Source organism: Dendrobates tinctorius, unplaced genomic scaffold, assembly GCF_039654945.1.
Source record: "Dendrobates tinctorius isolate UK_male_01 unplaced genomic scaffold, ASM3965494v1 ptg000011l, whole genome shotgun sequence".
Taxonomy (NCBI): Eukaryota; Metazoa; Chordata; class Amphibia; order Anura; family Dendrobatidae; genus Dendrobates; species Dendrobates tinctorius.
The window spans coordinates 12780369-12915000 of record NW_027361679.1 but is presented as its reverse complement, the minus strand read 5'-3'; the positions used below and the strand labels follow the sequence as shown (position 1 = coordinate 12915000).

Genomic DNA, 134632 nt, shown 5'->3' with positions numbered 1-134632 from the left:
CAGCCTTCTCAACATCCTTTCTTACAATTTCATCATTTTGATCCTGTAAAAATCCTATAGCATCTTTGACTTTTCTTTTGCTTTTGCCATATCGCCAAAATCCTTTCTTATTCCTTTTGATGTCTCTTGCAAGCCTCAATTCATTGTCAACTTTATATAATGTGATCCGTGCCCTGCAGGTTCTGCAGACAGGATTATATTCTTCTTTAGATATGCCTCCCTCTTTCCATTTGAAAAGCAATTTTTTTCTTCCTTTTTAGCATGTGTTTAAGTTCTGTGTTCATCCATTCTGGCTTCCTTAAATGCTTCGTATTCTTCCCTCTTTTTGGAATTGTTAAGGATTGTGCTTTGAGAGTCTCATTTTTCAAGATATCTCATCCTTCCTGGACATTTTTGTCCTTAAGGATATCGAGCCATTGGATCCCTCCGATTATCTTTCTGATTCCCACAAAATCTGCATTTCTGAAATCTAACCTTGAAATCTGAGTTTTCACAGGTCTTTCTCCTCTAGTTATCCAAAATTATAAAATAGCATGGTTGAAACCTCCTAGGGTCGCAGCCACTCATACCTCCACAACCATTACCTCCCTGTTTGTAAGGATTAGATCCAAGATAGCAGATCCCATTGTTTTCTCCCCTACCTTTTATAAGATAAAGTTGTCAGCAAGAGAGGATAAGAATTTGTTTGACCTGTTAGTTTTGCCTGAGAGAGAATCCCAATAAATGTCTGGATTGTTGAAATCTCCCATGACCACAATGTTATATTTTTTGGAGAACTTGGCCAGTTGATGCATAAAGAGTTCATCCATATCTTCAGCTTGCACAGGCGGCCTGAAGTAAATGGCTATAATAGTGTACTTTCCATTATTCTCTCCTTGTATTCTTACCCAAACAGTTTCCACAGAACTCCCAGTCTCTGAAGCTTCAATCTGTGCAGTGCCTGTTGCCCATGCTTTGAGCATTTGCATAGAAACATTTTAGTTTGTGATTGGTTTCTCTTCCTCCAATATTTTTATTATTTATATTTTTTTTGTCTTTGTTCATCCTTTCCACTTCTAATAGCAAAGCTCTCAATAGTATTTGTCAGGTGTATGGCTTTTTATGGCCTTTTGCTTCCCTTTCCACATTGTTCCAATTTAAATCTCTCCCGATTAGTGTAGCAAGGCGACTTCCAAATGCATGTTTTCCATTCTTCGTAAGGTGCATCCCATCTCTAGCAAGCAGTCCATCGTATAAGTAATTCACTCTGTGATCCAGAAATCCAAATCCTTGCTGACGCCACCATTGACGTAGCCCATTTTTCACTTGCAGAATCTTATTCTATCTCCTTGTTCTATGACCATCCATTGGGAGGATGGAAGAGAAGACCACCTGTGCTCCCAGTTCTTTCACTTTCTTACCTGAGTTTTCAAAGTCACTGCAGATGGTTTCCAGGTCCTTTCTTCCGGTGTCATTTATCCCCACATGTGTTAGCATGAATGGGTCGTCTGTAGGTCTGAAGAGTCAGGATATCAGACACAATTTTAATTTTTGCACCTGGAAGACAGCACATTTAACTTGAGGTTATATCTGGTCTGCAGATAGCGGCCTCTGTTTCTCTCAACAGTGAATCCCCCATGACCACAACTCTCCTCCTTTTCTTCTTCACAACATTTTTCTTTCTCCATCTAGGAGGACTCTGACTGCATACAAGGTTGTTCATTGAGAACCTAATACTGCTTCCTGAGCAGTATGGGTGCTGACTGCCTCTCGATCCTCCTGCTTCTCTGGATCACATGTTTCCATTTCTCTGTTTCTTCAGGTGCACTTCGAATTTCTTCTCTTTCTGTAACATGAAGAGATAATTCTGCTCTGTCTAAGAATTCTTCACCTACCTTCATGATCTTCAATGTAGCTAACCTCTCTTCTAGATTTTGCAACTTTTCCTCCAACAGGGACACAAGCTTGCATTTCTGGCATGTGAATTTTGGCTTTTCCACTGGTAAGTCTGTGAACACATAGCAAGAAATGCAGCTCGCCAAATGGCTCCTGGATTCTTCAATGTTCTTTACTGTTAAAGAGATATCAAAGCAATGAAAAATGTGCCGCAGTGCGCGGATTACAGATGTCCTCTTTTCAGCTGCAACAGCTAAAATCCAGTGTTCTTTGAGCTCGCGGAGTCTCTTCACTTCTCCCAGTTTGCAATGGCAATATGCAAATTCTCTCCTCAGGACTCCTCCCCTGGTTTACTAATGTCCTCCTTTCAGCTTCAATGGCCAGAATCCAGTGTTCTTTGAGCTTGCGGTGACTCTTCAATGCAATGGTAATGTGCATATTCTCTACTCTTCTTTAACAGGAATTTATGGAATACATTAGGGATGCAAAGGGATGGAGGAAGCTTTAATCTAAATGCCACAGGACTGACCACCTTTAGGATTTCATATGAACCAATAAACTTTGGACCCAATTTTGCCTGCGGCACTTTAATTTTAACCCTTTAACCCCAGGAGTTTTTTTTGGTTTTGCATTTTCATTTTTGTTTCCCTTCTTCACAAAGCCATAATTTTTTTTATTTTCCCATCAATATGGCAATCTGAGTGCCTATTTTTTGTGGGACGAGTTGTACTTTTGAACAACACCATTGGTTTTACCATGTCATGTACTGGAAAACATAAAAAAACTACAAGTGTGGTGAAACTGCAAAAAAAAGTGCAATCCCACACTTGGCTTTTTTAGTAGGTTCACTAAATACTAAAACTGACCTGCCATTATCATTATTCAGGTCATTGCGAGTTCATAGACACCAAACATATCCAGGTTATTTTTTATCTAAGTGGTGAAAAAAAATTCCAAACTTTGCTAAAAAAATAAAATTGTGCCGTATTTCAATACCCATAGTGGCTCCATTTTTCAAGATCTCTGGTTGGGTGAGGGCTTATTTTTTGCGAGCTGGGCTGACGGTTTAATGATACCATTTTGGTGCAGATACGATCTTTTGATCGCCCGTTATTGCACTTTCATGCAATGTAACAGTGACCAAAAAAAACAAAATTCTGGCAATTTGCCATTTTTCTCACTATGCCTTAAAGCAATCAGGTTAATCCTTTTCCTGTATTGATAGATCAGGCAATTCTGAATGCGTTCATACCAAATATGTGTATGTTTGATTTTATTTTTATTGTTTTATTTTGAAAGGGGTGATTTGAGCTTTTATATTTTTTATTTTTTTATATTTTTAAACACTTTTTTTTACTTTTGGCATGCTTCAATAGTTTCCATGGCAGACTAGAAGCTGCCACAACACGAGCTGCTCTGCTACATAGAGGCGATGATCAGATCGCCTCTATAAAGCAGATTTGCTCATTTTCTATGAGCGGCGACCACCTGGTGGTGCTCACAGCAAGCCGGCACTGACAATGAAAGTGGTCTCCAGGAGACCTTCGGCTGTCATGCCAACGAACCAGTGACACGCAATCACGTAACGCGGGTCACCGGCAGGCGTATTTCCAGCGCGATTGCCAGAAATGATTATTAAATGCCACTGTCAGAGTTTGATAGTGGAATTTAATGGGTTAATAGCTGTGGGTGTATCGCGATTCCACCCGCGGCTATTCTGGGCACATGTCAGCTGTTCAAAACAGCTGACATGTCCCAGGAAAGATGCGGGCTCACTGCCAGAGCCCACATCAAAGGGAAGGAGTCTGACATCGGCTCCATTTCACAATCCTCTGGCACCAATCAATAACTTATTAACTTATATTGTGAATATGCAACCATGTAAACCTCAGTAGCAATCCAGCAGGTAAATTATCCAACACAAAACAGATGATGGATTCAGAGTGGAGTGCTCCCACTTGGAGAGTGAAATCCACCGTCGCTCTCTTGACCATATTGTGAGCTAACGGTGTCTTATCAAGGGCGATGGTTTGAATGGGTGTTTCTAAACAAGCTGTCCCTAATCCTAACATCAGAACCAGTCCTGAATCAATAAAGTTACAGTCAATAAACGCCAATGTTTTTTTTAATACAAATTTTTATTTCAATTTCCAATTTTAAACAGAACATGGGAAAGTAATACAATTGCACAAATATAAATCACAAGGCAAAATAAAGGGGGCTTTTGGGAGGGGGGAAAGGGGATATGGGGGAAGATCTGACCAAATATGACAGTTATATAGATATAAGATATTAGCATATTAAAACCGTATAAGGAAACGGATGGAAGAGGTGAGGCGAAATTAGAATAGCACCATAGTTTCCATATCTTATTAACTTTACGTCTGGCCGGAAGATCCGGAGCAAGATGGTATTCAAAATGGAAGTGGAGACTAATTTTATTGCATAATTGACTAAAAGATGAGAGGGAAGGCGACTTTTACAAAGCTGCAATTCTCTGTCTAGCAGCAATGAGAATGTGAACTACCACACCTCTATGCTCTATAGGGAGGGAATCAACACCAATGTTCAGGATTGCCAAAGCGGGGGTTGGATGGGTCTTGAACTTTATGACATTAGATTTTAATTCAAAAACACGGACCCAGAATGTACAAATTAAAGGGCAGAACCAAAAGTTATGAGCTAACAATCCCACAGAGCCACATTTCTTCAAGCACAGAGGGGATTGATTTTGGTCTCCATGAGGCAATCTGTCAGGAATTAAGTACCATCTCATATGGACCTTTTTCAATTGCTCTAAATGGTTGATGGAGCATGAAGATTGCCATTGTAATGTCAAGAAGGAGAGGCCCAAAGCTCGTTCCCATCTCTCCGTATACGGCCAAAGCTCTGCATGGTTGGAAGAAGCCAGAAATTTGTAAATTACAGAAAGACCTTTTGAGGAACTATCTGATCTATTAAAACATTTTTCAAAGAGGGGCAATTTAAGTTTCCTAAAAAATAAGGGGAGGGGGCTGAGAAAATGCATCATTTGAAGGTATTGGTAAAAAAAATTCAGTTTTAGATTCTACAATTTAACTAAGGATTTAAAGGATATAAGTTTTTTGCTATGAGCCGGTCCAGCTAATAAGATTAAGAAATTATAGCAGGAGGGGGAGAGTCACCAGTATTCACCCAATCTCTTCAAAAAAATAAAGACGATTTCATAGTTGGAAGAGCTGGATTAAAATGAGTAGGGACAAGTAAGTCAGCCTTGAGAAGGCACCTAGTGGAACTCTTCCAAGCAAAGCAGTTTTCAATTTGGAGCCACCTGTGGGGAGACCACCAGACCTCAGTACCTTCAAGAATTGCTGCTTTATGATAGGCCAGCAAATTAGGCATCCCCAGGCCCCTTTGTTTATAACTATTAAACATAGATCTGTAGGCCATTTAACTGACAAATTTTGGACCTCGTCAATACTTGGAGGCACAGTTCACTGTAGGTTATGTCCATTTTCCTGGAATACCTCCCTCCACTAAGCTCTGAGCCATTGCTGTGACTTCAGGCTTAGTAAGTTTCTTTTGTTAATCCTCTTTATTTTATGTAATTGATATGTTGTTTTGTTTTGTCTCCCTTTGTAAAATCTTTTGTACATTTTATATATTGTTATGATTCGGTCACCGAGGAGGATTATGGGAAATTAGCTAAGCAACCAGGAAACTAGAAAGGTTGGCAACTTAGCAGATTGCAGACCCTTAAACCTAACAACACAACTAGCATTAGCCGTGGGACATCAATTAGCCATTAGCCATCGATTCCCTAGTCACCTCGGCACAGCCAAAGAGTTAACTAAGCCTAAAGCAAGAAAGGGGAAAGCTAAACTGCCCCAGAGTAGAACCCCAAAGAAATAGATAGCCCCCAAATATATATTGTCGGTGAGACAAGATGAGGCACAAATGCAGGCAGAAAATAGAGTGAGCAAATGATGAGGCACAAATTGTCTAGATAGAAAAAGACAGAAAAGATACTGTCTGCAATCATGCCAAAAACCCTAAAAAATCCAACATGTTTGATATACAAAAACATTGAGGCCACATGTCCTCTCCCCTGCTAGATCAGCATTCTGGTGTGAATTGGAAGCAAAGCAAAAGATACTAATATAACAGGGAATTAGCAATACAGAGCAGAATGATATAAGCGCTGACATATGAGCGGGGTCCAGCTCAAATCCCAGCAGGGAATAATGCTGAACCCACACAGCAAAGAAAAAAGCAGAGAAAGGCAAAAACTGTACCAAATGCAAAAGATTCCAACAAACAAATAACTTATCTGAATGACACAAGTCCAAGGAGGGGAAAAGCAGACTTCACAATGCACAGGAAGACAAACAAATCACCAGCAGCAACTGAAGGAAGCTTGCTCACTTAAATGCTCCCAGTCTGTAACCCCTGACTTCCAATCATCGTCTACAGGTGATAGACTTCTGTCAATACGACTACCTCCACTACCCGCAGCAACCACCAGAGGGAGCCCCGACTCAGAAGTCAGATCAAGAGAGTTCACAACAATATATCTTTCTTTAGAATCGATTGTATATCTACAATATGCTCACTGTTAGATCTCCAATAACCAGCCTAGTAGTGATAACTGCCAAAGCCTCTACTGTTAATCGTCTGTCAACTGTTCAATTGTCCTGATGATAGGGGACAGCAGAGAGCTGATAGTGACAAGAATCTAACAATGTGGGTAATTTGGTGCATCCCCTCCCCCCCAGCTGTGATCTTTGACAAAAGTAATAAATAATTTAGCACTGGTCAAGGAAAGTTGAAATGAAATGAATAATCTACAGTATGTGTTTTTCTATGTAACTATGAAGCAATCTGGGACCATATATTCATTGATATGTGTTATTATTTTTTCATGTTGAGGCCTGGGAGATAAATATTTTGTTCTTTTTTTGTATCTATGCAGTAAGCTTGTTTCAATTACTGTCTCTATGCTATCATTTTTAATCTGTTCTGTATCTGTGAAATAATCTCATCTCTGCTACAGAAAATGCAGTCTTTTCTACCCATGCCATACTCATCCAGCTAGACTCCCATGAAACACACAAATGTATCAAATGATATGCACTTGAATAAACATTTCTATACCATGTGACTAACCAATCATTACACATATTTGTTCATAATCCTATTTAATAGCTTAAAGTAGAAAGTCAAATTTACATATTTACATATTCGATTGAATTTCCGTCATGCAACTCTTTTGTATTGTAGGCTGATAAACAGCAGTCATATGATTATAGCAGTAGCTTACAACACTCTCTGTATAGAGAACACATGAACACTGCTGAGTAGAGATGAGCGACTTTGCCTTTTTTAGGATCGAGTCGGGTTTCATGAAACCTGACTTTCGCAAAAGTCGGGTCGAACGAAATCGGCCGACTATAGGGAAAAGTCGGAGGCCGACTGAAAAACAAAACCCAATGCAAGTCAATGGGGAAGCAAAGTTGGCAGGGAATGGAGGACAGTAAACACACCTACAGTGCCCATTTTAATGCCAAAAACATCAATTCTTATTACTGAAGCTTGTCAACCTTAATATACTTAATAATAATAGTTACGCATTGAAAACTGGGGGTTATTTGGCTAAAGTTGTAAGGGGAGTAGGGCTGGCTCCAGGTTTTCATGTGCCCTGGGCCAAAGAGTGTCAGTACGCCCCTTTACCACATGCCACAACTCATGATGCTCCGATACGGCACAGAAATATAGGTATAGTACAATGACAAATATGTCACTGCTTACATAACATGACTGATCTATTGTAAATTGTACAATAGCTCAAAAAAAGGACAGTATATTACTCCATACAGTATTATGGCCACCACATTGTGCGCCATACAGAATAATGAGCCCCATATGTTTCTCCATACAGAATAATTGGTCATGGTCACATATAATGTTCCATACAGTATATGATGAGCTCCATATAATGCTACAATATATGATGGTCCCCATGGACGATGCTCCAGAGTATGATGGGCCCTAATAATGCTCCATATATAATGGGCTCCATTTCTAATACTCCAGTGTATAATGGGCCCCGTAAATGCTGCTCCAGTGTCTGATGTCCCCCATTTGGAATGCTCCAGTATATGTTGTGCCTCATGGATGATGCTCCAGTGTCTTACGGGCCCTAATAATGCTCCATATATGATGGGCCCCATTTCTAATGATCCAGTGTATAATGGGCCCCGTCAATGCTGCTCCAGTGTCTGATGTCCCCATTTGGAATGCTCCAGCATATGATGGGCCCCATTTTTAATGAACCCAGGTACGGTATGTGAAAAGAACTCCATGGAGTAATCTGAAGTGTGTGCTGCCGCATCCTTCACTTTTGGTGTGGGTGAAGGACACAAGGAATGGGGTTGCTCCTGACCAGTAGCCTGCACTGACGACTCAATGCTTGCATTTTTTGAAACTTCAGAAGAGGAGGCGATAGAGCTGGAGGCTGTTTCAGCAATGTAAGCGAAAAACAGATCCTGATGCTCTGGCTTTAAAAGCAGTCTACCTACTCCCAGAAAAGGGAGCCAAGTTACAGGTCTTCCGGAGCTACACCATGACGCAGGCTCAACACCTCCTGCCTTAGCTGCTATTGTGTTTTTGGCACTACCAGCAGATGCACCATCACCACTATCAGTAAAAGGTGGCCCCCCCACGCCCACGTCCGCGTCCGCTTCCACCATACTTCCTCATGTTTTGGAAAATGGACCCAAAATACCAGCAGATATATGGTACTGTATCAAAAGCGTACAGCTCTATACAGTCTAGGGATAACAGTAAATCTCCGTATATATTTCATGAGTCCTACACAGATGCTTACAGGCTCAGTATGGATTACACAATAAAATAAAAAGTTGAAAAAGGGTACAGTATCACCAGATACAAGGTATATATAGTATAGTGTAAACATTCTGAATCTCCGTATATATTTCAGGAGGCAGACGCAAACGCTCTCAGGCCCAGTATGGATTACACAAGAATATGAAAAGCTGTAAATGGGTAATGTAACACAAGCGTACATCTGTATACATTGTTGGGGTAATCTTAAATCTCCAAATATATATATATATATCTGTAACAGACAGATGTTCACAGGCTCATTATGGATTACACCAGAATCTAAATAGCAAAAAAGGTTACTGTATCAGAAGCGTACAGCTGTATACAGTGTTGGCCAAATTTGAAATCTCTGTATATATTTCCGGAGTCACCCTCAGATGCTCACTCAGTCTTGGTTTGACCATAATAAAAAATGGTGTAAAAAAGGTACTGGATAACAAGATGGCAAGTATATGTAAGGTACAATTGAAATCTCCATATACATAGTCCCGTAGTCATTCTAAGATGCTTACTCAGTATGGATTTGACCGTAATACTAAATGTCGAACAAAGGTACTATATAACAAGATCCAAGCTGTATTGAGTAAAGGGTAAAAATTGACATCTCCGATTCACTGTATATATAGAAGGCGTAAACCACACACGCGCACTCACTATGGATGAAACCATAATAAAAAATTTTGAACAAAGGTACTGTGTTGTGAATTCACTTTCTAGTCTAACTCTGGTTGCTGGTGAGGGTGGTGGAGCTGGTTGTATTGACTGAGGAGTCGTGAGTTCTCTTTCCAGGCTCCCTCTGGTGGTGGCAGGAGGTAATGAAGCTGATCTAATTAACAGAGACCTGCCACCTGATAATGAGGACGACAATTGGACATCTGGAGTCTCTGACAGGATTTAAGACAGCCAACTCCCTCTATCCCTGCTGGTGATTTTTCCTGCCTCCTGAGGTCTTAGTTTCCAGTTCAGTCCCTGCATTCTAAAGCTAAGTGTTCTTTGCTATTGCTCACATTTGATTTGGTCTTGTCTATTCAGTTTTCAGTGCTCAGCTTGCTGAATTTCCATCCTTATGTTACTGTTTGTGCCAGTTTGCTTTATGTCCCTTATTAGATTGGCCTCTTTTTGCTCTGTTTTCAGAACATGCCAGAGTGCTGATATAGTGGGTGAAGTCTAGTGACTTCAGGTGTTTTTTTACTATCAGAAGTGTTGGACATTTTTGCAGGGTTTTTTGGCGTGATTGCAGACAGTATCTTTCCTTTCCTGTGCTTTCTAGTTAGTGTGGGCCCCATCATTTGCTCAGCCTATTTTCCTACCTGTGTTTGTGTTTTCATCTTGTCTCACTGACAATATATGTTTGGGGGCTATCTATTCCTTCTATTCTAGTCCAGACATTCCACTACTGGAAACTACATGGTACAAGTACAGACGGAAAGTCAAGTGTTTGCAGAAATTTGGGAATTACTCATCACGGGAAAACCTCCCGGTAGATGTTGCAGAGGCGATGCAGACCCTCAATTACTGTGTCTGTGGAGACAGCGAAAATGGTTCTATGTGAAGAAAGGATTGCTTTATCGCAGTAGCGTGGATCACATCACCGTTACTCATCTCCATCAAATTGTGATCACAGGGAGAAATGTAGACATAGTCCTCACTGCCTATCATGATGTGTCTGGTCTTTTTGGAGGGCAAAAGACAGAAGCCACAGGCCGTAGGTGATTCTATTGGATTGGCATGAGAGGAGACATTGAAAAATGGTGGCAGGAATGTCACACGTCTGTGACTATCACAACTGTGAAAGGTGATCATAAAGCGCCACTGCATCTGCTTGTAAGTTGACGTCCATTACAAATGGTAGCCATTGATCATCTGAAGGTAGAGGCCAGCAGGACAGGCCATAGCTACATCTTAACCATCATCGATCAATACATCAAATTTCTAGTGGCCGTCCCTGTGAAGGATTTAACTGCCCAGTCTACACAGCGGTGGAGCAGGGAGAGGTAAGTATTGCAACTTGCAAGTACTGCACCCATGACCAAGCAGGGGGGGCACACTCATGGACGATGGTACTGGCACAGGGCCCCTCATAGTACGTTGCTGTGTCTGACCTCAAGTGAGCCCCCCCACCATCAGAGACACTGTATTGTACTATGAGGGGCCCTGTGCCAGTGTCATCGGCCATCAGTGGGCCCATCCACCTGTTCAGAGCAATGGCACTTTCCCGGGTGTGCCAGGTGTTGACCCCAGCCCTTGGGGGTGTGGGCAGCCCAATTAGGGAGGTTTAAAATATGGCATAAGTTGATGTGTAGGCTGGACATTCAGCAGCTGCAAATGGTGGAATTGGGCAAGTCCGAGGAAGAGGAGGACAAAAGCGAGGCAGTTTTCTGGCAACCTATGTGTCATCAGGGGAAGGTCGGACAAAATCCTTTGAAACCCATGCATGGTTCATATTAGTGAAGGCCAGATCATCAACATTTTGGGTCGACAGACGGGTCCTTTTTTCTGTCAGGATTGATCCAGCAGCACTGAAGACTCTTTCAGATAACACACTAGCAGCAGGGCAAGCAAGCTACTGTAAGGCATATTGTGCCAATTCAGGCCAGGTGTCCAGTTTAGAGGCCCAATAGTCAAAGGGGAATGACCTGTGAGGGAGAACATTGATATGGGAGGAGAAGTAGTTTGTAAACATACAGTAGTTGACAACTGCTGTCTCCTGTCACTTTTAATCGATGCAGTATTAGCAGTCGTGTGAGCGGTACTTGAGAAATCTGTCCACAACATGGTCATGAAACCCCTGTCTTCAACGCCACTTCGGCTGTGTGTACCACGAACACCTCTTCCATTGTGCCCACTACAGCTCGTGGGAGAAACAGCACCGCTGCTGTGTGCTGGGAATGTCTCAAACAAACGGTTTACCAGTGTTGCTTGTTTGTTAGCCAATATTATCTCGATTTTCTCCTGTGGCATGATGTTGTGTAATCTGCCTTTGTAGCGTGGATCGAGGATGCTGGCCAGCCAGTAGTCGTCATCCTTCATCATCTTGTCAATGCGGGGGTCCCTTTTTAGGATCCGCAAGGCATGTGGGTCAATGTTCCAGGTGTCAATAATGCACTGACACTGCTGGGTGGAGGAGCACTTTCTGGCAAATCCACATCCCTACAGTCACTCACAAACCCTGTACCTGACCTTGGAACACCAACATATACTCTTGCCACCTGAGAAGCATCCTCCTGCCCAAAATAATCATCCCCCTCATCCTCCTCCTCTTCCTCTTCTTCCTCCACCTCATCCAGGACAGTTCCCCGACCAGACAATGGCTGACTGTCATCAAGGCTTCCCTCCTCCTCCTCTGCTGCAGATGCCTGATACTTAATGTGCATCAAACTTTGCTTGAGCAGACGCATAAGTGGGATGCTCATGCTTATAATGGCATCGTCTGCGCTTACCAGCCGTGTGCATTCCTCAAAACACTGAAGGACTTTACAGAGGTCTTTCAGCTTTGACCACTACACACCCGACAATTCCATGTCTTCCCTCAAACTGCCTGCCTGTGCATCCTCCCACAAATGCATTACAGCCTGCCTCTGTACACACAGCCTCTCAACCATGTGCAGGGTGGAGTTCCACCTTGTTGCAACGTCTATGATTAGGCAGTGCTTGGGGAGGTGGAGCAATCGCTGCAGCTTCTGCATATGACTAGAGTGTACGGTCGAGCGACAGATGTGCGAGCAGTCTTCGCACCTTATGGAGCAGGGATGTTAACTCCGGACAATAATTAAGGAAGCACTGCACCACCAGGTTCAAGGTGTGAGCCAGGCAAGGTATGTGTCGGAGTTTTGAAAGGGCTATGGCTGCCACAAAATTCCGGCCATTATAACTAACTACCTTGCCTGCCTCAAGATGTAGACTGCCCAGCCATGACTCAGTTTGTCGCTGCCAGTACCTCCGTGGTGTGTCTGTCGCCCAAACACATCATCTTCAGCACAGCCTGCTGACGCTTACCACTAGCTGTTCGATAGTGGGACACCGAGTGTGCAACACAGGCAGCTGCGGATGGAGTGCTCGTGCGACTGCGCTCTGTGGACGAGCTTTTGCTTATGGAGGAGGGTCGAAATCCTACAGCCAACTGCTTCCTATACCGTGGGCTGGGCAGTACTGTTCCACTGCCACTGTCCCCTGTGGAGCCTGCATCCACCACATTAACCCAGTGCGCAGTGATGGAAACGTAACGGCCCTGGCCATACCTACTGGACCATGCATCTGTTGTGAAGTGTACCTTTCGACTTACTGATTGCTTGAGTGCATGGACAATGCGGTCTTTCACATGCAGGTGGAGGGCTGGGATGGCTTTTCGAGAAATGAAGTGCCGCCTGGGTCGGTCATAGCATGGGACTGCTTGGCCATGAGCTCGCAGAAAGCTTCACTTTCAACCAACCGGTAGGGCATCATCTCTAATGAGATTAGTTTGGCAATGTATGCGTTCAAACACAGTGTATGCAGATGAAAGGATGAGTACTTTCTTGTCCTACTCAGAGTGTCTGGTATGTTGAGCTGGACTGGAGAGCTGCATATGGGGGAAGTAGCGGTAGACCGGATGGAGTGAGAGGGGGTTGGTGATGGTATTGGTGGTAATGGCCTAGATTCAGTGTTGTGTTGCAAAACTATTGTGATTCCCTGAGTGCTTTGGCCTTGCGACGACACCTCCACATTTAGTGCTGGTGGTGTGCTTAATGGTGGTGGTGGTCCTACAGTGGGGGAAGCGATGGAGCATTGCTGGCTACCTTCAGTCGGAGCAGATGCACATGTGCTACTTGAGGTTTTGTAGTCCGTCCATGCTTGCAAATGCATGTTGATGAAATGTCTAAGCATGCATCTGTTATTCAAATTTCTGAGTTGTTTACCTCGGCTAATGGTCCTTCCGCACTTCTTACAGGTAACCTTTCCCTCATCAGTTGGATTTTGGACAAATACAGTGGGGCAAAAAAGTATTTAGTCAGTCAGCAATAGTGCAAGTTCCACCACTTAAAAAGATGAGAGGCGTCTGTAATTTACATCATAGGTAGACCTCAACTATGGGAGACAAACTGAGAAAAAAAAATCCAGAAAATCACATTGTCTGTTTTTTTTTCCTTTTATTTGCATATTATGGCAGAAAATAAGTATTTGGTCAGAAACAAAATTTCATCTCAATACTTTGTGATATATCCTTTGTTGGCAATGACAGAGGTCAAACGTTTTCTGTAAGTCTTCACAAGGTTGCCACACACTGTTGTTGGTATGTTGGCCCATTCCTCCATGCAGATCTCCTCTAGAGCAGTGATGTTTTTGGCTTTTCGCTTGGCAACACGGACTTTCAATTCCCTCCAAAGGTTTTCTATAGGGTTGAGATCTGGAGACTGGCTAGGCCACTCCAGGACCTTGAAATGCTTCTTACGAAGCCATTCCTTCGTTGCCCTGGCGGTGTGCCTTGGATCATTGTCATGTTGAAAGACCCAGCCACGTTTCATCATCAATGCCCTTGCTGATGGAAGGAGGTTTGCACTCAAAATCTCACGATACATGGCCCCATTCATTCTTTCATGTACCCGGATCAGTCGTCCTGGCCCCTTTGCAGAGAAGCAGCCCCAAAGCATGATGTTTCCACCACCATGCTTTACAGTAGGTATGGTGTTTGATGGATGCAACTCAGTATTCTTTTTCCTCCAAACACGACAAGTTGTGTTTCTACCAAACAGTTCCAGTTTGGTTTCATCAGACCATAGGACATTCTCCCAAAACTCCTCTGGATCATCCAAATGCTCTCTAGCAAACTTCAGACGGGCCCGGACATGTACAGGCTTAAGCAGTGGGACACGTCTGGCACTGCAGGATCTGAGTCCATGGTGGCGTAGTGTGTTACTTATGGTAGGCCTTGTTACATTGGTCCCAGCTCTCTGCAGTTCATTCACTAGGTCCCCCCACGTGGTTCTGGGATTTTTTCTCACCGTTCTTGTGATCATTCTGACCCCACGGGGTGGGATTTTGCGTGGAGCACCAGATTGAGGGAGATTATCAGTGGTCTTGTATGTCTTCCATTTTCTAATTATTGCTCCCACAGTTGATTTCTTCACTCCAAGCTGGTTGGCTATTGCAGATTCAGTCTTCCCAGCCTGGTGCAGGGCTACAATTTTGTTTCTGGTGTCCTTTGACAGCTCTTTGGTCTTCACCATAGTGGGGTTTGGAGTCAGACTGTTTGAGGGTGTGCACAGGTGTCTTTTTATACTGATAACAAGTTTAAACAGGTGCCATTACTACAGGTAATGAGTGGAGGAAAGAGGAGACTCTTAAAGAAGAAGTTACAGGTCTGTGAGAGCCAGAAATCTTGATTGCTTGTTTCTGACCAAATACTTATTTTCCACCATAATATGCAAATAAAAGGAAAAAAAAACAGACAATGTGATTTTCTGGATTTTTTTTTCTCAGTTTGTCTCCCATAGTTGAGGTCTACCTATGATGTAAATTACAGACGCCTCTCATCTTTTTAAGTGGTGGAACTTGCACTATTGCTGACTGACTAAATACTTTTTTGCCCCACTGTAAGTGCCACACTGCACTCTTCCTACTATGGTGTACATTTTCTTGCCTTGCACGCTGTCATAAGTTGACCATCTGGCCAAGCTGTCCTGCAACTCTTTTAATTTTTGGTCCACTTTTTTGGACAGCTACGGGCCTGCCAGATAACCGCTGCTGCGATGTCAGTGCCTGTTGCGGATCCTTCTCCTTATCTGAACTATTGCCAGCGCCACCCTCCTCTCCCAATGGATGCCAATCCAGGTCAAGAACTGGGTCATCCATCACCTCCTCTTCAAAGTCATCTGCACCTTCCTCTTTACCTTCCTCTGTGTCACCGTGTACGGTGGTATAGTATGCGGGAAGGGGTACCTGAGTTTCATCAGAGTCAGATTCTGGCTCAGTAGACTGCGAGGGCAATGTAGTGCTCTGGGTCAATTTACCAGCAGAATCATCTAGCAGTGGCTGTCCATCAGTGCACTCCATGTCAGATTCGTCTTGGACTGGGGAATTCAGGATTTGACTGGATAACCCAGGCATGGTATGAGAAAAGAGCTCCATAGAGTAATCTGAAGTGTGGGCTGCCGCATCCTTAACTTTTGGCGGGGTGAAGGACACAAGGAAAGGTGTTTTTCCTGACCAGAACCCTGCACTGATGACTCCGTTCTTGCAGGTTTCGAACGTTCAGAAGAGGAGGCAATAGAGCTGATGGCTGTTTTGGCAATGTACGCCAAAACCTGTTTCTGATGCTCCAGCTTTAAAAGCGGTTTTCCTACTCCAAGAAAAGGGAAACTTGCAGGCCTTCTTGGGCCAGAGGATGACGCAGGCTCAACACCTCCTGCCTTAGCTGCTATTGTGCTTTTGCCAGAACCAGCTGATGCACCACCACCATCAGTACCAGCCGTGCCCCCTTGCCCACGTCCGCGGCCTCTTCCACCATACTTCCTCATGTTTGAGAAAATGTACCAAAAATATCAGCAGAGAGATGGTACTGTATGAGGAGCGTCCAGCTGTGTAAGGCTGGTTTCACATTTGCGCTTTTGTGCGCAGCGCATCGTGCGCACCAGTGCGCATGCGCACTGCGCACCTATATTTAACATGATGTGCGCATGGTCTTGCGCATACTTGCGCTTTCGTGCGCATGCGTTTTTTTGTCTTTCGCGCCAGGCGCGTCAGACGCAACATGTTGCATTTTTGGTTCTGCCCTGTCTCGTTAAAACAGCGCATGCGCACGGAATGCGCACGGAATGCGCAAAAACACCACATTGGAGCCTATGGGAGCGCAATACTTGCGCATGGTCTTGCGCACGCTTGCATTTTTATGCGCATGCGTTTTTAAAATAAACATGACTGAAATGTGGTCTAGACAGTAAAAAAAAAAATTAAACCGAGGTGATAAAATGGTGTGGGCACTGGGATTCCACAATACTTTAAGGATTGCTCACGAGTGGACACACAGCACAAGCTGCACCAATGTAAGTATGAAAAACCTAATGTCTGGCTGAAATTTCAATACATTTCTATGTACTTATGTCTCTTTTTTTTTTTATTGCAGCATGTCTTCATCTGGTGAGGAATATGTCCCCGGGACAGGGCAAGAGGCAGAAGAAGTGAGTACTATGCTTCCGTATGGATTGGAAAAAATAAACACATGTGATTAATTTTTTTGGTTTAATTTTCAGACCTCCATCACGCCACCACCACCGGAGGAACGGCAGGAGCAGCAAGGCCAAGTGCGGGCGGGAAGACGTGATGTAAGTACAGACGGACTGTTTTATTTATTTTTTAATTTTTTTTTTTTAAATTTTCATGGTTGTTTTTTTCGATGTTTGTTGCTTTTTTTGCATTTATTTTCATTTAAAACAAATAATTTTTTCATGGCTTGTTTATCAATATCTAAAGCTCAAAGTGTGTATGTGTGTGTGTGTGTGTGTGTGTGTGTGTATGTTTGTTTGTTTGGGTATATGGGCACGGGACTATGGGATGGTGGATATGTATGATGGTATATGGTCACGGGACTATGGGATGGAGGATATATATGATGGGTATATGGGCATGGGATGGAGGATATGTATGATGGTATATGGGCACGGGACTATGGGATGGAGGATATGTATGACGGGTATATGGGCACAGGACTATGGGATGGCGAATATGTATGATGGGTATATGGGCACAGGACTATGGGATGGCGAATATGTATGATGGGTACATGGGCACAGGCATATGGGATGGCGAATATGTATGATGGGTATATGGGCACAGGACTATGGGATGGAGGATATGTATGATGGAATATGGGCACGGGACTATGGGATGGAGGATAATTATAATTTTCTATAACTAACCACAGTTAGTTACTATGCCCGGGCAGCGCCGGGCTCTTCAGCTAGTTTTCGAGATTTTTTATTTTAAAATCTTTCAAAGATTAATGTTTGTCTTTCTTTTCTAGGCTCCACAGCGGGAGGAGGACCTCGCCCTGGACAACGACGAGCTCATCCGTCTAGTCCAGGAGCGAGTCCCGTTGTGGGACACCCGTCACCAACTGCACTCGGACAACGTGGTGATCCGGCGGCTCTGGAACGAGGTGGCCGCATCGCTGATGGATGGCTGGGACAACGCCTCTCCCCGGGTCCGCAAGGATTTTCGTAAGTATTTAAATGCAGTGTGATGCAGCAGTGATCTTGGCCGGGATCACCCAACTGTGTGTGATGCTATTAACTCCATGGAGTTTCTATCATCACACACAGTTGGATGATCACAGCCTCCAGTGCATAGTCTTACTTTTTTCTTTTTTTTTTTTCCACCACAGTGAACAAAGTCAGAACCCGTTGGCGCTCGATGAAGGACCGCTTCAACAGGGATATCCGTCAGGAGAATAAGGTTCGCAGTGGTGCTGCGGCAAGGACCGGCACGAAGTACAGATACCATCGTGCCTTGGCATTTTTAAGACCGGTCCTTGCCTCCCGAACGTAAGTATTTTCTAGTTGTATTGTGTTTTATTCTGTGCTTTTCTATTCCACAGGAGTTGGCGATTGTTAATTTATGGTAGTAATTTCTTTCTTTTCTTTTCACAGCACCTGGAGCAGCACCCTGCAACCTGGGCCCGAAGCGGTCCTTCATCAAGCTGCCCCGGACCCCTCCCAGCCATCCATCAGCGAGGAAGCACCTTGCAGGTCTGCACCACAGTCATCTGGAGACCAGGAAGCTGGTCGCTCAGGTGTTCCCCTGTCCCAGGTCTCTGCCACTGGTTTTGCGGGCACTTCCCGCCAGCAGCGGCAGAGGACCTTGGACAGGCCTCTCATGCCCGAGTTCGTTGAATTGAGCTCGGTCTTTCAGAGTAGCCTCAAGGCACTCTCCGATAGACTTGAGAGTGGTTTCCTCCTTTTGGACCAATGCTACAAGTCTATCGAGGGTCGCCTTGAGCGCCTGGAAGTCGACCTCGCCAGACCAGTGCATCATTTTTATACCCAAATAGCTCGGGACACGGCGGAACACCTTACCCCTGACCTCCAGTTGACTGTCATGCATGCCTGCAACAATGCTTTTATGCAGGCTATGCAGCAGAGTAGGATTATGCAGCAGTCAGCGGTGGCATTTCCACCGGTGCCACCCCTGACTCGTTTTACAGCATTACCTACTTCTGCTGCATATTACTGCACAGCCACCACACTTCCAAGCCTCGCCGGACACCAATATACCGCCCCAAGTCCGAGTGCAGCTGGACACTTACCCGCCAACACCATGCCAAGCGCTGCTCCTGCCTGGCCCACCACTGCTGCCGCCACCACCACTGGATGGCCCGTCGTCAACTCCCCTGCCTGTAGCGCCGCCACCACCACCACCAGCGGGAGGACCACCCCGGAATGGACCGCCACAGCCACCACGCCTGCATGGACCGCCACCACCACCAGCACCACCACCTCGGAGCAGCATCAGCTGGGGGACCTGCATTCAATATTTACGGCCCCTGCCAGGACATCCACCACCACCAGCATGCCACAGCAGGTACAAGATCCTGGCAGGCGGTCCACAAGTGCCAGGCGGTCCCCCAGCTCCAGCCAGTCCACAGCCTCCAGGCGTTCCAGAGGCTCAAGGCGGTCCAGAGGCTCAAGGCGGTCCAGAGGCTCAAGGCGGTCCCCGGGGTCTAGCCAGTCCTCAGGCTCAAGCGAGGACAGCAGCAAGACGACGGGCCACCGTCATAAAAAAACAAAGAGGAGGACTCTTACCCTCCCTCCTCCCTCACCTCCCACTTCACAACTTTCCTTGCCTCGGCTCCCTTCCCCCACTTCTTTGGTTCCTCCTTCCCCTAGAACCCCTTACTCCACCCAAAGCCGTTCCTCATCCCTCCACACCCCCCAGTTTCCAGCAACTAAAAAATAAGTAAAATAAATGTTATATTTTTTTTTCAAAATAATGTTTGGTTATTGTGTCTTTCGCCGCCTGCACACACTGCGCCCTACACTATGGTTTGTTTTTCTTTACTTTATACCGGATGGTCAGCCATCCAACTCTGAAAGGGATACTATATTTCATTTTTTTTTTTTTATATATATATATATATATATATATATATATATATATAAATAAAAAAAAAATGAAATATAGTATCCCTTTCAGAGTTGGATGGCTGACCATCCGGTATAAAGTAAAGAAAGGGAAACCACCAAAAAAAAAAAATAAATTATATATATATATATATATAAATATATATATATATATATATATATAAATATATATATATATATATATATATATTTATATATATATATATATATATACATATATATATATATACACTCACTGGCCACTTTATTAGGTACACCTGTCCAACTGTGTGTTAAGACGTAATTTCTAATCAGCCAATCACATGGCGGCAACTCAGTGCATTTAGGCATGTAGACATGGTCAAGACAATCTCCTGCAGTTCAAACCGAGCATCAGTATGGGGAAGAAAGGTGATTTGAGTGCCTTTGAACGTGGCATGATTGTTGGTGCCAGAAGGGCTGGTCTGAGAATTTCAGAAACTGCTGATCTACTGGGATTTTCACGCACAACCATCTCTAGGGTTTACAGAGAATGGTCCGAAAAAGAAAAAAAATCCAGTGAGCGGCAGTTCTGTGGCCGGAAATGCCATGTTGATGCCAGAGGTCAGAGGAGAATGGGCAGACTGGTTCGAGCTGATAGAAAGGCAACAGTGACTCAAATTGCCACCCGTTACAACCAAGGTAGGCAGAAGAGCATCTCTGAACGCACAGTGCGTCGAACTTTGAGGCAGATGGGCTACAGCAGCAGAAGACCACACTGGGTACCACTCCTCTCAGCTAAGAACAGGAAACTGAGGCTACAATTTGCACAAGCTCATCGAAATTGGACAGTAGAAGATTGGAAAAACGTTGCCTGGTCTGATGAGTCTCGATTTCTGCTGCGACATTCGGATGGTAGGGTCAGAATTTGGCGTAAACAACATGAAAGCATGGATCCATCCTGCCTTGTATCAACGGTTCAGGCTGGTGGTGGTGGTGTCATGGTGTGGGGAATTTTTTCTGGGCACTCTTTGGGCCCCTTGGTACCAATTGAGCATCGTTGCAACGCCACAGCCTACCTGAGTATTGTTGCTGACCATGTCCATCCCTTTATGACCACAATGTACCCAACATCTGATGGCTACTTTCAGCAGGATAATGCGCCATGTCATAAAGCTCGAATCATCTCAGATTGGTTTCTTGAACATGACAATGAGTTTACTGTACTCAAATGGCCTCCTCAGTCACCAGATCTCAATCCAATAGAGCATCTTTGGGATGTGGTGTAACGGGAGATTCGCATCAGGGATGTGCAGCCGACAAATCTGCGCCAACTGTGTGATGCCATCATGTCAATATGGTCCAAAATCTCTGAGGAATGCTTCCAGCAACTTGTTGAATCTCTGCCACGAAGAATTGAGGCAGTTCTGAAGGCAAAAGGGGGTCCAACCCCTTACTAGCATGGTGTACCTAATAAAGTGGCCAGTGAGTGTATATATATATATATCAATATATATATATATATAAATATATATATATATATATATATATTTTTTTTTTATGGTGGTTTCCCTTTCTTCAATTTAACCTGGGAAGGTGAGTAGTGGAGTTTATTAAGACACAGTACACTGGGTACAGGTATAAAAAACCATGTATTTTATTTTTAACAAACAACAAAACTATTAAACCATTTGATCCTGCCATGCTACACGACCAACATCGGATAAAAAGTAGTCCGCAAATTGGTCCCTCATTTGGGCAACTTCGACTGAGGACCGAAGAGGGTGCTGAGTAAAATCTGGCAAAGGGTTGGCAGCAGGCTCATCCATGTCAAAGTTCGGCCGCTCCTTTGCCATAACAAAATTGTGCAGAACCACGCATGCCTTCACCACCTCATCCACTGTTTCCATTTTGAGATTGATGGCGGTGCTGAGAATTCGCCATCTGAACACTAGAATGCCAAAGGCGCACTCTACAGTCCTGCGAGCCCTCGTAAGCCTGTAGTTGAAAATTTTCTTGCGGTGGTCCAAGTCACGGCTGGAGTACGGCTTCAGCAGGTTTGGGCACATCTGAAATGCCTCATCCCCAACCACTACAAATGGCAGTGGTGGAGTTTGGGTTTGGGGAAGAGGCCGTGCCAGTGGAAAATTGAAATGGTTGCCGTACAACCTCCAGCCCATATCAGAGTTCTTAAAAGTCTGTGAATCGTTGCCCCGTCCGAATGCCCCTATGTCCACCGCCACAAACCGGCAGTCTGCATCCGCAATGGCCATTAGGACTGTGGAAAAGTACTTCTTGTAGTTGTAGTACTCGGAGCCACTTCTTGCGGGTTTTGTGATGCGGATGTGCTTCCCGTCCACCGCTCCTAGGCAGTTCGGGAAATTGCAGACTGCCCAGAATTTCTCCGATATTTGAAGCCACTTTTCGGCAGTGGGCAATGGCAGAAACTCCGGACACAGAACATCCCACAGAGCCCTGCAGGTGTCGGCAACAATCCCGGATAAAGTAGAGATTCCCAGCCGGTACTGGAAATGCAGGGATGAAAGACTCTCTCCAGTTGCCAGGAACCTGCCAAACATAAAAAGAAAAAATAATTATATTTCTGTCTTGGGTATTACTAAAAACACTGAAAATAAAAAAGTACATGGCCTAACTATTTTGCATGTTTTTTTAATACAACATAGCAAAAAAACATTTTATAAAGGCTTGGGATTAGTACATGCCAGAAGAAAAACCATTATGCAAAAAAGCAATTTCCCAAAAATAATGTTAAAATTCAATAGCCAAAAAAAAACCTAATTTTTTGGACCAAAAAAAAAAAAAAAAAAAAATGGAAAAAGCCAAAAAAATTATGCAAACATAACAACATACATACCGTAAGGTGACAAGGAGCCTTTCTTCGGGAGGAATGGCACGCCGGAGCTGAGTGTCCCTTCTCCGTATGTTTCCTTCAACCATACCCAGCAAGTCAAGGAAGCTTTCCTGGGACATCCGTGTATAGTCAGCAAATTTCTCCGGGTTTTCCTGTAGCTCGCTGTACAGCGTGTGATATGCTCCACGGCTTGCCCGGAGTTCGATGATTGGATGCCTCCAAAACCGACGCCGCTGCCGTCTCTGCTGTCTCTCCCTCTCCCTTTCTTGCTGGCAACAAAAGGCATGCGCCTAAGACAGCGCAATGTCAAGATCCAGCTTGAAGCGGAAATTATCCAGACGCAGGTCCATCTTGACACCGGAAACAGCAGCAAAATCTGATGAATTCAGCAGTACAGGGTCTATAAAACATTCCAATGACACACGCCCACTGGTGACCCATTGGTGGTCAAGGATTTTTCTATTGTTAAATGTCACACCTAAAAACGCATGCGCATAAAAAACGCAACCGCATGCAAAAACGCATGTAAAACGCAAGTAACACTGCGTTATTTTGACGCATCAGCGTGCGCATGAAGAAAAAAAACGCACATTTGTTTTGCGTTTTTCTTTGCGTTTTTTATGCGCACGATGCGCTGCGCAAAAAAACGCTAATGTGAAACTAGCCTTAGGTGTATTAAAAAATTTAAATCTACGCATAAATTTTTTTAGTCACAGACGCTCTCCCAGTAAGTATTTAACCTTAATCCAACAAGCAGATATACGGTACTGTATCAGAATTGTACAGCTGTATTTGTTTTTTGTGTAACTAACAATCTCTGTATATGTATTTATGTATTTACGGAGTGTCACATACACACTCTGACTCTGTATAGATGTGACTGTAATGGAAACAGCAGATATACAATACTGTTTGAGAATCGGACAGCTCAATACGGTTTATGGAGAAATGGAAATGTCCGTATTTGTATTTACGGAGTGTCACACACACACGCTGACTCTGTAAAGATGTGACTGTAATGCGAACAGCAGATATATAATACTGTTTGAGAATCGGACAGCTCAATACGGTTTATGGAGAAATGGAAATGTCCCTATAAGTATTTACGGAGAGTCACACGTACGCTGACTCTGTATAGATGTGACAGTAATGCCAACGGCAGATTTACAATACTGTTTGAGAATCGGAGGAGTTCTATATGGTGTCTGTCTGTAAAATTGTAAATCTCCGTCTATTTTTATACGGAGTAACACACGCTGTCTCTGTTATAGTTTTGACCGAAATCAAACAGCAGATATACGAAACTGTTTGAAAAGCAGACAGCTATATATGGTGTAGGTCTGGAATAATGTAAAATCTCCTCAGTTTGTTTTTCCAGAGTCACACACAGATAGCTTGTATTTGTCCGTGATATCAGCCGGTACACAGTAGTGTGTGAGGCACGTACACCGCTATACGGTGTCTGTATGGAAAATTTTAAATCTCCATCTATTTTTATACGGAGTGACACACACTGTCTCTGTATTAGAGTTGAGCGAAACGGGTCGGTCAATTTCAAAAGTCGCCGACTTTCGCAAAAGTCAGGTTTCATGAAACAAAACCCGACTATAGCGTGAGGTAGACCACGAGGTCGGTGACCATGGAGCCAAAGTTGCGTTTCAAATGATGCTTCAGCGCCCTTTTTCAGCCAATGATGGAGGATGCACATTGTGGGCAACGCGATGACATAGGCAGCGGTCACCACCATCTTTGAGAAGGGCATGCAAGTGATTGGCTTGCTTTGCGTGACGTCACAGGGGCTATAATGGGCGTGCACGCCGACCGCCATCTTACTTCTGCTGATCTCAGAATAGGGAGAGCTGCTGCTGCTGATTCTGTAGGGAGAGCGTTAGGCAGGGAAGAAGATACAAAAAAACTGCTTCTGCTGCTAGTGATTTTGCCTGTACAACACACCAGTTAGTGTGCAGTGCAAGGGGAGGCTATATTTTGGTGCATCTGCTCTGTTGGTTATTAGGCTGCCTTATAAGGCTCCCTGATAGCTGCATTGCTGTTTTCACACTGCTGTGGAAACTGCTTTTTTAAAAGCAAAAATACTTTTCATCCTCTTTTTTGCCCAGTTACCAAGCGTTTATTTTTCCACACTTTTGTGTGCAGCAGTCCTGCTTATTAGGCTGCCTGCTGCCATACTTGGGACTGAGAGCATCATTGTCAGCTTGCTAAAATCTCTAGGGAGATTCAAATTCTCCCCAGTCCTATATAGACATTTTATACACCATCCAATTTCAGCCTGTTAAATTGAGGTGTAATCTACACTGGGCCTGAGATATTAGTTCAGTGTCCTCAAGTCTGTATGGAGATTCAAATTCTCCCCAATACTATATACACCTTGTACCTTGTTTTACAGTACCATATTGCTGGTGGTATTTTGGGTACATTTTCCCAAAAATGAGGAAGGGTGTTGGAAAAGGCCGTGGAAGTGGGCATGGGTTGCCAACTGGTAATGATGGTGTTGGTGGTGGATCTGTTGGTAGTGGCAAAAGCACAATAGCACCTAATGCAGGAGGTGTTGAGCCTGCGTCATCGTCTGGCACAAGAAGGCCTTGAAGGCTCTCTTTTCTGGGAGTAGGTAAACCGCTTTTAAAGCCAGAGCTTCAGGAACAAGTTTTGGCTTACATTGCTGACACAGCCTCCAGCTCTATCGGCTCCTCTTCTGAACATTCAAAAAATAAAAGCACTGAGTCGTCATTGGAGGCTCATGGTCAGGAACCACACCTTTCCTTGTGTCCTTCACCCCTACCAAAAGTAAAGGATGCGGCAGGCCACACTACAGATTACTCCATGTAGCTCTTTTCACATACCATGCCTGGGTTATCAAGTCAAATCGTGAATTACCCAGTCCAAGATGAATCTGACATGGAGTGCACTGATGCACAGCTACTGCTAGATTTATCTGCTGGTACATTCATTCAGAGCACTACATTGTCCTCGCAGTGTATTGAGCCAGAATCTGACTCTGATGAATTCAGGTGCCCCTTCCCGCATACTATACCACCTTACATGGTGACACAGAGGAAGGTGCACATGACATTGAAGAGGAGGTGATGGATGACCCAGTTGTTGACCCAGATTGGCATCCATTGGGGGAAGAGGGTGCTGCTTCCAATAGCTCAGATGAGGAGGAGGAGCATCGACATCACAACAGCTTTTATCTGGCAGGCCCGGAGCAGTCCAAAAACGGGTTACAGAAACCAAAAGAGTTGCAGGACCTCTAGGCCAGATGGTCAAATTAGCACAGCGTGCAAGGCCTCAAAATGTCTTCAATAGTAGGAAGAGTGCAGTGTGGCACTTTTTTGAACAAAATCCTAATGATCAGTCAAAGGTTATCTGAAAGAAGTGCGCAAAGACCTTTAGCCGAGGGAAAAATCTGAGAAATTTGAATACCAGTTGCATGCTTAGACATTTAACCACCATGCACTTGCAAGCATGGACGGACTACCAAACCTCACGTACCACATGTGCAACTGCTCCCAATGAAGGTAGTCAGCAACGCTACATTGATTCCCCCACTGTAAGCCCACCGGTTAGCACACCACCAGCAGCAAATGTTGAGATGTCGTCGCAAGGCCAAAGTAGTCAGGGAATCACAATATTATTGCTACGAAAGACTGAATCTAGGTCATCAGAAAGAACACCAACTCCATCACCATCATCAACCCTCTCTCAGTCCGCCATGTCCACCCCTAGATCCACCATATGCAGCTTTTAAGTCCAGCTCACCCTACCAGAGACTATGAGTAGGACAAGAAAGTACTCATCCTCTCATCCGCGTACACTGGGTTTGAACACCCACATTGCCAAACTAACCTCGTTAGAGATGATGCCCACTGGTTGGTTGAAAGCAAAGTTTTCCGCGAACTCATGGCCTACACAGTACCACACTATGACCTACCCAGTCGGCACTTTTTTTCTCGCAAAGCCAATCCAGCCTTCCACCTTTATGTGAAAGACTGCATTGTCCATGCACTCAAGAAATCAGTGAGTTGAAAGGTGCACCTCACAACAGATGCATGGTCCAGTAGGCATGGCCAGGGCCGTTACGTGTCCATCACTGCGCACTGGGTTAATGTGGTGAATGCAGGGTCCACAGGTGACAGCGGCGGTGAGACAGTGCTGCCTAGCCCACGGTATAGGAAACAGTTGGCTGTAGGTGTTCTACCCTCCTCCTCCTCCTCCAGAAGTGAAAGCTCGTCCACAGAGTGCAGTCGCACGAGCACTCCATCCGCAGCTGCCTGTGTTGCACACTCGGTGTCCCACTATCGAACAGCTAGTGGTAAGCGTCAGCAGGCTGTGCTGAAGATGATGTGTTTGGGCGACAGACACACCGTGGATGTACTGGCCGACTACTTGCAGCGACAAACTGAGTCATGGCTGGGCAGTCTACTTCTTCAGGCAGTCAAGGTAGTTAGTGATAACGGCCGGAATTTTGTGACAGCCATAGCCCTTTCAAAACTCCGACACATACCTTGCCTGGCTCACACCTTGAACCTGGTGGTGCAGTGCTTCCTCAATAATTATCCGGAGTTAACAGGACTGCTCCAGAAGGTCCGAAGACTGTGCTCGCACATCCGCCGGTCTCCCGTACACTCTAGTCGCATGCAGAAGCTGCAGCGATTGCTCCAACTTCCCAAGCACCGCCTAATTATCGACGTTGCAACAAGGTGGAACTCCACCCTGCACATGGTTGAGAGGCTGTGCGAACAGAGGCAGGCTGTAATGCATTTGTGGGAGGGTACACAGCCAGGCACTTTGAGGGCAGACATGGAGTTGTCGGGTGTGCAGTGGTCGAAGCAGAAAGACCTGTAAAGTCTTTCATTGTTTTGAGGAATGCATACGACTGGTAAGCGCAGATGACGCCATCATAAGCATGAGCATCCCACTTATGCGTCTGCTCATGCAAACTTTGACGCACATTAAGGAGCAGGCATCTGCAGCCGAGGAGGATAAGGAAGAGGAGGAGGGAAGCCTTGATGACAGTCAGCCATTGTCTGCTCCAGGACCTCTCCTGGACGAGGTGGAGGATGAAGAGGAAGAGGAGGAGGAGGATGATGATGGGGATGATTATTTAGAGGAGGATGATGCTTCTCGTGGGGCAAGAGAAATTGTTGGCGTGGCAAGGTCTGGTAAAGGGTTTGTGCATGACTGGAGGGATGTGGGTTTGCCAGAAAGTGCTCCTCCACCCAGCACTCGCAGTGCATCATTGACACCTGGAACATTGGCCCACATGTCAGATTATGCCTTGCAGATCCTAAAAAGGGACCCCCGCATTGCCAAAATGATGAACGATGATGACTACTGGTTGGCCAGCATCCTGGATCCACACTATAAAGGCAAATTCCAAAACATCATGCCACAGGAGAACCTTGACCTAACATTGGCTAACAAACAAGCAACTCTGGTAAACCGTTTGTTTGAGGCATTCCCAGCACGCAGCAGCGGTGATGTCACGCTCGCGCCTTGGCTGAATGGCGCGAACCGGGGGGTTGTGGCCCCACTGTGCCACAAACCAGACTACCCTGGAAGGGGCGTGACTACGACAGCTACCTCGGTCTTCACTGGAGCCTCTGATGGTGAGGTCAGGCTTGTGCGGCAGATAGCTGTCGGGTGCCAATCCAAGGTGGTGTCTGGCTGTGGCTGCTGGTCCCACTCGGGGACAAGTCACTTTGACAGAGGCTATAGACAGGCAGGCAGGTAGACACGGCAGGCACGGCTGAGACACAGGGCAGGCGGGCACGGCTTGGAGACAAAGAACAGGCGGGCACGGCTTGGAGACACAGGACAGGCGGGCACGGCTTGGAGACACAGGACAGGCGGGCACGGCTTGGAGACACAGGACAGGCGGGCACGGCTTGGAGACACAGGACAGGCGGGCACAGCTTGGAGACACAGGACAGGCGGGCACGGCTTGGAGACACAGGACAGATTAGCGTGGTATGAGAAGGAGCAGGTAGGGACCTGTTCACACAGCAGGTGTAGGCAGGAGGGAGTGGTGTATGCTGGAACAGGATCTGGACCTGTTCACACAGGAGGTGCAGGTATGGATATAGGCAGGAAGGAGTGGAATATGAAGGAACAGGTTTGGACCTGTTCACACAGGAGGTGCAGGTAGGCAGAGCCGCAGGAGTGCAGAGCAGGCAGAGCCACAGGAGTGCGGAGCAGGCAGAACGGCTAGGGAGCCGTGCAGACAGAGCGGCTAGGGAGCCGTGCAGACAGAGTGGCTAGGGTGCAGATGCACAGATAAAGCTGCGAGGGTGCAGATGCACAGATAAAGCTGCGAGGGTGCAGATGCACAGATAAAGCTGCGAGGGTGCAGATGCACAGACAGGGAGGACACAAGGAAAGACACGGCAGAGAAGGAACCACAAACAAGGAGACTGACAGACAGAGGTAAAACTGAGTTCAGACAGAGATACCAGGACAAAGACACAGGGACCAGGATATTCTGCCTCCTGGCAGGCGGACAGAGAACAGACAAGGCACTGGGAACAAGACTCAAGGGCCAGGATATTCTACCTCCTGGCAGGCGGACAAGGTACAAAGCGAGACAAAGAGTATTCCTAAAGAGAAGGAGATACACAGAACAGGGCCTGGCTTCCTCAGCAGCAAGATACTAACTGAGTATAGACATTGCACAGGCAATGATTCAGTGGGAGTGGCGAAACTAAATAGTCAAGGGCTCCAGGTGATTGGTAAGGGACATATTACACAGGTGCACCCTGACTGCATAAGAACCAGAGAGTTCAGGCGCCGCCACCCTATACACACACTCTGGAAACATGGAGAGCAGAGGCACAGAGGTGGCAACAGACAGAATTCACAGCATGGCTTGTAGCAGAAGGTAAGTTGGTGTGCGGGGGATGGGAGGCCATGCAGTGATGCCAGCAGGGTTGTTACAGTACCCCCCTTTACGGCCTCTCTTCCTCAAGCCTGCCAGAATGACCAGAAGAAGGAGTACGGGACCACACACAGTCCAAGTTGACACGACATCCTTCAGGTAGGGTGGAATACGTGTGCCATCTGGAATCACCGAGTGCCAAGTTTCTTGGTGCCCAAGTTTCCAACACAGAGAGTACAAGGACTTCTTCCTCCTGATTGGCAGATGGCAGGGACCTGGAAGCTTCAGACTTGACCCCTACATCAGCCGGCCAGCTAGAAACAGAAGACACCTTCACTGAGTCCAACTTCAGCCCGACATGCCAGAAAAATTGGACCTCCTCCTCCCGGTTGGTGAGAAACGGAGATACATAGGTCACTGTTCCAACCTCTTCACCCACCTGCCAAATGGAAGCTGGTGAATCCAAAGGGAGTTTGTAGCTATATTCCGCGCTGCCGCTTTAGACAAATTCCAGGAGAATGCTGTATGATTGCAGTGGTTTTATTCTACGCGTTTCAGGGGTCTCATGCCCCCTTCATCAGGAAATACCACAAATACATACAGGTATCACAGACATAAATAGGTTTGTAAGGATGCTGGATTTCAAAAAAATGAGCGCCAACAAGTCAGATGATGCAGTGTCAAAGTTCAATGACACCACATGGTTAACAGTTAACCTAAGATATATTACAAAAGAATACGTATTTTAAAAGATTTTTTGATTACATTTTCGTTTACAAAACAGATAATAAAGTCAAATTTACGATTTAAACAAAAAAAAAAAAAAAAGGGGGAAAGGGGGAGTTTATTCCTGTTTAGAGGTGGATACCTTACAAGTGGACTATCGTATGGAAACAGCAAACCGCTTTTTTTTTCATTGAAAGCATTGCAATCTTAATACAAAAAGGGGAAAAAAGTAAAAACATAATTTTAATTCATTACCAATAAAAAATATATAATTTTAGTTAAATTCTAAAAAATTAAATATAAAATTATTTTTTAGTATAGAGGAAATGGGTTAAAAAATAATAAAGGATGCTAAAAGTAGCAACACACGAGAAGCTGCACAGCAGCCAGCGCTGCTCAGAATGAGAACGCAGACAGCATGGATTCATTACTTCACTAATACAAAGATCATGGGCAAATTTTAGATATAACATGAAGCACATAAAAAAGGGGGTTAATATCAGATGCAGCAACACACAGGACGCTGTGCAGGAGCCAACTACTGCTCAAAGAAAAAACGCAGGATAAAGCGGCAGAGTGAATGGGTGGCTTCATTAATAGATAAGATCGCAGGCAGCTTTAGTGTTCACCCCCTGACACATAAGTCTTTTTACTGTGAAGGAGTGGCAGTAACATTCTTGCACTGTTCACTAATCTCTATGACTAGGCAATATATGCATGGGAGCTGAGTTAAAGGAGAAATAAGATACTATTATCATGGGAGCAATGCTTTCAATGAAAAAAAAAAGCGGTTTGCTGTTTCCATACGATAGTCCACTTGTAAGGTATCCACCTCTAAACAGGAATAAACTCCCCCTTTCCCCTTTTTTTTTTTTTTTTTTTTTGTTTAAATCGTAAATTTGACTTTATTATCTGTTTTGTAAACGAAAATGTAATCAAAAAATCTTTTAAAATACGTATTCTTTTGTAATATATCTTAGGTTAACTGTTAACCATGTGGTGTCATTGAACTTTGACACTGCATCATCTGACTTGTTGGCGCTCATTTTTTTGAAATCCAGCATCCTTACAAACCTATTTATGTCTGTGATACCTGTATGTATTTGTGGTATTTCCTGATGAAGGGGGCATGAGACCCCTGAAACGCGTAGAATAAAACCACTGCAATCATACAGCATTCTCCTGGAATTTGTCTAAAGCGGCAGCGCGGAATATAGCTACAAACTCCCTTTGGATTCATCATTTCTTTGGTCACTGAAGACCTGTGGATCTGCAGCAGCCGCTACCTACACGCTCTTATCTCATCCTAACCAGGTGAGCATATTTCATGATATACTGTCTTTTGTAACGTGGATAAGACCCTATTGCGCTTTTTTGTCTCCCCCTTTTTTTGCAATACAAATGGAAGCTGGAGGCATACATACAGGGAGCCACTTCAGCCTGTTACCCTGAAAAAACTGGACCACATCCTTCTGGTTAGATGATGAGTGAAGCTCTGTCTTGGGACCTTCACCCCTAGGCCACAGGGGAGCTGAAGGCATACACTCTGGATCCATCTTCAGCCCTTTATCCTGGGGAAGACAATCAAGAGGCAGAGGTGCTCTTGGGAGCAGAACACTGGTATAGTCGCTGGGGATGTGTGAGGAGACTGAGACCGCCTCCCCCTCTTCAGAGGCATCCTCACACCTTGACTCGGCGACTAGCAAACCAGGCAAAGAAAACGACCTTGCTGACTGAATGCGACGCAAGGGAACCAGACACCTCTTGTCCCTTGGTTGTTTCAATTGTGGGGCCTTGCTGGGTCTCCAAACATAAATGGGCATCAGGATCTCTGGTTCAGAATGACCCATGGGCATACCAGATAGCCAATGGAAGACGAACTTCTTCGTATACAAAGCTCCGACCTGGAGATGTAGTTGTCCTTGCAGGACTAGACTGTTCTCAAAGAGGGCTCGGCCACCTTTAGACGATGCCCACGCCGGGTTCTGGAGCTGAAGAATGGAGATCACACACCGACTCTGTGTGGCTGGTGGCTCGAACACCCCAAAGCTCCCAGAAGGCAACGAAACAGTCATAGGCTTTAATGGAGAGGGAGGACTCTCACCAGGGGCAGCCTCTCCTACTGGCCCAGGGTTCTGGAGTACGAGCTTCACAGGGCAGAGGCCAGATTCCAGCTGCAACTTGGCCCGCTTCTTCTTCTTAGACCTCTTGGATCTTGCACGGGAGGCCGCATCGGCAGACTGTGGAACGGGTGATGGCTGGACAGTCATAGGTGGTTGAGACGATTCACCCACAGGTTCCTCTTGTCTCTGGAAGCTTGGAGGGGAAGACTTTTCAAGAGCAGTTGGACGAGGCATGTCGAACACTTTATGGAAGGCCACCAGGAAGGCCCCCAGGCTCATGACGACAGGGTCCCCTGCTTCCCAAAGGGGACAGATCCACATCAAGGCATCACCAGCTAGGTAGGACATGATGTATCCCACCTTGACCCGATCAGAGGGGAAACAAGCTGCATTCTGCAGGATGTAGTGCAGGCATTTCTTCAGGAACCCTTGGCACTCTTTAGGGTCCCCATAGAACCTAGGCGGGTCTGCTGGGTCATGCTCTTCATAGGCCAGGAGCTGATTGTAGAGAGCATTGGAGATGATGATTGGTTCAGAGGTCTCCACAATCGGAACCACGCAGGATGGAACAAATTCCTCTGGTTGCTCATACTGGCAGGGAGAAAGTTCATCATCCTCCGCAAGCGGAAGGACATGGGACTCAGCGGGGACCATGGCCTGTGCAAACTGTCACGCTCGCGCCTTGGCTGAATGGCATGAACCGGGGGGTTGTGGCCCCACTGTGCCACAAACCAGACTACCCAGGAAGGGGCGTGACTACGACAGCTACCTCGGTCTTCACTGGAGCCTCTGATGGTGAGGTCAGGCTTGTGCGGCAGATAGCTGTCGGGTGCCACTCCAAGGTGGTGTCTGGCTGTGGCTGCTGGTCCCACTCGGGGACAAGTCACTTTGACAGAGGCTATAGACAAGCAGGCAGGTAGACACGACAGGCACGGCTGAGACACAGGGCAGGGGGGCACGGCTTGGAGACACAGGACAGGCGGGCACGGCTTGGAGACACAGGACAGGCGGGCACGGCTTGGAGACACAGGACAGGCGGGCACGGCTTGGAGACACAGGACAGGCGGGCATGGCTTGGAGACACAGGACATGCGGGCACGGCTTGGAGACACAGGACAGGCGGGCACGGCTTGGAGACACAGGACAGATTGGCGTGGTATGAGAAGGAGCAGGTAGGGACCTGTTCACACAGCAGGTGTAGGCAGGAGGGAGTGGTGTATGCTGGAACAGGATCTGGACCTGTTCACACAGGAGGTGCAGGTATGGATATAGGCAGGAAGGAGTGGAATATGAAAGAACAGGTTTGGACCTGTTCACACAGGAGGTGCAGATAGGCAGAGCCGCAGGAGTGCGGAGTAGGTAGAGACGCAGGAGTGCGGAGCAGGCAGAGCCGCAGGAGTGCGGAGCAGGCAGAGCCGCAGGAGTGCGGAGCAGGCAGAGCGGCTAGGGAGCCGTGCAGACAGAGCGGCTAGGGAGCCGTGCAGACAGAGCGGCTAGGGTGCAGGTGCACAGAAAAAGCTGCGAGGGTGCAGATGCACAGATAAAGCTGCGAGGGTGCAGATGCACAGATAAAGCTGCGAAGGTGCAGATGCACAGATAAAGCTGCGAGGGTGCAGATGCACAGATAAAGCTGCGAGGGTGCAGATGCACAGATAAAGCTGTGAGGGTGCAGATGCACAGACAGGGAGGACACAAGGAAAGACACGGCAGAGAAGGAACCACAAACAAGGAGACTGACAGACAGAGGTAAGACTGAGTTCAGACAGAGACACCGGGACAAAGACACAGGGACCAGGATATTCTGCCTCCTGGCAGGCGGACAGAGAACAGACAAGGCACTGGGAACAAGACTCAAGGGCCAGGATATTCTGCCTCCTGGCAGGTGGACAAGGTACAAAGCTCAACAAAGAGTAATCCTAAAGAGAAGGAGATACACAGAACAGGGCCTGGCTTCCTCAGCAGCAAGATACTAACTGAGTATAGACATTGCACAGGCAATGATTCAGTGGGAGTGGCGAAACTAAATAGTCAAGGGCTCCAGGTGATTGGTAAGGGACATATTACACAGGTGCACCCTGACTGCATAAGAACCAGAGAGTTCAGGCGCCGCCCCCCTATACGCACACTCTGGAAACATGGAGAGCAGAGGCACAGAGCTGGCAACAGCCAGAATTCACAGCATGGCTTGAAGCAGAAAGTAAGTTGGTGTGCGGGGGATGGGAGGCCAAGCAGTGATGCCAGCAGGGTTGTTACAGGTGATGGTTCTCCAACGAGCCGTAGGGGGCAACATGGAAAAAGTGTTCATGGTGCACACATCAGAAGTGGCGTTGGAGACAGGGATTTCATGACCATGTTGTGGACTGATTTTTCAAGTCCCACTTACACGACTGGTAATACTGCATCGATTGAAAATGACATGAGACAGCAGTTGTCAACTATGGTTACAAACTACTTCTTGTCCCATATCTCCCTCACAGGTCATTCCCATTTGACTATTGGGCATCTAAACTGGATGCCTGGCCTGAATTGGCACAATATGCCTTACAGGAGCTCACTTGTCCTGCTGCTAGTGTGCTATCGGAAAGAGTCTTCAGCGCTGCTGGCTCAATCCTGACAGAAAAAAGACCCGTCTGTTGGCCCAAAATGTTGATGATCTAACCTTCATTAAAATGAACCATGCATGGGTTTCAAAGGATTTTGTCCCACCTTCCCCTGATGACACATAGGTTGCCAGAAAAATGGCTCGCTTTTGTCCTCCTCTTCCTCGGACTTCTGCAATTCCTCCATTTGCAGCTGGAGAATGTCCAACATCAACATATGCCATTTTTTAAACCTCCCTAACTGGGCTGCCTCCCCCCCATGGCCGGGGTCACCTTCCTAGCGCACGCAACCGTGCGAGTGCCATTGCCCTGGACAGGTGGGTGGGCCGAATCTTGGGCACCGGCACTGGCACAGGGTCCCTCATAGTGCAATCAAGTGTCTCTGACGTGGGGGTGCACACCCGCCGTCAGACACACCGGCGTACTATGAGCGCCCAGTGCCAGTGCCGACGCCCATGAGTGGGCCCCCCTTGCTTGGGCAGGGCCCCAGCATTTGCAATATTTACCTCTCCCTGCTCCTCCGCTGTGTAGTCTGGGCTGTCAAATCCTTCCCTGGGACTGCCACTGCAAATTTGGTGAACTGATAGATGATGGTTAAGATGTAGCTATGCCCTTTCCTGCTGGCCGGGCTCTAGCTTCAGATGATCAATGGCTTCCATTTCTTATGCACGTCGAGTCACAATGAGATGCAGTGGTAGTTTATCATCAGCTTTCACAGTTTTCCTACTCACAGACGTGTGACATTCCTGCCCACATTTTTAAATGTGTCCTCTCATGCCAATCCAATAGAATCGCCAACAGCCTGTGGCTTCTGTCTTTTGCACTCCAAAGTTACCTGACAGATCATGATAGGCAGTGAGGACCATGTCTACATCTCTCCCTGTGATCAAAATTTGATGGAGATGAGTAACGGTGATGGGATCAACGGTACTGCAATACAGCAACCCTTTCTTCACAAAGAACTGTTTTCGCTGTCTCCACACACAAAGTAATTGAGGGTCAGCACCGCCTCTGAGAATTCTCCCGGGAGTTTTTTCCTTGATTAGTAATTTCTAAATTTCTGCAATCTCTCGACTTTATTTCTGTAGTTTTCTCCATCTCGTTTCCTCTTGCGGAGAGTCTGGACTGTCTTACTGAGACAGAAATATATATGAAGATTTAAAAATACCCCAACAGTGTATACTGGTGTACGCGTCAAAAACATTTCCTTTTTTTCTACTTTTTAGATTGTTGTCTAATCCATACTGAGGCTGTGAGTGTCTTTGTCGGACTCCAGAAATAAACACAGAGATTTTAAATGTTTAAACTATGCTATATATACCTGTTAATCAGTGATACTGTACCCTTTCTCAACTTTCTGCAATCTTGTCGAATCCATACTGTGCCTGAGACCGTCTGAGTCTGCCTCCTGATTACAGATGAGTGGTGTTTGAGTGGAACTGTTGGCCAAGTTCAAATTCTAGCTGTTTTGGGCGGTGTTAGATCCGTTCGTCGAACTACAACACTTTGATTAAAATTCGGCTGTTCGAGTTTCCGTTCGCGAATGTTTCGGTAAACAAAAGTGTATCTTTTTTAACATTAATAATGGTTTTCAATGATAATAGACAGTTTTAGGGCATAGTAGCGGTGTCTGGTAGCCAGCGGTGTAGTACACCTGTGAAGGAGCTACACTGTGTGTGTTTCTAATAATTTTTTACTGCATATTGTCCTGAAAATCCTTTTGGGCCTAGTAACTGTGTCTGCTACTCAGAAGAGGAGCCCACCCTTGAACCGAGCTATGCCGCCTGTTTATGAAAGAACCAGTTTTTGACTGCATTTTCACCACTTAATAATTTGGGCCTAGTAAATGTGTATGCTACTGAGCAGAGTTGGCCACTCGTGAACCAAGCTATGCCGCCTGTTTATGTAAGAACTGTGTGCTACTCAGCAGAGGAGCCCAGCTGTTAAGCAAGCTACAGCACCTGTGGTTTGGACACTTAATTTTTTCACATTCTTTCTGGAATGCCGTTTAGGCCTAATTCCGGAATTATGGTTGACCTGCACTTACTGGGAAATGCTTATTCGCGGGGAAGAATTGTAATCCCAGATCCCCATCACTAACGGGGTTCAGCGTGTTATCCGCACCTGTAAGCGATACACGCTGGTCCTTTCATTGTAGCACGCGTGCAGCCCCGGACATGTAAGGGCATGACAGACCTGTTATTGGCTGATCTCGCGTGCCAGAGCCTCGCATGTCACTCTAGTAAGCTGGACGCGGACTGCGGGGGCATGCCTGAGTCTCGTTTGTTAACGGAATTAAGCTTGCAATCTGTGCAGCTTTTTTGTGGATGACATAGTTGAGGTTACCCGTGTTGAGTCCAATTAAGCTGCAGGCTCCACTCCTGGTGGTGCCCTTCTGGACATTCCTTTAAGGTTCAGCTTTGCAACCATACTGCCCCCAGAAACCAAACACTTTTCCTGACAGTGACATTCTGGTCAAAAAGCGCGATGACATTACGTCTGTACCCCCTCTGCCTAAACAGTCCAAGTGCAGAGAGATGGAAGATGGGGATGACGAGGAGTCCAGAGTACAGGGATTCCCTAGCAAGGAGACTTATTTAATTGTTTTAAAGGTTGGGAGCAATTTTTGGGGAGCACAATACTGTGGAGAATGATATGTGGGGCCCACCATACACTGGAGCATTCCAAAGGTGGACATCAGTCACTGGAGCAGCATTTACAGGGCCCATTATACACTGGAGCATTAGAAATGGGGCCCATTATATATGGAGCATTATTTGGGCCCATAAGACACTGGAGCTTCATCCATGGTGAACATATACTGTAGCATTATGAGGAGCTCATAATATACTGTATGGAACATTATATGGGACCAATGATTCTGTATGGAGAAATATATGGGCCTCATTACTCTGTATTGCGCACTATGCGGTGGCCATAATACTGTATGGAGGAATATACTGTCTGTTTTTGGAGCTGTTGGAGAATTTAAAATGGATATCAGTCATGTGATGTAAGAATTGAAGTATTTTTCATTGTACTGTACCGCTATTTCTCTGCCATATCAAAGGATCAAGAATTGTGTCATGTGTTAAAGGAGCCCAGTGACACTCTTTGGCCCTGGGCCCACGAAAATCTGGAGCCAGCACTACCCCCCCGCCACAACTTTATACAAATAACCCCCAGTTTTCAATGCCTAACTATTATTATAAAGTAAATTAAGGTTGACAAGCTTAAGGAATAAGAATTGATGTTTTTGGCATTAAAATGGGCACTGTAGGTGTGTTTCCTGTCCTCCACTCACTGCCAAATTTTCTTCCCCATTGACTTACTTTGGGTTTTGTGTTTCAGTCGGACTTCGACTTTTCACAATAATCGGCCGATTTCGTTTGACCCGACTTTTGCGAAAGTCGGGTTTCGTGAAACCCGACTCGACCCGAAAAAAGGCAAAGTCGCTCATCTCTACTCTGTATAGTTTTGACCGTGATTAAACAGCAGATATACGAAACTGTTTGAAAAGTGGACAGTTCTATACAGTGTAGGTCTGGAAAAAAGGAAAATCTCCTTGGCTTGTTTTTTCAGAGTCACACACAGATAGCTTTTATATGTCCGTGATACCAGCTGGTACACGGTAGTGTGTGAGGAGCGTACACCGCTATACGGTGTCTGTATGGAAAATTGTAAATCTTCATCTATTTTTATACGAAGTGACACACACTGTCTCTGTATAGTTTTGACCGTGATTAAACAGCAGATATACGAAACTGTTTGAAAGCGGGCAGTTCTATACAGTGTAGGTCTGGAAAAATGGAAAATCTCCTCATTTTTTTTTTCCAGAGTCACACACAGATAGCTTGTATTTGTCCGTGATACCAGCCGGTACATGGTAGTGTGTGAGGAGCGTACGCCGCTATACGGTGTGTGAAAAAATGAACACTCTGTAACTGACCAGAACAAAATAATAAAAGTTGGAGTGCTTTGAAAAAAGCAGTTTGAACAACAGTGTGCACACAGCAATGCAGCTATGAGGTAGTCTTAAAAGGCAGCCTAATCACCACCAGCACTGCTGCACACAACAAAAATCCTCCCCTGTCATTGCACACTAACTGTACAGTGAAAAGCTGTCACGCCGTCTCTGCATACTCACACGGCCATCGCTCCCAAGCCGCAGCTCCTCGCCGCACGACAGCCATGGCGGTCACCTCTGACAGGCGCGCGGCCGACGGCGTCTTTGCATGCAATGCGCATGCGCCATAGGCTGTGGCCGCGCCTCCCTTCTGCTTCTTGTGCTCCAGCTATGCCCTGACCCGGAAGCACCCCATGACCAATGGCAGACCAGACAGGGGCATATCAGGCCGCTTCCCCCTGACGGAGGCGCCTGATCGTTGTGTTTCCTAGCACACTGGGCCTCGCTTCATCGTGTGCTCTCTGCAGTCCTGTTCTCATCTGCTCCCTGCAGCAGCCTCTCTTCCTGTTATCCGAGTTCCCTGCTGTATTCCGCAGTCCTGCCTCCGGTGCTCCCTTCGTCCCTCTCCAGTCCTGCCTGCGGTGTTCCTGTTCCATCCTGCTCCAGTCCTGCCATCCTACTCTAGTCCTGCCTCTGGTGTTCCTGTTCCATCCTGCTCCAGTCCTGCCGTCCTACTCCAGTCCTGCCTCCGGTGTTCCAGTTCCATCCTACTCCAGCTCTTCCATCCTCCTCTAATCCTGTCTCCTGTGTTCCTGCTCCAGCCATCCCTCCACGTTCCAGTCTACAGTCTTACTTCACTCCTGTCCCCTGTGTTCCAGGTCTGTTCTGTCATCTACTCTTCAGTCCCACAATCCTACTCCAGTCCATCCTGAGCCACCCCTCTCGTTACCGGCTACTGTGGTACTCAAACCCCTGGGCCTGCTCCTAACGGTCCCTGTATAGGGGTCGGTTCAACCTGGCAGCTCGCCCGGGGCCCCTTGGTGCCACGGCCCAGAGGGTCCACTCCTGGCGATTCCAGCTCCAGACCAGCCACGCTAACAGTACGATCAGGCCATGGACTCCACCTGTACTACTGCTGCTACCCAGAAAGAGTTACTCTTCCTGCGGGAGAATCAGGGACGCATTATGTCTGTCATGAAGTCTACGGTTACCCGTTTGTCGGCTCTGCAGGTGGCCAATCCTGGGACTGCCACTTTACTAGCCAGTCTTCAACAAGAGCTGGTCCAGCAACATGATACTCTAGCCCATATTTTGTCTCACATGGCCTCCTTTGATAGCCGCTTGTTGGCTCTACACTCTGCTGCCGCAGCTCTGACTCCTCCCTCCGCTCCTACAGCTCTCCCGACGCCCACCAAACCGCCTCGCTTCACTGGGGATCCTAAGCTCTGCAGGAGGTTCTTAAATCAGTGCAACCTCCACTTTGAATGGTTGCCGCAGAAATATCCCTCTGACCAGGCCAAAGTAGCCTTCATTATGTCCCATCTGGAGGGGGAGGCCCTGTCCTGGTTGAATCCCCTCTGGGAACGTGACGATCCCGTTGTCTCAAGTCTTCCGGTTTTCTTGGATACTTTTCACAGGGTCTTCGATGAGCCAGGTCGGTTAGCTGCTCTCACCGAATAACTCTTTAACCTACATCAGGGTTCTCGCATGGTCGGTCAGTACGCTATCCGCTTTCGCACTATCTCCTCCGAGCTCGGCTGGAATAACACGGCTTTGGTAGGGGCATTCTGGCGTGGTCTTTCAGGCAGAATAAAAGATGAACTCACAGGTCGAGATACCCCGACCACCTTAGAGGATCTTACCTCGCTGGCTACCCGCATTGACCTACGCTTCCAGGAGCGCGCTCGGGAGTCAACGAGAGACAGGAGATCCACCAGGCCAGCTCCCTTTCTCACCTGTTCTGCCAGTCCTCGTTCAGCCGGGTCTTCTTCCTCCTCGGTCGAGCCCATGCAGATAGACCATCTTAACTTGGCCGAGTTGCGTCAGCAAGAGAGGCGGGCACAAGGTCTGTGCCTTTATTGAGGAGCTTCATCGCACTATATCCGCACCTGTCCTAAGAGGCAGGGAAACTCCTCCACCTAGGTCAGGTAAGAGAGGCCTCCCTAGGTGATGATGATCCCTCTCAACTAGAGTTGAGCGATACCAGCCGATACTTGAAAATATCGGATCGGAATGGATCGGCCGATCTTAAAAATAAGTATCGGTATCGCCGATTCCGATACCGGGAACCAATGCAAGTCAATGGGGCCAAAATATCGGAATTAAAAAAAACCCTTTCTTTCCTTGTAGGTTAATTCTACATGAAGAAAAACAACTAAGAATAATGTAGAATGTATTGTGGGAGGTGGAGGAGACATTAAAGCCATAGAGGTTTAGCCCAATCAAATGGAATAGCAGGAATTAAACTTTTTTTTTAAAGACGTTAGGAGTTACAAAGATATTGACTATGTTAGCCTCATTTATATTTTGCCAGACATGTATGTCTTCTTCTTCTTCTTTCTTCTTTCTTCTTCTTTCTTATTCTTCTTCCTTTTTTACCTTCTTCTTCTTCTTCTTCTTAATCCTTTTTTTACATTCTTCTACTTCCTTTTTTTACATTCTTCTTCTTATTCCTTTTTTTACATTCTTCTTCTTCTTCCTTTTTTTAAATTCTTCTACTTCCTTTTTTTACATTCTTCTTCTTCTTCCTTTTCTTACATTCTTCATATTCTTCTTATTCAACAATTATTATTCTACATATTCAACTTCTTCATCTTCTTCCTATTCTTCTTCATCATATTCTTATTTGTGTCAGGCATTCCTGTAGTTGTTATCTAGAAAAGTTAGAAGTTTACACCTTCCGTTCTGCCTGTCACAAAAGATTTACAACAGGATTTGTCCGTGTTCAGTTTGGCCTGCAGGAGCAGGCCTTTTCCAGGGGCACCACGAGGAGGAACGGACTCACCCCCATACACTGCTTAGTCTTCTTCTGCTTATAAATAAGATAATGTCATTTGCTCAGAGTATTAGTCTTATGATTAATGTTCTTCTGCTTTGTTTTTTTATGCTTCTTTGTCTTCTCTCTCTTGTTGTTCTGCATCTTGGTGGTTGTCTTCCTGTTCTTTGTCCTCTTGAACCAGCTGACGGTACTGGCACCCGGAGGGGCAGCAGAAGGAACAAGAGCCAATGGCACTACCGAGGACCAGCTGACGGTGCTGGAACCCGGTTACTAAGCAGGAGGTACCTGTGCTACAAAGCACTACCAAGGACCAGCAGACATTGCCGGAACTCGGATACCGAGATGGAGGCACCTAGGCCAAAGGCTTTGCCGAGAACCAGCTGACGGTGCTGGAACCCGGATGGGTAGCATAAGCTGCAAGAGCAAATGGAAATAGCGAGGACCAGCTGACAGTGCTGGCACCCGGAGGGGCAGCAGAAGGAATAAGCCAATGGCACAACCGAGGACCAGCTGACGGTGCTGGAACACGGTTACTAAGCAGGAGGTACCTGTGCTACAAAGCACTACCAAGGACCAGCAGACGTTGCCGGAACTCGGATACCGAGATGGAGGCACCTAGGCCAAAGGCTCTGCCGAGAACCAGCTGACGGTGCTGGAACCCGGATGGGTAGCATAAGCTCCAAGAGCAAATGGAAATAGCGAGGACCAGCTGACAGTGCTGGCACCCGGAGGGGCAGCAGAAGGAATAAGAGCCAATGGCACAACCGAGGACCAGCTGACGGTGCTGGAACACGGTTACTAAGCAGGAGGTACCTGTGCTACAAAGCACTACCAAGGACCAGCAGACGTTGCCAGAACTCGGATACCGAGATGGAGGCACCTAGGCCAAAGGCTCTGCCGAGAACCAGCTGACGGTGCTGGAACCCGGAGGGGCAGCTGAAGTTACCCCTGAAAAGCAAAGTTGGCATGCCGCAAGCTGGCCGCAGTTACCGAATCACACAGTCCTACAGGGGGTGCTTGTCCTACTGGCACTACGGAACAAGCCTTTCATACCAGAACCCGCAGTCCACATAGGAAGCACCTAAACTGCTGGCACCCTAGCCTCGGCTAACCCAACCGCAACATGACATGGCAACTTGGGGTGGCAAACTGACATTGACACTTCCCGGAAACAGCAGGCAGGGCTGGAACCAAGCTGGGCAGGAGGGAGTACCCATGCCAAAGTCAGTTATGAGCAGCAACTGGCGATGTTGGACCCAGGGACAAGCACTTAGCAGGCTGAGGCCTGATGTGCTGTCAATTGGGAGGCAGCAGGACAGATTGCCATCAAAACAGCAGGGGAACAGCTGACGTTACTGAACCCCACAAACACAAGAGCTAGTGTTTTACTCTGTGAAGACGGCACTTCTGAGCAACAACTGGCTGTGTTGAAGCCCAGGGACAAGCACGGAGCAGGCTGAGGCTGCATTGAAGAAATTTTAAGATCGGTTGTAGACTTCTACTAATTTTAACCAAGCTCCACTTAGGCCTGTTGGTTCACTGATTTTCGTATTTCCCCTGTCCTCCAACCCCGCCAGTTACAGCTCCGAAGTGGCGTCTGCACAATCCACACTTGTTCCTGTGTTACAGGTGTTCAGTGCGGTCAGTTAATCCCCTGATGTGTGTCCGGCAATGTCGCCTGCTCTGTCCTCATTTCCATAACTAGTTATGGGAATGTGGACAGAGCAGGCGACATAGCCGGACACACATCAGGGGATTAACTGACCGGACTGAACACCTGTAACACAGGAACAAGTGTGGATTGTGCAGACGCCACTTCGGAGCTGTAACTGGCAGGGTTGGAGGACAGGGGAAATACGAAATATGAGAGACAGTGGAGCCACAGGCCTAATTGGAGCACGGTTAAAAATCAGTAGTAGTAGGACTGTGTAGGCAGCAGGAGACTTTGCCATCCACACAGCAGGGGATCAGCTAGCGTTACTGAACCCCACTGAGACACGGCAGCAAGTGTCTCTTTCCGTGTGGACGGCACTTCCGAGCTACAACTGGCTGTGTTGAAGCCCAGGAAATAGGAGGGTGTAGGCAGAGGCCTACTGTCTTTGGAATGCGGAGACAGCAGGAGAGACTGCCATCCACACAGCAGGGGAACAGCTGGCGTTACTGAACCCCACTGAGACACGGCAGCAAGTGTCTCTTTCCGTGTGGACGGCACTTCCGAGCTACAACTGGCTGTGTTGAAGCCCAGGAAATAGGAGGGTGTAGGCAGAGGCCTACTGTCTTTGGAATGCGGAGACAGCAGGAGAGACTGCCATCCACACAGCAGGGGATCAGCTAGCGTTACTGAACCCCACTGAGACACGGAAGCAAGTGTCTCTTTCCGTGTGGACGGCACATCCGAGCTACAACTGGCTGTGTTGAAGCCCAGGAAATAGGAGGGTGTAGGCAGAGGCCTACTGTCTTTGGAATGCGGAGACAGCAGGAGAGACTGCCATCCACACAGCAGGGGATCAGCTAGCGTTACTGAACCCCACTGAGACACGGGAGCAAGTGTCTCTTTCCGTGTGGACGGCACTTCCGAGCTACAACTGGCTGTGTTGAAGCCCAGGAAATAGGAGGGTGTAGGCAGAGGCCTACTGTCTTTGGAATGCGGAGACAGCAGGAGAGACTGCCATCCACACAGCAGGGGATCAGCTAGCGTTACAGAACCCCACTGAGACACGGGAGCAAGTGTCTCTTTCCGTGTGGACGGCACTTCCGAGCTACAACTGGCTGTGTTGAAGCCCAGGAAAAAGGAGGGTGTAGGCAGAGGCCTACTGTCTTTGGAATGCGGAGACAGCAGGAGAGACTGCCATCCACACAGCAGGGGATCAGCTAGCGTTACAGAACCCCACTGAGACACGGGAGCAAGTGTCTCTTTCCGTGTGGACGGCACTTCCGAGCTACAACTGGCTGTGTTGAAGCCCAGGAAATAGGAGGGTGTAGGCAGAGGCCTACTGTCTTTGGAATGCGGAGACAGCAGGAGAGACTGCCATCCACGCAGCAGGGGAACAGCTGGCGTTACTGAACCCCACTGAGACACGGGAGCAAGTGTCTCTTTCCGTGTGGACGGCACTTCCGAGCTACAACTGGCTGTGTTGAAGCCCAGGAAATAGGAGGGTGTAGGCAGAGGCCTACTGTCTTTGGAATGCGGAGACAGCAGGAGAGACTGCCATCCACGCAGCAGGGGAACAGCTGGCGTTACTGAACCCCACTGAGACACGGGAGCAAGTGTCTCTTTCCGTGTGGACGGCACTTCCGAGCTACAACTGGCTGTGTTGAAGCCCAGGAAATAGGAGGGTGTAGGCAGAGGCCTACTGTCTTTGGAATGCGGAGACAGCAGGAGAGACTGCCATCCACACAGCAGGGGATCAGCTAGCGTTACTGAACCCCACTGAGACACGGAAGCAAGTGTCTCTTTCCGTGTGGACGGCACATCCGAGCTACAACTGGCTGTGTTGAAGCCCAGGAAATAGAAGGGTGTAGGCAGAGGCCTACTGTCTTTGGAATGCGGAGACAGCAGGAGAGACTGCCATCCACACAGCAGGGGATCAGCTAGCGTTACTGAACCCCACTGAGACACGGGAGCAAGTGTCTCTTTCCGTGTGGACGGCACTTCCGAGCTACAACTGGCTGTGTTGAAGCCCAGGAAATAGGAGGGTGTAGGCAGAGGCCTACTGTCTTTGGAATGCGGAGACAGCAGGAGAGACTGCCATCCACACAGCAGGGGATCAGCTAGCGTTACAGAACCCCACTGAGACACGGGAGCAAGTGTCTCTTTCCGTGTGGACGGCACTTCCGAGCTACAACTGGCTGTGTTGAAGCCCAGGAAAAAGGAGGGTGTAGGCAGAGGCCTACTGTCTTTGGAATGCGGAGACAGCAGGAGAGACTGCCATCCACACAGCAGGGGATCAGCTAGCGTTACAGAACCCCACTGAGACACGGGAGCAAGTGTCTCTTTCCGTGTGGACGGCACTTCCGAGCTACAACTGGCTGTGTTGAAGCCCAGGAAATAGGAGGGTGTAGGCAGAGGCCTACTGTCTTTGGAATGCGGAGACAGCAGGAGAGACTGCCATCCACGCAGCAGGGGAACAGCTGGCGTTACTGAACCCCACTGAGACACGGGAGCAAGTGTCTCTTTCCGTGTGGACGGCACTTCCGAGCTACAACTGGCTGTGTTGAAGCCCAGGAAATAGGAGGGTGTAGGCAGAGGCCTACTGTCTTTGGAATGCGGAGACAGCAGGAGAGACTGCCATCCACACAGCAGGGGATCAGCTGGCGTTACTGAACCCCACTGAGACACGGCAGCAAGTGTCTCTTTCCGTGTGGACGGCACTTCCGAGCTACAACTGGCTGTGTTGAAGCCCAGGAAATAGGAGGGTGTAGGCAGAGGCCTACTGTCTTTGGAATGCGGAGACAGCAGGAGAGACTGCCATCCACACAGCAGGGGATCACCTGGCGTTACTGAACCCCACTGAGACACGGCAGCAAGTGTCTCTTTCCGTGTGGACGGCACTTCCGAGCTACAACTGGCTGTGTTGAAGCCCAGGAAATAGGAGGGTGTAGGCAGAGGCCTACTGTCTTTGGAATGCGGAGACAGCAGGAGAGACTGCCATCCACACAGCAGGGGATCAGCTGGCGTTACTGAACCCCACTGAGACACGGGAGCAAGTGTCTCTTTCCGTGTGGATGGCACTTCCGAGCTACAACTGGCTGTGTTGAAGCCCAGGAAATAGGAGGGTGTAGGCAGAGGCCTACTGTCTTTGGAATGCGGAGACAGCAGGAGAGATTGCCATCCACACAGCAGGGGAACAGCTGGCGTTACTGAACCCCACTGAGACACGGCAGCAAGTGTCTCTTTCCGTGTGGACGGCACTTGCGAGCTACAACTGGCTGTGTTGAAGCCCAGGAAAAAGGAGGGTGTAGGCAGAGGCCTACTGTCTTTGGAATGCGGAGACAGCAGGAGAGACTGCCATCCACACAGCAGGGGAACAGCTGGCGTTACTGAACCCCACTGAGACACGGCAGCAAGTGTCTCTTTCCGTGTGGACTGCACTTCCGAGCTACAACTGGCTGTGTTGAAGCCCAGGAAATAGGAGGGTGTAGGCAGAGGCCTACTGTCTTTGGAATGCGGAGACAGCAGGAGAGACTGCCATCCACACAGCAGGGGATCAGCTGGCATTACTGAACCCCACTGAGACACGAGATCAAGTGTCTCTTTCCGTGTGGACTGCACTTCCGAGCTACAACTGGCTGTGTTGAAGCCCAGGAAATAGGAGGGTGTAGGCAGAGGCCTACTGTCTTTGGAATGCGGAGACAGCAGGAGAGACTGCCATCTCCACAGCAGGGGAACAGCTGGCAGTGCTGAACCCCACTAACACTTGAACGAATGTGTTTGGCTCTGTGGAGATGACACTTCTGAACACCAACTGACGCTGTTGGAGCCCAGGATTAGGCGAGGAGCAGGCTGGGGCCTGTTGCTTTTGGCAGGTGAAGGCAGCAGGAGACTTGCCATCTCCACAGCAGGGGAACAGCTGGCAGTGCTGAACCCCACTAACACTTGAACGAATGTGTTTGGCTCTGTGGAGACGACACTTCTAAACACCAACTGACGCTGTTGGAGCCCAGGATTAGGCGAGGAGCAGGCTGGGGCCTGTTGCTTTTGGCAGGTGAAGGCAGCAGGAGACTTGCCATCTCCACAGCAGGGGAACAGCTGGCAGTGCTGAACCCCACTAACACTTGAACGAATGTGTTTGGCTCTGTGGAGACGACACTTCTGAACACCAACTGACGCTGTTGGAGCCCAGGATTAGGCGAGGAGCAGGCTGGGGCCTGTTGCTTTTGGGAGGTGTAGGCAGCAGGAGACTTGCCATCTCCACAGCAGGGGAACAGCTGGCAGTGCTGAACCCCACTAACACTTGAACGAATGTGTTTGGCTCTGTGGAGACGACACTTCTGAACACCAACTGACGCTGTTGGAGTGGAGCCCAGGATTAGGCGAGGAGCAGGCTGGGGCCTGTTGCTTTTGGCAGGTGAAGGCAGCAAGAGACTTGCCATCTCCACAGCAGGGGAACAGCTGGCAGTGCTGAACCCCACTAACACTTGAACGAATGTGTTTGGCTCTGTGGAGACGACACTTCTAAACACCAACTGACGCTGTTGGAGCCCAGGATTAGGCGAGGAGCAGGCTGGGGCCTGTTGCTTTTGGCAGGTGAAGGCAGCAGGAGACTTGCCATCTCCACAGCAGGGGAACAGCTGGCAGTGCTGAACCCCACTAACACTTGAACGAATGTGTTTGGCTCTGTGGAGATGACACTTCTAAACACCAACTGACGCTGTTGGAGCCCAGGATTAGGCGAGGAGCAGGCTGGGGCCTGTTGCTTTTGGCAGGTGTAGGCAGCAGGAGACTTGCCATCTCCACAGCAGGGGAACAGCTGGCAGTGCTGAACCCCACTAACACTTGAACGAATGTGTTTGGCTCTGTGGAGATGACACTTCTGAACACCAACTGACGCTGTTGGAGCCCAGGATCAGGCGTGGAGCAGGCTGGGGCCTACTGGATTTTGGCAGGTGTAGGCAGCAGGAGACTTGCCATCTCCACAGCAGGGGAACAGCTGGCAGTGCTGAACCCCACTAACACTTGAACGAATGTGTTTGGCTCTGTGGAGACGACACTTCTGAACACCAACTGACGCTGTTGGAGTGGAGCCCAGGATTAGGCGAGGAGCAGGCTGGGGCCTGTTGCTTTTGGCAGGTGAAGGCAGCAGGAGACTTGCCATCTCCACAGCAGGGGAACAGCTGGCAGTGCTGAACCCCACTAACACTTGAACGAATGTGTTTGGCTCTGTGGAGACGACACTTCTGAACACCAACTGACGCTGTTGGAGCCCAGGATCAGGCGTGGAGCAGGCTGGGGCCTACTGGATTTTGGCAGGTGTAGGCAGCAGGAGACTTGCCATCTCCACAGCAGGGGAACAGCTGGCAGTGCTGAACCCCACTAACACTTGAACGAATGTGTTTGACTCTGTGGAGACGACACTTCTGAACACCAACTGACGCTGTTGGAGCCCAGGATTATGCAAGCCGCATGCAGAGGCCAATGGGCAGCGGTTTTTATGGAGGTTGTTGACTACTACTGATTCTAACCATGCTCCACTTAGGCCTCTGTCTCCACTGTCTCTACTATTTACCCTGGCCTCCAACCCCGCCAGCTACATCTCTGAAGTGGCGTCAGCACAATCTACACTTGTTCCTGTGTTACTGGTGCTCAGTCCCGTCAGTTGATCCCCTGATGTTTGTCCGGCAAGTTCGCCAGCACTGTCCTCATTCCCACTACTGGTTATGGGAATGTGGACAGAGCAGGAGACCTTGCCGGACACACATCAGGGGATAAACTGATGGGACTGAGCCACAGGAACACAGGAACAAGTGAAGATTGTGCTGACGCCACTTCAGAGATGTAGATGGCGGGGTTGGAGGCCAGGGGAAATAGTAGAGACAGTGGAGCCAGAGACCTAAGTTGGGCACGGTTAAAAATCAGTAGTGGTTTGAATGTTGATGGAGCTGGTGACTTTGCCATCCACACAGCAGGGGATCAGCTGGCGTTACTGAACCCCACTAACACAGGAGCTAGTGTGTTTCTCTGTGCAGACGACACATCTGAGCGACAACTGGCTGTGTTGAAGCACAGGGATTATAGTTCAGGTGGTAGAAAAATGAACACACCAGCAGACCTGGATACAGTTGCCAACCACTAATTTAGTCTGTAAGAGGAATGGCAAAGTCTTTGGAGATCCAGGCCTTGTTCATTTTCAGAAAAGTCAGCCGGTCAACATTATCGGAAGATAGTCGCGTGCGACGGTCTGTTAGTACACCACCTGCGGCACTAAAGACGCGTTCCGATAATACACTGGCAGCAGGGCAAGCCAGCACCTCCAATGCATACTGGCTAAGCTCTGGCCATGTATCCAGCTTAGAGACCCAAAACTTGAAGGGGGAAGAGCCATCTGGGAGTACAGCGACAGGGCAAGACATGTAGTCTGACACCATCTGACGGAAACGTTGCCTCCTGCTGACTCGAGGCGTCACTGATGGTGTAGACTATTGTGGTGGACACACAAAACTTTGCCACATTTGGGCCATAGTGGTCTTGCCTTGTGCTGCGGCGCTGCCTCTGCTCCCTCTTTGTGAAGAGTTTCCTCCACTGCCTCGACGCACAGAGCTGCTTTGTAAAGCACTAGCAACAATGCTGTCGGGTGGAATGGAAAACATTATGGACTGCACCAGTGACTCTTCGTACTCCCGCAGTTTACGCTCCCGGTTCAACGTTGGTATGAGCCTTTGTACGCTGTCCCGGTAGCGAGGATCTAGGAGGGTGTACACCCAATAATCAGCCGAGACGAGAATGTGGGCGATGCGGCGGTCGTTTCTCAGGCACTGCAGCATGAAATCAACCATGTGCTGCAGACTCCCAACTGCCAAAGAACCGCTGTCCCCTGTTTGAGGCGTGACCTCGGCCTGCTCTGCATCACCCCACCCTCGCTGTACATACTGAGTAGAGGTTTGTGTACCTCCCTCCTCTGGAGAGATGTCTTCCTCCTCCATCGACTCCTCCTCATCCTCCTCACAAAGAGCCGCCTGCCTAGGCCTTTGTGAGGAAACACGTAGCGCAGACTGTCCAGAAGCAGATGGCATTTGGGACTCCTCATCCTCCACCTCTTCCGAAACCTCATCCCTTAGTGCTTGCAGTGTTTTTTGAAGCAGGCAGATAAGGGTGACAGTCATGCTGACTAGTGCATCATCTGCACTCGCCATCCGCGTGGATTCATCGAAGGCACGCAAAACGAGGCAGATGTCCTTCATAGAGGCCCACTCAATGGTGCTGAAGTGTGAACGGCGCACAGTGCGACTTGTTTGCGCCTGATGCAGCTGGTACTCCATGACTGCTGCCTGCTGCTCACACAACCGCTCCAACATATGTAACGTTGAATTCCACCGGGTGGGTAGGTCACATATGATGCGATGTTCCGGAAGGCCAAATCGTCGCTGCAGAGCAGCGAGGCGCGATCTTGCCGTGCTGGAACGCCGCAAGTGAGCGCACTCTATGCGGACCTTGTGCAACAGTGCATCAAGATCCGGATAGTCCCTCAGAAAGCTCTGCACGACCAAGTTAAGCACATGTGCCAGACATGGGATGTGTGTGAGGTTGCCTAGGCCAAGAGCTGCCACCAGATTTCAGCCATTGTCACACACTACCAAGCCCGGCTAGAGATTCGCTGGCCCAAACCACACATCGCTCTCCTGCTTGATAGCATTCCAGAGCTCCTGCGCTGTGTGGCTTCGATTCCCCAAAGAAATTAATTTGAGTACAGCCTGTTGACGTTTGGCCACGGCTGTGCTCATATCGGTCGTAACAGGCTCCTGCTCTGCTGTTTCTGAGGAACTTGAGTAGGAGGAGGAGTCTATGTGTACAGACTGGAGTCCTGCAATCCGTGGCGTTGGAAGAACACGTACAGCGCCACTCTCCAGATCTGTACCCGGCTCCACAACATTGACCCAGTGGGCAGTGAGGGAAAGGTATCGTCCCTGTCCATGGTTACTGGTCCACGCATCAGTGGTCAGGTGGACCTTGCTACTAACGGCGTTTAGTAGCGCATGTTTTATTTTGCCCTCAACATGTTTCTGCAGGGCAGGGACGGCTCGCCTGCTGAAATAAAAGCGGCTGGGCACGTTGTATTGGGGGACTGCCAATGCCATTAAGTCCTGGAAGGTGTCAGTGTCCACCAGCCTGAATGACAGCATTTCAACTGCCAGAAGTTTGGCAATGCCAGCATTCAGAGACTGTGCTCGGGGATGGTTTGCCGAGTAAGGGCGCCTTTTATCCCATGCCTGTGCTACCGATGGCTGTGATGGATGGGAACGTGCTGCTATGGGTGGAATCTGACAGGGTCTCCGGACAACAGTGGCAGAGGTTCTTCCTTGGCGATCCTGTGAGGAAGCCGAACCAGCAGTGTGTGAGCTGGAGGAAGAGGCCCCAACACGAACTGAAGAGGTGGTAGGTGGTGCTGTACGTTGGCCTACGTCTTCAGGGTGTCTCTGCAACTCCAATCCAACTCGTGCTTGGTGCGCACATGTTTCCACATATTTGTGGTATTGAGGTTGCTGACATTTCTCCCTCTTTTGACTTTCTGATGACACAGCTTGCATTTGACAAAGCAAATGTCATCTGCAACTGTGTCAAAAAAGGACCACGCACTGCAAGTCTTGGGAGCGCCCGTTTTGCCTTTGGAATGAGGAATGCTCCTAACGGGTGCCGAAGTGGAGGGTACAGGCAACCAAGTCTTCCCCCTCCCTCTGCCTCCTGTTTTGGCCGGTAGGGGAATCTCATCCTCCGAGCTGCTCCCACCACCTTCCTGTTCCTCACTCCATGATGGGTCAAGGACCTCATCATCTTCCCTCCCCTCTTCAAACAGCTGCTTCTCCGGGGTTGTCTCGCCAGCACCGTATGCACCAGAAAGTGGCAACTGAGTCTCGTCATCATCTGATGCGTACTGAGGTGTGCTGACCATAGGCACTTGCCGTGCTGGAACGCCGCAAGTGAGCGCACTCTATGCGGACCTTGTGCAACAGTGCATCAAGATCCGGATAGTCCCTCAGAAAGCTCTGCACGACCAAGTTAAGCACATGTGCCAGACATGGGATGTGTGTGAGGTTGCCTAGGCCAAGAGCTGCCACCAGATTTCAGCCCTTGTCACACACTACCAAGCCCGGCTGGAGATTCGCTGGCCCAAACCACACATCGCTCTCCTGCTTGATAGCATTCCAGAGCTCCTGCGCTGTGTGGCTTCGATTCCCCAAAGAAATTAATTTGAGTACAGCCTGTTGACGTTTGGCCACGACTGTGCTCATATCGGTCGTAACAGGCTCCTGCTCTGCTGTTTCTGAGGAACTTGAGTAGGAGGAGGAGTCTATGTGTACAGACTGGAGTCCTGCAATCCGTGGCGTTGGAAGAACACGTACAGCGCCACTCTCCAGATCTGTACCCGGCTCCACAACATTGACCCAGTGGGCAGTGAGGGAAAGGTATCGTCCCTGTCCATGGTTACTGGTCCACGCATCGGTGGTCAGGTGGACCTTGCTACTAACGGCGTTTAGTAGCGCATGTTTTATTTTGCCCTCAACATGTTTCTGCAGGGCAGGGACGGCTCGCCTGCTGAAATAAAAGCGGCTGGGCACATTGTATTGGGGGACTGCCAATGCCATTAAGTCCCGGAAGGTGTCAGTGTCCACCAGCCTGAATGACAGCATTTCAACTGCCAGAAGTTTGGCAATGCCAGCATTCAGAGACTGTGCTCGGGGATGGTTTGCCGAGTAAGGGCGCCTTTTATCCCATGCCTGTGCTACCGATGGCTGTGATGGATGGGAACGTGCTGCTATGGGTGGAATCTGACAGGGTCTCCGGACAACAGTGGCAGAGGTTCTTCCTTGGCGATCCTGTGAGGAAGCCGAACCAGCAGTGTGTGAGCTGGAGGAAGAGGCCCCAACACGAACTGAAGAGGTGGTAGGTGGTGCTGTACGTTGGCCTACGTCTTCAGGGTGTCTCTGCAACTCCAACTCGTGCTTGGTGCGCACATGTTTCCACATATTTGTGGTATTGAGGTTGCTGACATTTCTCCCTCTTTTGACTTTCTGATGACACAGCTTGCATTTGACAAAGCAAATGTCATCTGCAACTGTGTCAAAAAAGGACCACGCACTGCAAGTCTTGGGAGCGCCCGTTTTGCCTTTGGAATGAGAAATGCTCCTAACGGGTGCCGAAGTGGAGGGTACAGGCAACCAAGTCTTCCCCCTCCCTCTGCCTCCTGTTTTGGCCGGTAGGGGAATCTCTTCCTCTGAGCTGCTCCCACCACCTTCCTGTTCCTCACGCCATGATGGGTCAAGGACCTCATCATCTTCCCTCCCCTCTTCAAACAGCTGCTTCTCCGGGGTTGTCTTGCCAGCACCGTATGCACCAGAAAGTGGCAACTGAGTCTCGTCATCATCTGATGCGTACTGAGGTGTGCTGACCATAGGCACTGGCCCACTCGCCTCTTCAGATTCAGAGGGACAAAGAAGTTGCGCATCACTGCATACTCCCTCTTCTTCACATTCAGGAATGCTGCTTTGCTGGCCCCCTCTTTCCAAGCCAACAGATTCCGAGAACAGAAGTAGAGACTGTGATGGCTTCTGTCCATGTCTCTCTGACTGCCTGGGCACTTTGGCAGGTGGTGAAGAGACAGATGGTTGCTCTTCGGTGCTCTGGTCCTGAGAGGCTGTGGAAGTAATTGAAGTCGATGCATTAGCTGCCATCCATCCGACAACGGCTTCAATTTGTTCCTCCCGCAGCAGTGGGGTACGTTGAGGTCCTACAAAGCTGCGCATAAAGGAATGTTGCCTGCTAAAACTGGGGGATGCTGATCCACTGGTGCCCGCAGCAGGCCCAGAATCCCCACGTCCTCTACCTGCAGAATCCCCACGTCCTCTCCCTGCAGAATCCCCACGTCCTCTCCCTGCTGAAACTCCACGCCCACGCGCCTTACTCCCTGCCTTCTTCATCTTGCCAGACTGCTTAAGATAGGCAGAAAAGTACAAAGGGGGGCCTTAGTGTGCTTATTCCTGAACAGCTGGTTACAGGTACAAGAAACACTAATTTTATGAAGTGTGTGTGTGTGGACTACACTTTAATAGGAGCTGATGTGGCCTACACAAGTTCCAAATGTAGTGTTTGGTGAACTTTTTTTGTGGTTTCTTTGTTGGAAACAAACTCAAAGTATGTGAACAAAGAATTGAAACTGATAGTATCACCAACTTTTTGGAGCTATTACAATGCAGGCAGGTAACCTACAATGCAAAAGATGAGGCTCCAAAAAAATTGGGTAATACTAATCTGGCTGCACCGGCAGGGCACAAGCCAGAAAAAAAGGCTCCTCTATCTACTCCTATATAGTGTTTGCAACCAACCAATGTTGATGGATACGGATGGATGCACACTAATAGGAGAAGAAAAAATGAGCTGCACTCAAAGACAAATATGTGTGAGGCAGTGACGCACGTTGAGCGTCCTACAACCAGACGTAGCTGCAGGACACTCTACTCAGCGTGAGCTGCACTCACACACAGTCAGAGACCTCTCAGACAGCCGTGAACAGTGCAGCTAAGTGGGCACTGGCACTGACAGGCTGCAGAAAGGCTCCGCTGTGTACTCCTGTATAGTGTTTGCAACCACCGTAGATGGAGACGGATGGATGCACACTAATAGAAGAAAAAATGAGCTGCACTCAAATAAAAATATGTGTGAGGCACTGACGCACGCTGAGCGTCCTACAACCAGACGTAGCTGCAGGACACACTACTCAGCGTGAGCTGCACTCACACACAGTCAGAGACCTCTCAGACAGCCGTGAACAGTGCAGCAAAGTGGACACTAGCACTCAAAGGCTGCAGAAAGGCTCCGCTGTCTACTACTAGTGTTTGCAACCAACGTATATGGATACGATGGAAGCACACTAGATTGAAATTATGTAAAAAATGCAGCTCAAAAATTAAAAGATGTATGAGGCAGCAGTGAGGCACGCTGGGCAGCCTACAACCTGACGTGGCTGCAGGACCCACTCCACAGCGTGAGCTGCACTCACACAGCCCTTGAAGACAGCTGTGAAAACTGCTGCTAGGGCAAAGAAGGCTACAGTGGTGGTTTATGTAGCCTGGGTAAAGCACTAGATGTTTGGTGGAATCGCTATTTCTAACTGTCCCTCACAGTCTTCTACAGCAGCCTGTCCCTAACTGAATTCACAGCAGAGTGAACCAGAAATGGCGGCTGCGGTGGCTTTTATAGTGCATCATGACATCATTTCGGCAGCCAATCACAGCCATGCCAATAGTTAACATGCCTAACAGGATGTGCCCACACTTCGGAGGATTCCCATTGGCTTAATCAAAGCAAGCAGGCTCATAGCATGATGGGAACTTCCGATTCCGGTATCCGATATGACAAAAGTATCGGAAGTCAGTATCGGAATTCCGATACCGCTAATATCGGCCGATACCCGATACTTGCGGTATCGGAATGCTCAACACTACTCTCAACCTCTTACTATTTCTGTGCTTCTCGTTTCAGGGGAGAGACGTGGGTCCGAGGTGGCCTACGTGGATTCGGGCTCGGCAGGTAACTTCATTCGGCCAGAAGAGATGGACAAACACCAAATTCCCGTGGTTGCTCTCTCTAACCCTCTCCAGATTGCCGCAGTGGATGGCAAACCGCTACAGGTGACCATCATCTTGGTCGCTGAAGAAGTGGAGCTGCAAGTCGGTGCCTTACATGGAGAGAAGATAGCCTTTTACATTTTTCCTAAGCTCTCCCACGCCATTCTACTGAGTCTCCCATGGTTAAGGACTCATCAGCCTGTTCTCGACTGGTCTTATAGGGAGATACTCCACTGGGGGCACCCATGCCAAGCTCGCTGTCTGACTCCTGTCCGTCTGGCGGCCGCTCCCCGGTCACCCCCAGACCTTCCGGGTCTCCCTCCAGCCTACAGTTCCTACGCCGATGTCTTTGATAAGAAGGAAGCAGAGGTCCTTCCTCCACACCTGCCTTCTGACTGCCCAATTGAACTTGTTCCTGGTTCAACCCCCCCAAGGGGCAGAATCTACCCCCTGTCTTCCACTGAGACCACAGCCATGTCCGAATACGTCCAGGAGAACCTCGCCAAAGGTTTTATACGGAAATCCTCGTCGCCCGCGGGAACCGGGTTTTTCTTCATCAAAATGAAGGACGGAACTCTACGGCTGTGCATTGACTATAGGGGATTGAATGAAATTACCATCAAGAGCAGGTACCCTCTTCCACTCATTCCGGAGCTGTTTGACAGTCTCAGAGGAGCCCGGGTCTTCTCCAACCTGGACCTCAGAGGAGCCTATAATCTGGTCCGTATCAGCACTGGAGACGAGTGGAAGACAGCCTTCAACACTCGAGACAGCCATTACGAGTACCTGGTCATGCCCTTTGGTCTCTGCAATGCTCCTGCAATGTTTCAAGAGTTCATCAACGAGATCTTCCGGGATCTCTTGTACTCCTCTGTGGTCGTGTACTTGGACGACATCCTCGTCTTCTCGCCGGATCTCTCGTCCCACAGAAAGAGTGTCCGCTTGGTCTTACAGCATCTTCGGGAGAGCCACCTGTATGCGAAGATTGAGAAATGTCTCTTCGAACAGATCTCCCTGCCGTTTCTGGGATACATTATCTCCGACGCTGGACTAAGGATGGACCCCGAGAAGTTGTCTGCCATTCTCAAATGGCCTCGCACCGTTGGGGTAAGGGCTATACAACGATTTCTCGGATTCGCCGATTATTCCCGGCAATTCATCTCTCACTTTTCCGCAATCACAAGACCTATTTCTGCTTTCACCTGTAAAGGGACTACTCTGTTATGAATGAGTCACCGTAGGAGGCAAAAACAGAAATGCTAGCTAAGTCCAGAAAACCAGAGAAGTTGGCAGCTATCGGATTGCAGACCCCTGAACCTATCAACACAACTAGCAGTAGCTGTGGGGGGTTCCTACGATGCCCTAGACCTCTCGATCACAGCCGGAGGACTATATAGCCTAAAGACAGAAAGGGAAATCTAAACTGCCCCAGAGCAGACCCCAAAGCAAAAGGCAGCCCCCAACATATAATGACGGTGAGGCAAGAAGAAAGAACACAAACACAGACAGAAAGATAGACTGAGCAAAGACGGGGCCCAAGCTAACTAGATAGGAAAGGACAGGAAGGCTGCTGTCTGCAATCCGTGAATAACCCTATGAAAATAAGAGCCAACAAACTGACAGTGAAAAAGGCCCTGAAGACGCTAGGCTTCAAAAAGACTATGTCAGTACTCAGGAATATTCTGAAGACAGAGCAACCGGCAAAAGGAGATTCAGCTCACCCCAGCAGGGAAAGGCAGAATCCAGAAAAGCAAGGCAAACAAAAACAAAACACAAATGCTAACAGGCAAAGCAGAAAACTTAGCTTTAGAGGAGCAGGAATCAGACTGGTCTCCTAGAAGTCCACAGAGAAATCACCCGCAGGGCAGAAGGGCGTCGGCAGCCTTATATCCAGTCCGTGACTCCACTCAGCCAGTCATCATCATTAGACTCAGGTGCCTGATAATCAGGCTCATTACCTTCCTTTACCAGAATAGGGAGTTCACCAGACCTCAGTGACAAAGGGGAAAATGAACTCACAACACTACTCCCAAGGATTGGTCTCCGGAGGCTGAAGAGGCCTTTCTGACCCTAAAACGGGCTTTCTCCATGGCTCTGGTCCTGCATCGCCCAGAGAGCAACCAACCTTTTGTACTTGAGGTGGACGCTTCCTTGACAGGTGGCGGGGCAGTATTGTCCCAGAGATCCGCCTCCAGTTGTCTGCACCCTTGTGTCTTTGTCATGCTGCTCTGTTTGTATTTGATTGTCGGCGTGACAATGCATGTTTTTTGCTTTAACCCCTTACTCCTTTCCCCCTAATTGAGCTGGGATACTGCTGGCTTTTACCTGTGTGGAGCCTGCTCAGTTCCCTGCTCTGCTGCGTAGCTGCACATGTGGTGTTAGGTCTTTGCTCTGCTGCTTCACCATTCGCATGTGCGGTCCCTGGTTGCAGCTGTGGAAGCTGTCCGTGGGTTGTGAGGTCATTTGCAGCTGGTGCATGACTTTCGACGTGTGTCTAGGCTTGCAGAAAATGCCAGGTGCTCTAAGCTGCAGTTCCTGCACTGATTGTGCTGCAATGGTTTCTGTGTGTGCTTAGGGTGTGCTCAGCCACAGCTTCCCTGCTTTTATCAGAGTTAGTGTGTGTGCTTGAAATGATGTCCCCAGCCAATTGCTGATGGGCAGCCCCTTTATAAACTTACCCTGCCCTATGGGCAGGGCCAGAGCTACTCACAACTCACAAAGCTCCTGGACTTTGCCATGTGTGTCTCATGTCTGTGTCTCTGGACCTCATCTGTCTCTGTTTTGATACCAAATTCACTGCCTTGATTCCTGCTTTGTCCTGTTCCCTCGCCCTGCCCCGGAGGCGGTATATCCGAGCCTGAATCCCTGATCCTGTACCTGACATGTACCTGACCCTATCTAAATTCGCCCTGGCCTGGAGGCGGTGTATCCAGGCTTGAATCCTTGATCCTGTACCTATCCCTTAACTGACCATGTCTGAACTGTCTGCTGCGTTATGTTCCTGGAATCCCTCTGTATTTGGAGCCCCGCAACCAGTGACTCTGAGACTCTTGTAACTGGTGTTCCTGCTGAGCATCTACTATGCTGTGCTCTGACTACCATGTGGTGCTAGCTCCATGCAGGCCCAGCAATCCTGCGGTGTTAGCACCATCACGCTTGAGTTCCTTCCTAGGTCCGATGCCCGGAGCCTGACGACCGCCGTCTGGAACCTGATGACCGCTGCCTGGAGCTGGATGACTGCAGTGGTGCCTGTAGGTCGTGTTGGATGTCCGGAACCAAAAGACTCCGGTCTGATGTCTGCCGGTGACTCTGATGTCCTGTGGATGTACCCCGATGTCCTGATGACCTCGTGCGTCCTGATGACTTCATGTGTCCTGATGTCCTGATGACCTCGTGTGTCCTGATGTCTTGATGACCTCGTGTACCCTGATGTCCTGATGACCTCGTGTGTCCTGATGTCCTGATGACCCCGTGTGTCCCGATGTCCCTCTTATGAGTGCCTCGGTGATCCGATGGTGCCTTGGGGTCCACTGGGTGGTACCCTTCTGGGAGGTGTGGAATCGGGAGCCTGGTTTAGCCCTGTTTTGTCTATGTATTGTGACTTTACTTTAAGTAAACTTTACTTTTATTATACCTGAAATTGTGCGGTGTCATCAAGTCCTACGTGTCCTTGTCCACATGCTCAGCTGCCACAGTATCCCGGTTGCTGCCCATCCCTAGTTTGGGTAGGCCCGGGTCCCCCTCTGTGGTATAGAGGGTCCATATTGCGTCCCTGGGGGATGCCCGCCCCTCGCTGTCGGCGTGGAGGCGACTGCTGGGCCGCGTCTGCTGCCACAGTCATGACAGGCTTCTTCTCGAAGGCCTTTTCTCCATCTGAGTGTAACTACTCTATTGGCAACCGGGAACTTCTGGCCATCAAGTTGGCCTTGGAGAAGTGGCGTCACCTCCTGGAGGGAGCTGTCCATCCCTTTGTCATCTTCTCGGATCACAAGAATCTGGCCTATCTTCAGTCTTCCCAGAGACTCAACCCTCTTCAGGCCAGATGGTCCTTGTTTTTCCGCCCAATTTGACTTCGAGCTCCGTTTCCATCCCAGCAACAAAAATACCAAAGCCGATGCTCTGTCCAGGGTCTTCCAGCCACACAAAACCACGGAGGAACCCTCGCATATCATTGACCCCACTAGGATCATCACAGTGGCTCCAGTGAACTGACTTTCTCCTCCTCCTGGCAAAACGCTTGTGCCTGAGAACCTCAAGCGAAAAGTCCTCCTATGGGGGCACTCCTCCAAACTGGCCGGCCATGCTGGGGCTAAGAAGACCCTGGATCTTATCGCACGTCACTACTGGTGGCCCACGCTTCACCAAGATGTACTCGATTTTGTGGCTTCTTGTCCATCCTGTGCAAAAAACAAAGTGCCACGAAAACTTCCGTCCGGCTTGTTGCTACCGTTGCCCATTCCTGCGGTTCCTTGGGAAAACATCGTCATGGATTTCATCACCGACCTACCCTGTTCTTCTGGCTGCACAGTCATCTTGGTGGTGGTGGATCGTTTTTCCAAGATGGCCCACTTCGTCCCTCTGCCCGGTCTCCCCTCGGCTCCGGAGCTAGCCAAAGTCTTCATCCACCAAATATTCAGACTACATGGACTACCTCAACGCATTGTGTCGGACCGAGGGGTTCAGTTCACCTCCAAGTTCTGGTGATCACTTTGTAAGCTCAGGAACATTTCCCTTGACTTCTCCTCGGCCTACCATCCACAGTCCAATGGGCAGGTGGAGCGTATCAACCAGACGTTGACTGGGTGCCTACGTCATTTCTCCAACGCCCACCAGAGCGATTGGGTTGACTTACTTCCCTGGGCAGAGTTCACTTATAACAACCATGCTGGCGAGTCCTCAGCCAAGTCTCCGTTTTTCATTGTGCTCGGCAGACATCCTGGTGTTCGCCTTCCGATAACCCCTGCCTCCGAGATACCCACGGCCAACTCTTTGTCCTCTGAATTTTCCAAGATTTGGGCTGAGACCAACACATCTCTCAAGAAGTCCGCTGATCGGATGAAGAATTATGCCGACAAGAAGAGATTGGATCCTCCACCCTATCATGTCGGGGACAAGGTCTGGCTCTTGTCCATATTAATCCGGTTGAAACTGCCTTCCTACAAGTTGGGGCCACGCTACATCGGTCCGTTTCAAATTCTTGGAAGTATCAACGAAGTCGCCTACAAATTGAGGTTGCCTGCTTCGCTCCGGGTCCCGAACACCTTCCTCGTCTCTCTCCTGAAACCTGTGGTGCTGAATCGCTTCCACTCCTTGCCTGATTTGGGTTCTCTCCCCGTGGGTGCCGATGATGTCTTTGAAGTGGAGGACATTATCGCCATGAAGAAGGTTAGAGGTAGGACATTTTTTCTTGTTGACTGGAAGGGCTTTGGTCCTGAGGAGAGATCCTGGGAACCTCGGGAGAATATCAATGCTCCTCGTATCCTCAAGAGATTTCTTGCTAATCTCCGGGGAGGGCGGCTTAGGGGAGGGGGTACTGTCACGCCATTTATGCATACTCACACGGCCATCGCTCCCACACCGCAGCCCCTCACCGCTCGACAGCCACGGCGGTCACCTCTGACAGGCGCGCGGCCGATGGCGTCTTTGCATGCAATGCGCATGCGCCATAGGCCGTGGCCGCGCCTCCCTTCTGCTTCTTGTGCTCCAGCTATGCCCTGACCCGGAAGCACCCCCTGACCAATGGCAGACAAGACAGGGGCATATCAGGCCGCTTCCCCTTGAGGGAGGCGCATGATCATTGTGTTTCCTAGCACACTGGGCCTTGCTTCATCATGTGCTCTCTGCAGTCCCGTTCTCGTCTGCTCCCTGCAGCAGCCTCTCAGTCCTGTTATCTGAGTTCCCTGCTGTATTCCGCAGTCCTGCCACCGGTGCTCCCTTCATCCCTCTCCAGTCCTGCCTGCGGTGTTCCTGCTCCATCCTGCTCCAGTCCTGACGTCCTACTCCAGTCCTGCCTCCGGTGTTCCTGTTCCATCCTGCTCCAGTCCTGCCGTCCTACTCCAGTCCTGCCTCCGGTGTTCCAGTTCCATCCTACTCCAGCTCTTCCATCCTCCTCTAATCCTGTCTCCTGTGTTCCTTCTCCAGCCATCCCCCCACGTTCCAGTCTACAGTCTTACTCCACTCCTGTCCCCTGTGTTCCAGGTCTGTTCTGTCATCTACTCTTCAGTCCCACAATCCTACTCCAGTCCATCCTGAGCCACCCCTCTCGTTACCGGCTACCGTGGTACTCGAACCCCTGGGCCTGCTCCTAACTGTCCCTGTATAGGGGTCGGTTCCACCTTGCAGCTCGCCCGGGGCCCCTCAGGGCCACTGCCCAGAGGGTCCGCTCCTGGAGATTCCAGCTCCAGACCAGCCACGCTAACAAAAGCGCTATCAGCAGAAACTATTTTTTTTCTTCTTCCCTGCCTAACGCTCTCCCTATTCAGAATCAGCAGCAGCACCTCTCCCTATTCTAAGATCAGCAGAAGTTAGATGGCAGTCGGCTGTCACGGCGTTTAATAGCCACTGTGACGCCACACAAAGCCAGCCAATCACTTCAATGCCCTTCTCTAAGATGGTGGTGGCCGCTGCCCATGTCATCGCATTGCCCACAGTGTGCGTCCTCTATCATTGGCTGAGAAAAAGGCGCTGGAAGCATTATTTGAAATGCGACTTTGGTGCGCGGGTCGGCGACCTCATGGCCGACCTCACGCTATGGTCGGGTTTTGATCGGCGAAACCCGACTTTAGCTAGAGTCAGCGACTTTTGAATTTGACCAACCCGTTTCGCTCAACTCTACTGCTGAGTTGTGTGTTCATATTTTAAAAGTAGCCAGGGAGAAAACTGTTGGATTATTCAGCTGAAAGTTATCTAAGGTTTATGACCAGGTTTCGTCTCTGATTACACACAGATTACCACTGATACTTCAGAGTTGTATACCTCCAACTGTCTCTTTGCAAGTAAATTTTCATAATACCGATAGTCTGATTGCAGAGAAATATAAAAGAGAACTTACCTGACCGTAGTTCTAAATCTACTAATATATTAATTGGGACACACAGATCAAAAAACACTAGTGCAACTGGCAAGCTTAGTTACCTAAGGCATGCTTCAAAAAATAGCAAACAAACTTCTAAATTACTTTATTTGAAGGGATGGAATATCTGGACTGCTTGGGGGAACTAGCTTAATTTTTCATAGTTCTACTTATTGTGTTTCTACCCGAGTTCCATTTTCTTTCTGTCACTAGATTAATTCAAAAATTGTGTAATTTTAAGATTTTGTACAAATAAAACATGTTTTGTAATCATTTAATTTGAATTTACCTTCAAACATAGTGAGCAAAGTAATTTGTTAATTATGTTAGTGCATTCAATATCAGAATAACTTGCAGATAGAGATGATCCGATCTGACAAAATTCAAATTCACCTGTTGATATTGATTTGATTGGGAAAATCAATTCACAGAAAAGTTATTCTCCAAAAATTTAGTGTCCTGTAAAATGCTCTGGGGTCCCTGAGCATAATAAACTTAAGATCCAAAGAATAAAATAAATAATCATGCTAAACTAGCCACTCATCTCTCTGGCTTCGTCCTCTATTTCCTGCCCGATGTCCGGTCTCCTATGCTTCCATCATGTCTCATTTCCAGTCTGGTGTTCATGCTGGATTGTGGTATTAGACCACCTGCAAGCTCTGGAGTTGACAACGCATGCGCGATGATCTCTGTGGCTTGTGGCCTTTAATCACTGCACAGTGTTCACTCTAGGAAAAGAATTTCCGGCTTCTAGTAGACCCCAGAACATAAACTGTGAACTCCAGGGCCTGCTTACTGCCAGATGCCGCAATCCAGAGTAAACACTTGGCCAGAGCTGTGGTGCTACGGAGGCACAGAGGACTGGACAGCAGGTAAGTAGCAGCAGAGGCAACTAGTGAGATAAAGTTTAAAGAAAAAACACAATGCTCAACTTTCTGTCTGTCTTGCATGTTCACTGCCCATTGTCCAGTATGGGCTTTCAATATATAGTATCACCAACAGAAGTATGGAAGTATGAGGAGTTGATAGTAAGAAATTCTAATTGAAAAGTTGTTTACTTTCTGGACAAATAACTAAATTAGCTATATTTTACACTGACACGGTGTATAGATAATTTAAGTATGATTAGAAACATTTCACACAATTTCATGCACCAGGACCGGAGATAAGTGAATTGATCAGTGGAGTATCAAATTTGTGTAGAATACCTTGAAATTCACAGTCCTACATGAATTTGAGCCCTATGCAATTTAATTCACAAGAATTGACAGAAAAAAAATGCAAGGAACTCCATTTAATGCTTGTACTGTGTAGCAATAGGAGCTCAGAGCCAACCACATAGGTATAGAAAATAGCAAAATGCCATTGTGGTGTACTAGTTCAGTGTGTGCTGTACAGATTTATATACATTTTATATACATTTTATATACAAATATCCACATACACAACATTGTAGCTACATAATGCTGGAAAATACCCAATGACGCAACAAATGCTATATGGACGTAAAGTATTCAGTACAAAATTAGAACGTCATCATATAATGAAAAAAGCGTATACTAGAATCAACAATTACAAACGTATACATTTTTTATTGAATACTGAACATTTATTTTACATATATAGACCAAGCATATTAAAAAGTGGGAAAACACAAGGTGGTGCAAAAATAATAAAAACTTCCACACATGAAGCTTACAGAGTCATTGTTGAGTTGTGAGTAAAAACAGGGCAATTAAACAGATACCTATGGTGGGGATATGTATACGAATAAGGTAGTAAGTACCTATAGTTAGATGTTAATCAAGTGCCCTACATGGCCAAACATTACTTGCTACTGATAAACCCACACCTAATGTGAAACAAAAGGACCCATTCCACTTCAACAGCAGTATACAAATGTATTGCACATGATGCAATACCTGTAGTGTAGGATACAGCACTCACCATAAGACCCAAGGCACGTTTTGGCAATTAGACTTCATCTGGGGACACCATAGGTATCTGTGTAATCCATTACTAAGCCTTGGGCTTGATGTCACCGGACAATACAAAAGTGACATCAACCCCACAAATTCGGTCACTTCCTCCTACTATCACACACGGCTGCATGCGATCTGCGCACCCTATCTTTAGCATAGGATAGGAGCACAGAAAATAAATGGGAAATATTTAAATCAGTTTTACACACCCACTGCGAGCTAGCCATACCATACAGAAATAAAAGGGCTAGGAACAGGAGAACACCAATGTGGCTAAATAAGGATGTAAAAAGGGCAATAAATAACAAGAACAAGGCATTTAAGAAGCTAAAACAAGAATGAAATGAAGCATTAAAAAGTTATAGAGAAAAAAATAAAATGTGTAAAAAAACAAATACATTTAGCAAAAGTGGAAATTGAGAGACTCATTGCTAAGGAAAATAAAACAAACCCCAAACTATTTTTTAATTATATAAACAGTAAAATGATTAAAATTGATGGTGTCGGCCCTTTAAAGAACAATGAGGATGAAATCATAGAGAGCGATGTGGGAAAAGCAAATGTTTTAAATACTTTTTTCTCAACAGTGTTCACACAGGAAAAGGATTTGCCAGGGGAAAAGCAGAGTGATAATATAAACTCCTCATTAAGTATTACCTGCCTAACCCAGGAAGAAGTGTAGAACCGCCTTAGTAACATTAAAATTGACAAATCACCAGGCCCTGATGGCATTCATACTCGGGTATTAAGGGAGTTAAGTAATGTGATAGACAGGACTCTATTCCTTATATTTAAAGACTTTATAGAAACAGGGTCTGTTCCTTTTGATTGGTGGCAAGCAAATGTGGTACCAATATTCAAAAAGGGGTGTAAAAGGGAACCTGGAAACTATAGGCCGATAAGCTTAACATCTGTTGTGGGTAAAATTTTTGAAGGGTTTCTAAGGGATACCATTATGGAATATCTCAATGTTAATAAATGTTTAACTCCATATCAACATGGATTTATGAAGGATCGCTCCTGTCAAACTAACCTGATCAGCTTCTATGAGGATGTAAGCTCTCAAATGGACCAAGGAGAATCATTGGATGTCATTTATCTCGACTTCTCTAAAGCATTTGACACTGTCCCACATAAAAGATTGGTAAGTAAGATGAGAAAGCTTGGGCTAGGGGAAAATGTGTGTAGATGGGTAGGTAGCTGGCTTAGTGATAGAAACTAAAGAGTGGTTATTAATGGTGCATACTCAGATTGGGCCAGGGTTACTAGTTGGGTACCACAAGGTTCTGTATTGGGCCCCCTACTATTTAATATATTTATTAATGATCTAGTGGATGGCTTACACAGTAAAATATCAGTATTTGCAGATGATACAAAACAATGTAAGGTAGTTAACGCAAAGGAGGACAGTTTTCAACTACAGACAGATTTGAGTAAATTGGAGAATTGGGCTGAAAAATGGCAAATGAGGTTTAACACAGATAAGTGTAAGGTTATGCACATGGGAAGGAGAAACAGATGCTACAATTAATTACTAAATGGGAAACTGCTGGGGAAATCAGACATGGAAAAAAGACTTAGGCATCTTAAGGGCCTGTCACACTAAGCGATATCGCTAGCAATATCACTATAACTTGTGACGTTATAGCGATATTGCTAGCGATATCGCTGTGTGTGATACTTACCTACAACCCGCTCCCCCGCTGGTTATCGCTGATCGCGCGAGAACATCCAGGACTGTTTCTCGTCGTCAGCTTCCTGCGGCGCTTCCTGTGGAGAGACGAGTGACGAGCGTGGACGCGGGCGGGAGGACGTCAGGATCGCCTAGTGTGACAGGTAAGTAGCGACCCCCAACCCCTGCGATGTCGCTGGTGAGATCTGCCTGTGTGGCAGCTCACTAGTGACCACTTAGTGATGCACCATAGATCCTGACTGCGTCATATCGCTGGTCGGGATCGCTGGTGCATCGCTAAGTGTGACAGTACCTTTAGTCAATAAGAAGCTAAATTGGAGTGCCCAGTGTCAGGCAGCTGCCACCAAAGCAAATAGGGTCATGGGATGCATTAGAAGAGGTCTGGGGACACGAGATTAAAACATAATTCTCCCTCTGTACAAATCACTTGTCAGACCACACTTGGAGTATTGTGTGCAATTTTGGACGCCGGTGCTCAAGAAAGACATTACTGAACTTGAAAGGGTTAAAAGAAAGGCTACTAAAATGATAAATGGAGTTGGTTCACTACAATACCCAGAAAGGTTATCAAAATTAAGTCTATTTACTCTAGAAAAGAGAAGACTTAGGGGAGACTTAATATATATGTACAAGTATATCAGAGGGCAATACAGAGATCTCTCCAATGAACTGTTTGTACCAAGGACTGTGACAAGAACAAGGGGGCATTCTCTTTGTTTGGAGGAAAGACTATTTCTGCACCAGCATAGAAGAGGGTTCTTCACTAGTGTTGAGCATTCCGATACCGCAAGTATCGGGTATCGGCCGATACTTGCTGTATCGGAATTCCGATACCGACTTCCGATATTTTTTCAATATCGGAAGTCGGCATCGGAATCGGAAGTTCAAAGTTGATTGACAGCCTGATGTCATCATGATGCGCGGTGTGTGCGCATCATGATGCGCCGTCATTTCGGGCCTTCCGGGGGTCTCTGCCGGCCTGCCGGGGGGCTGTGCCGGCCTGCCGGGGGGCTGTGTGGACTGCCCGGGGTCTGTACCGGCCTGCCGGGGGGCTGTGCCGGCCTGCCCGTGGTCTGTGCACCCTGTGGGGGTCTGTACCGGCCTGCCGGGGGGCTGTGCCGGCCTGCCGGGGGGCTGTGCTGATGTCCGGGGGTCTGTGCAAGCATCGTCCGATGGGACTATAAGTCCCATCTGGCGATGCCTGCTACCATGACAGTGATTGACACATTAGCCAATGATGGGACAGTAGTAGTCCCATCATCCGGCTAATGTGTTAAATGTTACAAAAAAAAAAAAAAAATACTACATACATACTACATACATACTACATGCATGCTACATACATACTACATACTACATACATACTACATATATACTACATGCATGCTACATACATACTACATGCATGCTACATACATACTACATACATACTACATACATACTACATGCATGCTACATACATACTACATGCTACATACATACTACATATATACTACATGCATGCTACATACATACTGCATGCTACATACATACTACATATATACTACATACATACTACATACATACTACATGCTACATACATACTACATATATACTACATGCATGCTACATACATACTGCATGCTACATACATACTACATACATACTACATACATACCACATATATACTACATACATACTACATGCATGCTACATACATACTACATACATGCTACATACATACTACATACATACTACATACATACCACATATATACTACATACATACTACATGCATGCTACATACATACTACATACATACTACATACATACTACATGCATGCTACATACATACTACATGCTACATACATACTACATATATACTACATGCATGCTACATACATACTACATACTACATACATACTACATATATACTACATACATACTACATACATGCTACATACATACTGCATGCTACATACATACTACATACATACTACATACATACTACATACATACCACATATATACTACATACAATACATTCATACAATACATACATAGACATACAGTACATATAACATAGAGTAACATACTTACCAATACTTGTCACATTGTTCCCCGAAGCCATTGTCTTTTACGGAATAAATATTAACATAACAAACCACAAAAATACTCACCCACGATCCGAAGCAGTCCACGAGTGTGTCCCACGACGATCTTGGGTAGAGAACTGCAGCATCAGCTGTTGCTGCCGTTCTCTACGGGCTGCAGGAATCCAATGACGGAAGGTAGGTATCCTTCCGCACTGTATTCCTCCGCCACTTAAAAAAAAAAAAGTCCCTAGTCTCACTTTATGCCATTGCTGCGTGGGAAATTCCCACACAGCAATGGCATAAAGTGAGACTAGGGACTTTTTTTTTTTTAAGTGGCGGAGGAATACAGTGCGGAAGGATACCTACCTTCCGTCATTGGATTCCTGCAGCCCGTAGAGAATGGCAGCAACAGCTGATGCTGCAGTTCTCTACCCAAGATCATCGTGGGACACACTCGTGGACTGCTTCGGATCGTGGGTGAGTATTTTTGTGGTTTGTTATGTTAATATTTATTCCGTAAAAGACAATGGCTTCGGGGAACAATGTGACAAGTATTGGTAAGTATGTTACTCTATGTTATATGTACTGTATGTCTATGTATGTATTGTATGAATGTATTGTATGTAGTATATATGTAGTATGTATGTAGTATGTATGTAGCATGTAGTATGTATGTAGTATGTATGTAGCATGCATGTAGTATATATGTAGTATGTATGTGGTATGTATGTAGCATGTAGTATGTATGTAGCATGCATGTAGTATGTATGTAGCATGCATGTAGTATGTATGTAGTATGTATGTAGCATGTAGTATGTATGTAGCATGCATGTAGTATATATGTAGTATGTATGTAGCATGTAGTATGTATGTAGCATGCATATAGTATGTATGTGGTATGTATGTAGCATGTAGCATGCATGTAGTATGTATATAGTATATATGTGGTATGTATGTAGCATGTAGTATGTATGTAGCATGCAGTATGTATGTAGCATGCATGTAGTATATATGTAGTATGTATGTAGCATATATGTAGTATGTATGTAGCATGTAGTATGTATGTAGCATGCAGTATGTATGTAGCATGCAGTATGTATGTAGCATGCAGTATGTATGTAGCATGCATGTAGTATATATGTAGTATGTATGTAGCATATATGTAGTATGTATGTAGCATGTAGTATATATGTAGTATGCATGTTGCATGCATGTAGTATATATGTAGTATGTATGTTGCATGTAGTATATATGTAGTATGCATGTTGCATGCATGTAGTATATATGTAGTATGTATGTTGCATGTAGTATATATGTAGTATGTATGTTGCATGTAGTATATATGTAGTATGCATGTTGCATGCATGTAGTATGTAGTATGAATGTAGCATGTATGTAGTATGTAGTATGAATGTAGCATGTATGTAGTATGCATGTTGTATGTATGTAGCATGTATGTAGCATGTAATTTTTTTTTTTTTTTTACATTCAACACATTAGCCGGATGATGGGACTACTACTGTCCCATCATTGGCTAATGTGTCAATCACTGTCATGGTAGCAGGCATCGCCCGATGGGACTTGTAGTCCCATCGGACGAAGCCTGCACAGACCCCCGAAGCCTGCACAGACCACCGGCAGGCCGGCACAGCCCCCCGGCAGGCCGGCACAGCCCACCGGAGCCTGCACAGACCACCGGCAGGCCGGCACAGCCCCCCGGCAGGCCGGCACAGCCCACCGGAGCCTGCACAGACCACCGGCAGGCCGGCACAGCCCCCCGGCAGGCCGGCACAGCCCACCGGAGCCTGCACAGCCCCCCGGCAGGCCGACACAGACCACCGGAGCCTGCACAGACCCCCTGGCAGGCTGGCACAGACCACCGGAGCCTGCACAGACCCCCTGGCAGGCCGGCACAGCCCCCCGGCAGGCCGGCACAGACCACCGGAGCCTGCACAGACCCCCTGGCAGGCCGGCACAGACCACCGGAGCCTGCACAGACCCCCTGGCAGGACGGCACAGCCCCCCGAAAGGCCCGTACAGACCCCAGAGAGGCTGTACAAGGCAAAAATAGGGTTTTTCTTATTCCGATACCGGAAGTCCCATAGACTTGAATGGGACTTCCGGTATCGGAATCGGCGATACCGATACTTTTTTTTAAGATCGGCCGATCCATTCCGATCCGATACTTTGAAGTATCGGACGGTATCGCTCAACTCTATTCTTCACGGTAAGAGCAGTGAGGCTCTGGAATTCTCTTCCTGAGGAAGTGGTGATGGCCAACTCACTGAATGAATTTAAGAAAGGATTGGATGCTTTTCTTGTGAGTAATGGTATAGAAGGTTACGAATAACATAATATTATAGGTAGATGGTTGACCCAGCTTAGGGGGATTAATTTTTTTCCCTATGGAGAAAATTGGCTTCTACTCTGTAAGTTTTTTGCCTTCCCCAGGATCAACAATGCAGAACAGCTGCACTAAAAATAGGCTGAACTAGATGAACATAAGGTCTTCCTTCAGCCTTCAAAACTATGCTACTTTGTTAGGGTGCTCAGACCGTGCGCTGGCCGTGCGCTAGTAGGATTTTTGCGTGCACTGTGCACTTTTGAAGGTGCGCTGGTGTGCGCCGAATGCACCATGTTGCATTTTGTTGCGCTCGGCACACCTTCAAAAGTGCGCAGCACATGCAAAAATCCTACTAGCACACGGCCAGCGCACGGTCTGCGCACCCTATGCTAAAGATAAGGTGCGCAGATCGCATGCAGCCGTGTGCGATAGTAGGATGAAACGACCAAACGGGGCGGGCAAGGGGCGAGGCTTAGCGGCACCGTGCGCTGCATGTAAAATGCGCTAGTCTGAAGCTAGCCTTATTCTTTGGGTGATGTGAACAGTTTTTTACTGACCGGTTCATTTTTTGTGCATGTCTCATGTGTTCTTAATCCATTCATTTCTTTCTTATGCAAGCTTTGGGGGATACCCGCCTCTCTTGTGGGACATGCACATAAGGAGCCATTTTGCCCAGTGTGCCCATACAGTGCAGCGCCTTTCTGAATCCTGCTCATGTAGGTTTTGTTCACATGATCAGGTTTTAAATGCATTAGATAGGACTGCTCCATGAAGGGTTACCGTGACGTGGTGGAGTGGCTTAGTATACATTTTTTGCAAAAAACATATCAACTAAGTACCCTGTGTTTATCATCGTTTACTAGCACTTGCTGCTACTGTTACATATATTTTACAACAGAGTATTCATGCACGTTTGTCATACTGTGTGTTTTTGCTGTGTCTTAGTCTTTGGTTAGTGTGAACAGTTTCTTACTGACCTGTTCATTTTTTGTGCATGTCTCATGTTTTCTTAATCCATTAATTTCTTGCTTATGCAAGCTTTGGGAGATCCCCGCCTCTCTCTTGTGGGACATGCACATAAGAGGCCATTTTGTCCAGTGTGCCCATACCGTGCAGCGCCTTTCTGGATCCTGCTCATGTAGGTATTGTTCACATGATCAGGTTGTAAATACATTACATAGGACTGCTCTGTGAAGGGTTACCATGACGTGGTGGAGTGGCTTAGTATACATTTTTTGCAAAAAATGTATCAGCTAAATACCCTGTGTTTGTTAACATCTTTTACTAGCACTTGCTGCTTATTGTTACATATATTTTACAGCAGAGTATTCATGCATGTTTGTCATACTGTGTGTTTTTTCTGTGTCTTAGTCTTTGGGTGGTGTGAACAGTTTCTTACTGACCTGTTCATTTTTTGTGCATGTCTCATGTGTTCTTACTACATCTGGAACAAGTGGTGAAGCTTTGGTGACTTGGAGCTATAGCTTTTTACACCAATAGGTGGACGTTATCTGTAACTTCCTACACCCTCATTGCCCTCCTCCTACACCACACCCTCCTGGCTTTGCAAATGAAGTCAGGATGCCAGAGCGGCATTGCTTTGTGATACCACAGCCTGCTGAAATTTAATGCTGAAGAAGTGATGGATTACTTCATGCAGCAGTCAAAACTGCTACATGAATTACTTTGAGATTTAACATGGTGGCTCATAAGCTATGCATGTAGCCTACCAAAGCTTTTAAGATGGTGACCAAATATTTGCGTAGAGATGCATGTAGAATTAACAATGTAATCTTGCTAATATTTATTGTGAAAATATACCAGTATGCAAGAAGGGATGGAGGAAGAAAATTAATTTTCACCTGTTAAGTGCATCAGTTTGTCTGTTGGGGACTGTCAAGGTCGATGTCACATGCTGCAGGATTTGGAGAAATAGGCGAAAGAAAAGAATGATCATCAATAGCTGACTATGTAAGGGTACATAGACATAGCGCAGCCATGGGATGTGGTAGTCGGAGTAAAAATGATCATATTGAAAACAATGATCATGACAATCAACCATTGCTGTGGCTGATAATACTGTTGGTCCTGTTGGAGTGCATGGCAAGATGTTTTCTCTAATACTTGCTGGAGATCAAACATATTGTTAACCTGAAGCAAAGTGATACGTATTGGATAAATATGCTTTTTAGGCTAGGAAGGTGGGTACCAATAGCAGATAGGTACACAACTCTCCAGCCAGGAGGCAATTTTGGAGGATGAGGAGGAAAAATTGTGTTCATGGCAGGGTGGCACCCAAAGCAGCTCAAGGTCATCACTGGAGCATGTCCAAGGGGATACAGAGGGCACAGATGATGCACCTCCCACGGAGGACAGCTTGCTGTTGACTCTGAGCAACCTGGTACACATGAACATATATATGCTCCTATACCTGCGCAATGAGGCAAGAGTAGTCTGGATTGTTATCAGTGCTTATTACTGGACCCCCACTACAAGGACTACATGCCATCCTTACTTCCATTAATGGAGCATAATTGGAAAATGTGGTAATAGAAATGTTTGCAGGTAGACACACTACTGATGGTGTTCCTACTGGACAATGGGGGATCAATGGAAGCAAAAGGAAGTGGTGGAGGAGGAAGTCACCAATTCACCTGGGACACTGGCATCACATCAGAATGGAGGGTTATCCTGGTTAAAATGTGAAAAACCTTCCTCAGCCCACCACAGTATTCATCACCACCATCTGATATGGTTCCCTTTAGCACGAGGCAGCGTTTCAACAATATGGTGGAAGAGAATGTGGCCACATGTCTCCCCGTACAGAGTAATGGAACTGCCCCATTTAATTTCTGAGTCTCCAAATTGAACACATGGCCTGAGCTTGCCATTTACACCCTGGAGGTGCTGAACTGCCCTGCTGCAAGCACACTGTTGGAACATGTGGTTAGCATGGAAGGGAGTGTGATCACAGGTAGAGTTGAGTGAATTTGTTTGGGTCCCCACTTATTTGGCAAGCTATAGTGCTTACCGAATAAGCCACAGTGGGAACCCGGACACATGGAGCGTGCCAGCTGTTCAGCTGATCGGTGCTGGAGCTGAATGTGTCATGGCTGTGTCACAGTCACAACGCATTCATGGAGAGCCTGTGTGTTGGGCTCTCCATGCATGTGCTGTGACTGCGACACAGCTACGATGCATGCAGCTGGTCAGCTGGCATGCTGCATGTATCTGGGATCCCGCTGTAGCTTATTCCGTAATCGCTATAGCTTACCATATAAGCGAGGACCTGAAAAAATTAGCTCCACACAGGCAGACAAATCTGCCTGATCACAGCCAATGTCAAGCTCACATTCATAAAAATTAGCTAAGCGTGGATCTCACAAGGCTTGTCCGTAACTTTGGTTGAATAGAGGAGTATACTAACTGCACCCACCCATTGTTATACTCTACTGCATCTTTTTCATTCTATTTGCCATTCCCAATTATTTGGGGTCTCCCCAAATTAAAAAACAAACAATTAGGTTGTTTTGCAGATTACACCTACAGAGGCTGTGTTGCAGAGTACACCCAAAGAGGTTGATTTTCAGAGTATATCCACAGAGGCTGTATTGAATGGTACACCCATGGAGGCTGTTTTATAGAGTACACCCACACAGTGTTTTTTGCAGAGTGCACCAACAAATACGGGTGCAGAGTACACACAAAGAGGCATTTTGACAGAGTACACACACAACCTAGAACTCTCCCTCACTTGAGCTTCCCTATGCCAATCAGAGCAGCATGGCAGTGCCACCTGTGATCCAGTTATTACACAGGCGGAGTCACATGGTGCACCAGCCAATAACAGCCATGCCAATATTTGGCATGGTTGTTATATCTTCGGAAGTACCCACAGCCTAAAAGATTTGTTGATTGGCTGTACTGCAGCCTTTCATCAAACTTTACTTGGCTTCTTGTGAATTGCTACTCACTTGGGTGTGTTGTGAGTAGTGATGGGCGAACCCGGAGAATAAAGTTAAGGGTCTGTACCGAACACCTACTACTCGGTCATGGACCCCAAACATGGTCTTCTCCAGGAAGTCTGTGTACATCGGGAGTTTCCCACGCTGTCACTGCATGACAGCACAATAATCACCAGCGTGTCATGTGCCCCGTCCTGAGTGACAGGGCTAGCAGGCTGGTAACTGATACAACAGGACGCGGCACGTGTGAATTGCCCTATCTGACGCGGCCCGCAGACCGGTAAATAATACAATAAGACATAAGGGAAAAGGGGAAACCTGGGTAACAATAACAATTAACAATGGTGGCCCTGCGATAGGGAATAGGGACGTGGTGACCTCCTGCTCTCCCCTGAGTCAGTGTCTCTACACTCCTAACGATCCCTAGGCCGGTTCCGCACCGGGCGCCGCTCAGGATACCTTTTAACCCTAGCTCGCCCTGCACCGAAACCCTCACTAGGGAATTGGTCGTGCGGAAACTAATCCCACCACTGCACTAAACACACATAAGGAAAAGTGACAAAACAGGGGAAACACCACTTAGCTTTGCTTTGTTGCGTACGCTCCAAGCAACAGAGCCCACCACCTGCGTGCATCTTTTCCTCCACCATGTCCAACATCTGAGTCCAACTTTTCTGCCAAAAAGTCCAGCATGCTTGAGTCCAGCTCTCAGCAACCAAGTCCAGCACCGTGAGTGCAGTTCTACACCACAACTGCCACTCCACCAAGCCATGCAGGCACTCCTTGCTGACACCATTGCTGTGACTCCACCACGCCATGCCAGCACTCCTTGTAGACATCATCGCTGTGCACTGTCCAGAAACAGACCTTCTCAGCATCATAGTGCAGCCTTGGAGCAACCAGAGTCCACCACCTCCATGCAGCTGTCCAGAAACGGAGTCCCGAAAATGAGTCCAGCTTTTCTGCCAAAAAGTCCAGCATGCTTGAGTCCAGCTCTCAGCAACCAAGTCCAGCACCGTGAGTGCAGTTCTACACCACAACTGCCACTCCACCAAGCCATGCAGGCACTCCTTGCTGACACCATAGCTGACTCCACCACGCCATGCCAGCACTCCTTGCAGACACCATCCACTCTAGGACACTCTCTGAGCTGCCTGTGACTCTCCTTTAGCTCCATCCTTCACCCAGGCTTGCTTGCAAATGAATTCTTTACAATATCACTAGCAGTGATAAACACACCTGATACTCTCTTATAGAGCTATCACACCTGCTACATGATTACGTACACAAACTAAGATAACCAGAGTGTAATGACCCTAATGGCCACCGGGGAAAACTACAACTGAAATCACCACAGTGCAATGACCCTAATGGCCACCGGGGGGCAAAACCACCTTTGGTACAAAGCCAAAGGAAAAAAGAAGGTTATCTTGTGCATTTAATCTGTCGGATCCAACCTGGATAGTGACACAGCGGCTTTCTTTGGAGGTAAGAAAATTACCATCGATGAGAGAGCTGCTGTTCCCATTATTCAGATGACAGCATGATCCAGCAGCTGTGACCAGAGGTAAAAAGTTTACCGCTGGTCACAGAGACATTCACAGAGTTCTACTCTCATCAGCCTCAGTGACTAGCAGTAACATCATCGAAGTTACCGCAGGTCATTGAGGCTTTGTTCCCACCAGCACTTCTCTGTGACCTCAATGAGATCACTGCTAGCACCACCAATTAGATGTTTTGTTTGCCCCGCTGTCATGCAGATGACAGCATGGCAAACAATGGATGTTCGAGCCCCCATTCATCTGAATTGAGTCTGGCTTTGCGTTTGTGTGCTGCTCCGGTACCTAAAATTATTTTTTTTAAATGTTAGCTCATCACTAGTCATGAGGCAACACAGGAAGCATTTCCATCTAAATGTCCATGCTGGTTTGTTGGTGCATCATAATCCAGCAACAAAGAAGAAATAATTGGTTTTTCAGTGCAGTCAAAACAAAGCAAACAGTTTTCACAAAGTCCAATTAGAGCCAGTTATTGTCACACAGGTTGAATAGCATCCAATACACCAACTCAGTCTAGAGATAACACACTGGAGGCCTTCTTCCTCCACACACATAGACTATGTGTCAAACAACAGACTCCAAATTAACATATGAACTACATCCAGAGGTGGGGTATGTGGGCAGCCTAACCTGCTCATCTCTCAGGCTGCCCATAAAACTTAGCCTAGATGCACCAAACAAGCCTCTTAGTACTATGTACACTAAAGCAATACTCCAGGTTTACATCTCAGATGACAACCACTTCTATGAAACATACTTCACATCAACTATATGTCCAGTAGCCACCTTACAATTTGAACACCAACAATACAGTGGACTTCCGGAAAAAGTTTGTGTCCAGTACTAACCCAAAACTTTACAGTTCAGATTCACAAATCTTTACTCATTTCCATCAGATGATACTGACATTTGACAATGAGAAACAAAGCAAGATGGAAAAAAGCAAGAACTTGACGTCCTCACAAATATTTTTGGACAATTTTAAAAAGATTGTGAATTGGATTGGAAAAAGTTTGGAAGATGAGGTCGTCTCCCACAACTATGCGTACACACAGATGGTACAGTGATACTGCAAATGGTCATTAAATAAGTAAATTTTGCCTTATTTTGTGTACTTTTGTCTACAGATGACTTTAAACAGCCTGAATCTGTCAATGTATGCATGAAAAGAAGTTATCATGTTAAGGACTGTGGAAGAGATGTATGTGACCAGACGAAACAACATGTATTTCCATCAGATGATATTGACATTTGACAACGAGAAATACAACAAGATTGGACAAAGCAAGAACTTGACTTGGGCCGATTTTATAAAGATTGTAAATTGGATTGAATTGGAAAAAGATTGGAAGATGAGGATTTCCCATGACTACTGGATACACACGGATGTTACAATGAAACTGGGAATGGTCATTAAATCAGTAAATTTTGTCTCCTTTTGTGAATTTATATCTATAGATAACCGTAAACAGGCTGAATCTGTCAATGAATGCATTTATTGAAGCTGTAATGTTGTGGACTGTGGAAGCGATATATGTGACCAGAAGAAATATTCATCTCCAGCAGATAATATTCATATGAGACAACGAGAAACAGAACAAGATAGCAAAAAGCAAGAACTTGACTTGAATGAAACTAAAGCTGTCGATGTGGCTAGTGATTCACTGTATTAGGCTGGGTCACACTTAAGAAAAAATCGCATGAGTCTCAATACCCAGCACTGCAACCAACACTCGGGACTGGAATGTGAGACTGCATGTATCTCTATACAGCTGAGGGCTCTGGTCCGAGTGCTGGCGGCAGTGCTGGGAAATGATGCGAGAGACTTGTGCGAATGTCTTGCAAGTGTGACCCAGCCTTACGGGTACTCTGCCCAAGGCTGTATTAGGTCACTGTGAATCAGGCTGTATTTGGTCCCACTGCACCAGGCTGTATTAGGTTACTGTGCACACCAGGTAGTATTAGATCACTGTGAACCAGGTTGTATTATGTGTACTCTGCACTAGGCTGTATTACTGGCACTCTGCATCAGTCTACATTAGGTCACTATGCACCAGGCTGTATGCACCAAGCTGTATTTTGGGTACTCTGCACCAGGCTGTATTAGTTCACTGTGCACCAGGCTGCACTGGTACTCTTCACCAGGCTGTACTACAGGTACTCTGCACCAGGCTACGTGGTACTGAAGATGTCCAGGAACAGATCCGGAGAGGTAAGTGTTAAAAGCAACTATTTATTTAAAAAAGATTACATTTTGTATCATATTAGTAAAAATTGCATATCCCTGGGAATGCATCAGACTGACACATGTCGAATTTCTTGTTCTTAGTCATAGTATGGTATGCATCCTAGATCTAGGATGTTATTTTATATAGTATTTAAACAGGAAATGACGTTGACAGTTTTCCATATTATATACCAGTTTTTTTTATTGCATTTGTTTGATGATATTGCATTTGTATTTAATAAATATATATCCATTCTGATGTTCATGCCATATGGTACTATGGTATTTAATTTAAGAATAATAGATGCATTTTTGTATTTTAGAAATCACGATCAGTCACCTCTCCTTTTGGGTGGAGGAACCCCTTTAAACTGCATTAACGTTAAGGGTAATAACATCACCATTTATGTGTCTGCACCAGGCTGTATTATTGGTACTCTCCATCAGTCTGTTAGGGAACGCTACACCAGGCTGCTATGGCACTCTGCACCAGGTTATAGGGAACTCGGGCTGTTAGGGCACTGTGCATTAGGATGTTATGGCACTCTGTACCAGGCTGTTAGGGCACTGTACACAAAGATGTTAGGGCAAGCTGCACCGGGCTGATAGAGCACGCTGCACCAGGCTTTTATGGCACTCTGCACCGGGCGGTTAAGATACTGTGGACCAGGCTGTTAAAGCCCTCTACACCAGGCTGTCATGGCACTGTGCACTAGGCTGTCTCCCATTGCTTCCTGTCCGATACTCGGTCCTCTGCCGCTCCGATGTGTTTCATCCTCGACCCAGAATTCACTCTAAGCTGGGACCTTTGAGCATGCAAAGTAAGCTCCAGGCCCCAGTCAAGAGTAAATACTGGGTTATAGATGGAGTACAACAGAGGCATGATTGGCTAGACAGTGGGAAGGAAGCAGCAGGGCAAGCAAGAGAGAAAAGCAGCGGGAAAAAGGTTGAAAAAAAGAAGAGAAATACTTACCTCCCTGCTCACCTTTTCAGCTGTCCATGCTGCTACCTGCTCACTGTCTAGTCTTTCATGCTTCTATTGAGTTTTATCTTTGTGTTCACTGTAGGCTGAGACTTCTGGACCCACCTGCAGTATCTGATGCTCACTATGGGCTGGGACTTCTGAGGTAGCTGGAAGGGAGCAGCAAGGACAATGGGAGATGGGAGAGATGCGGTTTGTTTACCTTTTTATGACCCTCTAATGCCGAGCAAAATGGCGGTCACAGCTGTTTACGATTTTGCTGAATTTACATGGAGCAGAAAATCTGTATTTCATAGAATGCAGATTTTTGCAAAATTCAAGTAGCGTTCAATTCCATGCAAATAAATTTGCTCACCTCTAGCTAATATGCAAGCAACAAAACTGTCAACTTGACATGACAAAATCAAACATGATAGAAATTAAGACATTCTGTACCAGAAAACTAGAATAGAAAAATAGATATGTGAATGTATGTCTGTCTCTAAATTCCACTTTCCCACTTGTATAAAATATGTATACATACTTTATTAAGGGAATTATGCTATAAATACTAAGAAAGATAAAGTGTACAAATTCACCTTTCTGTGATTTGGCATTGCAGACATAAGCAACATATAGTAGTTTGAATCCTGACAATATTCTTTTCAAGATATACTCAGTGCACATCACTAGCTTCTTCCATCTGAATTTTAAGCTAAACTGCTGAGCCCCATATGGTCATACTGCACAGAGAACAGCTGTGACAGATGAGGCTTGGTCTGACTGTGCCCCTAAAGGCATGCTTGACCCATTCTTTATAAAAGCAGAAGAATTTTTAAAATTTGCAAAATATAATGTCCTGTAGGTGCCAAAGCTGTAAAGTGAGGCAGAGAAGGCTAAAATGTATGGGGCTATGTTTTTTGGTTTGAAAATCTATGGCACTTTGAAAAATCACAGGATCTATAGACATGTTAGTGATAAGATGAAAAACTGTAAAAAGAACTGTACACAAAAATAAAATTATGAAAAACCGAAAACAACATTTTCAAAACAACTCAATTTATTCAGTATTGTGTATGAGCACTCTACAGATAAATGCTCGTATACAAACACCTTACATACTATCAGTGAGGTTAGGTTGCTTTCATGCTCCACTATGTCTACTGGAGACGATGACTCAATTGCAGCTTACTATGTATGAATGTCCATCTTCATAAGACGTGTAGGTCTGGAGTCACACTAGAGTATAAAAAAATCGGTCTGATGTAAAAGGAAGATGAGTGTCATGTAAGTGCATGTCAGTGCTATGTGAGTAGAATTTGATTTCTCTCACATAGCATACGTTTTAAATTTGCATGACGTGTATTCAATCCGTATGCAATGCGTTTTTAATATCAGCTTTTACATACTGTAATTTTCTGTCATTTAAAGATAATTTACAAACTAATAAAACACTCTTGAATACAGATATAGATAGATAGACAGATAGATATATAGAATAAATAGGATATATGTCCTGTAGATATTTAATGTCACAAGCTTTCCTATAAATAACTAGCTCTCATTAGTGCCTTACATGTGACACTAAAGAGTATTTAGCCTTATTTAACTTATTAAATAAATAATTCAATTAAAAAAATGGCGTGGTGTCCCCCCTTTTTTTTTTAGCAACCAGTTAAGGGAAAGCAGACAGCTGTGAGTTGGTGTTTTTATTCTGTGAAGGGGAAAATATTTCTGGAACTTTCCAGCCTATGACTAACAACTCACAACAGTCTGCGTAGCCTTTACTGGTTATTAGAAAAGGGGGACCTAAACAAAAAAGACACAAGTTCCCCCTATATTTAATAACCTGTAAATGCTAAGCAGACAGCGGTGGGCTGATATTAATAGGCTGTAAAGGGCCATGGATATTGGTCCTTCTCAGACTTATAACACCAGTCCTCATCCAAACCAGAAATGGTGCAACCATTAAATGTGCCAATTTTGGCCTTTAGCCTTGGATATTCCTGATTGTCCAGGGGCGATGGCAATCAGGGTAATTGTTTTGAGGTTGATATCAGCTGTGTCCACTTACATCAAGCCCAAGGGTTACTAATGGAAAGGTGTCTGTCAGATACCTACATTACTAACCCCACAGTCAAAAGAATGAGACACACAAACATACAAAAGCCCTTTAACTATAAAAAGCGCTCGCCAACAATTACCCTCTTGCACCCATGTATTAGCAAAAAAAGAAAATCCAGAGGGTCTGCCATAATCCATAATATAGACATATCATGACTATCCCCAACTCTGCTATATCTGGAAGCAATTGTCATGGAGTGCTTTTACAATTAAAGGACTTTTAATCAATTGCAAAAGCAATACCACAAGGGCACTCAGGAAGAGCATTTAATGGATGTGATATTTCTGGGGGTATTATTAGTTTGGGAAGGGGCCAGTATCCATGGCTCTTCCCAGCCTTTTAATATCAGCCCACATTTGTGTGAATAGTCTTTGCTGGTTATGAAAATTAGGTGGAACCCCAAGTAATTTTTTTGTCCCTCCTATTTAATAACCAGTAAAATCTATGCAGACAGCTGAGTGCTGTTATTAATAGGCTGGGAAGCTTCTTGGATATTTGCCACTTTCCAGAAAAATAACACCAGCTCCCAGCTGTCTGCTTTCCCTCAACTGGTTATTAAAAATAAGAGGGACCCAACACCATTTTTTTTAATTTAATTATTATTATCTAAATACAAGTACAGGAAGCGACACAGACAAAGCACTGATTATATATCTCACTGGCTTATTTCTATCTATTCTATTCTGACAGCTTGGGCTGTGAATTTACTGTAGTTGACTGATAAAATGTCAGTTTCCTTTGAGATGTGTGTGTTAAAATCAGATGGCACACACATGGTCTGTGTGCAGTGCGATTTCTTAATCGCACTCATTGACTTTAATTAGCGATTGTGATCCAATTCTCACAGATAATTGCAGCAGGCTGCAAGTTTTTTCTTAGTCTGATCTGAGAAAAAAGCTCAAAGATCGGCACTGAATCATTGTTTAAAATTGATCAGAGTGCAATGCGATGTTTTATTGCATTGCACTCTTCCATATAATATTATAATCATAGAATCATAGAATCATAGAATCGTAGAGTTGGAAGGGACCTCCTGGGCCATCGGGTCCAACCCCCTGCTCAAAGCAGGATTCGCTAAATCATCCCAGTCAGATGTCTGTCCAGCCTCTGTTTGAAGACTTCCATTGAAGGAGAACTCACCACTTCTCGTGGCAGCCTGTTCCACTCATTGATCACTCTAACTGTCAAAAAGTTTTTTCTAATATCTAATCTGTGTCTCCTCCCATTCAGTTTCATCCCATTGCTTCTAGTCTTTCCTTGTGCAAATGAGAATAAAGTTGATCCTTCTACAATGTGACAGCCCTTTAGATATTTGTAGACAGCTATTAAGTCTCCTCTCAGTCTTCTCTTTTGCAAACTAAACATTCCCAAATCCTGCAACCTTTCCTCATAAGACAGGGTTTGCAGACCGGTCACCATTCTGGTCGCTCTTTTCTGAACTTGCTCCAGTTTGTTGATGTCTTTTTTAAAATGTGGTGCCCAAAACTGGACACAATATTCCAGATGAGGTCTGACCAAAGAGGAGTAGAGGGAAATAATGACTTCACGTGATCTAGACTGTATGCTTCTGTTAATACATCCTAGAATTGCATTTGCCTTTTTTGCTGCTGCATCACACTGTTGACTCATATTCAGTCTGTGATCTATTAGTATACCCAAGTCTTTTTCACATGTGCTGTCACTTAGCCCTATTCCTCCCATTCTATATATGCTTTTTTCATTTTTATTGCCCAGATGTAGTACTTTGCATTTCTCCCTGTTAAAAACCATTCTGTTAGTTGCTGCCCACTTCTCCAGTTTATTTAAATCTTTTTGAATCCTCTCTCTCTCTTCTCTAGTATTAGCTATCCCTCCTAGCTTTGTGTCATCAGCAAATTTAATCAGTTTACCCTCAATTTCTTCATCTAAATCGTTGATAAAGATGTTGAACAATACAGGGCCCAGGACAGAGCCCTGTGGTACCCCACTTGAGACATTCTTCCAACTGGATGTGCAGCCATTTACGACCACTCTTTGGGTCCGATCACTAAGCCAGTTATGAATCCACCTAACAGTTGCCTTGTCCATTCCATACTTAGTCATTTTTTCAATAAGGATTGTATGAGAGACTTTGTCAAATGCTTTGCTGAAGTCAAGATATACTATATCTACAGCATTTCCTTGATCCACCCAATCAGTAATACCGTCATAGAAGGAAATTAAATTAGTCTGACATGACTTATTAGTTACAAACCCATGCTGACTCTGCTTAATCACTTCATTCTTATCCAGGTATTGACATACATGTTGTTTAATAATTTGTTCAAAGATCTTTCCTGGTATAGAAGTCAGACTCACCGGCCTATAGTTGCCTGGGTCCACCTTCTTCCCCTTTTTGAAGATAGGAACAACATTTGCTCTTCTCCAGTCTTCTGGCACTTCTCCTGTTCTCCAAGAATTTTCAAAGATTATGGAGAGGGGTTCAAAAATTTCTTCTGCTATCTCCTTCAGTACTCTGGGGTGTAATTCATCTGGACCTGGAGACTTGAATTCATTTAGGTTAGCTAAGTGTTTCTTCACTATCTTTCTGTTTATAGATATCCTGGATTCTTCCTATCCCTTAATAGGACAGTGAATAACAGTTGATGTTACATTTCCTTTCTGAGAGAAAACAGATGCAAAATAGGAATTTAAAAGTTCAGCCTTCTCAACATCCTGTCTTACCATTTCATCATTTTCATCCTGTAAAAATCCTATAGCATCTTTGACTTTTCTTTTACTTTTGACATATCCCCAAAATCCTTTATTATTGCTTTTGACATCTCTTGCAAGCCTCAATTCATTTTCAGCTTTAGCTAATCTGATTTGTGCCCTGCAGGTTCTGCAGACAGCATTATATTCTTCTTTAGATATGCCTCCCTCTTTCCATTTTATAAACATTTTTTTCTTCCTTTTTAGCATGTGCTTAAGTTCTGTGTTCATCCATCCTGGTTTCCTTAAATGCTTCCTATTCTTCCCTCTTTTCGGAATTGTCAACAACTGTGCTTTGAGAATTTCATTTTTCAAGATTTCCCATCCTTCCTGGACATTTTTGTCTTTAAGGATATCCAGCCATTGGATCCCTCCAATTCTCTTTCTGAATCCCTTAAAATCTGCCTTTCTGAAATCTAACCTTGACGTCTGAGTCTTCACAGGTCTTCCGCCTCTAGTTATCCAAAATTCTAAAATAGCATGGTCGCTACCTCCTAGGGTCCCAGACACTTTTACCTCCTCAACCATTTCCTCCCTGTTTATAAGGATTAGATCCAAGGTAGCAGTTCCCCTTGTTTTCTCCCTTACTTTTTGGAAGATAATGTGAGTAAGCCCTAAGCCTGAAAATGGTGCATGACAGAGCACACATTGACTCCATCTATACTAGTACCTGTGTTTTTCCTGAGTTCCTTATGTCCCCACCCCAAGTTCCTGATTGGCTCTTCCTGAGATCTTCTGATTGAGCACCCTACTTAAAGCTGGCACTTCACTTTCTTCATTGTAAGATTATTAAAGCCACAGACTTTACTCTAGCTCCTTCCAATCTGCTGCTTATCCTCAGGATCCTACTACTGCTCTGTGTACCAAACTCTGGCTGTATCCTGATTATGTTATGTGGTTATCCTTCAAACTACACTGCTGGTCCACGCACCGACCTCTGGCTATATCCTGATGACACTACCTGCCGGTGCTGCCCTTAGTGGTTACAATATCATTACTTCAGCCCAGGTCTGTCCATAATAAAGGTGCTAATATCATTTTGCGTCATCACGTGGGCTTTCCAATAAAACCCTGCAGTTATGACTTCATATGTTGGCAGCACAGTGGATCAGATTGCACTGTTGCATTGCACAGCTGGCATGCTGGATTTAACTCCTTCACCACCTTGCGATTTTCCATTTTTGCACTTTAATTTTTTTGCTCCCCATCATCCCAGAGCCATAACTTTTAATTTTGCCATCAATATAGCCATATAAGCCATATGAGGGCTAGTTTTTCATTGGACGACTTGTAGTTTTGAATGACACCAATTTTATCAATTGTGTTCACTAAATGCTAAATCTGACCTGACAATGATTCTCCAGGTCAGTATGAGTACGAAGATACCAAACATGTATGTAAGAAAAATACAAATTTGCTTTTATCGCCATTTTCCGAAACTCGAAGCTTTTCCATTTTTTAGGATCTGGGGCTGAGTAATGTCTTATTTTTTTCTCCCTGAACTGACAATTTTATTAATATTATTTTGGGGTAGATGCAATGTTTTGATTGCCTGTTATTGCATTTTATTGCAATGTTGTGGCTGCCAAAAACGCATATTTCTAGAGTTTCAATATCTTTACTTGTTACGCAATTTCCCAATTGGATTAATTTACTTTACATTTTGATCGGAAATTGCTAAACACAGCGATACCAAATGTATATCTTTTAAATTTTTTTTATTTGTTTTATTTTTAGTAGGGCAAAAGGATGGTGATTTTTTGTGATTTTTTTAATATGTTTTAAAACTTTTTTTATTGCCTTCAATAGTCTAGGAGACTTGAAGCTGAGATGATCACCTGTGCTACACAGAGCATGGCTATGTAGCAGCAATCACAATTTCCTATGAATGATGGTCACGGGCCAACATTCATGGGAGATTCACAATGACAGGCATGAAGGTCTTCTGCAGACCCCTGGCTATTATGGTAGCCATAAGCACCCTGCAATCATGTGAAAGGGGCACTAATGGGTGGGACTTGGGACACACTTCTGTCCGATGTTAAATGTACTGTGAGTGATGAGCTGTAATTTACTGGAAAGATTCGGCTCAGCGTCTGAGCAAGCAGCAAAGGCAGGGACATGACCTTTGACAAATACATCATCTATAAGGAGTTTGTATGTTTTTCCTGTGTTTGTGTGGGTTTCCTCCTCTTCTGGCCAGAGTATTCCCTCTCACCCTTCTCTCCTTGACATATATTTTCCAAGCAATTACAAGCTTTCCAGTATTGAGATTCATGTAAAGTAAAATTTGCCACAAATCATATAATTTTAAGTCAGCAAATTCGCATTTGAAAAGGTTCGCTCATCTCTATCTGAGTGCATGGGAATAAAAAAAACATATACCATATTTTTCAGACTCTGACACACTTTTTTCCCAAAATTTTTTTGGGGAAAATAGGGGTGGGTCGTATAGTCCGAATGTACTTACCAGGAACGTGGCGACAGCAGGATTTGGTCGATTTTACCTGCCCTGGGCTGAGAAGAGGGGGTGTTCAGTGGTCCGATGCTGCAGGTCGATGATCTGACTCCCATACTAGGCTGGTGTGGCAGTATTCGGCAGTGCTCGTTGGTGCTGTTGGCTCCACCGACATTTTGTGAAAGCACAGAGCCCATGCATTTTTTTTGGCTGCAATGCAGTGGCCATCGGGAAAATGGCCACCGAAGGCGGCACATGAGCAGATTGAGATCTCGACAATGATAGATATTGTTCTCCAGTATACTATTTGTACTCTGGTGAAATTGATACCACTTCAGTGGTTTCTGCCAATAATTTGGTAAATATGTAGACTCCTGCTTGTGTCTCCTTCATGTATGTTGCCTGTAGCAGTAGGCCTCCGAGACCATCAGGCCTCCACTTCTTTTGACCCGTGTTACTACTATCCTTAGATTTTTCTGACAATAGTACTCTACGAAACTAATATTTGTGCCAGATGAGTTTGGCTGAGCATGAAAGCAGGTTGAGCTGTTGCATGTGGTATTTGAGCTTCCAGCACAGCAGGCCTTCACCCATCTGTCACCAACCTCGCCTTAATTGGACGTACAATTGAAAGCTGTAAATGCTGGTGCAGACTCCCATACCTCATTCATGGCTGATTGCTGCCATGCCATGCTACAATTTGTACTGTGGGTGAAAATTGAGGCCACTTTCCTGGTGTCTCCTCCTACTTTGAGGTGTTATGGCAGCTTTTGGGGCCATTTGAAGGTTTTGTGCATGCGTTTGTTTTGCCTCCCATTGACTGAAATGGCATTCGGCTATGTCTGGCGGGAATTCGACGAATATATCGACGAATATTGCAAATTCGGCGATCGTAATCCAAACTAAAAAATGAAATATTCACTCATCTCTAATAATGATGACCCTGCCCATAAGAGCTTACAATCTGCAATGAGGAGGGGGTGACAAAGTACAGCTGCTTATTTACAATGTTGGTTCAGCCATCTTAAGGAAATGGGAGGTAGATAAAGGTAGCATAAGCTGGTCACCTACCAGTAGGGATGAGCGATATTGCCCAATATCGTATCGGAATTCTGATTTCCGATATTGGAAAATATCGGATACCAGAATTTCCGATTTCCGATATCAATGCAAGTCAATGGGAGAAAAACATCGTAATTACAAAATGACCACTACAGTGCTATATAATGGATAAAATGGAGGGGAAACACCTCAGGATAATGGGGAAGGAGTTTGCAGAGGCATAGGAGCAAGAAAATCGCTAGAAAAATGCACAGAGCGAAAGCTGTAGCAGGAAAACTGGTCGCCATCTTCTTAACAGCGTCGTTTTTTCTTGGGGTTAGGATTAGTTGGGGTAGGGTTAGGGTTTATGGTTAGTAGGGTAAGGGTTAGTAGGGTTAGGGTTAGGGGTTAGGGTTATGGTTAGGGTTAGTAGGATTAGGGTAAGGGTTAGGGGTTAGGGTTAGTTGGGGTTAGGGTTATGCTTATGGTTAGTAGGGTTAGGGGTTAGGGTTATTAGGGTTAGGGTTAGGGGTTATGGTTAGTAGGGTTAGGGTTTGTAGGGATAGGGTTAGGGGTTAGGATTAGTAGGGTTATGGTTAGGGGTTAGGGTTTAGGTTTAGGGTTAGTAGGGTTAGGGTAAGGGTTAGGGTTAGTGGTTAGGGTTAGTTATGATTAGGGTTAGTGGTAAGGGTTAAGGGTTAGGGGTTTGGGATAGTTAGGGTTAGGGTTAGTGATTTTACATTATTAAATTAAAACTACCGGTGGTGGTGTCAATATGTCCTTTGACTGACATGTGTCCGTGTTCAGCTCACCTTGCTTTGCAGGGAGTTTCCAGGAGCACCACGTGGAGAAATGGATACACTCCCTTTAAACCATGCTTAGTCTTCTTCTGCTGATTATATTACTGTTATTCAGTAATTCTGCATATTGATATTCTGCTTTTGGCTCATGTACATCTGCTCCTACTGCTTCCTAAACATCCATCTATGGTTATTCTGCTATTGGCTGGTCGCAGAATGTCCCAAACCCAGAGGAAATACGCAGAAGTAACAGTAGGCACAGGAACTTGAGAGAACAAGCTGGTGAGTCTGGAACCCGTATAGGCAGCAGATATCAGCATAAGAGCCAATGGAACTAACAGGCACCAGCTGAAGTTACCGGAGCCCATTAACTAAGCAGGAGGTACCTGTGCCAGAATGCACTACCAAGGACCAGCAGACGTTACTGGAACTCGGATACCACAGAGGAGGGACCTAAGCCATTGACTCTACTGAGAACCAGCTGACGTTACTGGAACCCAGATAAGCAGCAGAAGGTAAAAGTGCCAGTGGCTGTACTGGGCAACAGCTGACATTACTGTAGCCCGGATACCACAATGTAGTAGTGACATAAGCCAAAAACACTGCGGAGAAACAAAAAACCCCCACAAAGATGCAACTTCAAGAGCAAAAAGACAGGAGTCCGGGGACATCTCCATCTGTCTTCTTGTCTTGGGTCTTCTGCATCTGTCTTCCTGTCTTGGGTCTTCTGTATCTGTCTTCCTGTATTGGGTCTTCTGCATCTGTTTTCCTGTCTTGGGTCTTCTACCAGAGTAATGTCTCGGCAGAAGGTGCAAGAGCCACATTTGCCCCCGCAACCCGGACACAGTCTTTTTTACTCCTCAGTCGCAGCAGGGGAGGAGCAGGGCCTACTGGCACTGTCGAGCCCAGCCTTGAGCGCCAGGTCCCGGAGTCCACGTAGGGGGCTCCTACACTGCCGACGCCACAGATAACAGCAAACTGAGCTGGAATGATATACGGCGGGGGCGGGGAAAAGTGCGGCTGACACAACCGTGTAACGGCAAGCGTTGTCGAAACACGGTTTGGAGCAGGAGGTACCCGTGCCCTTGGGCACTCCCGAGAACCAGCTGGCGATGCTGGAGCTCAGTTTACCCCTCGGGGGAGGCGCCTGTGTCCGTACTTCACTGCCAGGAAACAGCCGGCATAGCTGGATCGCGCCTCTTGTGCTTCTGCCTATAGGTGTTTGGCATCTGTCATCCTTTTTTTTCCACTTTGGTCTAACGAGGTACAGCTGGCGGTACTGTTGCCCAGAAACACAGCATGCTGTGAAAGTGGCAGTCACGGAGTTTCTGGGCTCTAGTACCGCCAGCTAGTGCCCATTTCCGGGTTTTAGGAAGTTTCGCCCCCAGCAGTTCGCCCCCAGCAGTTCGCCCCCAGCAGTTCGCCCCCAGGTACACTTCGCCCCCGAATATTTCGCCCCCAGCATTTCGCCCCCAGGTTGTTTCACCCCCGCACATTTCGCCCCCGCACATTTCGCCCCCAGCAGTTCGCCCCCGGATGTTTCGCCCCCGGATGTTTCGCCCCCGGATGTTTCGCCCCCAGCAGTTCGCCCCCGGATGTTTCGCCCCCAGCAGTTCGCCCCCGGATGTTTCGCCCCCAGCAGTTCGCCCCCGGATGTTTCGCCCCCGGATGTTTCGCCCCCGGATGTTTCGCCCCCAGTAGTTCGCCCCCGGATGTTTCGCCCCCAGCAGTTCGCCCCTGGATGTTTCGCCCCAAGCAGTTCGCCCCCGGATGTTTCGCCCCCGGATGTTTTGCCCCCGGATGTTTCGCCCCCAGCAGTTCGCACCCGGATGTTTCGCCCCCAGCAGTTCGCCCCCGGATGTTTCGCCCCCAGCAGTTCGCCCCCGGATGTTTCGCCCCCAGCAGTTCGCCCCCGGATGTTTCGCCCCCGGATGATTCACCCCCAGCAGTTCGCCCCCGGATGTTTCGCCCCCAGCAGTTCGCCCCGGATGTTTCGCCCCCGGATGTTTCGCCCCCAGCAGTTCACCCCCGGATGTTTCGCCCCCAGCAGTTCGCCTCCAGCAGTTCACCCCCAGATGTTTCGCCCCCAGCAGTTCGCCCCCAGCAGTTCGTACCCGGATGTTTCGCCCCCAGCAGTTCACCCCCGGATGTTTCGCCCCCAGCAGTTCGCCCCCGGATGTTTCGCCCCCAGCAGTTCGCCCCCGGATCTTTCGCCCCCGGATGATTCACCCCCAGCAGTTCGCCCCCGGATGTTTCGCCCCCAGCAGTTCGCCCCGGATGTTTCGCCCCCGGATGTTTCGCCCCCAGCAGTTCGCCCCCGGATGTTTCGCCCCCAGCAGTTCGCCTCCAGCATTTCACCCCCGGATGTTTCGCCCCCAGCAGTTCGCCCCCAATAGTTCGTACCCGGATGTTTCGCCCCCAGCAGTTCGCCCCCGGATGTTTCACCCCGAGCAGTTCGCCCCCAGCAGTTCGCCCCTGGATTTTTCGCCCCCAGCAGTTCGCCCCCAGCAGTTCGCCCCCGGTTGTTTCACCCCCTGCAGTTCGCCCCCGGATGTTTCACCCCCGGATGTTTCGCCCCCAGCAGTTCGCCCCCGGATGTTTCGCCCCCAGCAGTTCGCCCCCGGATGTTTCATCCCCAGCAGTTCGCCCCCAGATGTTTTGCCCCCAGCAGTTCGCCCCCGGATGTTTTGTCCCCAGCAGTTCGCCCACAGCAGTTCGCCCCCGGATGTTTCGCCCCCTGCTTTTTGCCCCCAGATGTTTCGGCCCCAAATTAGGCAGGGAATTTTGGCCTTGTGTTTTAGCCCTAAGACCGCTTTCACAGTAGCCACTTTCCCAAGTGCTAAGCACTGGAAAATCGCTAAGAAGATTACCAATTTTGAATATACTACATGGTGGCCCGATTCTAATGTATCGGGTATTCTAGAAGGCACAGCCACGTGGTATGTTGCACAGGTTATGTAGTATATTGGACAGTCCACGTAGTACATTGTACAGGCCACGTAGTATATAGGACAGCCGACGTAGTATTTTGGACAGCGCACGTAGTAAATTGCACAGTCCACATAGTAAATTGCACAGCGCACATAGTAAATTACACAGCGCACATAGTATATTGGCCAGCCAACGTAGTATATTGCACTGGTCACGTAGTATATTGCACTGTCCATGTAGTCTAGGAATGTGGGCACTATATTCGTGTTTAGAAAAAAATAATAAAGATATACTCACCTCAGCCACGGGCCCTGAAGTCCTCGTGCCTCTCTGCAGTGCTGGCAGTGGCTTCCGGTCTGAGCGTTGGACCTGCGATGATGTCACGGTCACATGACCGTGACATCATCGCAGGTCCTGGACGGTGTGCATTGGAGAGAGGCGCGGAGGACAGCGCGACGTTGGAGGGGGTGAGAATAACTTTTTTTTTTTATCATTATTATTTTTAGCATTACATCTTTTCACTATTGATGCTGCATAGGCACCATCAATAGCGAAAAGTTGGTCACACAGGGTTAATAGCAGCGTTAACGGAGTGCGGTACACCGCGATCCGTTAACGCTGGCATTAACCCTGTGTGAGCGGTCAGCGGTGAGTGCAGGGCAGTGAAGCAGTGGCCATTTTTATGGCAGACTGTGACCGTCGCTGATTGGTCGTGGGCGTTTTGCCAAGACCAATCAGCGACTTGGATTTACATGACAGACAGACTCCGCGACCAATGAATATACGAATAAAACGTTACAGACAGAAAGATGAAAGTGACCCTTAGACAATTATATAGTAGATAAGTCAATGGCTAGAAAAGCGAGGTGTTGTTTCGGCCAGCTCTTTTTATTTTATTACAGGAGCTATTTTTGAGCACTTAGCGTTCATCAATAGCCTGTATCTTATGGGTCATTACCGAGAGCGCTCACAAAAGCGCTCTGAAAAATGCCAGTAAAGCACGTGCTTTGGAGTTCTAAAACAGTGGCAGCATAAGGGTGCTTTCACACTTCCGCTACATATGCACTACAGGCCGCCCGTTCGCTTCTGTAATGCCGCATTCCGCTAACCTGCAGCGGAACGAAAAGAAGAAAATGCTCTTCTTTTTGTTCTGACACTGATAGCGGAATGCGGCATTACGAAAGCGAACGGGCGTCTGCAGATCGCGGAACCCAGCCGTTCACGTCTATAGGCAATGCAAGCGGAATGCCAGCATTCAGCCAGCATTGCCCTGGGGTCAGCTGGATGTCAGATCCAGAGCGGATCGACCTCTGGCGGCCACAAACACAAGTGTGAAACCACTCTAAAATTACAGTGTGCAAGAGGCCTAAAATCTAAACAATTTTGAACTTTTACCTGACCCAGCACTGACCTGCTTTGTTGCAAGTTTTGTTGCAGATGTAACAAGTAGCATGGTCACATGTCCTGCAAGTTACATTAGACTAGCTTTTATTCCATCTGTATATCAGAATATAGCAGTGTCTGAAATCTCCACAAAGAGAGAAGTGTACTGCCACAAAAAATCAGTCAGCTTCCACAGCAATTCACTTTCTACAACTATGAATTCAGTTCTGTCCAAACGTGGAAGGAGGAAGTTGGTCCATGAGAATCACATTTACTTATTTTCCAAACGAACCGCTGACGATGTTCATTCCATCTGGGTATGTGAAAAACGGTCGACTTGCAAGGGACATGTTTGGACCAATGAAGAATCTGGCGAAGTTGTGAAAGTAGTCAATCTTCACAATCACGCAGCACAAGCTGCAAGACCTGAAGCAATCCGACTTGTTAATGAGGCTGTGACCAGGGCAAGGACAACACAGGAGACACCACAACAGATTCTCACAGACGTCGTTTCAGGAGCCCATTCTAATGTTGCAGCACTTCTCCCAAGGAAAGCATCACTGAAGAGGACAATACGATTAGCAAGGCAACTTGGCAATATCCCAAGGTTACCTCAAACCCTTGATCAACTTGTTATCCCCCTCGAGTTCCAGGAGATAAGTATTGATGGTGTCCAGCAGCAGTTCCTTCTGCATGACTCTGGTAAGCTACTTAACCATTTAACATTGTATTAAAACAATTCCATTATGCATAATTATTGCAAAGTTTATTTTGCACAAATGTGAAAAATGCTACACTATAAGGTGCTGATATAAAATACTATGTGATTTTTGCCTTCAAGGGAAACTTTGAGGGTAATATAATGTAGTGAGGCCTACTGATTCCAACTAGTGTTGGCCGATCACTGGAAAGATAGGATCAGATCGGGCTGATCATACCGAAAGATTGGAATTAATTCAGATCCAATCTCCAGAGCTAGATGTAGATATATATATATATATATATGCACACTGTACGCCCGAACAGTGTGTGTGTGTATATATATGCATATATGTGGGTGGGTGATGGTGGTCTGGCACTTTTGGAACTTTGAAATGCAATAAAGGATTTGTATAGGACTTCAGGAGCGCGGAGGTCTTTCTTCATGGATGCATGTTAAGTACGGGCGGAAGCCAACCCCTGCTCTAGCAGCACACTGAGTCCTCAGCAACAATCTCAGTTGAGCCACTCTTCTTCCAGCTTTCTTGCATATATATAATGGCCCCAAGCTGCGCTGTTAAAAAATAAACAAACCCAGTTATTCAACTCTCCGGTGTCCAGCGCTGTCTCCGGCGGTGCAGGGAATTTCGAAATCCCAATGCTATGCATTCTGGCTTGTTCCTCACCACCTCTGCACATGTGCTGGGCTGTTCTGTGACATGATGTAGTGCTTTCCCAGGACCGTCTAGTGAGCGGTCCTGGGATCACTCTCCACTGTAGTTATAGTACGGCAGGCACAGAGGCGGCGATGCGCCGCCTGGATTTCGGGATTCCCTGCACTGCTGGGCTAGGAGCCGGAGCCAGTACTGGACACTGGAGAAAGAGGTGAGTAACTGGGATTGTTTATTTTTTAACAGCGCAGCCTGGAGCCATTTACTAAAGCTAAATATGCACACACGCTGTACACCTGTATAGTGTGTGTGTGTGTGTGTGTGTGTGTGTATATATATATATATATATATATATATATATATATATGCGCACACTGTTCGGGAGTGTATGCCCGGACAGTGTTTTCAGATTATGGAGGATTCCGATTTCTAATTCAGATCATCATCATGATCTGGCTACAAATCGGATCGTAATTTAAAATAACGATCAGCCTGAAAACCGTAATAAATTACGATCTTCAGTGATCGGACCGGCCCACACTAATTCCAAATATGCAGCATTGTACTGGCCATACCTGTCCTGGATGCTGCCCCGGAGTTCAGCCTCGCCTGTCTGCGGCATGCACGGACTGATCTGCCATCGCCGGCTGATTCCTCGGCTCTCGTAGTTCAGTCCTGCAGATCCGTGGACAGGTCGGGCTGAACTCCGGAGCTCAGGTGAGATACGCCATGATTTGCAGATGCGTTTTGCCTGCTGCTTCCAAGCACTTTTTAAGCACTTTGCAAGCGCTTTGGCAAAACGCTTCTGCAAATAGGGGACATGGCCAAGCTCTGCTATGGGCGTGGCCATGCCCTGCTATGGCCTAAACCGAGCGTATTTGGCGTGGTTTGCAGGCATTTTTCGGGAGGTTTCCCTCTTGCCCATTCCTTCCGGGATCCGCCGGAAAATAGCTTTGAAGCTATTTTCCGGTGGGGCGTTTTCCGGCCCCGGCCGGAATCCGCCCGTAACCCGCACCATAGACATGAAAGGGCGGGTTTCAGGCAGGAAACACAGCACGGAATACGCCTGTAAATCCAGCTTGTCTGGATAAAGCCTGAGGCCTCGTGCCCACTGACGGAAGGGGATTGTGGAGCGGCATCTCCGCAGCGGCTGTAATTGCGGTAGCAATTGGAGATCCCACAGGAATCTATTTGTGCCTGCAATTGTGGCCACTATTGTGGTACCCTAATTCTGTATCAAAATCTTCACTTAACTCTATGGATTTAGGTGCAGGTTTTAGTGCAGGATTTCAGCCCCTTGTCTGAATGGCTGGAATTTTGTTTGTATAATGGCAGCATACATTGACATGCTGCACTGCATGTTTTTTTTTTGTAAACAAAATTTTTTCATCAGCATGTGGATGGGATTTACACATTAATGCTGCATATGACCCCAGCCTAATGGACCATTCAGTTATGCCTTAGGCCAAAAGCACACTGGTGATTTTACTGGCGTTTTTTGCGTCCTGCACAATCCTCTCAATGAGACAGCATAGGCAGCGCGGAGGTCACGAATGTCCGCGCTGCCCACCCGACGGCTAGCGTGCCCATCCGCCTGAATGGAATGCCCCATTCAGGCGGGCGGACCGCCCAGTCGTTCATTCAGACGTCCAGCCGCACGCCGCGTCTGGATGCGGCTGTCAACTAGACGGCCCGTTCAGCATAGTGGCGATCGGCCGTGCTGAACGGCCGTCTAGTTGAAGGGTCTAAAGGTACCCTAAAAATGTGACCTATTTCAAGGTTGGTAGTAATTTTAATTTTAAACAAAAATATATAATTTTCCACTGGGACAATATATGGTGTAAAAAACTATTGGTTGGCCCCTTCACACTAGATTTTGCTTCAGTTTTTTATTATGAAATCAGAAAATCTGGAGCAAAATGTGAGTATTTAATGTGAGATATGAACAGAGTCTTCTGATTAGGATTTTTTTTTGTGAATTTATCCCAAAACTCTGTCTGCTGCTTGTTACACTTTTTCTGTTATTTCCTCTACTAATACTTTCATTTTAAATTAGGAAATGGACACAGCCGTTTGTTGATATTTGGAACAAGAGACAATCTCCATCTACTGGCACAAAGTAAAGAGTGGTTTGCTGATGGCATGTTTTTCACTACACCAGCCTTGTTTAAGCAACTTTACACAATCCATGTAGTCCACAGCGGCCTTGTTGTTCCTGTAGTGTACACCTTGCTGACAGACAAGAGACGTTCTACATACCAGAGGTTGCTGCAAGAGCTGAAGAACTTGCAGCCTAGACTGCAGCCAGACAACCTGATGTTGGATTTTGAACTAGCTGCAATACAGGCATTTGAAAGTGAATTCCCCAACCTTCTGAAGACTGGCTGCTTTTTCCACCTATCACAGTCGGTTTGGCGTAAAGTTCAAAATGAAGGACTCAAGATGCAATACCAAGGTGACCATGAATTTGCCCGTTGGATACGCATGATACCTGCCCTGGCCTTTCTACCACCACAGAATGTTGTGCAATCATTTGAAGAATTGGTGGAAGATCCTGACTTTCCACAAGAAGCAATACCTATTGCCAACTATTTTGAAGACAGCTATATCGGTCGAATGAATCGCAGAGGACGTCAAGCACCTTTGTTTCCAGTTCAATTCTGGAATGTGTATGAACGAACATTGAATGATCAACAGCGAACAAATAATGATGTCGAAGGATGGCACCGTAGCTTTCGAGAAACATGTGGTACTCTTTTCCAAAATATATACCGGTTCATTAACTGTCTGAAACATCAGCAAGAGCTCCATAGTTTTGAAATTATTCAGATAATAGCAGGAAATCCCATTGCTGCAAGAAACAAAAAGTATGCTGCAATTTCAGCAAGGGTTAAACGTATCGTGCAAGATTTCGATAATAGAAGCTTGATGGATTATCTGAGAGGCATTGCCTACAGCTTTGATTTTTAGTTCATGGTCACATATTGTATGTTTTGAGAGCAGTGTTTTTCGCTGTAAAATAATTCAAGCATTATAACCTGCAATTTGTATTTTCTCTTTTTCTCTAATCCTTCCACTCTATACCTTTTTATGTTTCTTGTTAAAACAGTTTTGATATATACAGTTAAAGCATAACTCTGCAAAAAACATGTTATGTTATAGTACCTGTGCCCATGATATTCATTTCGAAAGGAGACCTTCCAGCAGCTTCACTTCTGTGTGAAAAGTCTCATCCAAGTTAAAGCTCCATGTGCTGCAGGATTTCAGTGGTTGCTAAGGAGGTTGTTTCTCCTTAGTAGCAGTACTTGTGGATGGATTCTAGAGGGCATGGCTGCACAGGAGCATGCAGCTAACAATATATTCCCTATGATGTATAAAGGGCTGCTGGTTTACAGCCCTCTGCAAAGCCCCCCCTATGTGTTCCGTCCTGTAACGGCTTTACACAGGCAGGGGGGAGCCCTCCTCTTGTCCAGGACAGAGCACATGAGCGGAGGGTGAAGGGGAGCTTTGCAGAGGGCTGTGAACAAGCAGCCCTGAATGTATCATAGGGAGCCAGGAACCGTTCTGCTCCCAAGGGGGCACGACCTCCTTAGTAACCAATGAAATCCTACTATTTTCCTGTCTGTTTGTAAAATTACTCATCTAGAAAACAAAGTTTGAGAATAAAAAAACTAATTTGATCAGAATTGTATATCTTAGGCTCATATGGTGTATTATTAGTGATAAGCAAACCTGACAATGTTCAGTTCAGGCAAGTTTTTCCCGGATGCGAAAGATCCAGGAGCAAATTGCTAGAGGCAAAACATCCAGGGATGAACTGCTGGGGGCGAACTGACAGGGGGCGAAACATCCGGGGGTGAAACATCCGGGGGCGAACTGCTGGGGGCGAAACATCCGGGGGCAAACTGCTGGGGGCGAAACATCCGGGTACGAACTGCTGGGGGCGAACTGCTGGGGGTGAAACATCCGGGGGTGAACTGCTGGAGGTGAACTGCTGGGGGCGAAACATCCGGGGGCGAACTGCTGGGGGCAAAACATCCGGGGGCGAAACATCCGGGGGCGAACTGCTGGGGGCGAAACATCCGGAGGCGAACTGCTGGGGGCGAAACATTCGGGTATGAACTGCTGGGGGCGAACTGCTGGGGGCGAAACATCCGGGGGTGAACTGCTGGAGGCGAACTGCTGGGGGCGAAACATCCGGGGGCGAACTGCTGGGGGCGAAACATCCGGGGGTGAACTGCTGGGGGCGAACTGCTGGGGGCGAAACATCCGGGGGCGAACTGCTGGGGGCGAAACATCCGGGTACGAACTGCTGGGGGCGAACTGCTGGGGGCGAAACATCCGGGGGTGAACTGCTGGAGGCGAACTGCTGGGGGCGAAACATCCGGGGGCGAACTGCTGGGGGCGAAACATCCGTGGGTGAACTGCTGGGGGCGAAACATCCGGGGGCGAACTGCTGGGGGCGAAACATCCGGGGGCGAACTGCTGGGGGCGAAACATCTGGGGGCGAACTGCTGGGGGAGAAACATCCGGGGGCAAACTACTGGGGGCGAAACATCCGGGGGCGAACTGCTGGGGGCGAAACATCCGGGGGCGAAACATCCGGGGGCGAAACATCCGGGGGCGAACTGCTGGGGGCGAAACATCCGGGGGCGAACTGCTGGGGGCAAAACATCCGGGGGCGAACTGCTGGGGGCGAAACATCCGGGGGCAAAACATCCGGGGGCGAACTGCTGGGGGCGAAACATCTGGGGGCGAAACATCCGGGGGCGAACTGCTGGGGGCGAAATGTGCGGGGGTGAAATGTGCGGGGGCGAACTGCTGGGGGCGAAATGTGCGGGGGCGAAACAACCTGGGGGCGAAATGCTGGGGGCGAAATGTTCGGGGGCGAAGTGTACCTGGGGGCGAACTGCTGGGGGCGAACTGCTGGGGGCGAAATGCTGGGGGCGAACTGCTGGGGGCGAAACTTCCAACTCCCATGTGAGGCACCCACAGAGCTTTATACCAACCGGGCCGATGAAGATTGCCAGGTTGGTGCAAGTGTCTCATCTTATTCCTCCTCCTCCTGAGAAACCTCATCCCTTAGTCCTTTAAGTGATGATTCTATAAGGCATATAAGGGGAATAGTGAGGCTGAGTAGGGTAGCATTCGCGCTCACCTTCAGAGTGAATTCCTCGAAGCACTTCAAAATGGTGCATATGTCCTTCATGGATGCCCACTCTGTGGTTGTAAAGTGGGAGGGCTGAGATTTGTGTCGCCTACTTTGCGCCTGATGCAGCTGCAACTCCATAATTGCAGGTTGCTGCTCACACAACTTCCGCAGCATATGCAAAGTCGAATTTCACCTGGTGGGGAGGTCAACAATGATGCGGTGTTCGGGCAGGCCCAATCTGCGCTGCATGGCTGAAAGGCGCGATGCAGCCATGCTTGAATGCCGCAAATGAGAGCACTCATATCTGACTTTGTGCAGCAGCTCCTCAAGGTCAGGATAGTTCCTAAGGAAACTCTGCACCACCAAGTTTAGGACATGGGCAAGGCATGGAATGTGAGACAGACCACCTAGGCCCAGAGCCACGACCAGGTTTCGGCCGTTGTCACACACCACCATACCTGGTTGGAGGTTGAGCGGCGCAAGCCACATGTCGTTCTGCTCCTTGAGCGTGTTCCACAGCTCTGTTGCGGTGTGGCTAAGATCACCCAGATAAACCAATTTCAACACGGCCTGGTGATGTTTGGCCGATGCAGTGCTGAAATCGGTTGTTGTGGTCGTCTGGGTGCAGGCGAGTCTGACGAGGAGTATGAGGAGGAGTCAATTTGTACAGAGGCGAGGCCTGCAATTTGTGGAGTTGGCAGGACCGGCACACTTGCACTGTCTACTTCAGTTCCAGGCTCAACTACATTTACTCAATGGGCGGTGACGGAAATGTAGCGTCCCTGGCCATGCTGACTGGTCCACGCGTCGGTGGTCAGGTGGACCTTACTACTAACTGCATTTTGTAGCGCATGCTTAATTTTACGCTCCACATACTGTTGCAGGGCGGGGACGGCTTACGTGCTGAGGTAGAAGCGGCTGGGAATGCTGTCTTGTGGGATTGCAAACCCCAACATATCGATAAAGGCTGGCTTGCTCACCAGCCAGAATGGTAGCAGTTCCACTGCAAGCAGTTTGGCAATGCAAGAATTCATGCCCTGTGCTCGTGGGTGGTTTGCCGATTATGGGCACCTTTTCTTCCACACCTGTGTGACAGATGGCTGCACACTGGATTGGGAGTGTGAGGATGCCAGTGATTGGGATGCTGATGCTGACGAAGTACAGACAGTGTGCTGCCGTACAACAGTGCCAGCAGATGCACCCTGGCATTCTGGCGAGGAAGCGGGAGCAGCTGTTTGCGAGCTGGAGGAAGAGGTGGCCACTGTGGCTGAAGAGGTGGAAGGTGGGGGACCAGCTGCATGTGGCGAAGCATCTTGGGTGTGATGCTGCCACTCCACAGGGTGCCTCTTCCTGACATACGTCAACATATTGGCGGTATTAAGGTTGCTGACGTTCTTCCCTCTCCGCACAATTTGTCGACAAAGCTTGCATCTGACTACTATAGCATCATCTGCAACTTGGTCAAAAAAGACCCATGCACCACAACTCTTGGGTGCACCCCTTGTGCTCTTTAAAAGAGCCCTGCTCCTAACGGGTGCTGAAGTTGAGGGAGCCGACAACCAATTTTTCCCTCTTCCTCTCCCACGTGGACGGCCACGCTGCGCCACACCTGCATGCTCTTCCTCTGAGCTATCCCCACTTGCTGGCTGCCCCTCAGCATGCCATGATTGGTCAAGAACCTTGTCATCCAATACACTTTCGTCAGCAGAAACTGGCAGCTGAGTTTCATCATCATCTGGATTCAAAATGGCAAGAAAGTAATTATCAGGGATTAGTGTGCTTATTCCTGTAGGACTACAAACAGGTATAAGAAACACTAATGGCACTGTATGATGGTGTGTCTGCTACACTTTATTTGAATCTAGTGTGGCCTACACAAAGAGTAACGTGTGCTTGTGGTGTTGGTGTACACGTTACAGTCGGATGTCACAGCGCAGTAAGTGACACTGCTGTGGTACCAAAAAAAAAGGATTCTCCGGGACTGGGCCAGGTGCTGTATGGCACCAGCCACAGAGGTTGTTTGGGCCCTCACAGTACAATCCCTATATAGTGTTTAACTTTAACCTCAATAGATGCTGTGAGGTAAAGTAACACTTATAGGGGCACTGAGAGTGAATTTACTGGTGAAAAATTTGGGGGTGCGTGACAGAACAGGCCGCACTAGGGGTCCAACAGTCTGATGTGACTACAAAGACTGACCTAGTGGGTGCTGCACTCCCCCCCAAAAAAAGCACACAGGCGGTCTGCGCAGCGGAGATGACTAAACTGTGCAAAGCGCACCCGAGCACCAGGAAAATTGAGGGATAAATGGGGGTAAGGGATTGGGGGGGAAAGTTTGGTGGGGAACCCCTCCACAAAAATAGCACACAGGTGGCTTACATAGCAGAGGTTACTAACTGTGCAAAGCACACCAGGGAACAGGGGGGTGGTTTGGGTCCCTCACAGCACAATCCCTATATAGTGTTTAACCTTAACCTCAATAGATGCTGTGAGGTAAAGTAACACTTATATTGGCACTGAGAGTGAATTTACTGGTCAAAAAATTTGGGGGTGTACGATAGAACAGGCTGCACTAGGGGTCCTGCAGTCTGATGTGACTACAAAGACTGATTTAGTGGGTGCTGCACTCCCCCCCAAAAAAAGCACACAGGCGGTCTGCGCAGCGGAGATGACTAAACTGTGCAAAGCGCACCCGAGCACCAGGAAAATTGAGGGATAAATGGGGGTAAGGGATTGGGGGGGAAAGTTTGGTGGGGAACCCCTCACTGAAAAATCCCCATATAGCATTCACCAAAATGTACTGGATGGTAAAGCTACACTTTTAGGAAAAAACAGGGGAAGAGGATTTAAGGGATGAAAAGAAAAGGCTGAGACACACACCACACAGTGCTGCAGCAAGAGGAGCTACAGCAGCTGCAGTGAATATGCACTGCACTGTCTCCCTAAGCACGTCACTGAGAGCCTGCACAGCACAAAAAATGAAACTGAGCGGGGTCAGTGAGGAAAAAGACTGCTTCTGTAACACATAGGGGCTGCTACAGTCGCTGAAAAACAATTTATTTCGCTACTAGATCCGAGATCTCTCCCTATCTCCAACAGCAACCTATCCCTATCTATTTTCACAGTAGAGTGAGGCTAAAATTGCAGGCGCAGCCTTTTATGCTGCCTGATCACATCATCCAGCCAGCCAATCGCAGCACAGACCCTAGCTAGCAAGTTTTGATGCCTCCTACCAAGCGTAGGGGAATTACACAATGCTGTCAGCAATTCTCCATCTCCTGATTGGCTCCACGGAGTGCTCAGAGGCTGAAGGATTATGGGATTTCCAATTTCCGATGTTAAAAAAATATCGGAATCGGAATTCCAATATCGCAAATATCGGGCCGATTTCTGATATTTCAATATCGGAAAGCTCATCCCTACCAACCAGTATTTGTAGTGCTTTTGGGAGCCATAGAGTTTGATGAAGGATTATGATCAGAAAAATAGAGAATGGCCTATATACAGTGCTTTTCACAAAATTAGAATATCATCATAAAGTTAATTTATTTCAGTTCTTCAGTACAAAAAGTGAAACACATATTATACAGAGTCATTACAAACTGAGTGATCTATTTCAAGTGTTTATTTCTGTTGATGTTGGTGATTATGGCTTACAGCCAATGAAAACCCAAAAGTCATTATCTCAGTAAATTAGAATAGTTAACAAAAAACACATGCAAAGGATTCCTAAGCATTTAAAAAGGTCCCGTAGTCGGTTTCAGTAGGCTCCACAATCATGGGGAAGACTGCTGACTTGACAGACATTCAGCATATTTGCATTTTATTTGGAAACCAAGGTCCCAGAGTCTGGAGGAAGAGTGGAGAGGCGCACAGTCCAAGCTGCTTGAGGTCTAGTGTGAAGTTTCCACAAACAGTGATGGTTTGGAGAGCTATGTCATCCACTGATGTAGGTCCACTGTGTTTTATCAAGACCAAAGTCAGCGCAGCCATCTACCAGGAAATTTAGAGCACTTCTTGCTTACTTCTGCTGAAATGCTTTTTGGAGATGGAAATTTCATTCTCCAGCAGGAGTTGGTACTTTTGGCAGTGTGGACAGGTGTCAATACCTCATCTAAAAACAACAGTATCACTGTGCCTGATTGGCCAGCAAACTTGCCTGACCTTAACCCATAGAGAATCTAAGCTGTATTGTCAAGAGGAAGATGAGAGACACCAGACCCAACAATACAGACAAGTTGAAGGCTGCTATCAAAGCAACCTGGGCTTCCATAACACCTCAACAGTGCCACTGGCTGATTGCCTCCATGTCACGCTGCATTGATGCAGTAATTGATGCAAAAAGTGCTCCAACCAAGTATTTAGTGCATTTTCTGAACATGCATTTCAGTAGGCCCAAATTTTGGATTTTAAAATCATTTTTCAAGCTGGTGTTATTAAGTATTCTAAGTTATTGAGATAATGACTTTGGGATTTTCATTGGCTGCAAGCCATAATCATCAACAATAACAGAAATAAATACTTGAAATAAATCATTCAGCTTGAAATGACTATATAATATATGCGTTTCACTTTTTTTTATTGAAGAACTGAAATAAATTAACTTTTTGATGATATTGTAATTTTGTGAGAAGTAGCTATATATATAAAAGTACTTCAATTAGGGAACATGATAGGCTGCCCTAAGGCCCCTTTCACATATCAGTTTTTTGCCAACAGTCACAATCCGTCAAATTTTGAAAAAATGGATCTGGCGACTGATGCCGCCGGATCCGTTTTTTTCTCATAGACTTACAGTGGGGAAAAAAAGTATTTAGTCAGTCAGCAATAGTGCAAGTTCCACCACTTATAAAGATGAGAGGCGTCTGTAATTTACATCATAGGTAGACCTCAACTATGGGAGACAAACTGAGAAAAAAAAATCCAGAAAATCACATTGTCTGTTTTTTTTCATTTTATTTGCATATTATGGTGGAAAATAAGTATTTGGTCAGAAACAAGCAATCAAGATTTCTGGCTCTCACAGACCTGTAACTTCTTCTTTAAGAGTCTCCTCTTTCCTCCACTCATTACCTGTAGTAATGGCACCTGTTTAAACTTGTTATCAGTATAAAAAGACACCTGTGCACACCCTCAAACAGTCTGACTCCAAACTCCACTATGGTGAAGACCAAAGAGCTGTCAAAGGACACCAGAAACAAAATTGTAGCCCTGCACCAGGCTGGGAAGACTGAATCTGCAATAGCCAACCAGCTTGGAGTGAAGAAATCAACTGTGGGAGCAATAATTAGAAAATGGAAGACATACAAGACCACTGATAATCTCCCTCGATCTGGTGCTCCACGCAAAATCCCACCCCGTGGGGTCAGAATGATCACAAGAACTGTGAGCAAAAATCCCAGAACCACGCGGGGGGACCTAGTGAATGAACTGCAGAGAGCTGGGACCAATGTAACAAGGCCTACCATAAGTAACACACTACGCCACCATGGACTCAGATCCTGCAGTGCCAGACGTGTCCCACTGCTTAAGCCTGTACATGTCCGGGCCCGTCTGAAGTTTGCTAGAGAGCATTTGGATGATCCAGAGGAGTTTTGGGAGAATGTCCTATGGTCTGATGAAACCAAACTGGAACTGTTTGGTAGAAACACAACTTGTCGTGTTTGGAGGAAAAAGAATACTGAGTTGCATCCATCAAACACCATACCTACTGTAAAGCATGGTGGTGGAAACATCATGCTTTGGGGCTGTTTCTCTGCAAAGGGGCCAGGACGACTGATCCGGGTACATGAAAGAATAAATGGGGCCATGTATCGTGAGATTTTGAGTGCAAACCTCCTTCCATCAGCAAGGGCATTGAAGATGAAACGTGGCTGGGTCTTTCAACATGACAATGATCCAAAGCACACCGCCAGGGCAACGAAGGAGTGGCTTCGTAAGAAGCATTTCAAGGTCCTGGAGTGGCCTAGCCAGTCTCCAGATCTCAACCCTATAGAAAACCTTTGGAGGGAGTTGAAAGTCTGTGTTGCCAAGCGAAAAGCCAAAAACATCACTGCTCTAGAGGAGATCTGCATGGAGGAATGGGCCAACATACCAACAACAGTGTGTGGCAACCTTGTGAAGACTTACAGAAAACGTTTGACCTCTGTCATTGCCAACAAAGGATATATCACAAAGTATTGAGATGAAATTTTGTTTCTGACCAAATACTTATTTTCCACCATAATATGCAAATAAAATGAAAAAAAACAGACAATGTGATTTTCTGGATTTTTTTTTCTCAGTTTGTCTCCCATAGTTGAGGTCTACCTATGATGTAAATTACAGACGCCTCTCATCTTTTTAAGTGGTGGAACTTGCACTATTGCTGACTGACTAAATACTTTTTTTCCCCACTGTATATTAGCGACGGATTCTGATGGCAGTTGTTCGCTGGATCTGTCGGAAATTCTTTGTCCGTCGTCCGGAGACAATGGATACAGGAACGTTTTTTGTCTCCTTCCAAAAGTCGGACAACGACGGATCTAACGTCATCCGTTGTTTGCTAGAATGGAAGCCTATGGGCTCCGAATCCATCGCTGTCTGTTTAACTGTGCCGACACTGTGTGCCTGTATGGTGTGTGCCGGCTACGTGTGTGCGTGTGTGGTGGGGCTGTGTGGGGGTCTGTGCGGGGGTATGCGAGGCTGTGCGGGAGTACGCAGGTATGTGCGGGGGTATGCGGGACTGTGCGGGGGTATGCGGAGCAGTGCCGGGGTATGCAGAGCAGTGCGGGGGTATGTGCGGGGCTGTGTGGGGCTGTGCGGGGATCTGTGCGGGGCTGTGTGGGGGTGTATGCGAGGCTGTGCGGGGGTCTGTGAGGGGCTGTGTGGGGGCCTGTGTGTGTGCAGGCATTGTTCAATGGGACTACAGGTCCCCAAACTCATCGATCACCTGTAAAAAAAATTAAAATAATAAACCAACAATATACTCCCTGTGTCCGAAGTAATCCAATTAATACGATTGTCCCACGACAATCTCCCGTGGAGAGCTGTTACATCAGCTGATGCGACCGCTCTACACCACCTCCACCACTGACAGGTCACCTGAGTTCGCCTGCTACTTTGCGGCACTACAGCATGAGAATTTTCTCACGCTGTAGTGTCGTAAAGCGAGAGGCTTTTCTCCGATGAGGGTTATCTCTGGTCAGTGTGTCATCGGAGGCCTATAGAGCGGTCACATCTGCTGATGTGACCGCTCTATAGGGGAGATCATTGTAGGACAATCATTATTAATGAGATTACGTCGACACAGAGTATATTGTTGGCTTGTTTTTTATTTTTTTTGCAGGTGATTGATGGCTTCGACTGGGTAGGCGTAAAATAAAAATTTTGAAAAAATGTGTTGTGTTTTATTTCATTAAAATACTTTTTTCTTATGTGTGTGTTTTTTTAACCCTTTGTTAATATAAGATTAATAATGGATAGGCATCTTATTGACGCCTCTCCATTAACCGGGCTTAATGTCATCTTACAATAGCAAGGTGACATTAACCCCTTATTACCCCATATGCCACCACTACATGGCAGCGGGAAGAGAGGGACTAAGTGCCAGAATTGGCGCATCTTAGAGATGCACCATTTCTTGGTTGGCTTTGGGCTTGTATTTGTAGCCAGGGGTGCCAATATCCATGGCCCCTTCCTAGGCTATGAATATTAGCCCACAGCTGTCTGCGTAGCCTTTCTGGCTATAAAATAAAGGGGGACCCTGCATCTTTTTTTTGGGTCCCCCTATTTTAATAGCCAGTAAAGGCTATGGGTATTGCCCCCTTTCCAGACTAAAATATTTGCCCTGGGCCGTCAGCTTTCCCCCTATGGCGCAGAAAATTGTGCGGGAGCCCATGCCATTTTTTTCAGCTTTTTTTTAATAAAAAAAAATTGTTCATTAATAAACATCGGCCTTGCTATTATTTATCTATCTATCTATACATAGATATATCAAAAGATAGATATATCTATGGATATTTCTATGGATATATCCATGGATATAGGTATAGATATATCTATAGATATCTGTAGATATATCCATAGATATATCTACAGATATATGTATGGATATATCCATAGATAAATCTATTGATGAATCTATGTATATACTGTACCTATGGATATCTATATATATATCTATGTATTCTATCTATCCCATATCTATCTATCTATAGATCTCTCTATCTGTCTGTGGGCATTTTTAAAAACTGATCCGTCAAAAAACGGAAGAAATGGATAAAAAAATGGATGCGACAGATCCATTTTTTTTTTTAACCGATCTGGCCAGCGGATCCGTCCAAAAAATGGATCCGTCGCATCAGTTTTTGACAATCTGTGATGGATTCGTAAATCCGTCGAGCAAACCGATTGTGACTGATGGCAAAAAACTGATATGTGAAAGCAGCCTAAACAGATGTGTTTTTAGGAAGCGACTAAAACTGTGTAAGTTGTAGTTAGTCCTAATTTCTTGTGGTAGAGCATTCAATAGAATTGGTGCAACTCGTGAGAAATCTTGGAGCCGAGAGTGGGAGGTACGGATTATTGTGATGAAAAAGGAGAAAAGCACTACCATAATATGCACACTACACCATATATGTTGAGAAACTGTTTGCAAAATCTTTATTGGCACACAAACTGGACAAATGCATAATAAAACACAATTAAAAACAAGGGCCCAGTACTGGGTACCTGCCAAAGCATGGGAAAATAACATGCATGTAATACATATAATATGGAATATCATACGGTAAACCTGTTGAGAGACATGTGATACAATATAAGATTTCAAAATATCATGCGATGAACCCAATGGGAGGCAGTATTTGACACACACAAAAATATATATACTGCTGACTCTGTAAAATGATTTAGGAACAACATTGTATGTCAAGTCCTATATGCGTATAACTGCAGGTCTGCTCAGGGGTCAAAAAGAGGTCCTATGAATATGAATAATGTGATATACCGTGGCCAAAGAGAAAAATCAGGCCGGGTGGCACAAAATATATACAAATAAAAGCAGTCAAGCCTCAGCCCAGGAAATAATGGGTTAAGTGCGGCTCTAGAAAAGCAGCCCCAAATGTGCAAGATATAGTGAAAGCACAGGGGAATGAGGTTTACCGGACAGAAATCATCCGTGCATAAATACAGCTGGCAGGACCCAGAGTGGGAGCACAGGGAGGTGGCCCCACGCGTATCGCCGTAGCAGGTACGACTTCGTCAGGGGAAGTGCTAGTACTGTGGCCAAATAGCTAATATATACCTTAGATAATCATGTTCAGGACGCGTCGGTGTGAGAGGGCAGAACCCGTGGCGAGGGCGGAACTAGGCCCGACAGGTAGCAGGAAGGGCGGAAGTAGGCGTGGAAACAAATGATAAGGTGAGCAGACGTCTCTGCATCACCGGGTGAAATGAGCATGTGTCCAGTGGAATGCATATCACATGCCCTGGAGCGCAAGCAAATGAATGCAGCAAGGGACACCTTATAACGCGCATGCGTTGATTAAGCTGAAATCGGCATGAGGAGAACTATCCAGGATGATGGCCTATGTCTCTCAGAGTCCTAAAGGAAGGCCAGACAAGTGTACATATATAAACAAAAGTACAAGTATACGAACAGACAATACAGGGGTAGACTCAATCATAAAACCTTACATACGAGAACACGAGGACCATACAAACCCAAACCACATATAAATCATGAGAAAATAGACACAAATAGTATCTATAATATAACCGGCTAAGCGTCACTCTGTCCGAAGCCTTTATAGACTGCATAAGCGCGACGCGCCTGCGCAGTCGGGCCCCAGACAGAATGAGGCAGCCAGCAGTGAGGAGTATGTATGGCGCCGGAGATGGCGGTATGCGTACACACTGCATATCGCTATGTCCGGCGCCATACTTACATACTTACCTGACCGGGAGGAGCGTTGCCGCGGCGCTTCTCTTCGGCGGAAAACCGAGCCAGGAGAGAGGCCGGAATTGCGCATGCGCACAGAGCAATCCGGCGCCATTTTACTGAGGACACATTTGCAGTGTCTTCAGCAATATGGCGCCGGACAGTGCTATGGGCATGCGCGTACTCTGGCGCCAGACTCCTCCCCCGGCCTTCAGCAGAACGTGACAGGCAGCGCTGGAGCACAGGGAAGAAGTGTGAGTATAAATGTTTGGTTTTTTTGCATGTGTGTAGTATAATAGGGGTAAGGGGGGCCATGCATACCAGGAAAGGGGGACAGGGGACCACGCATACCACGAAAGGGGAGTGAGGGGACAACGCATACCAGGATAGGGGGGTGAGGGGACCACGCATACCAGGAAAGGGGGGTGAGGGGATGACGCATACCACAAAAGGAGGGTGAGAGGACCATGCATACCAGGAAAGGGGGGTGAGGGGACCACGCATACCAGGATAGGGGGGGTGAGGGGACCACACATACCATGAAAGGGGAGTGAGGGGACCATTCTTACCAGGATAGGGGGGTGAGGGGACCACACATACCAGGAAAGGGGAGTGAGGGGACAACGCATACCACGAAAGGGGGGTGAGGGAACCATGCATACCACAAAAGGTGAGTGAGGGGACCATGCATACCATGAAAAGGGAGTGAGGGGACCATGCATACCACAAAAGGAGGGTCAGGGGACCATGCATACCACGAAAGGGGGGTGAGGGGATCATGCATACCACAAAAGGGGGGTGAGGGGACCATGCATACCACAAAAAGGGGGGCGAGGGGACCATGCATACCAGGATTGGGGTGTGAGGGAACCATGCATACCAGGATGGGGGGGTGAGGGAACCATGCATACCAGGATGGGGGGGTGAGGGGACCATGCATACCAGGATAGGAATGAGGGGGTACCATGCATACCAGGATAGGGATGAGGGGGCCATACATACCATTATAGGGATGAGGGGGGACCATATATACCAGAATAGGGATGAGGGGTGCCATGCATACCAGGATAGGAGGGGGGCAGCACATACCAGGATGGGAAACCAATAAAAATGCTCGCCACCCGGGCATGGAACGGGTTCATAGCTAGTATTTAATATGAAAATATTTTATTATTATAATAGATGCAGTATATCCTTAAAGATTATGCTCACATTAAATATAAATGTGGGCGTGTATAGTACATCAGTCATATATAAAATAGAAATATAGAAAAAAACAAGCATAAATGATGGTACCTAAAATCACAAATGTGAAACATAGCATCATTCTTATAATTAAGCTAAATATGAACCAATGGGGTCACCTAAAGGACATGAAAAACGTGTATATGAAAAAAATGTATAAAAACGGGGTTAAGGGATTTGTGGAATGGTGAGGTCCACAAAAACAACCTAATGCAGCCCAGCAGTTATTAGAATGAATTAAGTCACACAATAAGAAATACCCATTAAGGTTAAGATAGTAAAGCCATAGAAAAGGCCAAAAGATGCACAGAATCACAAGGACTATGTGACCATAAAGCTGTATCTGACAAAAACCAATAGATCATGAATGGCATTTTTCAAATAGTCAAGGCATGCAGAATAAGGTCCCTGGGGATGATAGAAAGGGTCACATACATCCCATTATGAATATCATATCGTAATGACAGACGAAAATGTCAATTAAATTGGACCCAAGGAAGTGAGGGTATGCAGGTGATCATAGAATCATAGAATCATAGAATCGTAGAGTTGGAAGGGACCTCCTGGGCCATCTGGTCCAACCCCCTGCTCAAAGCAGGATTCACTAAATCATCCCAGTCAGATGTCTGTCCAGCCTCTGTTTGAAGACTTCCAATAAAGATGATCCAATAAAAGAGATTGGACAATCCAAGGTAATACCTAATATACGTAGAGTCACACAGAAGAAGAGATACAGATCATTAAAAGGCCTTAATGACAGATGTAAAGCTCTAAAAAAAATCTATCTCCAGGGGCTGTGAACCATGCCCAAAGCATGGAATTACAAGTAAATAGAGTGATAGTCCTCAGCCTTAGCCATTCTCCAGAGGAAACTTCATCCAATCCGAGATGAACGAGCTTCTTTGAGAATCCAGAATGAGGTACGCCAGAGTCTACGCAAGGACTAATTCAACCAAGAAATCCCGTAAAGAGGAGCTCCTCATTTAGACCTGTTGGTGGAATGGAATCTAAATTAAAGATCCCTTGGGACTCAGTTTGTAAGAGCTGCCTCTTATGACAACCACACCTATTAGAGATCTTAATTCTTTTCAATCCCACCACCTGAATGTTAACTGTTTTACCCGAGTGATGGGTGAGAAAGTGTGATGCCACAGAAGTAAGAGTTTTTCCCTTAGATGCATCAGAGTAGGCCAAGTTGATGGTGGAAAGATGCTTCTGGATTGTGCATTTTAATTCCTTGGACATTTGGCCCACATAAATCTGTGGGCAAGGGCAAATCAGAGTGTAAACAACACAGCTAGTTTTACAATTGATGCATTCTTTTAGCATGTGTCTGGACCCATTGGTGGGATTAAAGAATATTCCCCTATTTGAACACATGTATGGGCAAATACTACAATTCCCACATGCAACGGATCCCTTCAAGATGTCGTTTGTCTAGTATAGTGGCTCCTGATGAGCAAATCCTTAAGATTAGGTGCCCGTCTGGCCATCAAGAGAGGTTTATAACTAATAATTAGAGATGAGCGACATTGCCTTTTTTCGGGTCAAGTCGGGTTTCTTGGAACCTGACTTTCTCAAAAGTCGGGTCGAACGAAATCGGCCGATTATCGTGAAAAGTCGAAGGCCGACTGGAACACGAAACCCAATGCAAGTCAAAGGGGAACCAAGGTCGGCAGGGAGTGAAGGACAGGAAACACACCTACAGTACAGTGCCCATTTTAATGCCAAAAACATCAATTCTTATTACTTAAGCTTGTCAACCTTAATTTACATTATAATAATAGTTAGGCATGGAAAACTGGGAGTTATTTGGCTAAAGTTGTGGGGGGGAAGGGCTGGCTCCAGATTTTCGTGGGCCCTGGGCAAGAGTGTCACTGGGCTCTTTTAACACATGCCACAATTCATGATCCTCTGATATGGCAGAGAAATAGCGGTATAGTACAATGAAAAATACTTCACTTTTTACATCTCATGACTGATATCCATTTTAAATTCTCCAATAGCTCCAAAAATGGACAGTAGATTACTCCATATAGTATTATGGCCACCACATAGTGTGCTATATAGAGTAATGAGGCCCATATATTTCTCCATACAGAATCATTGGTCCCATATAATGTTTGAAACAGTATATGATGAGCTCCACATAATGCTACAGTATATGTTGGTCCCCATGGATGAAGCCCCACTGTGTTATGGGCCCAAATAATGCTCCATATATAATGGGCCCCATTTCTAATGCTCCACTGCATAATGGGCCCTGTAAATGCTGCTTCAGTGTCTGATGTCCACCTTTGGAATGCTCCAGTATATGGTGGGCCTCATATATCATTCTCCAGAGTATAGTGCTCCCCAAAAATAGCTGTCCCAACATTGAAAATAATTAAATAAGTCTCCTCTCTAGGGAATCCCTGTGCTAGTCTGGACTCCTCATCGTCCCCATCTTCCATCTCACTGCACTTGGACTGTTTAGGCAGAGGGCGTACAGACGTGATGTCATCGTGCTCTGTGACCAGAATGTCACTGTCAGGAAACGCGGAAGACGTCACGGCGGTGGAGAGGTAAGTATTTCAACTTTGCAAGTGCTGTGATCCTGAGCAAGCAGGGGGGGCCACTCGTTGGCGACGGCACTGGCACAGGACCCCTCATAGTACGGTGGTGTGTTTGACGGTGCGAGGGCCCACCCACCGGCAGAGACACTTTTGCATACTATGAGGGGCCCTGTGCCAGTGCCGTCGCCCATGAGTATGCCCCCCCACCTGCTCAAGGAACCTGCACTTTCATCTGCACCTTCCTCTTTGTCACCGTGTAAGGTGGTATAGTATGCAGGAAGGGGAACCTGAGTTTCATCAGGGTCAGATTCTGGCTGTGTAGAGTGCGAGGGGAATGTAGTGGTCTGGGTCAATTTACCAGCAGAATCATCTAGCAGTGGCTGGGCATCAGTGCACTTGTGGCGCCCCCAGGAGTACGGTCGCCACAGTGGCATTACCTTCCTCCTAGGGAGTGTGATGTCATGCTTGGAAGCAACGAAGGATTTCTCTAGCAGTTAAACTAACACACAACATAGTTTCCACTCCAGGCCAGCAGGGAGACCTCTGAACCTGACTGCTGAGGAGCTGCTCTCTGTGGTCAGGAGGAGGTAAGTTAGGGCAGTCTGTGAAGGGAAGGGGAAGTGTGTGGACATGAGAAGGGGAGCTGGAGGATGAGCAGAGTTAAGACTCACTCCTAGCTGGAGAGCATGGTCGGGATTCCGGTCTCCGAGTTTGTAGGGACACTGACGGTCCTGCAGCAGAAACCGGAGGAAGTAGCAGGTGGAAATGCTCTGTTCCCAACTAAGGCTCGGAGGCCCCAGCAGCGACGAGTGTGAGCCAGAAGGAAAAGGCTATGGCTGCCTGCCATACGAGAAAGTTCCAAAAGAGAGTCAACAGGGGGAACTTCAGTGAACTCAGTTCTGCGAGTACCTCAGAGAAGAACGGAGGCCACACTACCTACCTGTCGAGAGAGAGAATTCCAAATTTGCTTCCAGGCTGACCAACTACTTCTCCATCTGTACTCTGGGTCCTGGACGGCACTTACCAACTACAGGTAAAGGAACTGCACGACTGTGTCTGTCATCTTTCTCCTGTGCCTGGCGCACGGCTCTGCTACATCCTGCACTGCACACCATCTACCAACTCTTTCATCTGCCCTGCGACTACGGCCCTACCTGTGCAGGGCTTCTACATCTTAGCTGCACCACAACATCTGTCCCAGAGAAGTGACACTGCAGCGCGGGTCAATGTGATCAGAAACCACAGGTGGCGTCATGTATCCTTCACCTATAAACATACAAAAAAACTCTAGATTTTCAAAGCCAGCTTACCCGTACACCCCGGTGTGTGAGATCCAATATCATTCCAGGAGAAAGTCTGCACGGAGACCAGAGCAGGAGCCAGCCACGAAAGATTCAAATGAAAAAATGTAACTTTAAACTCCAGCGGACAAAATCCAGGATGCAAAATTTTAAAAAGTTTTTTCTTGCATTAGCAAAGATTTTTATTATTAAAGTCCATCATAAAATAAATCCACACTTCTGGACAGTAGATAAATAGATTAGGGGAAGTGGGGGGTTAGCCTCTCAGACTACGCGTTTCGGCGAATTAACGCCTTCTACATGGTCTGTCCAACTGAAAATTAAGCTACCAATATATAAGGAAGAGGAGGGGGGGAGGGATGAAAAAAGGAATTAAAATCAAGAGTAAGTCCTCCCATACTTTAACCCTAAGATGACAAAACCCCAATCAATAGTGATACATGGAAAGAGCATATGAAAAATCAGTTAGCAAGTATACAAATATATATATGGGAAAAAAATGTTCCAGCATTCTACATCATAATAATGTCACTAAATAAATATCTTGACACAAAGATACAACAAACAAAAGATATATATATACTGTATATATATGCATAAACATACATTCACCAGATGGATAGATCATCAATTTTAATTATAAATTTATTATTTCTTATTCAATTCCCTTTAATCCTTCTTTCTGAAAAAAAAAAAAAAAACCCAAACCCCCCCCCCCCCCAAAAAAAAAAAAAAAACGGAAACACATTCAATAACAAGTAATAAGGTCCTGTCTCTTATTCATGCCATCTGGTGTACGACTACCTAAAGTAAAAATCCAAAAACTCTCCCTATTTAATAATTTGCATTTATAATTACCGCCACGTGGAGGTGGAAAAACCTTTTCAATGCCCATAAAGGAAAATGAATCTGTGTTTCTTCCATGGACTATCACAAAATGTCTAGATGCAGCAGAAATAGTAAGTGCCGTAGTGCTCTCAATATCGCTCAGATATTTACGAATACGCCTTTTTAAGGGTCCTGAAGTACAACCAATATATTGAATCAAACAAGTGGTGCATTCTATTGAATATATGATATAGTCAGAACTACAATTAATAAAATTGTTAATTACATAGGTTTTTTTATAAGCAAATGATGAAAAAAGTTTCGATTTTTTCGCAAAATGACAGCACTTGCACTTTCTTGCACCACATGGAAAAAACCCTTTCATATCCAACCACGTTGTTGGAGTGGTGGATTTTTCAGAAAAATAACTCGGGGAAAGGATATCCCTTAAAGAAGGTGCTTTTTTGGCAATAAATTCAATTTTGTTATTTCTCAAGATTTCCCTTAATTTTGGGTCCTGATTGAGAATGGGTAAATATTTCAGAAGAATTTTCTTGATATTATAAAAATCTGTACTATATTGTGTTGAAAAAATTATTGTAGATTTTCTAGTATCAGAATCTTTTTTCTTTTCTCCAAAAAGGTCACTACGTTTTACTTCATTAACAATTTTATCCGCTCTATCAAGACACCATCGTGAGTATCCTCTTTTCTTTAATCTCTTACAAGTTTTTAATTTTTCACTCTCAAAGGTAGCAGGGTCTGTACTATTCCTTTTAATCCTTATTAATTCACCAATGGGAAGATTTTTTATAACATGGGGTGGATGGCAAGAATCCGCCGCTAAAATGTTATTAGAAGTTGTAGGTTTTCTAAAAGGTAAAATCTCAACCTTCCCATCTGTATTAGTCCTCAAAGTAACATCTAAAAAATTAATCGAATTTTTGTTAGAACAAAAGGTAAATTTCAAATTGAAATCATTGGTATTAATATAATATATAAAATTCTGTAATTCCAATTGTGTACCTCTCCAAATAAACAGCAAATCATCAATGAATCTACCCATCCATACCACATTCCTTTTAAAGGGATTACTATCATTATGTAAAAATAATTCTTCCCACCTCCCCATTACAATATTTGCAAGGGAGGGGGAGAATTTAGATCCCATTGAAACACCAGATCTTTGTAAAAAATACCGATCATTAAAGGAAAAATAGTTATGTGTCAACAAAAAATCAACTACCGATGCTAAAAAATCTTTAATGACAATATCATAGCTACTGAAATGATCCAAATAATAAACAAGAGATTTTAAGGCTATAGAATGTGGTATGGATGGATAGAGAGCAGTAACATCACAGATATAATCCTCCTGCCACTGAAACCCCTCTAGCATGGATATAATTGCCTTAGTATCACGAATAAAACTTGGAATTTTACAGGCAAGAGGTTGTAGATAGAAATCCACCCACTCACTCAACCTCTCCCCTAAAGATCCAATACCTGCTACTATAGGTCTTAAAGGTGGAGGAAATATATTTTTATGGATCTTGGGGAGGGAATGATAGACCGGGACAACAGGATCACAAACATGAATATATTCCATAAGATTTTTATCTATGGCACCTGTATAACATCCTTCCTCAAGTAATGATTTCAATGCAATATTAAATTCTTTAGTAGGATTCCTATTCAACTCCATATACATCTCCTTATCCTCCAATACCAGAAGGTTCAGTTTAGCATACAATCCCGCATTAAGGATCACCACTGCACCTCCCTTGTCCCTTGGAAAGTATCCAGAACTTGTGGTCTTGACTGCAAGGGATAAAAAAAAGGATTACTTCTGGGAAAATATAAGTTCAAGTACACATTGTCCAGCTTATTTTCATTCTCCAGAATCTGCAAGTCCAGCATTGTTTTCTGTTCTTCAAACGAAAAAAATGTATCGTTATTTAATTCAACTGGACACACTGCTCTGGGATGATGCTCCTTACTTTCCTCAAAATGTGATTTTATAGTGATATTGCTGGCGAGTTTATTTATATCCAAAATAGTATTAAAAATATTAAAATTCTGAGTAGGACAAAAACTCAAACCTCTTGATAGCAAGGAAATTTGTGCTGATGATAGGATAAAGCTGGACAAATTCCAAATAGGAATTTCTAATGCCTCTGACGTCGACTGCGATATGGTTGCCTTCTTCTTGTGCTTTCTCCCCCCACGTCTCCTGCGTTTTTTGGAGTCTTGTGCTGACCATTAGAAAATGCACCTGTGGTGGGATTAAAGCTAGTATTCATAGAAGTTGAGGCAATAGAGGTATCAGAAAAATCCTCTGAGGTGTTAAACACAGATGTATCTGCAGAGGAATCAAAATTCCTAAAGGTCACCCTATTAGAGGATTTTCTCTTTAAGATGGAATGTGGTTTCTGATGCCAGTTGTATACTTTACTATTGGCATAATCCTGTAGGTCACGTTGAAATTTAGTTTTTTTGGTGTCCATAATAAAGCCCTCTAGTTTTTTTAAATTTATATCCATTTTATCTTTAAGTTTTTGGAAATCACTCAAATGGGAAAAATTTTTGGCTGCTTGTTGCAGTCTACTTACAATATATCCATTTTGATTTCCTTCAACTCTCTGTCCTCTTCTGTTACAATAAGTTCAATCAACTTTAATGAGCACTCACTGAGTGTAGTGTTCCATTTACTCTGAAACTCCTCGCTGTAAGGGGCTGTGACCACCTTCTTTAAACGTAAACCTCGTGGTACCATCTTTTTAGTTAAATATGTTTTTAAGGTATTTTGATTCCACCAAATCCTAAGTTCTTTACCCATTTTAAATTCAAGGTCTTTCATGATTGTGATAAGATCATTAGGAACATTGGTGGTAATAGAAACATTATCACAGAAGATTTTTGCCAGTTTATCCAGTCTTAATATATCCTCTTGTCCATCATAAAATCCCATATTATTAGCTTCAATGTTTCAAAACAAGTCCAGAAACTTCAATCAAATAATAAAAGATATACACGGGGGTACCATAAAGATTATAAGCCAGGCTATAAAAACCAATCCTCCAATGAAAATACAAAAAAACTCTAAATTTTCAGTGGCAGGAGGATTATATCTGGCTTTCATGTGATGTTACTGCTCTCTATCCATCCATACCACATTCTATAGCCTTAAAATCTCTTGTTTATTATTTGGATCATTTCAGTAGCTATGATATTGTCATTAAAGATTTTTTAGCATCAGCAGTTGATTTTTTGTTGACACATAACTATTTTTCCTTTAATGATCGGTATTTTTTACAAAGATCTGGTGTTTCAATGGGATCTAAATTCTCCCCCTCCCTTGCAAATATTGTAATGGGGAGGTGGGAAGAATTATTTTTACATAATGATAGTAATCCCTTTATAAGGAATGTGGTATGGATGGGTAGATTCATTGATGATTTGCTGTTTATTTGGAGAGGTACACAATTGGAATTACAGAATTTTATATATTAAATTAATACCAATGATTTCAATTTGAAATTTACCTTTTGTTCTAACAAAAATTCGATTAATTTTTTAGATGTTACTTTGAGGACTAATACAGATGGGAAGGTTGAGATTTTACCTTTTAGAAAACCTACAACTTCTAATAACATTTTAGCGGCGGATTCTTGCAATCCACCCCATATTATAAAAAATCTTCCCATTGGTGAATTAATAATAATAATAATCTTTATATAGCGCTAACATATTCTGCAGCGCTTTACAGTTTGAACATATTATCATCACTGTCCCTGATGGGGCTCACAATCTAAATTCCCTATCAGTATGTCTTTGGAGTGTGGGAGGAAACCGGAGTGCCCGGAGGAAACCCACGCAAACATGGGGAGAACATACAAACTCTTTGCAGATGTTGTCCTTGGTGGGATTCGAACCCAGGACTCGCTAACCACTGAGCCACTGTGCTGCCCTAATTAATAAGGATTAAAAGGAATAGTACAGACCCTGCTACCTTTGAGAGTGAAAAATTAAAAACTTGTAAGAGATTAAAGAAAAGAGGATACTCACGATGGTGTCTTGATAGAGCGGATAAAATTGTTAATGAAGTAAAACATAGTGACCTTTTTGGCAAAAAGAAAAAAGATTCTGATACTAGAAAATCTACAATAATTTTTTCAACACAATATAGTACAGATTTTTATAATATCAAGAAAATTCTTCTGAAATATTTACCCATTCTTAATCAGGACCCAAAATTAAGGGAAATCTTGAGAAATAACAAAATTGAATTTATTGCCAAAAAAGCACCTTCTTTAAGGGATATCCTTTCCCCGAGTTATTTTTCTGAAAAATCCACCACTCCAACAACGTGGTTGGATATGAAAGGGTTTTTTCCATGTGGTGCAAGAAAGTGCAAGTGCTGTCATTTTGCGAAAAAATCGAAACTTTTTTCTTCATTTGCTTATAAAAAAACCTATGTAATTAACAATTTTATTAATTGTAGTTCTGACTATATCATATATTCAATAGAATGCACCATTTGTTTGATCCAATATATTGGTTGTACTTCAGGACCCTTAAAAAGGCGTATTCGTAAACATCTGAGCGATATTGAGAGCACTACGGCACTTACTATTTCTGCTGCATCTAGACATTTTGTGATAGTCCATGGAAGAAACACAGATTCATTTTCCTTTATGGGCATTGAAAAGGTTTTTCCACCTCCACGTGGCGGTAATTATAAACGCAAATTATTAAATAGGGAGAGTTTTTGGATTTTTACTTTAGGTAGTCGTACACCAGATGGCATGAATAAGAGACAGGACCTTATTACTTGTTATTGAATGTGTTTCCGTTTTTTTTTTTTTTTTTTTGGGGGGGGTGTTTTTTTTTTTTAGAAAGAAGGATTAAAGGGAATTGAATAAGAAATAATAAATTTATAATTAAAATTGATGATCTATCCATCTGGTGAATGTATGTTTATGCATATATATATATATATATATATATATATAACTTTTGTTTGTTGTATCTTTGTGTCAAGATATTCATTTAGTGACATTATTATGATGTAGAATGCTGGAACATTTTTTTCCCATATATATATTTGTATACTTGTTAACTGATTTTTCATATGCTCTTTCCATGTATCACTATTGATTGGGGTTTTGTCATCATAGGGTTAAAGTATGGGAGGACTTACTCTTGATTTTAATTCCTTTTTTCATCCCTTCCCCCCCCTCTTCCTTATATATTGGTAGCTTAATTTTCAGTTGGACAGACCATGTAGAAGGCGTTAATTCGCCGAAACGCGTAGTCTGAGAGGCTAACCCCCCCTTCCCCTAATCTATTTATCTACTGTCCAGAAGTGTGGATTTATTTTATGATGGACTTTAATAATAAAAATCTTTGCTAATGCAAGAAAAAACTTTTTAAAATTTTGCATCCTCGATTTTGTCCGCTGGAGTTTAAAGTTACATTTTTTCATTCACCTATAAACGTTATTCACCCCTTTGCATGGACGCCCAGGGCCATGGAATGGGTCATCACCACCAACGTGACACATCCCTCTGAGACACCGGCCCAGTACCAATTAACCCCACTGCCCTGGCTGGTCACCCACACTCCATGTCAGATTCATCTTGGACTGGGGAATTCACAATTTGACTTGAAAACCCAGGCATGGTATGATAGAAAGAGCTACATGGACTAATGTGAAGTGTGGCTTTCTGCATCATTCACTTTTGGTGGGGGTGAAGGACACAAGGAAAGGGGTTCTTCCTAACCAGGAGCCCACACTTGATGACTCAGTGCTTGCATTTTTTGAAACTTCAGAAGAGAGGACATATTTACTGGAGTCTGTTTCGGCACTGTAAGCCAAAACCAGTTCCTGATGCTCCAGCTTTAAAAGCGGTTAACCTACTCCCAGAAAAGGTAGCCTTCCAGGCGTTCCGGAGCCAGACCATGACGCAGGCTCAACACCTTCTGCCTTAGTTGCTATTGTGCTTTTGCCACTACCAGCAGATGCACCACCACCATCAGCACCAGCTGGCCCCCCCACGCCCACGTCAGCGGCCTCTTCCACCAAACTTCAAAATGTTGCAGAAAATGAACCCAAAATAACATCAGATATATGGTATTGTATCAGAAGCGTACAGCTCTATACAGTCAATGGATGATTGTCAATCTCCCTATATATACCATCAGTCACACAGAGACACTCACAGGCTCAGTATGGATTAGACAAGAATACAAAAAGTAGAAAAAGTGTAGAGTATCATCAGATAGCAGGTATATATAGTATAGTTTAAACATTCTAAATCTCCGTAGATATTTCAGGAGGCAGACACAGACGCTCTCCGGCTCAGTATGGATTACAACACAATATAAAAAGCCGTAAAACGGTAATGGATCTGAAGAGTACAGCTGTACACAGTGTAGTGGTCATTGTTGTCAATCTCAGTATTTATTTCCACAGTCAGAAAATAACTCTCACTTGGTCAGTTTGGATTAGACCAGAATATAAAAAGCAGTAAATGGGTAATGTATCACAATCTTAGAGCTGTATACACTAGTGTTGGGGTTATTTTTAAATGTACATCTAACTTGCAGGAGTAACCCACAGACTGTCACACGCTCAGGATGGATCACACCACAATATAACAAGAAGATCCGCAAGAAATAATCACACATGTGGGCCAATGTTCCAGGTGTCAATTATACACTTAGAGTGGTGGTGGAGGAGGACTTCCTGGCAGAAAGGGTACAGTATCACCAGATACCAGGTATATATAGCATAGTTTAAACATTAAAAATGTACGTCTATATATTCAGGAGTAGTGTTGAGCCACCCCACTAGTGTTCCAGTTCGTTCTGGTTCGTCGAACACGAGGCATGTTCGTCAAATGTTTGTCGAACATTCGACGAACAACGTCGAACATCATTGAAAACAATTGCAGGCAAACACAAACACATACAAACACAAAGAAAACAATTACAAAACACCTTAAAAGGTGTCCCAAAGCAGACAAAATGCTCAGAATACAAAAATAACATATGGAAAACGGCAACTACATATAGAAAAGAGGTGGAGGAGTAAAAGGAGGAGGAGACACAGATATAGGCATGTCATGCCCTTATGAAGTCAAGAAAGGCTGGAATAAAAATGTAAAATACCAAAAAACAGTAAAAATCTGAAATCGAAGACGATCATATACCGTTGGACTGCTCACAATAAATTAGGCCAACTGCTGATCGGGCGGCGTTATTCCCACGAACCTCCGAACAGCGTCCATGAAGGCAAAGTGTTTGGTTTCCGGGTGCAGTATGGTTGCAAAGCTGAACCTTAAAGGAATGTCCAGAAGGGCAACACCAGGAGTGGAGCCTGCGGCTTAATTCGACTCCACCCGGGAAACCTCAACCATGCCAGCTCCAAAAAAAATTGACAGATTACAAGCCTTGTTGATTCTGTTGGTGGTGGTGGTGGATGTCCGTTTTTAGTTGTGCTAGCGATTTGTCAGCTTAATTCCGTTAGCGAACGAGACTCCGGCATGCCCCCGCGGTACGCGTCAAGCTTTCTAGAGGGACACGCGAGGCTCTGGCACGCGAGATCGATCAATAACAGGTCTGTCATGCCCTTACATGTCTGGGGCTGCATGCACGCTACACTGAAAGGTCCAGCGTGTGTCGCTTACAGGTGCAGATAACCCGCTGAACCCCGTTAGTGATGGGGATCTGGGATTACAATTCTTCCCCGCGAACGAGGATTTCCCAGTAAGTGCAGGTCAACCGGAATTTCGGAATTAGGCCTAACCGGCATTCCAGAAAAAATGAAAAAATTAAGTATCCAAACCACAGGTGCTGTAGCTTGCTTAACAGCTGGGCTCCTATGCTGAGTAGCACGCAGTTCTTAGGCTACTTTCACACATCAGTTTTTTGCCGTCAGGCAGGATCCGGCTATTTTTAGAAAAAACGGATCCGGCATAAATTTTGGAGAACTGTAGAAACGGATCCGTTTTTATGCCGGATCCGTCTAGCAGGTTATATCTGTTTCCTGGGGGCTGGCCAATTGGATCTGAGCATGCGCAGAATTAAAAAAATGGATCCGGTGGCTGGATCCGTCTTTTTCTGGATCCGGCGCATTCCGGCGCCCATAGACTTTCATTGTGGCAAAAAGCCGGAAGCGTCGGATCCGGTGCTTCCGGCTTTTTCGCCGGATACAAAAAACGTTACAGTAGCCGTTTTTTCCAGAAGCCGGAATGAGACAAGTAGCTGGATCCGGCAAAAAACGGATGAAACGCAATACCATCCGGCGCGATCCGGCGCTAATGCAAGTCAATGGGGAAAAACTGGATCCGGCATTGCATTTTGCCGGATCCGGTTTTACAAAAAAAAGCCGGATCGCGCCTGACGGCGAAAAACTGATGTGTGAAAGAGGCCTTACATAAACAGGCGGCATAGCTTGGTTCACTGGTGGGCTCCTCTGCTGAGTAGCAGACAGTGCTACAAGGCCCAAAAGGATTTTCTGGACAAGATGCGATAAAAAATAATTAGAAACACACACGGTGTAGCTCCTTGACAGGTGTACAAAACCGCTTACTACCACACATTGAAAACCATTATTAATGTGAAAATGAAGTTATGCTTTTGGTGAACGAACCGTTCTCGAACGGAACCTCGAACAGCCGAATTTTAAGCTAAGTGTTCGAGTTCGACGAACGGCTCGAACACTGCCCAAAACAGCTGGAATTTTAACTTGCTGAACAGGTCGACTCGAACACCGCTCATCTCTAATCAGGAGGCAGACTCAGACATTCTCAGGCCCAGTGTGGATTCGACAAGATTGTAGAAAGTTGAGAAAGGGTACAGAATCACCCGATAGCAGGTATATATGTAGCATAGTTTACACATGAAAAACCTAAGTCTATATATCAGGAGGCAGACTCAGAGGGTCTCAGGCCCAGTATGGATTTGACGTGATTGTACAAAGTTGAGAAAAGGTACAGTATCACTGGAGAACAGTTATATATAGCATAGTTTAAACATTAAAAACCTATGTCTATATATCAGGAGGCAGACTCAGACGGTCTCAGGCCCAGTACAGATTCAACATGATTGTATAAAGATGAGAAAGGGTACAGTATCACTGGATAGCAGGTATATATAGCATAGTTTAAACATTAAAAATCTGCGTGTATATTTCCAGAGTCCGACAAAGACACTCACAGCCTCAGTATGGATTAGACAAGAATCTAAAAAGTAGAAAAAGGGTTATGTATTCGAATCGTACACCAGTGTACACTGTTGGGGTATTTTTCAATCTTCATATATATTTCAGTCTCAGTAAGACAGTCCAAACTCTCCGCAAGAGGAAACGAGATGGATACAAGTACAAACGGAAAGTCAACTGATTGCAGAAATTTTAGAATTACTAATCACGGTAAAAACTCCCGGGAGAATTCTCAGAGGCGATGCTGACCCTCAATTTCATTGTCTGTGGAGACAGCGAAGACAGATCTTGTGAAGAAAGGTTTGCTGTGTCGCAGTACCATGGAACCCATCAACGTTACTCATCTCCATCAAATTGTGATCACAGGGTCAGATGTAGAGATTGTCCTCACTGCCTATCATGATCTGACAGGTAACTTTGGAGTGCAAAAGACACAAGCCACAGGCCGTAGGCGATTCTATTGGATTGGCATGAGAGGACACATTTAAAAATGTGGGTAGGAATGTCACACGTCTGTGATTCGGAAAACCATGAAAGCTGATGATAAACCACCACTGCATCTCATTGTGAGTCGATGTCCATAACAAATGGAAGCCATTGATCATCTGAAGATAAATCCCAGCAGGACAGGGCATAGGTACGTCTTAACCATCATCTATCATTTCACCAAATTTGTATTGGCAGTCCCAGTGAAGTATTTAACAGGCCAGACTACACAGTAGTGGAGCAGGGAGAGGTAAGTATTGCAAGTGCTGGTGCCCTGAGCAAGCAGGGGGGGCCCACTCGTGGGTGGCGGTACTGGCACAGGGCCTCTCATAGTACGCCGGTGTGTCTGATGGCGGGTGTGCACCCCCATCGTCAGAGACACTTGATTCTGCTATGAGGGACCTTGTGCCAGTGCCGTTGCCAAGGAGTGTGCCCACCCACCTGTCCAGGGCAATGGCACTCGCACGGGTGCGTACGCCAGGTGGTGACCCCGGCCCTGTGGGGGGAGGCAGTCCAGTTAGGGAGGTGGAAAAAATGGCATATGTTGATGTTGGACATTCAGCAGCTGCAAATGGAGTAATTGGAGAAGTCTGTGGAAGAGGAGGACAAAAGAAAACCATTTTTCTGGCAACCTACGTGTCAGCAGGGGAGGGTGGGACAAAATCCTTTGAAAACCATGCATGGTTCATTTTAATGAAGGTTAGATCATCAACATTTTGGGTTGACAGACGGGTCCTTTTTTCTGTCAGGATTCATCCAGCAGCACTGTAGACTCGTTCAGATAACACACTAGCAGCAGGGCAAGCGAGCTCCTGTAAGGCATATTGTGCCAATTCAGGCCAGGTGTCAAGTTTACTGGCCCAATAGTCAAAGGGGAATGACTGGTGAGGGAGAACATCGATATGGGATGAAGAGTAGTTTGTTACCATATTTGACAACTGCTATCTCCTGTAACTTTCAATCGATGCAGTATTACCAGTCGTGTGAGCGGTACTTGAAAAATCAGTCCACAACATGGCTATGAAACCCCTGTGTCCAACGCCACTTCGGCTGTGTGCACCACGAACACCTCTTCCATGATGCCCCCTATGGCTAGTTGGAAAAACATCACCGCCGCTGTGTGCTGGGAATGCCTCAAACAAACGGTTTACCAGAGTTGCTTGATTGTTAGCCAATATTAGCTCTAGGTTCTCCTGTGGCATGATGTTTTGGAATTTGCCTTTTTAGTGTGGATCCAGGATGCTGGCCAACCAGTAGTTGTCATCGTTCATCAATTTGGCAATGCAGGGGTCCCTTTTTAGGATCTGCAAGGCATAATCAGACATGTGGGCCAATGTTCCAGGTGTCAATGATGCACTGTGAGTGCTGGGTTGAGGAGCACTTTCTGGCAAATCGACATCCCTACAGTCACGCACAAATCATGTACATGACCTTGCCATGCCAACATTTTTTCTTGCCCCCTAAGAAGCATCCTCCTCCCCAAAATAATCATCCCCATCATCCTACTCCTCCTCCTCTTCCTCTTCTTCCTCCACCTCGTCCACGAGACTTCCCTGAGCAGACAATGGCTGTCATCAAGGCTCCCCTCCTCCTCTTCCTCCTCGGCTGCAGACGCCTGCTCCTTAATGTGCGTCAAAGTTTGCATGAGCAGACGCATAAGTGGGATGCTCATGCTTATGATGGCATCGTCTGCGCTTACCAGCCGTGTGCATTCCTCAAAACACTGAAGGACTTTACAGAGGTCTTTCAGCTTCGACCACTGCACACCAGACAACTCCATGTCTGCCTGCAAACTGCCTGCCCGTGTATCCTCCCACAAATGAATTACAGCCTGCCTCTGTTAGCACAGCCTCTGAACAATGTGCAGGGTTGAGTTCCACCTTGTTGCAACGTCGATAATTAGGCGGTGCTTGGGAAGGTGGAGCAATCGCTGCAGCTTCTGCATACGACTGGAGTGTACGGGCGACCGGCGGATGTGCGAGCACAGTCTTCGCACCTTATGGAGCAGGGGTGTTAACTCCGGATAATCATTGAGGAAGCACTGCACTACCAGGTTCAAGGTGTGATCCAGGCAAGGTATGTGTCTGAGTTTTGAAAGGGCTATGGCTGCCACAAAATTCCGGCCGTTACCACTAACTACTTTGCCTGCCTCAAGATGTAGACTGCCCAGCCATGACTCAGTTTGTTGCTGCAAGTAGTCGGCCAGTACCTCCGTGGTGTGTCTGTTGTCACCCAAACACATCATCTTCAACACAGCCTGCTGATGCTTACCACTAGCTGTTCGATAGTGGGACAACTCGTGTGCAACACTGGCAGCTGCGGATGGAGTGCTCGTGCGACTGCGCTCTGTGGACGTGCATTCGCTTCTGGAGGACGAGGAGGAGGGTCGAATGCCTACAGCCTACTGTTTCCTATACCGTGGGCTAGGCAGCACTATCCCACTGCTGCTGTCCCCTGTGGACCCTGCATCCACCACATTAACCCAGTGCGCAGTGATGGACACATAACGGCCCTGGCCATGCCTACTGGACCATGCATCTGTTGTGAGGTGCACCTTTCCACTCACTGATTGCTTGAGTGCATGGACAATACGGTCTTTCACATGCACGTGGAGGGCTGGGATGGCTTTTCGCGAATAGAAGTGCCGACTGGGTAGGTCATAGCGTGGTACTGCCTAGGCCATGAGCTCACGGAAAGCTTTGCTTTCAACCAACCGGTAGGGCATCATCTCTAACGAGATTAGTTTGGCAATGTGGGCATTCAAAGCCAGTGTACGCGGATGAGAGGATGAGTACTTTTTTGTCCTACTGAGAGTCTCTGGTTGGGTGAGCTGGACTTGAGAGCTGCATATGGTGGAACTAGCGGTGGACATGGCGGACTGAGAGAGGGTTGGTGATGGTGATGGTGTTGGTGGTGTTGCTGATGGCCTACATTCAGTCTTTTGTAGCAATAACATTGTGATTCCATGACTGCTTTGCCCTTGCGGCGACACCTCAACATTTGCTGCTGTGCTAACCGGTGGACTTACAGTGGGGGAAGCGATGTAGCGTTGCTGACTTCCTTCATTCGGAGCAGGTGCTCATGTGGTGCGTGAGGTTTGGTAGTCCATCCACGCTTGCAAGTGCATGGCGGTTAAACGTCTAAGCATGCAACTGGTATTCAAATTTCTCAGATTTTTCCCTCGGCTAAAGGTCTTTGCTCACTTATTACAGATAACTTTTGCCTGATCATTGGGATTTTGTTCAAAAAAGTGCCACACTGCACTCTTCCTACTATGGAAGACATTTTGAGACCATGCACGCTGTGCTAATTTGACTGTCTGGCCAAGCTGTCCTGCAACTCTTTTGGTTTTTGTAACACGTTTTTGGACTGCTACGGTCATGCCAGATAACAGCTGTTGCGATGTCGTTGCCTGCTGCCGATCCTCCTCCTCTTCTGAGCTATTGGCAGCGGCACCCTCTTCCCTCAATGGATGCCAATCTGGGTCAACAACTGGGTCATCCATCGCCTCCTCTTCAATTTCATGTGCGCCTTCCTCTGTGTCACCGTTGTGAGGTAGCGCTGTTATTCAGTTAGGGGATCCTCGCTAGGCAGCGAACAAAACACATCTGGCACCAGGGTTTCCACAAAACCAAAACAGTCCATGCAGTTTATTCAGCAGCATAAACCCATAGAGGCAACAAAAAGTTATTATAACAGCATAGCGTCCATGACAAAGTTCAGCTCTGTTATCCCTGTGGTCAAGCAGGTTAAACATACACAGGCTTTCTAGCCTCAGTTATCTCACCCACGTCAGGGTCACTCATGGTTCCTTTAGCATACTGCAGATGTCCATTCCCTCCAGGGAACTCCCAGGCACGTGCAGCCATTAACACAGCATTCACTTGCTGTCAGAAGGCAGCCCCATCTCACTCAGACGAGAGCTTCCACACTGGACCAACCAGGTCCCAGCATTCACCACATGTAACCTACCCTGGCCACATTATATGGTTCATAGCCATGCCCACCGGGTCACATGACACTGACCTCATCACAGGTCCTTCACACACACATATACACTTTACAATAGCATTATTAAACACACCCCCTGGTAGGTTTGTAGATAACTAGTCCATGACACATTAAACTAGCACCTCTGCAGTATCACTGCTGATTAACACATACATAGATCTCCATCTCAAGGCCACCCACCTTGAGGTACATAACGGTCATTCAGTATCTTGCCATTCATCCACTCTCCTGGGACATCCATACAGCGCCCCCTCGTGGACATAGTGGTCACTACACCACACCGTGTAAGGTGGTATGGTATGCGGGAAGGGGCACCTGAGTATCATCAGGGTCTGATTCTGCCTCAGTGCACTGCGAGGACAATGTAGTGCTTTGAGTGAATGTACCAGCAGAAAAATCTAGCAGTGGCTGTGCATCAGTGCACTCCATGTCAGATTCATCTTGGAGTGGGGAATTCACGATTCGACTTGCTAACCAAGGCATGGTATGTGAAAAGAGCTCCATTGAGTAATCGGTAGTGTGACCTGCCACATACTTCACTTTTGGTAGGGGTGAAGGACACAAGGAAAGGTGTTGTTCCTGACCAGAAGCCTCCACTGATGACTCAGTGCTTTTATTTTTTGAAACTTCAGAATCGGAGGCGAGAGAGCTGGAGGCTGTGTCAGCAATGTAAGCCAAAACTTGTTCCTGAAGCTCCGGCTTTAAAAGTGGTTTACCTACTCCCAGAAAAGAGAGCCTTCAAGGCCTTGTGGAGCCAGACGATGACGCAGGCTCAACGCCTCCTGCCTTAGGTGCTATTGTGCTTTTACCACTACCAACAGATGCAACACCACCACCACCATCAGGACCAACTGGCCACCCCCGCCCACTTCGATGGCATCTTCCACCATAGTTCCTCATTTTTGTGAAAATGTACCCAAAATACTACCAGCTATATGGTACTGTAAAATAAGGTAGAAGGTGTATCTACTATTGGTGAGAATTTGAATCTCACTATAGATTTGAGGACGCTGAACTATTGTCTTAGGCCCAAGAGAGATTACACCTCAATGTAACAGGCTGAAATTGGATGGTGTATGACAAGGTGGAGGGTGTCTATAGGATTGGAGATAATTTGAATCTCACTATAGATTTGAGGATGCTGAACTATTGTCTCAGGCCCAGTAGAGATTACACCTCAATTTAACAGGCTGAAATTGGATGGTGTATGACAAGGTGGAGGGTGTCTATAGGATTGGTGAGAATTTGAATCTCACTAAAGATTTGAGGATGCTGAACTATTGTCTCAGGCCCAGGAGAGATTACACCTCAATGTAACAGGCTGAAATTGGATGGTGTATGACAAGGTGGAGGGTGTCTATAGGATTGTTGAGAATTTGAATCTCACTATAGATTTGAGGACACAGAACTATTGTCTCAGGCCCAGGAGAGATTACACCTCAATGTAACAGGCTGAAATTGGATGGTGTATGACAAGGTGGAGGGTGTCTATAGGATTGGTGAGAATTTGAATCTCACTATAGATTTGAGGGCGCTGAACTATTGCCTCATGCCCAGTAGAGATTACACCTCAATGTAACAGGCTGAAATTGGATGGTGTATGACAAGGTGGAGGGTGTCTATAGGATTGGTGAGAATTTGAATCTCACTATAGATTTGAGGGCGCTGAACTATTGCCTCATGCCCAGTAGAGATTACACCTCAATGTAACAGGCTAAAATTGGATGGTGTATGACAAGGTGGAGGGTGTCTATAGGATTGGTGAGAATTTGAATCTCACTATAGATTTGAGGATGCTGAACTATTGTCTCAGGCCCAGTAGAGATTACACCTCAATGTAACAGGCTGAAATTGGATGGTGTATGACAAGGTGGAGGGTGTCTATAGGATTGGAGAGAATTTGAATCTCACTATAGATTTGAGGATGCTGAACTATTGTCTCAGGCCCAGTTAAGATCACACCTCAATGTAACAGGCTGAAATTGGATGGTGTATGACAAGGTGGAGGGTGTCTATAGTATTGGTGAGAATTTGAATCTCACTATAGATTTGAGGGCGCTGAACTATTGCCTCATGCCCAGTAGAGATTACACCTCAATGTAACAGGCTGAAATTGGATGGTGTATGACAAGGTAGAGGGTGTCTATAGTATTGGTGAGAATTTGGATATCACTAGAGATTTGAGGACGCTGACAATGATGCCTTCAGTCCAAGTATGGATGCAGGCAGCCAAATAAGCAGGACTGCTGCACACACAAAAGGGTGGAAAAATGAATGCTTGGTAACTGTGCAGAAAAGAGGAAGAAAAGTATTTTTGCTTTTAAAAAAGCAGTTTGCACAGCAGTGTACAAACAGCAATGCAGCTATCAGGGAGCCTTATAAGGCAGCCTAATAACCAACAGAGCTGATGCACAAAAATAGAGCCTCTCCTGTCACTGCACACAAAGTGTTTTGTTTTAAGTGGATATCGCTAACAGCAGAAGCAGTTTTTTGGTTCTTCTTCCCTGCCTAATGCTCTCCCTTATTCTAAATCAGCAGCAGCAACCTCTCCCTAATGCTAATATCGGCAGAAGTTAGATGGCGGACAGCGTTCACGCCCTTTTTTAGCCTCCTGTGACACCACACAAAGCCAGCCAATCACTTGCATGCCCTTCTCAAAGATGGTGGTGACCGATGCCTATGTCATCGCGTTGCCCACAGTGTGCGACCTCCATCATTGGCTGAAAAAGGGCGCTGGAAGCATCTTTTGAAACGCAACTTTGGCGTTCTGGTTGCCGACCTCGTGGCCGACCTCATGCTATGGTCGGGTTTCGTTTCATGAAACCCGACTTCAGCAAAAGTCGCCGACTTTTGAATATGACCGACCCATTTCGCTCAACTCTACTAATAATCTTAGAAGTCTGAAGATCAGTAGTTAGAATTCCCCAATGCTTCTGAAGGATACCCCTTACCTGGGTCCAGTGGGTATTAAATCTTGTGATGAAACGTGGCTTCTGATCAGACACTTTAGAACTACGGGTTAACAGAGAATTCTGTGTTTCACTCTTGGCCAGCTGATAGGCTGTAGAGAAGACTTTGCGAGGATAGTTTCTATGCTTGAATCGATCCGTTAGTTTAGAGGCTTCATAGCGAAAGTCGTCATAGTTGGTACAATTCCTTCTGAGCCTTAACAACTGTCCAGTAGGGACACCTTTTTTTGTATGAAACGGGTGAAAGCTGTGATAGTCGAGAAGTCTGTTGGTAGCTGTGGGTTTGCGGAACAAAGTAGTGAAGATCTTGCCATCTTTCAAGTAAACCTTGAGATACAGGAAGGTCAGTGAGGAGGAAGACATGAAGTGAGTCAAAATAATACTATACGTGTTTCTATTGAGATCCTCAATGAAACATTGGCATTCTTCCTCCATCCCCAGCCAGGCAAAGAACACATCATCGATATAGCATGACCAATATCGAGCCTTATTTTTGTACCACTTAGATGGAAATACAATTGTAGTTTCCCACCAACCTAAAAAAAGGTTTGCCAGAGCCGGAGCACATCTCGCCCCCATGGCCACTCCAGAGGTTTGCAGATAGAAAGATCTATCAAATAGAAAAAAATTATGTTTCAGGATGAAATCCAAAAGATCAATGACAAATGAGTTATGCATTCTATCCGAGTTAGCTAGTAGAACAAAGAAATACAAGACTGCTGTAATTCCCTCGGAGTGTCCAATGTTAGAATACAAAGATTCTATATTACACGTGACCAAAATGGCCCCGGATGGCAATGTGATGTCCTGACAAATCCTTAAAAAATGTGAGGTGTCTTGAACAAAAGAAGGTAAATCCTGGACCAAGGGTTGCAAAAAGTAATCAACATAAACACATGCCTTCTCACAGAAGCTGCCGGTGCTGGCCACAATGGGGCGGCCAGGAGATTTATGCAGATTTTTATGTACCTTCTGCAGCATGTAGAAGGTCGGTGTGATCGGATGTTCAACCCACAGAAATTGTTTCTCTTGATTGTTAATGACCCCCAAATCCATCGCCCTATCCAATAATCTCCTGAATTTGACCAAAAAGACCCCGTGGGGTCAGAGGGCAATTTACGATAAAATCTATTGTTGTTAAGTTGGCGGTGTGCTTCCTCAAGATATAGTCCATGCGGCCACAATACCACATTCCCTCCTTTGTCCGCTTCCTTAATGATAAATGCTTGATTGGAACTGAGACTGGCAATTGGATCTTTCTGCTAGATTAAGATTACGGTGGAAGTAACAGGAGGGGGATAAAGAGAGAATATCTTTCTTGACCAATTCGAAAAATATTTGAATGGCTGGAACCAACGAAAATGGGGAGATGTGGTGGATTTGTTCCTGTCGGGAAAATGTTTCTTACCCATGTGACTGGTATCCTCATGAAGTAGATCCAACAGATCTTGTAACACTTGTCTATCAGATTGGTCCAGGTTGTCCAACATTTGTGGTCTTTAATACAATACCTTCAACTCCAAATTCCTGCAGAAAAAATAAAGATCTTTGATAAGAGTGAATTTGTCGAGAGATTGGACTGGAGAAAATGTTATGCCCCTCTGCAAAACTGACATTTCTGTTGGTGTGAGTTCATAATCAGATAGATTAATAACATGTAGAGTCGGACTATGTGCCTGTACAGCTGATGACTCACCTGCCAACAATAATGATGGTATTATCTGTGAGAGCTCCTGTATTGGTTCTGGAATGGGGGCCTGCACCCTCTGAATCTGGTTGCTCTTGCAAAGGTTTGATTGCCGTCTCTTCCGCCTTCTGACTCGGGTCTGGTTCACTTTCGGTCAATGATAAAAAAATCGCTACCTGATGTGTGATCAACAGCCCATGCGAGATCCCGTGTATCCTCCACCCGTTTCCGAATAGGCGCTACGGTGCTTTGATTGCCCTGATGTTTCCACTGGAAAGCACGCTGCACTGCAAAATCCTTCCTGTCCGT

General features: G+C 46.2%; 1 protein-coding gene across 1 annotated transcript; it reads left to right on the top strand.

The window, feature by feature from the left end:
• The first annotated feature begins 17186 nt into the window (after window positions 1-17186).
• LOC141099801 (uncharacterized) lies at window positions 17187-78585 on the top strand. The gene is made up of 6 exons (XM_073587871.1): window positions 17187-17951; window positions 18116-18275; window positions 18381-19275; window positions 77809-77970; window positions 78040-78068; window positions 78417-78585. Exons 1-6 carry the CDS (start codon window positions 17906-17908, stop codon window positions 78583-78585), a joined length of 1461 nt encoding a protein of 486 aa, XP_073443972.1. The 5' UTR covers window positions 17187-17905.
• Window positions 78586-134632: the final 56047 nt, after the last annotated feature.

What these genes read in the sequence shown, in the direction of transcription:
- LOC141099801 (XM_073587871.1), top strand. Translation starts at nt 17,906, where the DNA reads ATGGATGGCTGGGACAACGCCTCTCCCCGGGTCCGCAAGGATTTTC. An exon ending in CCGGGTCCGCAAGGATTTTC is followed by an intron (nt 17,952 to 18,115) that starts GTAAGTATTTAA and finishes TTTCCACCACAG; the next exon opens with TGAACAAAGTCAGAACCCGT. An exon ending in AACAGCCTGAATCTGTCAAT is followed by an intron (nt 78,069 to 78,416) that starts GTATGCATGAAA and finishes CATTTATTGAAG; the next exon opens with CTGTAATGTTGTGGACTGTG.